Source organism: Anopheles ziemanni, chromosome 2 (assembly GCF_943734765.1).
Source record: "Anopheles ziemanni chromosome 2, idAnoZiCoDA_A2_x.2, whole genome shotgun sequence".
Lineage (NCBI taxonomy): Eukaryota > Metazoa > Arthropoda > Insecta > Diptera > Culicidae > Anopheles > Anopheles ziemanni.
This window is the reverse complement of record NC_080705.1, coordinates 79810087-79936897: the sequence shown is the minus strand read 5'-3', so window position 1 is coordinate 79936897 and position 126811 is coordinate 79810087. Positions and strand designations below refer to the sequence as shown.

The following is a 126811-nucleotide window of genomic DNA, read 5'->3' as shown; positions in this document are numbered from 1 at the left end:
CAACCAACGAAGGGTTTCGGGTTCGAGCCGTCTGACAATGGTGGCAGGCGAGCGCAAACGATATCCTTCGCTCACGGTTTCCGCCAGTGTTCATGCATGATCAAACTTTGTTTTTTTTTTCAAAATGCACTACAACAATTCCACCTCAACCGTACCGTGACGCGGCTAGTTTCGGTGTGAGACATCGCATGCCCGACCGCTTGTGCCATCTTCTGATCTTGCCGGAAGGAACCTCCGCCTTCTTGCGGGAAAAACGAAAGCAGACGGCCAGCTTAAAACTCCGGTCCGTACCGGGAAGGCGTTAAAGTACGAATTTGAAGCGAAAGGTCTTCACTCGGTTGTCCCATGTTATATGATTCGACGTGAAGGAAAACCCGTCGTCTGTTGGTGGGATGATGATACACCACGGAACTCCAGTAGGGTTGGCGAACAACAGTCTGTTTTTTATTCCTATCCTAGCACCACATTTTATAGTGAGAGAAGTTTTTCTTCCTCTTCCTTTTGCATTGTCTATTTCCGTGCTCTGTTTTGCTCTACCAAATGGTACGAGAGCGAACATTAAGAAAGGTTTATAACCACGTGGGAATTGTTGCAGCTTTTTTCCGCCCAGGGCCAGCCACAACAAACAAAGATTTGCTCCATTGGTTTTTATTCTCGGGAGGAGGTAAAAAAAGGATTTAAGAAAAAAAATGATGTGGAAATTTACTGGCAATCGTGTTTCCAATAGTTTTGAGTAGGGGATGCTGGGAAAAAAATTTCCAAAGTCCCCAGGCAACGGAATGCCGTTTGTTCTTTTGCATCTAACATGTATTATCAACTTACTCACTGTGCTACTTTTTTAAGTTTTGAGAGGTTTTTGGAATTCGGTCACATATCGGTAAAATGCGATATTAAATATTACTGCTAAAAAATTTGATGAAAGGAAAAACTTTGATTCGATTAACTTTTTCCAGAAATTTTGAGAATTTGGAAACAATCGAACCCTATTGTTTCTTTTTTTCAGTAGTGGGAATTATCGGTGACTTGTTGTACGGTTGTTTTTGGTTTTAGTTTTGCATTGCTAAAGAAAATAAGTACGTTGACTAAATTTAGAATTGAGTTAAAAAAATCAAATAGGATAAACCGAACGGAAACTTAATAAAAACATGAATACTTTATCAATACTGTTTTTCGGTCAAAATTTGGCCATTTGGTTAAAAATAAATAAAATTGGCAGTTTGTCGATTTTTTTTAACTGTGGTCGAATCACTCCTGCTATGTCAGAACACATGATTCACGCGTAAACATAATTGTTATAATTATGCATTTAAGCTATACATTCTTAGTAAAACCCTGAAATTTTAAAACCTGTTTCTTTTCATTTGTTATATTATTGAAAAAATATTTAAATACTATAAATTGATAAAACCAGTAAATTCTTTACGATCATTCCACTTCTACTCAATAGGGGAATACTTCAAATGTTTTATATTTATTATACCTAAAATTACTTTCTAAAACAGGATATGTTTAGTCAGGAACGAGTTCAAAGTGAAACACTTTTGATTTACGACCTGTTGCACAGTTTATTTTATTTACTTTTCTATTAACTTAATTAATGGGCAAAATTGTACAAAACAGACCCACCACCACCAACCGTCCAGCTTGAGATTTGTCATTTTTTACTTTCCTCGTGCTTTGATCTGTGGTTTGCTGCAGCCTTCCGGCTGAGGGAAAATCCGGCTCGTCCGGTTTCCCCAAAATAGTGCAGTTCATTTTCGCAGATGTTAATGCAAACATCAATAAATCACCGGACCAAGCTCATTGATGCGCGCATCGGACGGGAAAGATTTTTCTTCGACCTTCGAAAACAAGTGCTCAATCTACTCAGCTCGTCGCCTCCCCTGGAGGGGAGAGCAAGTGGAAGCGCGGCTAGATGAGTTAGGAAAGTTTACACTTCCCGCGCAGCGAGTTTTCGGGCATGTTTTCTAGTAAACACACTTGCCGCGCCGTGAAGTTGAACGGAAAATCCCACCCTGCTGCTGAATGTCTAAACAAACAACGGCAAGCTAAGATATGAAAATTTTCCACCCCGTCCCTGCTCTTTGGTTTAGCAGGGGTTATTTGATGCAATGAAAATGTTACCGGAAAAATCGCACCCCAAAAATTCATCCATCAGTGGCGGTGGAATTTATATAAATTTTCTCCCCTCTTCCGGCGAAGGCTACCGGCATCCTTCACGGTCTGTTTTCCACATCCCGCGGCAGTTCCATTCGCGCTCATTCATGCGCTGGTTATGCGGCTTCGTGGCACTGTTTACAAACTACCAATGAATTATAGTCGTTTTCCTCCGAAGCCACCCCTTCCCCGTTGCCGGTGCATTTTCACCCCGGACCTCGGCTTTCGTGCACTTTTACTCCGTTTCCACAGGCCAAACTTTCACGCCACGATCGTGCGCTCGATGGGGGAAAGATTGTGCGGATCTTTCATCGCAATGCCGACATCAACGCGCGGAGCGTTTTTCCGTGCCGTGGCTCTTTTCCCGCTGCTCCCCTTTCCCAAGTATTTTTCCCGACGTTGGATAGTGTTGTGAGCGGTGTTCTCTTAGTCGCATTTTCCCGCGTTCTCTATACAAAATTGAAACAGTCCTTGGAACGGTATGTTGGAAGACAAAATTTCCTGGCATTGTGTATTCGTGTGGGTGCTTAAGCATCCCACAGACACTCTTTCTTTCTTTGGTCGATTCCATCCCTCATTCCGTATCGATCGTTGATTCCTAAAATTAGCCTCAAGGTATTCAACCTGAACTCCTAAATGACATGAAAAAGTGGAAAAAACCAGATCGGCTCCATCTCGCGCGAAAGGTAGGACACTTATTTTCACCCTACTCAAGCAGGCAGTAAACACCGACCGCACGCCACTTGCCTTCGTCACGTCACGTTCGTAAACAAGAAAATGCTGAGTGGTGTGGAATTTTTATACGAATTTATAAATTATTATTCACCCTCAGGTTGCGGATACGAACGTAGGATGCAGTGCGGGTGTCGTTTGCTTTTCGGCGGACCACAACCACCTTCACATTGCCACCCTACAGCTCTGTTCGAGGTAGATCTTGGCAAGATCTTCGATTGTCTTTCCCGTGAAGGGAATTTTCACCTTCGTCACCTGGGTGATGTCGGGGAGCGCGGATCTTGATGAAGGCAAAATAGCTGGCTCACCACGAAAAATTGCATCAGGTAAAATTTAAGACACACACGAGGGAACGGTGAACGGATGGTTGGAAGGTTTTTTCCATCAACTTTCCTTCTGTGGGGGTTCGGATGATACATACCACAGGAGATGGGCCACGACAGGCGTCCAGCTCACGGTCGCATGTCAACCCAGTGGGCGACGTGGGTTATGTTTGTCTTTTGCTTTTCCCATTCAGTCCAACTTGGTTCTTGTTGTTAACATTTGGGTGGTAAAAATGATAATCAATTTTTGCATTTTAGCCATGGATAAAAGTGTGTGAGCGCTGGCTGAATGATGTAAAAATGTTTTCTATTACTTTTTTTCAGATATTTCATCAAGAAAACTTTTTGTTTTGAATTCAAAATAAATTGTAGAATTTATAAATTATAGTTAATTTCTACTTGGCTAATGGAAGATATATTTCAATATAATTTTTGGTAGAGAAAAATTAGTTTTTAAAGATTCCACTTCGATTTATGTAAAATTTCTAAAAATCATTTACCTCAAAGAACTTTACCATCAACGACTGCTTCATCCCATCAGTTAACTTTTATTTAATTTTTTATCGTGGTAGCGATTGATAGGTTCATCAGAAAGTTTTAGCTGGCTCATTACTACCTAATTGTTTTTTTCACCAGTTCGTGGAAAAAACACGGTGTTGGGTAATAGCGAAATAAAAAAAAAAAAACAATCATGGAGCAAAAAACCGTAAGAGAGAATAACGATGAGCCTTCCATTACGTTGTGTCCTTTTTTTTTGTATTGCTCATCCTGTTTTCATAGTCTCAGACACCCGTATTCGACCTCATCAGGCCGAAAAGAAATACCAAAAATTAAATCAACCATTAACCCTTTTCTGGGTGAAAATTCCCCATCGCGATCGTTTCCCTCCCTTCGGAACCTTCGTCAACCGCGGTTTGTCTTGTCTTTTTCGAATCCTTCCTTAATCTCACGAGCGCCCTCGAGGTGATGAGAAGGTCGCTGGTTTGAAACCCGCGCCCGTAATCCAATCAACGGCACCAATACACTCTAATGTGAACATCGTGCGTGCAAGAACACTCTTTCCTAGCTCTCATTCCACCCTTGATTACGTGGCGTACCGCACAAATCAAATTTAAAACCACTTGAAGATATTACGCGTGAAATTACTGAAATTAATACGCGTAGCCCTTTGCGTTGCGGCCTCCACTTGACCAAACAATTCCAAACCGCTCCTCCTACCCCCGGAGTTCAGGGAGAGGGAGTGTTTGGTTAACCGAAAACTTTTCCTTCCCCGCTCTTAACCGTCACTATTAAATCAACCCCTTTTCCTTTCACCGCTCCTTAACTTCCGAGGGTAAGTGAGATACCGTTGAGATGGAAGTGTTAATGGCGAGTTTGCCCGAGGGCATACTTTGTCCTTTCTACTTCCTTCACGGGTTTAAATGAAAAGAACCAAAACGCCTCACTGTTGAAACTCTTTTGTTTCATTCCGTAACGAGGAGAAGGGAAGATATGATGACCCGTTTTTTGTGCACGCGAGCCTACTATTCCTCCGACTATTTTTTTTTCTTTCCTCTTGTGCGAAAGTCCAAACCGAGGATAACATTCTCGGATTTCCCCTCCGACACCGTAGTTATAGTCCAACTTGCCAAATTCCTCCCGACAAACCGTCGAGATGCGCGTTTTCCGAATGGAATTTTATTAATTTCTGCAGGAAAATTCTTCACATAATTCGCCGGCTACGAAAGCGAAAACTGAGTGGGGGATGAATGTCCTTTCCGGAGGAGTGGGTACAATCGTACGTTGGCGTTTCAACCGACTTAAGGAGCTCCGTTCAAGGATTGAGGATGAGCACTTCTTCTGGCGCTCCGTATGCTGCGAAAGAGAAAAGTGAATTTCATCTGAGACTCCTGCACGACGGCACCGACGAAAACGCTGCCAGCCACGGCTCTTGAGGGAAATTTTTTGGAAGGCATCAGTTAAACCTCCAACGTTCATCCGACATTTGTCGAGGGTTTTGTCCCTCGCCGCGGCTTGTGCGACTCGCGGAGTGGAAGGATTAAATTGATTTGTTGAACGGTTTCCGCAGCAGCTGCTTCTAGCTTTTGCGTGGGGCGGAAACGATCGTATCGTTTGGGATTTGGAAATGAGTTAAAGAACAAGCTTTTCATGTTTAATTAAGTAATTCGGGCAATGTGTCTGCCGGGATCCGCGGAGCCGGTTCGGGAGTTTCTCAAGTGAGGTGTTAATCCACTCGAAGGAAGTCGGGATGTGGCGTGAAAGTTGAATGAAACGTCGGTGTTTCGGTGGTGTTGAAGTCTTTCGGGAGTGATTTGTGATTTGGGTATTTCGGCTTGTTGCCAAGTAAATTGTTAATTCCCTTCAACACTGAAGAGGGTTTTGATTGCGCAAATTCATATTAATAAGCCACTTGATTCTTGTTAGGAACCTTCAAACGGTAATAAAATGATATTGAAATGATCAATTTATATTTATTCAATTGCAAATAAATCCAATCAACTAAATCAGAACATCAACTCATTTTAAATAAACCACCACAAATAGTTATGTCAGCAATCTACAACCATGATATTTCTACTAATAAAAATCCAAACAGAGTATATCAGGGAGCAAATCAATGCAATTAGTACCGTTCGATATTTGCTACCATCGGGAAAATTGCAACCCTGCATCCAGATTGAGCCGTACGCAAAATGATATCACTTTCCGTAAACAGTGTAGCTCAAATATCGTTCCAATAGAAACGCACCCTTTTCTCCTGTTGGAAGCTATCGACTGCAAAGCTAGAGACACTCGGAGAGGTTTCATGCGTTTAGGTTTTTTTACTCTTAACCAAACATTTTCCACCCGACTGCAAAATGGCCACACAAGCTTGGGGTAGTTTTTCCCCAGCAACACACAACCGACACGTGGCGAGTGTGGTTTTGCATACACAAGCCACGCCGTACCCACGGCTCACAGACCACTCGGACATCGGACTACCGGTCGGTGTGTGTGCGTGTGTAAGTGTGGTGTGATTGTTTATTTCAATTACATTTTCCACTCGCCATTAATTGATTGGTTTGGGTGGCATCCGTCGATGCATTTTACCCCTCCGGCATGCGTTGCATTTTCCGGAAGGACCGCTCCACTGCTTGGTTTGGGTGCTGTCAGTTGGTCAGGTGGGTATTACACACACAACCGCTCCCAGTACCGGTGGGTGTCTTCATACATTCGTGGGCGTGGGTGCATGTAAGTCCGGTTTCAAGCCGATAGCAAACACGGCTGCAGCGAGTGATGATAAATTTCCATTTGTTGTACCTTTTCTTCACACTTCACCTGTTATTTTCCCCTACTCGGTAGTCAGGGTAAATTTTCTTACCCCGTTGTCGATGTTCGAAATAGTATCAACGCTTTAACCATTTGCCATTCCGGGTAATGTCAATAGAAATACAACCCATCATTTCTCATTAAAATAGGTTTGATATTAGAATGGTATTGCAGGATTGTAGCATAAAGCCTGTTGTAAACATTCTAAGGTGAACATGAAAGGACCAAATTCATTTTAAAAATAGGTAGCAGAAAAACATTTCTTATACTACTTTGTAAAATTTATCAACCTACTAAACGCTCAACCTCTGGTATGTTTTCTCGAGGAATAAATTAGTCTCTACCAACGTTGTTTGCTCGTTACCCACCAAACTGCAAACGTGCAATTTTTTAACTAAATTTAATGGAATTGATTTACGGTTGCTGAAAGTGAGATTCAATGTTACACCGGCAGGACTTTTCGTGCAACGTTGAAACCATCCGCATGGCACTCAACTTCCTCGCGTGCCATGGTTGAATCGTAATCTAATTGAAACGCATCCACTGTAGTACCATCGTTTTCATCATCTCACGTCGTCATCTCACCGGGACGGGATGCATTTTAATTTTCTGCCACTTCTGACATCAGAGGGCGCTTCGTGCGGTGCATGGAATAATTCTTCAAACCTCTAGTGACAACCGGGCACAGGCTGGAAACCTTTGAACATGGCTGCGGCCCTTCATTCCACCTCACTCTCTCGTGAATCGGTAAGACGCTCCGCCAGTCGGAATAAGTGTTCCGTGTGTTTACCATAACACGGGTGAGGTATATTTTCATTATGAATCTCAAAACATAGCCTCCACACTTGTGGTCCTAATCTTTTTACAGAATCTCCTTTATGGTGCAATTGCGTACCGTTTGCCCCGAGAAAGTACACGAATAAGCTCGCCGCTTACATTCTGAAGGGTTAACGCTGACGGTTTTTCAAATCTTCGTTGGATGGTTTACACTTGTATCTATGAACGAAAGGGTATTTTGCCCTTCAAAAGCGTATGCGTTTAAAGAGCGCTTTTACGATTCCTTAAAGTTTGTATTTTTTTAATAAGATGTCTGTTTCTACAACTAGATCCAGTGTTTTAAAGAAACACTTGATTTATAGAACTTTATTAGAACTATATGATTTATAGTCGATATTGTATTATCAATCGTATAGCAAATTAACGAGCGTTCATGAGATTCGTTCGTTTTGCATTTTTCAAGCTATTTCTTGAACGATCGTGTATTTGATAACGATCGATTAACTATGACGACTTTGATCGGAATAAAGGCTAATGTCACGTATACTGTTCAATTATATATTTGGAAGAATTAACGGATTTATGGTGTTAAGGAACAATGCTTATGTTTTCGACGAACCTATGGTAAAAGTTCTGCTTGTATTTATTTCCAGTTTCTTCTCCATTATATTTGTCATACAATTATCACCATTTAATAGGACTCCCATAAATGAAACAAGAAAGTTGATTATAATATTATAATTAATTACGTTGAAGCAATTTAAATCAACTGTATCAAATATTCCACCATTAGAGCAAAGTTTCGAATACTTCTCCACAGGGTTTTAACTTGCCAGCGCGGGTAAAGTATGGCCATTCTTTGCCAATCGGATTTGTCAATGAAAATCATACGGCTTTGTCATAAATGTTCCTTAAATGTTGCTTCTCATCAATGTCAGTGACGTCAAGATTGTAGGCTTCCTTCCGCCTGTCAATGTGGAGTGACGTTTCCGAAGGAAATGTGTCCCAGATGCGCTTACCCTGCCAGCACCTCCTCGGTATTGTGATCGTTCAAAGGGGTGGTAAAATACCGTGGATGGCACGTGACAGATCAGACTGGAGCACAAGCTTATTCATCGTTCTCGTTGTAGTCATTCGCTGAAGAAAAGAGGTTGTGCAGCATTTAATTTACAATCGAAATAAATCGTTCTGAAATTTAATAAAATACTAACACTATCTTCACCAACACCAACGAAGAGGTACGATAACTTCTCATTAACTTATCTTCGTGTCGGACTGAATTCGATAGTGGGCGGGATTGAGGGTGGTGAGGGGGGAGGGAGGGGTTCCTTGTCATGTGTCGAAAATATTGTTCTTTCCGTTAAACTTTGTGGTACTCTGCAGGAATCACTGCATTGAGAAAATGAATCGTAAGCACATCGAAGATGCAAAGCAAATGCAACGGATTGATTTTTTTTTCATGTGGGGCTGTTGAAGGCAGTTTCAAGCTGTTCCCTCGAAAAGAAATGAGGTGTATGAGGTTTGTTTGAAAATTAATTTACTTGTAAAATATTTAATCGAAGAAGTATCTCAAGCACTCTGTCCATTTTTTTATTTCTTGCATCTTGTATTTACCAAATCAAACCCGGAAGATGTAACAGATTCTTTTATTTTGCAATCGTCAGTTAAGTACAGAACGTGTTATCTCTATACTTAATGAATAGTTGTTTTTGTTTACTTAAAACGAAGGGTTTTCCATTCATTCGGTGAAGTCCCGCCTAGAGGTCTAAATCATCATGTCCTCTGTACTCATGAACTTCAAAACAACGGCAAATCGATTTTAGATTGATACATTTCTTTATAAACTGTTTGTAACATGTCAGCGTGCAGTTAATGGTGTATTTGTAAGACTTTCATCAACGGTATAAATAAGATGTTCGAATGAAAGTCTATCAGTACTTTGCGAGATTGAATAGAGGAAAGTCCATCAGTAGCGTCTCGACAAGTGAAAATGATGTCCAAAATAACCACGATCTGTGGAACGTTGTGCCTAGTTTTATTTGCTGATAGATATTTGGCGGCCGCTCAGTCGGACATTAGTGCAATAGAAAAAGTGATTAAAAATAGCATGAAAGACTTTGACCAAAACATGATGGATACCCTGAAGGCTTACCTACAACACCACAATATGGAGCAGCAATACGCGTGTGACAATGAATTTGAAATACTAAGAAACATAAGTCAAGCGCAGGAAGAAGTAGTGTCCAGAAAAATCAGATCGTTTGAAGCGACAGTTGAACTGATCATCGAATCCGGTAAACAGTTCGAGCAGCGCTACAAAGCAGATCTAGAAAAGTTACAGACGACTAACGCACAAGTTCTTGCGATCAATTCAGACCTACAAGCGCAATTGAAATCTGTGCAGAATGAATTAAAGCAAGTTTATGTTAACATAATTCCTCCCTCTTGCGCTTCAGTAAACGCGAAAGATACAGACATTTATTATATTAATCCATCTGGGTGGGAGGATAGCTCTTTCTTGGTGCTTTGCAACTTCGAAAACCACTTCAACCTCGGGGGTGGCTGGACAGTCTTTCAGCGACGGATCGATGGATCCGTTGATTTTTACCAGAATTGGGAAAGCTACAAAAACGGATTCGGTGAAGTCAATGGAGAGCACTGGCTCGGTTTGGAGAAGCTTCACTATATGACGAGACTGGGAAGATACGCGCTGTTGGTGCTGTTAGAAGATTTCAATGGAAACAAACGGTATGCGTTGTATGACGAGTTCAAGGTGGGAAGTGAGGCAGAAAAATACAAGCTGACCGTAGGAGAGTATTCGGGAACCGCTGAAGACTTATTGACACTCCACAATGGAATGAAGTTCTCTACAAAGGATCAAGATAATGATCTAAGCAATACTAAAACAAACTGCGCTGAACGCTACAAAGGAGCTTGGTGGTTTAAAAGTTGCTATTGGAGGTACATTTCTGGATGCAAAATATGTTCAAGCGTTGTTATCGCACCTCTCTAAAATGTTTCATTTAATTTCTTTTCAGTCATTTGAATGGACCATATTATCAAAAAGGAAACCACCTCGACAAAAGTGGTGTAGAATGGATAGATTTTCCACGTCCCAACTACTCACTGAAATCAACGACAATGATGTTGCGGCACCGTAGCTGAAAACAACGGATGGCAACATTAATTAATAATTTTAAGAATAATAACCAACTCAGAGGCAAGGCAGTACAAAAAACAGCAATATATCTCTATCATCAGGGTTGTCTACAAACGTATTACTTTTGGCTTCTTTTATCTCAATCTGTTTCAATGTTTTTGTACTATACTGAGGATTGATTTTTTTTTATTTTTCAATGTGTCTGTGTTTTAATGTAAAAAATTCATTCATCCCGCATGCCATCAAACCGAATCAACATATCTTTAGTTAGGAACGCTCCAATGGGATGTGGCCGTGCGGAAATAAATATCGGTTAAAAACTCACACCAATAACGCGGTTTAAATCCAAACTGAGATCAGATCGTTTCCTTTACGACATCAGGACTGCCTATCTCAAAATTCATAAAAAACATATATGCACGTATGACAGAAAACGGTCGCTACGATTAAGTGAACGCAATCTAGACACACTTTTGTTATTCAATGATTGGCAAAAAATCGAATATAGTTATGTGAAGTAAGCTTTTGTGTTCTTATTGTTAATTTAAAATTGCAAAAAATTAAGTTATGTTGTGACTCATATCATTGTCATAATTGCTACTCAGTTTGTAAAAAAATAATTGCGATATGATCAGCACGAAAGAGACAAAAAGCAAACCACAGTACAGCAATCATGAGTGGTTCTTTGAAACTTTGAAAACAACTTCCCTTTTAAAGATGTTAATGGAGATCACTGGCTGGGTTTGGAGAATCTTCACCTCATGACGAAATCAGGACGTCACAAGTTGTTGGTGCCGTTGGAAGACTTCGAAGGAAACTCAACCTCTTCGTTGATGAATTTAAAATTACCAAACTTAAACATACCAATCACTCGCTAAAATCATCCTCTTTGAGGTGTTTAGGAGTCCTGTTTCTAAGTAGCCACAAGATGGCCCAAGACATATAGGAAACAAAAAAAAGCAACGGTAAGCACTAGTTACCTTAAAACCATTATTAGAGGAAAAACCATTTCCTTACCCGTCCTTAATGTACAGTCTGGCTAGTTTCTTGAAAGTAGAATATCATTGTAATTATGTACATCCAATCGATTTGGCTCAACCCTCCCTCCGCTGGACAAATATCGCCGGATTACCGATGGCTTCCATCCGTAGCTTGATAAATTGATACGGATTACGTGCCAGTTGGTTTCAGTGTGAGTGTGTGTTGCAGTAATTAATTTACGGTGATGTTGTTTTCCACGTGCAGGAACCATCCGCCAACTAATGTTATCGAGATGGATGGAATGCTTCTGTTTTTGCTTCAGTGGAATTCCCCAAAGTCGGCCTCCGAACTTATCACTGTAAGGTGAAGAAAAAAGTTTATCGAGCAAAAAACACCCACACACACACATTAACTCCAATCAATGGGTGTGGAAGAACGGCAAAGATGATTCATTGGCCCGTCTGCGCCTTTTCGGAGCGCAAAACCAGCGAACCGGCCCATTTCGCACATTTTCGGCTTAAAATGCTATTAATAAAATCTCGCCAGCTTGCAGCGCAAACCAATGCACAGCCGAAAGACCGTAGCTATGATTTATTAATTGCAATATCACTCATTCGGCTGGTGACCGGTGGGGTAAGCGAAACGCTGCCGGGGGAATCCCCATCTCAATCATCATAACGGGCCCGTTTATTTATGTACCCACCATACACGGTGGTACATAAATATGTACATATATTTGTGTCACATCGCAATGCACCAGCCGCCCTTCCCGCACACAGTCAAACCCGCTGGTTGTGGTTAGTCGTCTTGGCGTCTTTCTTAAGTCGCCCCGAGACTCCGTGCGAAGGCTTAGCTTTGCCACCCCAAAGCCACCCTAAAGCCAGTGCACCATTGGGTCGATTTCGATCGGGACACTCAGAAACGGGTTGGAGAAAGGGGCGGAAGATCCGAGGACGAAAATAGCCACAATTATAAATTGCATCATTAAGAAGCATCTGGCGTGACGGGAGAGTGCGAAAGATTAGCGCTGCGAGCAGCTGTTTTCCGTCGGCCAGGCCGGAGGTGCATTCAATGCAGCAGTAGAGCCGATAGCCTACCCCAACATAAACACGCTCACAAACACACACTCATCCCCTTTCGCTTCGTCGCCGTTTTGCTTCGGGTTGCACAATCTGAGGTTTTGTTGCGACAAATTTGTAGCCATATTAAAGGGCGAACGGTAGTGGCAAATAAAGGTCAATTCATATATTTTCAGAAGGAAACTCACGCTGACAGCATATTGTTGGGGAGATATATGTATGTATGACGATTGGTTAAATGGAATGACGGGACAAAGCAGTGCGATGAATTATTTACCATTTACATAAGTGTTTTAGCTCAGGCTTGACGTTAAAAATGGTTGATATTTGAGAGGAATTTAAAAATAACAAACAATTAAATAGTTAAAGCTTGACTTTTTTCTTTTTATTACATTAGTACGTATTAAAATAATTTAACTTCTAATAATTTAAAGCCTCACACTGACCTAATGAATGTAATTTACAATAATTCAACTAACAAGAGACCTCATTATTTGAATTAAACTGAATCGCTTTACTATTTACTTCCCAATAACCTGATGTAGTTGAGGTAGTCGATGCGTAACATTTTATGCACTTCACACTCCGTCCTGGTCGTGGGCATATTTTTGTTTGCCACGTGCCCGGCGTTAATCAGCATGACGCACCGACGCATGCATCGGTAATCCTTGCCTTCCTGCCACCGACCAAAGCCGGGACCGGATTTATGCTTTCTCAGCGCGTTTCAACGCCTGCCATAGTGGCGCATCGAAAAAGAGGGATGCCTCAGCGCGAATTAGTGCACAAGACGTGATAATTTGACGTCAAGGTCCACTGCATGTGGGTCGTGTATCTGTTAAACCTGGTTTTTCTTCGTGACCATAACAGGAAGGACGGAAAATGGTGGACACAGGTGTGCTGAGTTTTCGATTCGGTGTTGCCCGCGAACCGGATATGGTGAAAATTAATCCTCATCACACGGTGGGGGGCAAAAACGTACCGGCACTTGTCTTATTTCCCAAGCAGCGACCGTCAATATACTCGCTGGTGGATGATTAATTTTCGCAACACACGATGCATCTGCAGCTGTTTAGCGGTAAAGCGCTCTTCCTTCCGTGCAAATAAGCCTCGTTTGCTTCCGATAAATTGCACAACTAACTTCTTCCACCAGGGGCGAAATCTTGACGGGATTTCTTCCACCCACTATGCCATTAGGCGGCCTCCAAACGGAGAAGTATTATGCATTTCCGCTCATTACAGCGACACCCCTTGAGAAGCGCTTCAGACTTCCCGGACGAAAAAGCAGTGAATGACATGATAATGGGCGTGCATAATGTGACACTGATGCAACAGCACTCGTTGTAGCACTGTTCCGGTTGCATTAATGGTTGAGGAAAAACAGGAGGGAAACATGGGAAACCGAAGATGGTAAAAAACAGCCGTCACATTCGTGTTAAACAGAATATTCATAGAAAAAGCATAATGTCTTCATAAGACCGAACGGCTCGAGACGTAAAACCATCTCCATGTCGAAGTTTTTTGTAAGTGTTTCTCACTCCAGATGCTTGCCATAATGGTTACCAGCTGTTGTTTGAAGCGCGGTTTGGGAATACAAAAAACGAAGGCAGACAATTTGTAGCATCTTTCCCATATGTAAGATATACGAGTCGCACGTCTGATCCCGTGTCAGTTTAGCAGACACATTACAATTGCATCATTCATAAGTGGAATTACATTTGCACACAGTTAGGTGATCAATTTATGGCTTTAGTATTGCACTTCATTTCGAAAACGGAAGGCTCATTTAATTGGAGTGCTTTCCAGGTGGATTTACGGATTTCCACGTACATTCCGTTCCAGCCGTTGACCTCCGTTCGGTCTGCCTCGGGACGGATTCAACCGGATTCCTCGAATCAATTTGTAGGACGATAAAATTTACACCTTTTTTAATTGAATTCCATCTCGTCCGTTGCCTTACGCCACGGTCATGGTTTAAGACCTGCGTCCGCTGCCCGAACGAACTCACTCGTTGTGGAGATCACAGAGGGAACGTGGATAAATCTCGCACCTTCACACTCTCACCTTGGGCCATAAATCTTGGTCCAGATAGTTGTGTGGTCGGAGGAAGGCGCTTGAAGGGCGCTTCCCTCTATTGTGGCGAGGGAAGATTGCACTTCGAAGGAAGAAAATAAAAAAAAGCTGATTCTTTCGCACCAACGGAAAACGTAGCTTGGGTGGGAAGTATTTTATTTACCGCAGAGCGCATTTTTATTACTTCCCTCCCCGAAAAGGTGTGAAGCACATCTTCGATAATTCCTTGTTGATCGGTGGAACATGGAAGTAAGTGTTCCGGGATGGTAAAAGTTATCTAGCGAGCGTTCATTTCATTACTTTCCTTCCTCGACGGGCAATCGCATACCGAACTGATTTTCCTCTCCTTTCCAAGGAGCATTGTTTCGATGGTACGTGCATCACCTCTCCCCCGAGTTGGTTGGTAGTTTTTTCTTCTTCCCTCAACGGATACGGCATCGATATCAGAACGGAAGGAAAGCGATCAAAGTGCAGGCGGAAAATCGAATCGGGAAAGGCGAGGGCTTTTCCCCGTGAGTGAAAATCGCAGCATTCGCCGGGGCATCTTTCGCCCGAAGCGGGACGGATGAGCCTGGATAACGATCGACAAAACGACCACCGAGGCACGTTGCCGTGGTCACGGCGTGCTGGAATCGTTGCGTCGTCGTTGGTCCATGGTGTCTACTCAGTATTCATGACACAGTGCGGTTACACAATGTTGCGTCGTTTCAATGGTGTTTGATTCTTTCCGAATTTTCTTTTTTCCGATACGTTTCTGTTTTATTCATTTTAGCTATTCCCTCTCTTCGCTCTGGTCAGTCGGTTGGGCACATTGGGTTAGTTAACAGTTTTTGTGATGATCCCTGATCACTTGTGAAGCCAAGGCAAAATAGTGTTTGCTAATGTTTCGCTAACTGTTTACTGTTAACGAAATACAAAACTATAACTAATTTAATTGGCGTAAATTTTAAAATTGTTACTATGTTATTTTTACCTACACAAATGCAACGATCAGCGAAAAACGATGCTGGTGATAAACAAGCATTTGTTGTATTTTAGCACATCAGAAAGGTTTAAAAAATAAATCAGCATAAAGAAAATGAGAAAAGACTTTTTCTTTCACTTACAGTTTTTTTCCCAGAATACTCTTTATTTTTATATATGTTTTAAAATAACTGTGTATGTCTAGTTTGAACAAAAGCATGTAATTTATTTTGAATGTGCTTAGCACAATTTAAACTATGTACAAACCGATATCGAAAATCGAAAAATCGAAAAAAATGTTAAATTTTAAACCACACTGTTAGGGAGGTCAGTGAATGTAAATTGAAGATCGAAATAAAGGGGGGAAAAATAAAAACTGGGCATGATTCCGTTGTTGCCAGGGCGAATGCAGAATCGCACTAATCCATTCCGTATCGTGAGTGGGTTTTTGCAGTGGCACGCGAACTATTGGAAGCCATTTAATAGATTGTCTTTTTAATCTTTTCCCTTTCAGAAGCTGGCCTTTTAGAGGAGCCTCACTGCAGGGCACGAATTTGGTAACGGAAAACTACGCTTCCGTTTCGTAGAGAGTCGGTAAAACAAGATTCTTCCATCAGACCGATGGTGGCATGGTTAATACTTCCATTGACCATCGATTCCTCCAATGCATCCCTAATCTAGGTGATCCTTGTGTTGTCCGTCAGCAAATGGTTTTGGCTTACATTCGAAAAGCTGCAGTCGGCTTTCCCTATCCTTTTTTTCATTGAAAATATCGATAAATTTTTCCCTCCTGCTGAGATTCCTATAAATCCACTTTTAATTTGTACGGTTTGGTTTTTACCCTCACCAACCTTGCGTTTCAAGGTCCTCGTTCAACCACGGTTAATCTTCGCAGTCCGATGTCCCTTTTCCCATGTCCCATGCGATAAGTAGAGAGTCACATTCCAGTGCTGTCCCATTATTCTCTAGCGCTCACTCTTCCAGACATTGCGAAAGACCGACAACCGGTCGAAGAACGACGTGGAATACTGGGACGCTGGACACGAGGAGACAAAAATAAAGCCGGACAAGAATGGGTCGATTTTCTACGGCCGGAAATGAACAATCCCAACGGTGTGTGAGTGTGCGAACCATCACCAAGGACGACAATCAGCCACGAGTGGCAGGAAAAATGTCCGGACAATGGTCCATCGCTGAGCATCTCCGATAGTGCTTGCATTCCGCAGCAAATCGCTTTCCTCAGAGCGAGCTGAAAAAGTGTGACGGTGTCGATGGTAATGCGCCTGCACGGGACGGGTGGTTTTATCACACCAACCCCACAATCGCAACCAATGGGGCGATGGAAGCGGCATGAGTTGTCGGAAAGAGAAAGAGCAAAAATAAAAAGGGAAATAACCACGGTGCAAATTAAAACGAGAATGCACATTGATTATTTTTCTCGGTCCGCTGACGTGTCCTGCCTGACTTGCCTATTGGATGCCAGCTGATGGTGAGTGTTGATTTTCTCACCAGATTGAACTGGTGTACGAGGGAAGGTGAGGTTTGGCTGTGATAAACGTCGTGTTGGGCTTGCATTTATTTTTCGTTTCATTTCTTTTTCATTAAACAGAAACAAACGTACCAATTTAAAGACATTTGGTTTTCTATGAGTTCAAATGTGATACAATTAAAACTGTCATATTGTTGTAGCAATATTGTAATGCATTTTATTTCAGTCAATATGAAATATTGATCAAGAGTCTTTCATTTTGATCTCTAATTGATTTAAAAATAATCGCAAAACCAAGTGAAAATCAACAAGAGTTTTACTAGTAACATTTTTCTAAACAGTTTTAAGCTTTCAAATAATAAAACAATAACCAATTTAGTCCACTGTTTGTTTTAAAATGCAGTGCCCAAATTGGAAAAGATAAACTATCACTTTGGAACACCAGGCGTCTCCATCTGAAGATCGCGGACCATGCGTCTCCATTAAAAGAGCCAGACGTCTCCATTGGTGGCAAGATAGAATAAAAAGTTTATTCCTGTAACAAACAAATTCAAATGAGACCCGCTACTCAAAATAAAGTATATTAACTCAATCATGTACGTTAAATCTTTGCCAAAAAGTAAACTAGAGGGTTTTCATAATTGACCCCTTCGGACAAGACATCTCTTTAGGGCACCAGGCGCCTCCATCAAAACTACCAGGGGTATTCACCGATGTTATCAAGATAAAAAACAGTTCTTTGACTATGCAAAACCTAAAGCCGTATGATACCCAATGTTTGCTTCTCAAAATAAAGTATGGTCACGATAAAAACATGATGTACCTTAAATCCATGCTGAACAGTAAACATACCAATCATTTTCAAATAGAACACAAAACTTACAACGAAACATTGCTGTATCTTGCTCACGGACAACTTGTGTGATCATGATGAATGTTGTCAACCACCATAACACAGGTTCCCCGTCGTTTCGATGAATATAAATTTTAAAACAGCAAATTTAAATTTATGGATCGGCATAGAAATGTTATGCTCCATCTCTCCGTTCACGAGTGCGGAAGGGAAAGAATGCTCAATACCGCATACTCAGACATACACACCACCGTACGAGGACTGTGAGGAGGATGTGGAAAATTAATTCCAACCAGGCAAAAGCGGGGGGTGTTCTGGAGGGTTTTGGGACGCGCATCATAATGTTTAGAATAATGATACCAATGATAATAACACTCGTAACGATAACAATGGGTTCACCACCCGGAGGTTTGGTGTCCGTCTGTCACAACAGTCTGCCGCCTTCGGCCTTTCGGCTTTCGGCTTATGAGGGTGAATGTATGTTACATTGTGACGCGCCATCGTAGACACTCGATGCGGTGCGAAAATATACGCCACCGCTTGGAGTGTGTGTGTTTTTTTTATTATTGTTTGCCTCCCCGCAAGCATTACAACAACATACGGTGTGATTGGTGATAGTACTGATGTATTAATCGTGGCTTCCCGCAACAACAACAACGTGCGCCCCGAGAGAGTTGACGTTGTGTCGATGGCCGACGTGGTAATCGCTTGCGGCAAGAAATATCGCCGGCCTTACGCTAACGGATGACGGGCCGATGCCTGGATGCGTCGCGAGAGAGATTAGCGGGAAATCAGTGTGCGTCAGTCGGGGTGGTCCGAGATCTGCGGGATTATCGAAACAGTCTTAATCACCGGTGACACTTAAAGCTGCACCAAACAAACATTTCGATTAGACAAAGTTCGAAGATGTCAAGCAATACGAGGCTTAAGCATATTGGTTAAATTATTTACTCTCTCAACAAGCTTACATTAATATGGTTCATGCGTTACGTGTTAAACATTAATATTTATTTAAGCAAGCTACATAAATTCATCCAAAAGTTTGATGTAAAATAAACTACAAACTTTCATTTCATGGTCAGTTGAAACATTTAACACTCAATTGCGAAGGCAACTCATGTATTATTAATCTTGTAACAGATGACGACAGTATAATCACCTATAAATTTATTTTTTGGCTGCACCATATTGCGAAAGAGGCATTTATTTTCGACAACATTCGCCTCCTACGCGCGCCCAAGCGGACGCAACACGACCAGGCGGCCTCGACCGTTTGCCTCGTGGAGCCGGGTCTTTGCCGTTGTTGGTCTCGGGCCGACATAGGGCTTTCCGGTTAGTATATCGTGCGTTCTCATTCGCTCCCGTTTGGGAAAGGTTGGCCATTTTTCACATTTCATTCCACCCTTCGAACAGTCATTTGCATGCAAAAATTTTGCTTGGAAAGGAAAGGGCATGTATGATTTCCGCATCGGAATGAAGCCGATTTTTCCTTTGGTGCAATGTTTGCCCATTTGCAGCCCCGGTGTCCTAGGCGTGCAAATGTTGTGCAGTGTTTTTGTTTTCCTCCCATTTTGTGGTCCTTTTTGTCCTGTTTCGTGTCCCATTGAGGGTATTTTATTTTACCCATACTCTTTACCGATTCGGGTTGTTTTGGGTAGTGTTTTTTCCTGTCACTTGCTTTTCAACACCCAGATCCCGACTACGAGCGATAGGAGGCAGGGGGGGCGTTTTTAATTTCCATTTTAACTGGGATTAATTCGATTCAATTAACTTGATTGATTCCCACCTCCTGCCCTCGGTTTCGGTTTTCGACAGCCGGCGCAAAACATCGACCCACTTCCGGCGCGAGTCGACAACAGCTTCGTGTACAAAATACCAACATCCCTCCGTGCAGACCAACCTTCCCCAGCCCAACTCCCCCGGGGAAACGTAGTCACTCACTCATTTTCCCCCGTCAGCTGGGGATCCGGCGAGAGGCTCATGTTTTGAGTTTTTTTATCTCTCTCTTCGAAAACGTGTGTTGTTTCGAGCACTCTACACGTTTGCGATTTTGCAGCCGATTTCATGAACCGTTTAATTCGGCTTCGGCAGCAATTAGCGGTAGTGGCGTTTATCCAACGCCGGTTTCATTCCACATAACCGTACGAACATAGGTAAGAAAAAAAGACCCAGCACCAGCTTTTTCCATTGCCAGCGTAAAAGATATGGTGGAATGAATAGAGGCGATGAAAAGAAGAGGCGCAACGATCTGGCAATCATTTCAGGGCTTCTTTAATCCAGCGAAAAATCTGCTCCATTCAGCCACGGGCTTTGGCGGAGTTAATTAGTGAAGTGTGAAAGATTGCATTGATTCGCTCGCTAAATCCCGGCTCAAGGAGGATTTCGTGAATACGGAGAAGTTATTTGTGAACTAGAGTGGAAAAAATTAACAAAGTTAACTAAAGTTATTCAAGTTTCACGTACGGTAGGTTCTCAAATTCTAACAGGGTGTTAAAAATGCTAAATTACCATACTGAACGTCCAAACAACAACGATAATAACGAATATTCGTTAAAAATTAGAATAACCCCACCACGTCAGAAAATACCATTCCTAGCTACTGAAGAAAAGCGAACGAAATGAGGCCAAAGAAGGGGAACTAGAAAACACATCAAAACATCACCGTCGTTTAGTTGGCGTGACGGTGACGGTAATGTACTGATTAATTAATTCAATTATTCACACATTTTGCATAATGAAGTACAAAACGGTGATGGTGACAAGTACCACCGACCGCACCGTCCGGAGAAAACTTAAAAAGGAAAGAAAGCGAGACGAACCAACCACGGCGGTGGTCCGTGCAATCGGGTGAAGAAATAAATGAGTAAATAAATAAAAGAAAACACGGGGCGAACCCCGGGAGGAACGGGCTATATGGTGTCACCAGCCGCCGGAAGTGAGCAATGGGACGACAATTTATGTAAATTCATTTTAGTAAGTGGAACGGATCCAACCACTTCTGCATTAGCGATAAGTGACTTAGAATCGCCACAGAAGAAATCAGCAAAGTGTTTGTTAATTAACACAACACTATGTTGGCTTTAAACGAATCTAAATATCTTGGAAATGGGGTCTCTCTTAGAAGTAAAATAAAAAATGTTTATAGCAAGTTGTTAAGATTAAACCCATTTTTAATTACTTAAATTTATTTTACCTATACTTGTTTCAAAACAATTTCTTGTCAGTTAACACCAGGCAGATTATTCATAAAAATAGACAGCATTCTCATTTGCTTGATGACTCACAGACTTTCCCGTTTCCCCCTGTTTAGTTATTCATCTTTATAGAGTCGGTCCGTTTTCGTGTCACGGCTTCTTTAGGCGTCATCTTTCAGCTCGACCCGCGTTGAAATGTATCCCAGCCATTTAGTTGCGATGGAAGATGACATTCGCTACACCGGACACCGGTTTAATGGGTGGCATCGTAAAAGAAGGAGCAAAAAAAATACCGTCCACTACTTTTCCTCAAGCCGTCGAAACGTCTTGATAGATGAGACGGTCTATACTAGCTGACGCAAAAGTTCTCTGCGTTGGTATTCCGCTTTGTTAGATTATTTAGAGAAGGTGCGATGATGAAAGATGAGCGAAAAAATTGAAGAAGATAGAGATATTGTATCCATCGGGATGAGGAACGAGTTTTGGTTTAGTTTTTTTTTCGATTCTTTGAACATTCTTTTGATGCATCGCTTTTTTCTGGTAAGAAAAACAACAGTGTTTGAATTATGAGTGTTTGTTTATTCTATTCCAGAACGCGTTTGATACTTTTTAGGTTAAGAAAAAAGGAGTAAAGACGATGTTTTCTTAAACAATCGTGAGCAAAACGATGTTTTTCATACTAGGGGAAATATGAAATTCGTTAAAAAATTTTACTTTTAGAGCATAGAAATAAAATCTAGATTGGCAAATGGAACTTAGATATTGAAAATATCATAAAGTCATTGAATAAAAATATTCGTAGAAAAAAAAACATTTCCTGAAAAAATCGTAAAAATTGAATGTCAATAATGAAAAAATTGTAAAAATTGGATATCAACCTTTGAAAATTGGAAACATAATTTTATTTTCGAAAAAACTTAAAATACGTCCAAACACCTACCCATCCAGAATGGAAGTACCGCGTGCCACTATATATGCAATTGTCCCAGTGTCAGCCCCATATCGCAACGTGCAGGTATCAAACGACAAATGACAACAAGATGGGCCGTCGTCCTACTGGAAAAACGGACGATAAAAATTTCACCAGCAGCTCCCACCAGCGAAGGACAATGTGCGAAAACAAAGAGCCACACATGATTTAAAAACTGTACCCAAGCAGTGAGAAGGGAGGGAAAAATTGAAAGTCGGCATCACAGACAACACTAGCAGTGGCAAACAATAGGGAAAACATCCGCGACGCCAAAAAACAAAAAGGCAAACAACAAACAAAGACAATACGGAGCTTAGTGAAAAGACAGTGGCAAGTTTGCCAAGGTACGATCGCGTTGCTAGGAAAAACAAATAGGAAAAGGAAACACACACAAACAGGTTATGAAAAGCAATGACTATCCTATGGGACCGAAAGGCGAATTTTGAATTCTGTGCAGTGTTTTTAAGTTGTTGATATGGTCGGGTGCTTTTGCATAAATGAACGGCTCGTGCTACCGTTCCAGCCAGCCGAAGCCACCCGCCTTCGCTGCTCCACGCAGTCAACGAGGAGGGAAAATAATAGTTCCAGTTTTTCCCCGCGGGTCTCCGTCCATGTTCCAGCTGAGCAACATCTGCCCGGCGTTGCATTTTCGTTCAACTTCATGTTTTGTGTTTGGCGGTCGCAGCAACACCGAAAAAGTGTGCCATCCGATTTTTCTCTTACTAGCTGTCTGTCGTCTTGGCGCGTCGGGAAAACGGGTTCGCCAGAATGCTCATGCGGAGGAGACGGGATTGTTACTGTTTTTTTTTTTCACCCACGGCTGAGGTTGAGCTTGGCACAGTTATTATCTCTGTGTGGTTTGCATGTTTGTCGGTAATGTGGTTATCTTGGGTTTAATTTGGTTGCTCTTTAATCGAAAAAGCAGGTTAAGACGTTGGTTTGTTAAACGCTTCTTTCTATGGACTTGATTTTAACTTCTTTATTCCCCTAGGAGCAGTTTCCATGGCCTACATCAGAAAATATGAAGTGGTATTTCCAAACTTTTCGAATGAAAATTCCACATGTTCTTATAATGGAACAAACCTTTCGAGCTACAGCCTTGATTTTTCAGAACAATAGACCAACAAGTGCTAATAAACAATAAACAAACACCGTATCAAGCGTATTTGACAACTTACCCGCCGAAAAGGTTCCGGGTAACCATACCAGAATAAATTCGTTCGACCCCAAAATTGAGATGGATTGCATTGTTCGATTTGACATTCGGCAGCGGACGAATGATCCTCACAATCAAACGCATATTTAGTTTCGTTGTCAAACACGAACGAATGTCAACTCGCTGACACCACCTAATGATTTGCTTTGTTTTCCCATTGTGGTATCTGTTCGAATGCAGCGCTCATTCATTTCGTATCGTAGAAAACACAGCCCCCGGAAGGGTGTTGTGAATAAAACCGAAATTCCCCCAAACCCACCGTGGCGGGAAAATCCAGTGGAAATCATCTGCAAGGGCATGCGGTGCTCGATATGAATACCAATATCACACGGATTTACTGCAATGTACGCCACCGAGCCGATATGGCCAGAGTCCGTAAAAGTAAGCCTTCACACCGGTTTTCCCTTTGACCAGGCTGGAAAAAACAGTGTGGTGCCGTTCGCCGGAAGGGTGTTGACAATAGTCTGGCAAGCATTTACATCCATCGATACCGGTGCGCAGGCAAAAGGACGCGCCTCTCCGAAGCCGCGGGAGAACAGTTTAAATTGAATTTACATACATCATATCGCCCTAGCGTGGAAAATCGTGGCCAGTGGACATCGTGGCGCACCACGAGACACGGATTCCGACATCCAACGCTATTCGTTCGTTCGTTCGTTCATTCGAGCGACTGACAAACGGTTGACAGTTGGTGTCTGTCAGCTCGGTGACGGGTGACAGTTTTTAAATTGGTGTGGCTTTTCCCTGCGTTCGTGTGCTAACTTCATTGAATTGTTGATGCGAGCTGCTCGAGGGCGGTGTAGTTTTGTGTTGTGTGTGTATTCTGGTACCTTTTCCGGTCGAGCACCGCTTGACACCTCTTGATAAGAACGTGTAACAAGTGATCGTCGAACAAAAAAAAAAAGACGAGAGAAAATAGTTTAAGGCGAATAATTAAATACATATTATTGAGATTACATTTTATGAAAAAATAATAAGGATGAAAATTTAAATTGTTTTCACAGTAAGTTTGATAAAATGAAACGTATGTTTTAAAGTATTTAAATGAATGTAGATTTTTTGAGGTAACAAAAACATCACTACTAATAATATTTAATGAACTAGATTTAATTTAGAGACAAACAAGAGTGAAAATTGATGCGTCCTTCAATTTAAAACTCCATTGTAGCATTAATTTAAGCTATTGAAATTATTCTGTTTTAAATTGTGTAAACTATAAAAATATTGCAAATAGTTTATTCTTGTCACAGCTTCATGGTTAATATCTTGTTGTCGTAAAAGTGCTAGTGAAAATCGTAGCTAAAGATTATCGAAATGATTACCAAGAGCATGTGGTAAGAAAAGCCCACATGTAGGAACAACTTTCGCAGCTCGAACATTAATCTTATCATTTATCAATTTCTTCAACAGACCACAGCGCTGTGTTTCACAATTGATACGTAACGACCTCCTTGTCCGGACGATGTATCGTTTTCTTGAGCTGCTTTTGATGGCCCCCCATCGTCGCCATCATCATCAACATCATCGTCCTATTCCGTTTTTCCTATTCCCTGCGATATAATTCCCTCCCTGCAAGCACATACTGCCACAGATGTAATGATGCGCTCAATTAACATAACATGCATTTGGAAAATTTTAACATTAGAAACATGCTTCGAACGGGTGGCCCCGGCTTGGGGGGCAGGGGCAATTCCAGTGGTGGAAATACGCAGTCGGGTACCGGATTTGGTGGAACTTTCCGAAACAAAAACAACACGACAACAAGCGTCACTCCGGCTTGGATGGCCGTTGCAGAGGGTTTCTGTTCTGTGTTCTGTTTTCCCGATCGGTTGCGAACGGTTTGGATGCCATGGCAGAAGAACCCGAGTCCCGATGCATGCACCCAGCAGTGAGTACGTACGGGTGGTCAACAAGCGTCGAGTGGCCTTCTGCCGAACATTTTGCAACGTCCATCCCAGGCCGTTGCCGGCTGCATGTTGCAATCGTCGACGCTGCACGCCAGGGTCGGGAAATGAGAGATGCTTCTGTCAAAAACATGCGCCACCGGTTGCCATCCACGCCGGACACGGAAGAGGACGGCTGTGCCCGAGTGCCCTCATCGGTTGACAGATTTAATTGAAAAACTAACAACCGTCGTTGGCTGGTCGAGGGGTATTTTTTTTTTTTTTTCCCCGACTGTTGTCGATTGTTGCACCGATCACCGTGTGTGCGTGTGTTTCCTCGTGCTGTTGTTTGCGAATGTCCTTTTCCCCGCGTCGAAACGCATCGAGTGTGCGGTCTGATAACCACCGGCGTCATCCATCTTCCAGCACCGCTTCCCCCCAATCGCACCATGTTTAGACAGGAGTCAAGCGGAAAACCATCAATCGACATCCTGCGCTGGTTACCAGAAGTACGGCTTGGGACGTTTTTGCTCCGTTTGTTTTTTAACTTCCAAATCACTGCATGAAGCGTTAAATATCTAGTGACCGTGGCTCGTGGCCTGTCCGATGGACTGTTGGTTAAACTAACAAGAAACAAAAGGACATACAAATTGAAATGCACCCCCCATACTGTCATTGATCCGGGAACAAACGCCGAGGGGTTGGTCTCAGTTGCACTACCCGATTTGTCAATGTTTGACCAGTCAATTTCCTGGTCCAGAGAGGCTTGCACATCGAACCAGTCCGCACCACGTGGCCACGCGCAACTGGAGGTAACTAAAACTAGCACGGATTCGCTCCGAAAACAGTTAACAGCCACTCGGTCCATTCACAAGGGTGATTGGTTTTAACCCCCTCAAAACCTTTTTTCCTTTTTTTGTTTGGATTGATTTTAAACAAAGCCCGTGATTGTCGCCGATCAACGACGCCGGTGGGACAACAAATTAGCATAATTGGTTGGAATTGAATCAACAGCGAGCATGCGAACACGGGTGCCGTTTTGTGGGAGCGCACAAACACGCCGATTTTGCGGTCGCCCTCGTAAAACCCCGAACCCCGATGGCCACTTGGGCAACCGCCACCGGATGGGCAATGAACTAAATAATCGATTTAATCAATTGGTTTCGCAGTGGTGGGGTTGTTAAATTTGGGGAGCTTGTTTTGGGGGCGGGTTTGCGTTTCGGAAATTAGGTATTTAAGCAGCTAAATTGATTTAGTACTTTGAAATCTCATCATTAGTTCGCGAGTTAAAAGTCTCTCAAACAAACGAGAATAAATTAGAGAGCTTTCGAGGGAAATCCACGTTTTTAACAACACTATGTCATATGTTCAGTGTGGTTTTCTTTTACAATTTTATTTTACAGGAAAATAATCGAGCAATCAAAGCAGCTCTCGGACGAATTTAAAATAGATTTTCATTTCAAAGGCAGCTAAACGAGGCAAACTAGAAAAATATACTTTTGAGTTCAACAGCTGTTTCACTGAAGGTAGACTTTTAGGTTGATGTAGGAAAAACATTTGTACCTATTAGTCTACAGTCGATGTATAATCTTCCACTTTAGGAATTTTTAAGGAAGCTGTTTGGAAACTTTTATAAGGAAGCTGTTTGGAAACCCCAACAAAAGAAAATGCTCACCCACAAATAGTGCATAAACACCTCTAAATGGAATGCAAACGAGCACAATAAACTGACTCGTACAATGGTCTTTAATCAACGATTTGCTTATTTAGTACGTCTATTAAGACAGTCCGATCGTTCAAGAAGGTATTTTCTAACCAATCAACTTCTCAAGACCTTCCTCATCTGCAACATTGAGCTCGCAAAGCATGAAGTGTTGCGAACGTCTTCACTTTCGAACACATCTCATTATCCACTTAACTTAAACCGACCTCCGTCTGACACATGCCGGACGGTATTCACACACACACACAGACACACACGTACCCCTGCCGAGGTGGGGGAGGAAAATTTCTTCACTGAAAATCTCGCACCGCACCGACCCGTTCTCGTTCGCACGAATTTGCATGACCGCACACTAATAGATTCATAACGACAGATGGTTGCTGGCTCTCGGTCTAATGAAACGATTCGAGTACCGTGGGAAAGGTACACTAAGAAAAGCAGTGGTACCCGGAAAAGTCCCCGGAGCATTTCGCTTGCCGGAGGGTTTCGTTCCGCAAGGCGACACGGGATTCGGATGCTTGTGCGTCGGTAAGAAACTTTTAACCGTTTTCTGCGAACATATCATTGCTGAATGCTGAATGTGCCGAGCGGGGGGTTCTGATGAGTGCAGTGGGGTATCTTAGGGGTGTGCCGTTTGTGTCAGGTTAGGTACATTTTCCCCCAACCCACAGTTCATTTTCCCAAGGGATGTTTAAGAGGTGTTCCAGTTGCATATCGTTCCCCGATTGCAGTTGGTTATTGTAACCTTCTTCGCTCGGTAAAACATTGTTCCCCACATTGAGCTCCGTTTTGTGAAAGACCATAGCACACTGATGACAGTTGATCCTCCCACACCGTTAGCTGAACTTTAAAAGAGGGACATGTAGTTGAAATTGAATTTCCTTGTAACCTAGCGCCGGCAGCACTTTGTAGAAATTCGATTCCCGAGCAGCCCAGTGGAGTGTTCCGAAGCAAAAGAGAATGTTTTCAACTCCACAGGCTCTACTACGGAGGTGGGCCGGACTGGACTTGCTTTGCGAATTTTGATGGATGCTAATATAAATATATCCTTCCGGGAAACTAATTGCTGGGAAATTGAAATTGCTGAACGTGGACGGTCACCGGCTTGCGGTGGCGTTACAATCTCTCGAAGCAGACGGAACTCGCCCGGAAGGCAGGCGAGACGGCAGCTTTCGTTTTCCGGAAGGAAGAGCCACGCTTATGCACACCGGAACACACTGTCACTGGCAGAACAACACATTTCTTCGCAACCGTGTGCCAACGATCGAACGCACAAGTCGCAGGCATGCGTACACACATTCACTGTCCGCCAGTCCGTTGTCCATAAATCTTGGTCGAATTCATAAAGGGGCCCCGAAACACATTCGTCTTGCTGGAGGTTGGTAAAACGAAACAAAAAGTTTTCCCTCCCCATGCCTTCCGACAACATCCGGTATCGGCTCGAGTGCATCCAACAAACCGATGGACATATTCCAGTCATGGAGCGCCCAGTTCGGGCGCAATTTGCAACGTCACCGTTCGGAATGAGGCGAAAAGGCAAAACTGACACTGCTGATGCATCGATTATTCAAAGCGGAATGGATTTAATGCAACACGACACTTACAAACTTCCCCCGCCCGGGGCTCACTCCGGTTTTGGCCGGGGGAGGCCGTTTCCCCGTGGTGGAAAATGTGTACACCACAAACACTCACGCACGGGCTGGTTGATGCTGGTATTATTATTTTTAACGAATGATGTTCGCCGGTCGACGGTGCTGCAACAACCTTACCCCCGGCTGCATTCCAATTATCGATTATCACATTATGGCCGGTTTTCACGACGAGTTGGGAGGTTGGCAGATAAAATCGATAAAGCAGCATGGGTTGGAAAACATAATTGTATGACCGATTGGAAAACCGGTACCATTTCGATTCGGACCAAAACGTTGAACGTTTAAAGTAGTATTTGGTTCAAGTTTGGAGCGGAAAACGAATTGAGGCAATTTTAGCACAGTTGATAAAATTTGAATACTTTAGAAGTAATTTATATGTGCTAAATAAGCATAAAAAGCATAATAAAAAATAGCATCCATTTGTTCTTAAATATCAAATAATTTAAGAAAACTTGTTTCCGAAAAACCAACATTGAATAAATTGAAAATTTTTAATATTTTAATTTCTTCTGGCAATAGAATGCAACTATCATTTGAATTAAATCAAATGCTGATTAAACAGCAAGAGATTCATTTAAAACCACTTGCCTTTCACTTAATCCCTTAAAGATACTATGTCAAGGTTAAAATTTAATTCAAAAAGCTCAAATCTAAAGAAACCAGCCGTAATAAAACATTCCCAGACGGAAGCATTTGTCCAGATGAAATATGAAATGAAGCTTCCATTCAACCGCCGGAATCGTCGGTGCATCGCGAGATTCGGATTAAACCCTGCTTTGAAGCGTGCGTCCAACAAGAGACCAGTGTGTCGGTCTTCGGGTGGGAGACAGAAGCCACCTGCTCCTCAAGAGGTCCTCGGGTCCACCTCGATCCCAAACCACGAGGTTTCGTTTAATTAATCCTCTAAGCAGACAGTGGTCGTGTCCCACGGCGTAGGACGCTTCAAAGAGCAAACCCTGCGGGACAAAACGAGGTCGACCCCCGCTTTTTCCGTACCTTTTTAAAGGAGCTGTTTATTTTCCGCCCCACTAGACCCCACTCCTCGGTTGCACAGCCGGTGACGGAGCCGGTTTGGCACGACACTTTCCCACCGAGGCGTGAAACATCCCCCCCTCCTACGCTCGGTACGATTTTTGTCGTTTGAAATAATTTACGGCTCAAGGAAGATAATCCATCCGTCAAAGGCCGTCCCCCGGGGAGGCCGTGTGTGCAAGTAGAGTCGCTGTCGCCGTCTGGAACGATGTCTTGCGAGAAGAGTTGACTTTACAAAACCCACCGACACTTCGGAAAACCCGACAATCCGCACGGGCAGATCCGTGGCATGTGCTACCAGACGGTGGGCCTTTCCCGGGCCCCTACGTAATCCCTACGGTTCTCTAAACGCTAATAAATATTAATGAAATTAAACATTAAACAGATACCTGCACGGGGAATGCCGGTTGGAACGCCACTGACGGGCTGTTGATGAGTTTTTCCACCCGGAAGGGTTTTCACGTGTTGGCCTGGTATACACGCACCGTCACACTGGTGCACCGATCGTGGGATCGTTTGGAAAATGCGGTGTGGGAGAATTTTCACACACCACAACTTCCGATTGATTTGCTTCAACCACAACACACGGGATGCATGGAAATGCACCGGGCACTTTCAATCACTCATTACACTCAACGCACACAATACAGAACAAAAAATTACAATTGGGAAAACTATCCACAAACTCACCACCAAGTGCGTGCAAGTTGGCGAGAGTGTGTGTTGTACTGGATTTTGTGCAATTAATTTTTTCACTCTCGTTTTCTTTGTTTTCTCGACGATGGTACTTTGAAGCTTTTCACATAGAATGGTTTTATGATGTTGGAAAGTTTTAACACTTCAACCAATGCATACTTGATCGATAGAATATTTGATTTGTTTCAATTCGAAACGAATACTTCTGTTTCATGGGAGGATTTTCAACCCGAGTATAAAGCAATCAAATTTGTTTTGGAGTGCGACTCCTTCGCCACGATCACCAATTTCAAGATGGCCGACGGAAGGGCCTTTCAATTTCGTCCTCGATCGGACGTCAATTCTGTTGATTTTTCTTCTCACACAATTACACCGAACTTTATTCTTTCGAGCATGGTTTTAAAAGTTAGTAGCCATCGAAAAACCCATCCGATGGGGGGAAAATTTCGCGACGATCAACCTGTCGAAGCCCGGATCGAAACCGTCCTGACTGAGCGCGGAAAACTGGTAAAAACCGTCGCCGGCGGAAAAACGCGTCCAAATCGTTCGAGCAGAAGCGACCGACTGCCGACACGGATGGGAATGCCGATACGGGCCGGTACCGTGCATGCACGCTGTTGTCCGTTTAGTTTTTCCTCCCCCCATTGCGCCTTGCCGCGGTGATGGGTATAGGTAAGGATCGGTTGGCGTTCGGATTCGGATCAGATGGGCCACCCGAAGTGCACCCGAACGGTTGTTTTTCCTTTTTGCCTGGCTGCACGTGAAACCCGACGTAGACGAAGCCAGAGCTCGTAACCGGCCGCCGGACGGCTCATGCGCCAAGCAAACAGCCGTCCGGTGGCACGTTTTCCGGCCGCCAACGGAGAAGGACGAATTTTTCCCCTATTGTTGCTAACACTCGGTGCGATGTGGTTTTGTGCGTTTTTCCGCCCGCGATGGAGGAGGGAAAACTCAACATACTTTTCTGCGCCGACCGTTCTGCGCAGCAGCCGGTGGTTTGTGTGTGCATGGGGAAGTTTTCCCTGTGCCAACGGGGGGAAATAGGAAAAAAAAGGAAATGCAAACGGAATTCGCAAAGAGCGGGTGTAAACAGAGCGAACGAAAAACGAACGCCGAGAGTGACGCCCGCCGGTGCGATGGAAAACGCAAACCCTCCAGGGGCACCGAGGGCGCCAGAGTGAAATGAAAACCGTCCGCCACGCTCTCTGGGCTGGGGGGGGGGAGAACATTTTCCTGGCAACTTACACAACACGCAATTGGTATAAGGTAGAATGAAAAAAATACAACCGTACCTGTGGCGGCACATTTTCGTCAAGAAAAAAGGCTGCTACGTGGGGGTGAGTAAAGGTAGGTCCAGTTTTTCCCACGAACCAAAAGAGGGCCCTTTCGCCGTCTCCCGAGTGTCACCAAACCTTTTCCCCACCCACCCGGCGCTCCCTCTACTGCACGGCCGAGGCGTTTTGGAGCATGATGGATGTGTTGTCGGCCGTGGAATTCGGCGTAATTTACGAAACGGTTCGCTTCGGTCGTTTCGGTGACTTGGATGATTTCACGCCGCATCCTGACGTTTATTTTTCCTACCTGTTCTTTTTGCGTCTTGTAGGTAAACGTCCTGCCGCCAATAAGGTTGTTTTAACTGCAATAAATAAATGAAATTTTCAATTCTTTTTGTTTCTGTCACATATTGCAAACGAGCTAGTCAAACATTTCTTGTCGCATTCACATGGTGTGTATCTTTATAATGTGAGTTTACTTCCTAAATTTTCATTTAATTTACTTTGAAATATCAATTGAAAATTTCGGCTAAATAGAAAAACTAACACAACACATTTTTTTAAATAATTACAAAGTTTATTTACTACTTTAAAGTAAATTTTATAAGGGCATATAAGCTTTATAAAAAATAAAATTTTTACATAATATTTAACAATAAAAATGTTTAAAGCTGTAATGAAAACAGTGATTTTCCGACATTTGTTTAAACATTTTACGCCACTAAACATTGATCCTACAGATGGCTTAAGTTTAGATTTAAAAAAAAATGGATTGGCAAGGTACATGCCTGAATCTAAAAAAATACCAAATTTAAAGGAAGATTAGGAGCAGAAAAAAATTCCAGCAAGATAATCTATAATTTTACGTAACCAAAACTAATAATAATAACAAGCCAAAATATTGAAATCTTAAAACATTAATAGCAAACTTTTAGTTAAACAACTGCTACATTGTTAAAATGTTTTTATTGAAGTTCGTGAGATGTGCCTTCCAATAAAAATGTCTTTCGGATTGCGAGTTCATTTGACAGCTGTATTGAAAACAGTATAAAATAAAACCACAACGAGCACAAACAGACCTTTCTGGGAATGGCACATCAATAGGCAAATATCCATTCCCCACCGGATGCGCTCTAATGGTACATGACTTTTAAGTCCAACTCACATTACCGGGCTCATATTGCGTGCGCTGTGCGCAATAAATAAATATCCTTCTAGTAAGAACGCACCTCGGCATTTTCCCTTTACGATCCGCCCGGCAGCGTGCATATATCACTCGAAATTACTTTTGCATACGCTCGTTTTTATTCCATTTGTTCTACCCCCTTCAGGTGTTCGGTCGGTTTTGTTTGCCCTTTCTGATACATGCTGCGGAAAGGAAAATTGCCTTTCTTTCGGGGCCTGGTCGTATGATCTTTCCTTCTGCGAGCCGGGCTCGAGCCGTCCATCACTGAAAGTATCGTCCCAATGTGCGATAAATCTGCCGATAACTGCTGCCGCCTCTCCTGAAGACCTCCTATGTGTGTACCTTTCGGTCTGGCGGAATGCCGTTTGAGATGATTATTGCAGCTGTTTTACTGCTGTCACCTGCAATGTGCGTACGGTGTCAACATGTGGTTGAATAAATCTCTCGTCTTTCTTTCCTAGAATGAGGTTGGTTTCACTTTTCACCGGGAAAAGAATAGACTACGGAAAAGCGTCCCATAGGTGGTTGTATGTATTTTTCCGATCCTCACAAACACTCTCGAGTGGTAGTGCATACCTCATCTGTCAGTTTTGTGAATCCTGAGTATCCTTACAATCTATCAACTCGGAGCAAATAATGTTTCACTGGCTCATTTTGGTCCCAAATGGTCTTATATACAATCCAGTCAAAAGCCATCGATGCTTCCGGTTGTCCGTGTCCCCCTTTCTCTACTCTTACTCTCTCTCTAACAAACACATACTCTCTCGTGAACCCCAAAAACCCCTCCAACATCAGTCGAGATCAGAGTTGATTGGATGATTGATTTACGATACAGACTGCACTTGACATTCGAAGCTTTCACGGATCAGTGGATCACCTCCGCCGAACCGCCAGACCTAGGCAATCCCGGAACACTCCTACCCCCACCCCCTCCTCTTTATCAGGCTGTTGAGGCTCGCTTAGGCGAAAGTGTTTACCCGAGTCCCAACCGGACTGCAGTATCCACCGAAAGGCCCCAGTGCGGGCCACCTTTGGAGCAAGACTGCTGGATGGATGGCGATAGTCAACTTAAACGCCGCGACAAGTGTGGGCGCGATAATTAATCAAAAACTCAACCTCAGCCACGTCACGCGGACGGATGGGTGTTCCTTTATCATCCGCGTGACAGACGGGGCGTGAAAAATCGTCCGACAGGCGACGGCCCGGGGAAGGATTAGTGGCAACGTTTTGTCAACAAGTGCAAGGAAGGTTTAAGACTGCAAGGGTGGACTTGAGTAAAGGAGGAGCGCGGGGGCGTTATCGTTATTTAAGGACAGATTTTATTTTGATGACAGTGTCAGCAAACATCACGAGAACTTGATGGACGCTCTGACAGTTAAAGCTTCGTTTGAACTTTAAATTTTTATTATTAGCATAAGTAATCTGTATCCTTTATGAAATTTTTCACAAAATCACCTTAATTGAAAACACAATCCATGTTTATATTTGATTAATTTAAGAGTTTTTACTTTCATTTGTTCCATTGATTCCGTTTCAATATGGGTATTTGAAATTCAAAGAAGAAATTCGCGTTTGAAACATCTTGTATCAAAATGTAATCAAAACATTTACTACAATTTTAATGAACTTCCGATGAATTTCTTACATTTCTTTATAGAAAAACATACGAATGCACATTAAAAATATCATGCATTAAAAGATGGGGAAGCAGAATGTACGATAAAGTAAAATTAAACGAACAAAAGATAAGCCTAAAAACATCCTGAGAGAGCTACAATTTTGTTACTGTTGGAGGCTGGAGCAGCGTACCGCCAGGTATAAATGCATGCCGATCATACGTCATCAGCGAGATGACGCGAGCTGGAGACAGCGTGGTCGTTCGGCCCTTTTGACCAGCGACACTCAAGGCGAACGCACGTACCTCTCCGCAGCCACCACTACCATAAGTATAAGCTAACGTTAATTATAATAAAGTACACCCACCTAGAAGCACAACATTTTGGCGACGAGGATGGACGAAGAGTTTAAAAAACTTTTCGCGGAATTTATGTCCAAATTCTCCACAACGGATAAAACATCGACAACGGATACGCGTATTGAAACGTTGCTAAGGTCCATGACCGACTTCAATCCTACGCAGGACAAAAGCTACACTTTCGATATGTGGTACAGTCGATACGAGGACATATTCACAGTGGACGCTGCAAATCTCGATAACGCTGCAAAAACACGGTTATTACTGCGAAAACTGGGTAATGACGCTTTTCAGCAGTATTCAAATCATATTTTGCCGCTAGCGACACGAGACGTAAACTTCGAAGACACAGTATCGAAATTGAGAAAGCTTTTCGGTTCTCAAACTTCACTGTTCTCGAAACGTTACAACTGTCTCGCAATGAGAAAACGTGCTACGCAAGATTATACTGATTACGCAGGGTTAGTTAATCGGCAATGTGAAGAATTTGGCATCGGGAGTTGTTCAGTGGACGAGTTTAAGTGCCTTATTTTTGTGTGCGGTCTACACGAAGCTCAAGACGCCGAAATAAGAAAAGCATTGCTCGCAAAGCTCGAAGCAAACAAAACAACCACTTTAGAACAACTCATAACCGAGTGCGACCGAATAACAAATCTGCGACGTGATGTGGAATTAGTGGAAAAAAAATCAAGTGATGCTGCAGTGCACGTGGTTCAGCAACCGCGCTTCACAAAGGAAAAAACCGAAGCACCAAGAGGAGCGTTCTCGCCGTCGCAAATCGAACAAAAGGGCTCTACGCATCGAAAACCTAGAACGCCGTGTTGGAAGTGTGGAAAGTTACACTTTGTTCGAGAGTGTCCCTATCTCGATCACCGATGCAAAGAGTGCGATGGCATCGGACACAAAGAAGGGTTTTGTCAATGTGTGAAATCAAACCCAGGCAAACGTAGAAAAGGGAAGGCATCGAATATCAATACGATCCGCACGGTTAATCACATCAATGCGCAAAGCAGGCGTAAATTTATCAGTGTAATGATAAATAACGTGAAAGTGAAGCTCCAGCTAGATTGTGCTTCTGACATCTCCATCATCACGGAAGACAATTGGAAACGGATTGGAAGTCCACCTACAAAACAACCGACAGTTAAAGCTCGGACCGCTTCAGGACAGCCGCTTCCACTTCACGCGCAAATTGACTGTGACGTCATCCTCAACGGAACCGAGCGTAGATGCACATTATTTATCACAAAAGTTGACAACCTCAATCTTTTTGGGTTGGATCTTTTAGAATCGTTCAACTTATGGCAAATGCCGCTAGAAACTGTGTGTAAAAGTGTGAGCGCAACCAGCGAAGCTCAGGAGCTGCAAACAAAGTATCCATCTCTCTTCGCAAACACACTCGGTTGCTGCACCAAAGCTGAAGCAAAGCTTTATTTGAAGGAAAATGTTCAGCCAATTTATCGCACTAAAAGACCAGTTCCATTTGCCGCTCTACAAGAAATTGAGGCAGAGTTAAATCGATTAGAGAATATGGGTGTCATATCTACAGTAGAATTTTCGGAATGGGCAGCACCAATATTAGCCGTTCGAAAGAAAGCAATCAACGGCCAGCCTTCGAAAATTCGTGTGTGCGCAGATTATTCCACTGGCCTGAACAATAGCATTGAGATGAATCAACATCCGCTACCATTGCCGGAAGAAATCTTCGCCAAACTCTCAGGCTGTACTATGTTCTCACACATCGATCTCTCTGATGCTTACTTGCAGGTTCCCGTAGAAGAAACATCAAAAAAACTGCTCACGGTAAACACCCATCGTGGTCTCTACGTGTTTAACCGATTACCACCGGGCATTAAATCAGCTCCCGGCACATTCCAAAAAATAGTGGATTCGATGATAGCCGGACTGGAAGGTGTGGAAACTTATCTCGATGATGTTCTGGTGCATGGCAGAACTGTCGAAGAACATCAATCCAGATTATATAAAACGCTCGACCGCATCCAAGAGTGGGGATTCACACTAAGATTCAACAAATGTTCATTTTTCGCGTCAGAAATTCGTTATCTCGGGTTCATTGTAAACCACAAAGGAATTCGCCCAGATCCAACGAAAACAGAGGCTATTTGCAACTTAACACCTCCTCAAGATCTAACAACGTTACGATCATTTCTAGGCGCTATTAATTTTTATGGAAAATTCGTTAGCAGCATGCATCAACTGAGACGTCCGCTAGATGCACTTCTGAAGAAGGATTCAAAATGGAATTGGAATAAGGATTGCCAAGAATCATTTGATCAGTTCAAAGCCTTGCTTCGCTCAGACCTGTTGTTGGCTCACTATGACCCCAGTTTGGAGACAATAGTTGCTGCCGATGCATCCAGTCATGGAATAGGAGCGTGTCTCATGCATCGTTTTCCGGATGGTTCCATAAAGGCGGTGTGCCATGCTTCTAGAACATTGACGTCTGCAGAACAACGCTATGGACAAGTAGAAAAACGTGCGAAAACAGAAGAAGACTACGTCGTAGCAGCAGTGCAATTAGAGGAAGAAATTTTTGCAAACGTGTCAGCAGTTTTCACAGCACTACCAGTGCTCAGCTTCAAAGATATTCAAGCAGCCACATCTAAGGACATGCTACTACAGGAAGTAATTCAAAATGAGAGAACTGGTTGGCCGAATAACGCAAAAAAAGTGAGTCCAGAGCTCCGTCCTTTCTACGATCGTAAGGAAGGATTTTCAATTGTGAAAGAGTGCCTCATGCTAGGTGATCGCATAGTGATTCCAAAACAATACCAAGCTGCAGTGCTCAAGGAACTACATAAAGGACATCCTGGTCAGGAACGAATGAAATCAATAATGAGGAGTTATGTTTACTGGCCTGGAATAGATCGTGACGTCGTAAATTTTGTGTCAGCGTGCAAGGAATGCGCAGCAGTAGCGAAGGCACCATCGAAATCGCTTCTATCATCGTGGCCGCTACCCAGCAACCCTTGGCAACGCATACATCTAGACTACGCGGGTCCTTTCGAAGGTTCATATTTTCTTGTAATCATTGACGCATACAGCAAATGGCCTGAAATCATCCGCACGTCATCTATCTCAACGACAACGACACTGGATTTGCTGCATGAAACATTCGCGCGATTTGGATTACCAGAAACCATTGTATCTGACAATGGTACACAATTCTCGAGTGCCGAATTCAAGGAATTTTGCGATTCTTTCGGAATAATTCACTTGAGAACCACCCCATATCATCCTCAGTCCAACGGACAAGCAGAACGCTTCGTGGACACACTCAAGAGAGGGTTAAGGAAAATTTTGCCAGAAACTAAGTCTGTATCTAGAGCACTACAAACCTTTTTGTCTGTTTACAGATCAACGCCAAACAAATCAGCTCCAAACGGACTCTCACCTGCAGAAATTTTATTGGGGAGGAGGCATAGGACAACCCTGGACTTGCTCAAACCTTCTACACAGACGACATGCGAACAAAAAAGAAACCGCCGTATGGAAGATCAATTCAATAGGCATCACGGCGCTAAAAATAGAGTTTTTGAGAAGAATCAGAAAGTCTACGCAAGTACTTTCAAGACAGGAAAACTATCGTGGTTAGCAGGTGTTGTGATTGAGCGAGTAGGAAACGTATTATATAATGTACTACTAGACGGAGGAAAACTCATTAGGGCTCACACTAACCAACTACGTACTCGCGGCGATTCAGAGGAAATTACTAACAATAGGGATTCATCAGATCAGGATCTTACATGGTATACGCTCGTAGAACAGTTTCAATCAAACGAGGATACTCCAACGAGACCTAGTCAACTAGCTTTTCCCTCTCAAAACAATGACCCAGTAGATACGCCAGTTCAAGAGTCTGATCAAGCACAACCAGCGGCTCCACGTTGTTCCAGCCGTAACCGTTCCGCTCCAAACCGATATGGACAACAGTCTTCATAGGGGGGAGATGTTGGAGGCTGGAGCAGCGTACCGCCAGGTATAAATGCATGCCGATCATACGTCATCAGCGAGATGACGCGAGCTGGAGACAGCGTGGTCGTTCGGCCCTTTTGACCAGCGACACTCAAGGCGAACGCACGTACCTCTCCGCAGCCACCACTACCATAAGTATAAGCTAACGTTAATTATAATAAAGTACACCCACCTAGAAGCACAACAGTTACATTGTTAAACTGTTACAAAATTCGGTTGATTCACAACTTTATTCTAAAACTTCAAAAACTACACCTATTTTATTCTTAAAATGTGATACAAATCTTTTGTCAATTACAGCATGTGACAACACGATTGTCGTTCGTTTATTATTTTCTTTTCAAATTGTAATTTTCCTTGAGTTAACGACAAGAAGATTGAATAAGAAAAAAACCCGTGTTTGCCCTTTGGCTGCCATTACAAATGGGCCTGCTTCCCTCTTTCCCGCCAAAGAGACCAGCCACCCTTCAGAGGGGCCACCATCTGACGCGCGTGAAATCAACACCACGCCGTTCGGAAGAGCAACATCGGTTTTTGTGGCGCTTTTCCGGCTAAATGTTACCGCATTCATCATCGCGCCCTGGCAAAGTGCCCTAAGCCGTCGAGCGTAACATTATGCGGGCAGGGCAAATATTATTATCATGGCCAAATATGTTCATCTCACCCGTCGCCAGGAAAAGGAGACGGCGGTGTGAGGGAAAAGACGTCCTTTTCGTGCTTGGCATCGCTGCGGTACGCACGCTCGTCAGCTTAAACGGCTCAGCTTCCTTCTGCGGGAAAATCAAACCAATTTCCCTGCATTCAATCTCACCACTTCACACTCGTTTGTTGTTTGTCTTTGAGCTGAAACAGCAGCCCGAAAAACGCAAATATGCGGCAAATTTCGGTGACGAGAAAACTTCACCAGCCAGCCAGCGGGAGGGATGGAAGGAAGGGGGGGGGGGGGGGGGATTCATTTAGGGCGGGGAAGCATCTTAAGCCACAAAGCCATAACACCAAGAGTCACCGCGAGACGTGAACGATTTGGGGTGTCTATAGACTTAATTAATGGAAATATGATACGGTGGAAACGGTTTTCGAAATAATCTCGGTGGGAAAATGCCACAGCCTTGGGCCACGCGCTATCGAGCGTGAACGGGAGTGTATTATTTTGCTATTTTCTTATTGATTTATCAATTAGGATAATCTTAGCAGAACGTTACAGGTTCAGTGAAGGAAAATGTTTTTTTTTGTATATTGAGTTAGGTTCTTTCAATCATAATTGATAAAAGAAAGTAGATAGAATTGAAATATTATCAAGAAAAACTATTTTAACCAATTTCTTCTCTACTATAATTTTCAAACAATTACCATTACAATATAGTTTATGATATTCAATTTAATTCAAAATTGTTTCAAAGCAACTCAAACAAACAATCCAGAAGCGTTTTTCTTCACCATTAGCAGCTAATTTAATTACGAACCCTGATTGACTGTACGGTATTGCGTTTCGATCCCTCGAGGCTGCGCTCGATCTTGTAACACTGGGAATGAAATTTCATCCCAAATCCCGAACCCCCTATCATTACTCCGAACCAAATTGAGTGTTTTCTTCTGCCACTTGGGAGCGACGAGAAAGACAGCGAAAGTTCCTCGACAATAACGGGTCCAACTAGATACGTATTTGGTCAACGAGTTGGTACAGTTTCCCGCCTTCGGGCCTCCGCGTTCCCATTCCGGATGCGGATGGCTCGTGCAGGAAGTGATGAGAAGAAAATCACTTCAACCGTCTCCGGTTGCTCGCAAACAAGCCCGGGCTAATTTCGGAAGCGGTTGTTCGATCGCAAGCGGATCCCAAATAGCATGAGATACAAGTAATAATGCAATAATAGAATAAAACCAATCAAAAATCAATTTGATAACCCTTCAACCACAGCCTTCGTTATCCTCTCGTGCGCGGTAAAGGGTATCGGTATCGGGGATTTCATCACTGGTTACAGCTTTCCGGCGGAGAAAGCTACTCCTTGCGTCTTACGGGTTCGATTTCCGTCCGAGAACTGTGGCGGCGACCGCTGGACCGTGTTCGAGGATGTATGTCGGCTCGTGTTTCCCTTTGGGAAGGGAGGAAAAATGAGATGGACTGGACAAACATCTTCACCTTCCGGAAAGTATTGGGGAAACGGGATGAAAGCAGCACAAACGCGACCGAGAAGAGAGGCAAAGCAAAATTAAATAATAAATATTAATCTCCTCGAGGAATACGGGAACTGGCACAATCTCGACACGTCTAATGCAGTTACATCGAGTCGTTCGTCTTGTTTTCTGTACTTTTGTTTCGCTTCTGCAATGCATCGATTGAAACTTCTCCGCTCGATTAAATCAATACTCGAAGGAATTAGATGAAGGAAATGTGTGTGATGGTTTACGACATGATCGATAAAATCACTGTATTTAATAAAAAATACAGTCTTGAAACTAAATTTATACTTAAACGAATTGTTTAACAATCGTCTGAACCAATTCTTTTCAAGAAGATGTTTCATTAGGTATGATTAAGCATAAAATGTAGTAGATTTCATTAGAAACGTTAAGAGATTGCATACAGAAAAATGCAGGATAGAAAAGAACTAAAGGTGCCACCATTTACAAAATAGAATTACAGTTGCTTAAAAAATTCCCGTCTTTTTACATTTCCACATCCTAAAGGACCAATTCTGTTTCCGACGAGTATGGAAATGAAGTGGGAAAATGGTGCGAAAAACATGTGCCCTTTTTCGATCGTTACGCTGCGGGGATTTTCCCTTTTTTCAGCTCCTTTCTACTCAAACCGGGCGTTTGCCTTCGAACGTGGACGAACGGATGGTGACCGGTTACAGCTGTTATCAATTTGCCGTAATAAAATGTTATGCCAACAGCAACAGCCCATAAAAATGATACGAAAAATTGATGTTTTACTTAAAGGAAGTGAAGCGCCGAAACGGAGCAACGAGGGAAATGGCGATGTGATAAGCGGGAACACAAATGCTTTCGACCCCTTGCTGAGGGCCTTACCTCGTTAGGACGATGCTACAATATACCTCAGGTCTATCGAAGGAAGGAAAAAAATAATACGGAACACTGGTTGTGCAAATGTTTTTCTTCCATCGTAACGATTTACGTACAAACAAATGTGACGTTTGATTAAAAAACGGAAACAAGTTTCATGTTGAACGATAAGCAAGACACTGTACTTCAACTCAATGATAGTTTTAATAATCTTTAAATATTGTAAAATAACCATATGTTATATAATAATATGTTTTAAACAAATCACACCAACAAATTTTATCCTGTTCACAATATTGTTAAAGCAAAATTCGTACCACTGCGTAAAACCTCCGTAAACAATCAACACATGCTTAAAAAGATCGAAACCCCCAACCGTTTGGAAAGGAAAACAAACACGAAGAACGGCAAAAAGTATGCAAAACATTATCATGCTCCATTACCCACATGGTCGTCCCACAGTTAGAAAACGATTTCCAGCGGCGGAAGCGTACGTAATCGAAGGGTTTTGTTTTGTGACGTCAATTGCGTAGGCTTTCCCAAAAGGACAACGGCATAAAAACTGTAAATTGAGTGAGAATTTAAAACTTAAACCACAACTCTTTGTCCCTTTCTTGTGGGAATTGGTTTAAGGTCTATGGAAGTATGGTAATTGAGTTTATGAGATTGGAGATGTGTGGATATTTAAACTTTTCTTTCAAATTGTGAATTCTTCACACTTATGAACTTCATTTCGGGTATTGCTTCCGGGATTCATGCTAAGTTCACTACCTAAAGATACTCTGTTTCAAATATTATTTTCGTACATTTTGCCTATATTAAAGTTCAATCGATTTTACTCACCAATCTTATCACATTTGTTCTGTATCTGATAGAGTGAAAAATCGATATCTTAAGCGTTCTGTCCATTCCAGATGACCGCATTTTCTTTAACCAGTCCATTGGAAGTAGAGTTAACCTTCGGTTCTGACCATCAGCGTTTGTTCTTTAAGAACGCACCAATTCCTCGCTAAAAAAAAACAAAGCAATACCCACTGCGTGAAAAATCACGCAAAACTAGGATAAATGTGTAAGTGTAACCACCTAACGTATCTTTTTGTTTCCTTTTTTCCACCTCTTTTTCCTCCTCCTTTACCAGGCGACCATGCTTTTCCCCTCGGTGAACGTAGGTGGGCAAAAAGAAATGATGTCACGTATTCGGAATGATTTTCGTATCATATGGAATCATAATCAGCTCCCGCCCACCCAACGCCCAAGCCCACGCGTGACCCACCACCCTAACGCTTTCGGTTCATTCACCGGTTCCGAGGTTCCAAGCCCCGGCAACTAGAATGTCTCCGCAAATGGCATGGAGGCAAAAATCGTTCCAAACCCGCACCCCTCTACGAAGAACAGAGGAATCGACATCGAAACCAACCATTCGTCGCATGGAAATTCACGCTTCCACGGCGTTATCGTACGGCCCGGACGGGCACGGAATCGCTCAAAACCGAATGGTGAAGGCGAATCAAACGTGAAGCAGCGTGTTAGGAAAATGATAGGAAACGTACGAGAAAGAACGGACGGATCGGAGGAAGAAAAGCGTAGTACAAGCTTTCCGTTTGTGATGGGTTCCAACAACCAATGGGGTGGAAAGAAGTGAAAGTTGGGGTGAAATGTGAAGAATGGAATGTTAGCACCAGGACGGACTTTCGCCAGCACCCATGCATCCGGGAAGGTGGTGTACTTTGGGGAAGGTTTCTCGAGACGGTCCCGAATGCAATTCTCGTGTAAAGTGGTTGGAATAGCTTTTTACAATCCAAGCGGCACACTATAGGTTTTAAAAGTAACTACTTAAGACATTTGGGTTATGTTAATTTACTAGATCACTCCAAATAATTCTTTTTTATTTCAAATGTTTCTAGTCATTCCTTCTATTTTTCTTACAAATTAATCTTGCAACGTTGCATTGTTTTTGTAGCTACACAAAAGATTAGTGAAAACGATATGTTTTGTCCACTTCTTATCACACCGTACGAAGTCGACATAGTCACCACGTGCGATGGAACGCGATCCAACACCCGAGAGTCCCCCGGTTCCCGAGAAAGCACCGCGGAACAAACGACTGGGCGTACGACAATCCTGACGGCAATACCCGATGGAAGATGATATTGTTCTGCTACGTGATGTTCTTATCTACCCGGTTGCATCTTCTTGGAGCGCCTCGCAGCAGATTCCAATATGGGCCAAAGTCGTTCTATTTCAATTAGTTATAATATATATTTCGCATACATTTACAGCGGAAAGGTTGGTCCCTAGGATCACCACGTACGCGGTTGAGGAGCAATGAAAGCAACGTGAAGCTATCGCGATCGAGATTTGCACAACCATACGTGATCCCCCCCCCCCCCCCCCCCCCCCCCCGCCGTGTCCCAAACATAACATAGTCGTAAGCTTATGTAAAGGGTTTTAAAATAAACCTCGAGCAGTAGATAATCATAGCAATCGGGTGCAATTGAAGATGGAGAGAATTGACGAAAGGCTTGCTTGGGAATATTTCTTTATGTTTCTGGAAAAAAATGCTAATGTTGCAAATTGATCATTACAGTTTTCACATCGCTCGTGTCAGGAAATTTGTCGATAACCTGTTGGCAACTGTTTTGATAGCGGAAAAAAGTATCATAAAACCGTTTAGGCTCGATTTAACACCAATTTATTTCCAATGGACGGCATGTGGTGGCGGTGGCTCGTTTAACGAGTAATTGAATTTGTTTTGTTCCACCTTATTGTGCCCTCCGCACTGCCGTTCATTATCTTAACCACGCCCCATCGGTACCCTAGGAACCATCGATTGTTTCCGGTCGCATCCGGTGGACATTGAAATTCGATTAAGCTCCCGCAACGTTCGACAAATGGAACGCAAGTGCGCCCACACACAAGCACACACCCATCGACCCGACGTTTACCGTCACCTAAACACCTCAATTAACCCATCCGACCCCTTGGCGGGAAACACTTTCCACTGGCTTGTTTCCACACATGTTTTCCCTGCGGGTGGGCCAAAGTGCCAAAGTTCAATAGTCCAGGAGGTGTTTTCCCCCTTTTTTTTTGCTTGCTTGGGTTCTATCTACCCCAGGGATCGGACAGGGCATAAATTATGCAACCCCATTCTCTGCAATCTGCTCGTATGGGAGGACGTTGACGGGGAAAAACGGATGGTTGCTGGCCCTTTTCCCGGAAGTGTGCGTGTGTCCTCCCTGGTATCAATTAATAATCAATCCGATGAATAATCCATTACCGTCGGGCTGAAGCTTTTCTGGTATGTTTACATGTGCAGAAATGTGACAAACTTTGCGCCTATTGAAGTGATCAATGGCAATGATTGAAATATATTTCTGTGGCCCGATTTTATTTTGGGAACATTTTTTTTTATTTCTGTAGTTCTTGTCCTGATGAACAAGTGGAAATTTCATGTTTCGAACTAAATGCACACCATGGGATTTTTGAGACCATTTTTGCTTAGAAAGTAGATCACATAAATAAAATGTCATTATGTTCATTAAAATCTTTGTGCTAGTTTTGTAAACAAGCTTAAAGCTTATAAAAAAATCAAAGAAGTTCCTTTTCAGAAAGAATTAAACAACCTTAACTACATAAAAAAAGAGAAAAAGTGATGAAAATTATATTAAAGCTCAAAATTTATGAAGACGACACTATTTTGTATTGTCAAAGCATCAACTTCGGTGCAAAACTGTCTATAATGACATTGGGTTACTTAAGCTCTTTTGAAAAAACAATAGCTCTTTTATTGGGTCATATATCTTTATTCTGCTGCTTTAGTTCGTTGTATATCGCTTACTTTACTGCTACAACATAAATAACAAAACTAATACAAAAGAACCTTACGTTGAAGTAACACAATCATTCTTTAATACAAAATACAACTTTCCTATCAAACATTTGCGTTGCTGATATAAATCGAGCCCAGCGTTTACTTTACTCCATGCCCATGATAAGCCTTGCGACATTTGACCCGTTTCTGCACCATTTCTTTCCGTTCCAGTCTACTGGAACGTGCTTCATTCGAACAATTTATCAACATCACATACACGGGCCGGCGTGACGATTTGGGTGGTTGCCTTTTTTTCTCCCTCCCCGCACTTCGATGTTTTTCATTTTTATCAGCCTCTCGAACGGCGAAAATAAACTGGACCAATCAACTCAAGAGCTATAGCTGAGGAGCGTTGCTTGAGGGGACGATAATGAGCCTTTCGTTTCGAGACTTTTTTTCCATTCTTATGTTCAATTTTATTGTTTTGCTTCCGACACAACTGCGCCGCAAGAACTATGGAAGAAGGTTAAACCTCGACCACAAATCGATCACACTTGCCGTCGGATGTAGGATCACGGACGGGTGTAGAAAAAATCCGAAACAGAATTTTCTCTCCACTCCCACAAGAAAGAAGTGGGAGGGAAAGTAATTTAAGTTTTATAAATTCCCTGTCAAGTCCGGGTCCGGTGTTCAGCATCGGTCTCCTAAACGACGCCACCCATTGTTCAGCGAGCTAATTCGCTCGCATCCTTCCCCGCGTACCGGGAAGGTGTTTAAACTCACCTGAAATAAATTACCCACGGCGTCAGTGTAAGACGCCGCAAACGGAAAACAACCCCAAGGTTTCGCGTGAAGTGTGCAGCAATGCAGCAAGTGCAGCCAACGTGAACGATAGGCACCAATAAGGGGTTGGAGGGAGATCTTGCCCAACGTACTCGAAAACTACAGCAGATGGAGGAAATTTTGCGGATGCGGTGACGATGAGAGACCTGTTTACAATTTACCTTGTCGTGGCCGGTTCTCTGCTTGCTCGAAGTTGCTCAAGTGGCTTATCCTCCCTTGGAACGATCGAAGATAATGGCACGGGGTTTGAGAAGGATTCAACCAGCTTTGCGAAGCAATCTACACTAACAAGCCAAGTTTCGCAAGAGGATATAGTTTTGTTTATAATTAAACTCCTTTTACAAAAATAAATCTTTGCTTCATATTATTTTGGCAGTGTTTCTCAAGACCAAGCTGATTTAATATAATTATTATTCTCAAAATTCATGAAATTTATTTATCATCAGTTTTCTAAAATCATGCAAAGACTAGGTTTACAAAATAATATCATTGTATTTAAATACTAAATCTTTTGTACAAACAACGATTCATTTCGAAGTAACAATATAACCTTCCTTGGTACAAACAGTGTACGCTAGAAGCTGAACGTACCTGTCCTGTTTTCTTTGCCACCGATTATCTTCCTTCGACCGAACTTCTGTGCCATGATGAAATCCAATAAAAGTTTCCTATAAATACTAATTAATTTTCTTTGTAAAAGTTTAATTTCTCAACGGGCGGTGGTGTTTCTCCCTCGCAATTGCAGTTTACGGTTCCGTCTGTAATCGTACTCATTCGTCCGTTTATACCTCCTAAACCGTTCACTTCCATTTTCGAGTGGTTGCAGTCGAGTTCTGGCGAGAGGAAAACACACCAAAACAGTGATTAGTACCGCTTGTAGCGAGATTTACGACTGTGCTTTTGATACCGTGCGACATGACTGATGATGGCGATTAAAGGTGGCCACCAGGTTTCGGATCCATTCGGTTGTGATTTTTGCAGCCAAAATTTAGGCCCTTCCTCAAGACGAGTGAACGTTCTCATCATGCAGATTCGTTCCGATTTTCCTTTAATCACATTTACGTGTTGAATGGTTGACAAACTCACGAAGGACGTTTTGCCTCGAAGCTATTCCAAACGGTATCGGTTTGCGAGCGTCCTAGAAAAACAGGATTAGATTTTCCCACCTGCCTAAAGTCTTAACAACACCCGGCACAGTAAATCCCGATACGCTGCTCAACGGAATGGTCCCGCTCCACTTCGGATGAATGGAAGGAAAAAGGGTTTTCTTCCCATCGTTGGCAACGATCACTTGGCTTCACGGTGGATGGTGTATCGTTGGACGGCTTTTCGAACTGTTTGGATTGCATTTTGGGCCTGGGCTCGGAGCCCCCGGGGGGTGTGGAGCCGATCGGAGGAGATTTGCATGTGAAATCAACACTTTCCTCCGACTGGACCGGTTGTTTGCACGATAATCTACTTATGATTACGCAAATCAGCTGATGTGAGCGTGTGTGTGTTGTGTTCGTGTTTCACTACCGATGGGATTATTTCCGTCGCCACTGGCCATACGCAGTCGGTTTGGGCAAACAAACCGCACGAACGGAGAGCCAAAGACTTTACAAGTCAAACACTCACCGATGGGGGTTGCGATGAGGATTACTTCTGCGCAGCGGAATCCAATTAACTAATTACAATTATGACAACGACCATACGCCACCGGGCGGGCTGCCAAGCTTCCTCCTCCTCGTTGTGGCCGACGCTTACGGAAAAACTTCTTCCAAATCGAGCGGCCATTAAAGTTTCCAGCCAACGGCGTCACGAGCATGTCATATGATGTGCGTCTAATTAAGTTCACGCTGTGAAACTCATTTGCCCTTCGCCATCATCGAATGAGCATTTTATGGCGCGTTGTTTCGAAGCGAAATGTAGAAGACTAAGAAAGTGAGCTGTTAACCACGCTGCGCTGATAGCTTTGGGTTATATCCCTAATCGAAGATGATTACTCTTGGTTGTAAATGAAATGATGTAAAAATATAATATAAAAAAAAGTTATACCAATTGAAAAGTACATCATGATTTTTCCAAAGCATGATATTCAAATAACAATATTCGATTTTCAGAAAGAATCGTAAAGTCCCTTCTCGTGAACATACAAGTAAGTAAGCTTTTTTTTATCCTTCATACTGATACTGATAAAAAATTTACGTTTTCACTTGCATCTTGAAAGCGAACTCGATGAAAAATGTACAATAAAACTCAAGGTAAATCAGAAGAAAAAACAACTGCTTGGATTGTTTTTTGATAAATGTGTCATTTTGTTTTCTACAACATTAATATACAAAGAAGAGAATTGACAAAAGATAAAGAAAATTAAAGAAAGGCACGGTGCGTAGAATTTTCTTAATACATCTCTTTAAACCTAAACACCACATGCTTCGTATCGGTATTGCAAAGATTAACATACACAAAGTCAACGAAGCGTGACGCTATCGTACAGTTTTCGGTAATGTTCACGCGAACTACACCATGAACCATCGCCGGTGAACCACGCGGGAATGTTTTCTCAACCCTTTCTATGTTTTCCAAAAGCAAAGAAGATCATTTTGGCTCAGATTCACCATGCAGAGAGGAAAACGACGAAGAAAGACATTAGGCGTGACGATGACACCATTCGTTCGTTCCGACTCGAAATGGAAGCTTTTCTGGAATGGTGCCGACATGGAAAAAGCATCGATTTGTTTGTGGCAAGTGGGGGGACACAATTTCATTCCTTCTTTTAACCCTCCCCTCAATCGCTGGTAGCCTCTTCAGCATCTCTTCAATCGGTGAGGAAAACACAGCGTACGAATGTTCCGCCTGAAACTCATTTGGGAAAGAATTTGGCAGAAAAAAAAACGCAAAGAACTTTATCACCCGAAAGCAAATCGGATGCACATGGGTGCGAAACTTGCTCACTTACTTGCGTTACGTACGCTGAACAGTAAAACTTTTTCCACCACAATGCCAAGGCAACCACCAAACGTGTCGCGCGTATGACCCGCACCTCGTGCGTGGAAATCCCTTTCGGAAGACATTCAGAAAAACCAAAGCAGAGCGGCGGGTGAAAAAGCGAAGGTTTGGGAATTTAATTAAAATGAAGTCATGGAATGCCGAGCGGTTCATTTTACAACCATTCTTGGGGTTGTTTTTCGTACGAGATTTTAATTGCACCCGAAAGATGAATTCAATGCATGTGGTAGCAAAGATTTAATGTAACCTTGAAACGTATTTGAAAATTGGTTAAAGAAAAATATCTTGATTTTAGACGTTTTGCTATTCTATTAAACATTTGTTCGTTTGTGTATGCCTTTTTAATAAAAGATATAAAATACAGTTGTTTCCTGCTTGCTATTTCGTATTGTCTCCCGAAAACCTGAAATTGAAAAAACATTTTTTCTTCATTTTCATTTCTATGTATTTTTAGGGATGTATCTAATTCATGTATACGAACTTTGTTAACGTTCAGCAATTGTGCATGGATGTTTGTTCTTAAGCCTCTAATAAAAAGAAAAGTACCACCACCACCAATGATTGATCATGAACAAGGGAAATAAATTGCCAGATCAATCCTAGATTTTTCCATACGTATTGGATTCATGGGATAGTGTTTGGTAATTGTTTCGATATTCATCACTATCGTTGTTTTTTGCTACAAATTAGACTTTTCTATATAGTTTTTTCGATTAAAAGTGCTAGCTTAGTTAGAAAAAAACCTTCCGTAAATGATTGTTAGAATGTTTTAACGCCGTCCAGTTACTTATTAGAAGCACGAACTCGAAGCATCATTCTCGTTGTTTTCAGCGGCACGTATTGGGCACTTGGAAAGTCAATCCAATCAATGAGTTGTTTCCTTTGAAGAGTTGCGTTATGAATATACTGCGCATTCAAATGACTGTAAGACAGAGAGAAAAAATAGACATTTGAGTGAGGTGTTAAGTAATAAGTTTGATCAATTTTTGGTGGAAAAAACGAACCTGTTATAGCATTTTTTGAACCACCATGCACCTTTGAACTCCTTTGCGCAGCTACCACCACCTAGATCATTGTCTTGATCCTTTGTAGAGAACTTCATTCCATTGTGGCCCACCAATGCGTTACTTGCGGTTCCCGAATGCTTTCCCACCTTAAGTTTGAACTTTTCCGCCTCACTTCCGACTTTGAATTCATCGTACAACGCATAGGTTGAGTTTCCTGTGAAGTCTTCCAACACCACCAACAGCTCATGCCGTCCCGATTTCGTCATATAGTGAAGCTTCTCCAAACCGAGCCAGTGCTCTCCATTGACGTCACCGAATCCGTTCTTGTAGCTTTGCCAATCCCGGTAAAAATCCACCGATCCATCGATCCGTCGTTGAAAGACAGTCCATCCACCGCCTTGATTGAAGTGGTTTTCGAAGTTGCAAAGCGCCAAGAAAGGATTGCCCTTGTATCCGAAAGGACGAAGGTAATAAGGGTTGCTTTCTTTGACGTTCACGGAAGCACAAGACGCGGGAATCACATTCAACTGCGTCTGATTCAATGCACCCTGCATGGTCCGCAATTGCTTCTGCAGATCTGATTGGCTCACTTGGAGCAACCGTTGGGCCTCCGTCAAATTCTTTGCAATCGATTCGGTGCGTTGCTCAAAGTTCTTGATAAAATCGACCATCCCTTGAACGGCACTTCCATATTTTGCCAGTTTGTCAATCACTTTCTCATGCTCACTGTTGCTAATGTTTAGCAGTTTGCGGAACTCACCGTCGCACGCGTTATGCAGCTCCTCGTGATGGAGGTGATCCTCAAGATGGTGGTGAAGCGTGTCCAACATTTCATGATTGAATTCTCTCATGGTGTTTCGGATCACGGTTTCTATTTCGGAATGGTCTCCAGCACCTGCTACCGGACGAATGGGAACCGTTAACATGGCGGACAGGATTACCATGACAAGCACACACTTAGAGCGCATTTTTAGCAGTTTTCTCCGCAATGGCGTTGTTTTGCTCCACGTAAAAGCGCAAGTAGAAATGATGAATGTCGGCTATAGGTAGCAATTTATAGCAAACTTTATGAACAGTATTCTTTGAAGCAAGCCGCTCGCCATTAACGATCGGTCGCTCGACAATGTTCCCAAATAGTACAACAATTGTAAGGAAAAAACAACAGTTGTTGCTTGTACAACAGTTATTGTAAAAAAGTGATGAAAAAATGTGTTTTCCTATTCAACCAAACTGAACCTAAACAATATTTGATCAGCCGCCTTTAAATGGCCATGTAGAAATAGATCTAATTAAAATTATTATAATATTTGTTGCTTATGTTTACGATTCAATTACGTTTTAACGAAATAGAACATTTTTCTGACTAATCTCACTTCATAACGAGCATCGTCAAACTATTTCTGAAGCAATTGAAAACGTTGAAAGGCAACTGTTGATTGCATTAGAAAGAAAGACGTAATATTTTTTAAAAAATATAAAAACACTTAACACTAGAATACATTGTTTTGGAATCTTGCCAAAATGGTTTTAAGGAGTCATTTGGACTAGCTCGGTGTAAAGCAAAAAAGATCGATGTGAATTGTAATCCTTTTCAACTTTTTTATTTTACAAAACGTATTTTGCAAAATCAGAAAAAAGTGTGCACTAGTATGCTTTTCAAAAACTAATTTCATATTCTTCATATTTTTAATTCTTTAAATCGCCGTCTAGCGTTGTCAATCGTTTGCGTCGAAATGAATGGTCGTTACTCACCCTGGCTAATTTCCAGCCCATAGAACTATGAAAAGGGGCGATCGTTTATTTTAAACCATGGTTAAAATAAAACAAAACCGTATACGATTCCACCTATTGATTCCAATAGCAGAACTCTCTTTTTGCTACTGATCCAGGCAAACGTTCAAACAAAACACTTTAACATACATTTTATTTTGTGGCAAGACACCCCAAAGGGACAAGGTCTCTCTCCGAAAAGAATGTTTGTGACCGAAAGACGGTATTGATGGTCAGCCGTTCGTAATACCGGGGGATGCAAGACTCGAGATTCGTTCCCACACCTGTGGCGTGGTGTTACCTCGCGCTACCGCTATGCCAAAGGTACCACCAATAAGATGCACATATCTTGGAATATAGTGCACGGGAATGTCATGCCGTAACAGATAAAAATAAATATACCATGTTTCATTTACAGTGTTGGACAAAACTGATTCCCAACGTACATTTTTTATTTGGGGCATATTATCGGGCTGATGGCGCTCGTCCATTTTTATAGAAGTTAATTGCAAAGGCAAAGACAAGGCTAAAATAGCTTTGAACATCCATATGGTTTATATACAAACTTTATTTTATTTTGAAAAGTAAAAGTAGTTCAAAAAATTAACAAATTCTTGGCGATCCCTGTCCTATATGAAAAAGTATTGAGCTACATAAGACACTATTTTTAACAGAACCGAAACTTATGAGGTTGTTGGTAATTCTCTTCGATATTACTCAGCCCCATTTATCAATTTCAAGAGCGGTTGCGGAACATCATTGTCGTTGATTTCAGTGAGTAGTTGGCACGAGGAACATTTTTCCAATGAACACCTTTTTTGTCAAGGTGGTTTCCTTTTTGATAATATCGTCCGTTCAAATGGCTGTAATGGAGGTAAATTGTTTTAACTTATATTACAATATTGTATGAATCTTTCACAACACTGGTATGAAGAAATGTACCTCCAATAACACCGATTGAACCACCAAGCTCCCTTTAAATTATTCGCACAGCCACGTTTACTATCAGATTGATCATTATCTTGATCCTTTGTAGAGAACTTCATTCCATTGTGCTGCGTCAATGAGTCATTAGCAGTTCCCGAATACTTTCCTATGGTCAGCTTATACTTTTCCTCCTCGCTACCAATTTTGAATTCGTCGTACAACGCGTAAGTCGAGTTTCCTTCGAAATCTTCTAACAACACCAACAGCTCGTGTCTTCCCGACTTCGTCATGACATGAAGATTCTCTAAACCAAGCCAGTGCTCTCCGTTGACGTCACCGAACCCATTTTTGTACATTGTCCAATTCTGGTAAAAGTCCACGGATCCGTCCATCCGACGCTGGAACACTGTCCAGCCTGCGCTGCGATTGAAGTTGTTTTCAAAGCTACACAAAACCAAGATAGGCTTTTCAATGTGTCCATAAGGACTGATGTAATAAGCTCCAGTGCTGTTGGATGTGACCTGACTACATGAGACAGGAGTTCGCAACTCGCCAAGTATTCTTCGACTTTCATGGTTTTCCTTTTTCATCCTGTTTTCTTGTTCTTCGATCACGTGCTCCATGTGATGCTTGATCTCTTCCAATTGCTTCCCGTGATACTCGAGAGAAAGCTTCAAATTTTCCAATATTTCCTTCCGAAAATCGATCATAGCGTGAATAACCGCTTCCATCACGGCTAGCGTGTCACAATTAGCCATCACCCTCTCGTTTAATGTCATTGATAAGCTCAACACTAGGCACAGATACACACTCGTCATCCTCATTGAAAAGTATTAAATTCTCGTAGCACAAATCACTTTCCGAAGGTCTCTGTTCGAGTACTGGTAATATACTGGCAGCACAATCGAGTTACAGGGTGCCATTTGAAAAAGAACGCTATAATCACGAACTGTTCACTCGAAGAATCTCGTTTCTATCATCGAACTAGTCATGTTAGTTTCAACGATTCATACTGTTTGTTAATGGTCGAGCATGGTTAACAATTCTTCAATCTTAAGAGTTTGACTCACAACTTCAAATTATAGTTGATAAGCAACAACTCGCTAAAAATGAACAAAACACAAACCAATTCAGAGAAAAACATCACAGAACCACCACTATGTTTCTGTCAGTTCCGCAACTCGTACTGCCGAGATCTATTGTCAGAGCATTTTTTCTGTATTATAAGCTGTAAAAAGAAGGAATATTTGATTTAGAGCCATAAAAAACGCTACAGAACACACTAAAGCACTTGTGGCCCACACAACACATATGTAAATGCATGTAAATCGAATATCAACTTGAAATCATCGTACTTCTATGCAATATGATTGAATCGTAAATGATGCAAAAATAATGCCTATACGTACAAAAGTGGAGGCGCTAACCGTTCATTGTTCAAAATGTATATGTTTAGTCGTATATTTTCTAAGCCGTACAATGCTCGTTCATCGTATACGCATAAAGAAAATCGTATTACATTCTTAATCGGCATCAACAAAGAATATACACTGCTCGTACATTGTCTATGCATAATGCGATTCCGATTCGAAATATACTAATATGAGATTCGATTTATTCAACTTAATACGACTTCGTGTTGTGTGGGGGGCTAAAGGGCTTGTGTAAACGTAAATATACTGTCGCGAATCAATTTTGTCCAACACTGTAGCTATACGATTATCTCATTTTCATTTTTTTTTTCATTTTTTAAACTTGGAAAACCAGGTAGTGGAATTTTTCAAGAATGGTTTATATTTTAATAAAATTTCATTCTCTTTTTTACCCGGATTTTTTCAAACGTCTGCTCCGATAGTGAAAACCTATTTATGCTTATGAAGTTAGCAAACATTAAAAACACAAACACATTATAATGCGTATAATTAACTAAGACTATAGTTCACAGAAAAGCGGTTTCATAACAGATTAACAAATATAGCATGTCTCTTGTACAATGTTGGACAAAAATGATTCACGACGATCATTTTCCGTTCTTGAGCATGTTATATTCCCTTTTGGTAAGACAAGTTTGGTTTGGATACTTTATTTGGTTTTGAATAATAACAGAAATACAAAACATAACCAAATTACTAAAAATCTAATCAAAGTCAAATCATATTTGTCATTCCTTATTTTTGCCGATCCCTGTTCTGTATGAAACAGTATCGAGCTACACAAGACACTTGTGAAATTGTCGATAATTACTTTAGATATTATTCAGGCTCGTAGATCACCTTCAAGTACGGCTGCGGAACATCATTGTCGTTGATTTCAGTGAGTAGTTGGCACGTGGAAAATTGTACCATTCCACACCACTTTTGTCAAGGTGGTTTCCTTTTCGATAATATGGTCCGTTCAAATGGCTGTAAGGGAGGTAAATTGGACATTTTATTAAAAAGTTATACAAAACGTTAAAGCAATTTAATATGAAGAAATATACCTGTAATAGCAACTTTTGAACCACCAAGCACCCTGGAAACTATTCGCACAGCCACTGTTACTAACGGATAAATCATTGTCTTGATCCAATGTAGAGAACTTCATTCCATTGTGGTACGTCAATGAGTCGTAAGTGTTTCCCGAGTACTTTCCAACAGTAATCATGTATTTTTCCTCCTCGCTGGCAATTTCGAATTCATCATAGAATGCATAGGATGAGTTTCCTTCGAAATCTTCCAACAACACCAGCAACTCGTGTCTTCCTGATTTCGTCATGAGGTGCAGTGTTTCCAAGCCGAGCCAGTGCTCTCCATTGACGTCACCGAATCCATGTTTGTACATTGTCCAATTCTGGTAAAAATCCATGGAGCCGTCCACCCGACGCTGGAACACAGTCCAGCCTCTGCTGAGGTTGAAGTGGTTTTCGAAGTCACAAAACACCATGAAAGGCCTTTCGGAGCCTCCATAAGGACGAATATAAAAAGAGCCGCTGGAGGAAGGTACCATTTCATCACATGATGTTGGAACCAACCGCATGTTTAGCTGATCCAACGTGTTAGCAATTTTGTTAAACTGTGTTCCAAATTCTTCCTGAACTCGATTGGTGATTCGTTTTTCTTGTTCTTCAATCACGTGTTCCAAGTGGTACTTAATCTCTTCCAACTGCTCCGTATGAAACTCGAGGGAAATTTGCAGATTGTCCAACATTTCCCTGCGAAAGTTGATCAGTGCGTTTATGATCGCTTCCATTACTGTTGGCATGTCAGCGTTTGCTACCACGCACTTCCTGTTCAGACCTACTATGAAACACACAATCAAAATCAATATTCGACACTTTAGCCACATTGTGAAAAATTTTGCTTGCAACTGTAGTGTTTGTCTTCGACGAACGTTCTACACCGACTGAAAGAAGTTGTTTTTCGAAATCACAGCACAGGGCAATAAGAGCTGAAAAAACAAAACAATATTTTAAAATGCGTAAAACACTCTCAATTCTTTGTAAAAAAAATGTTGAAAGCTAGCCACAATTTGTTTTGATTTTTTCTGGTGGAAAAACTGGCAATGTTCTGTTGTGATACTATGATTTGTTTTTAACGGGTTGTTACACAAAATTATCAGCATAATATTTGTTTGTAACTAATTTGGAAAGGCCTATGCGTCAACATGGTGTAGCTACTTTTTTACTAGTATGGTTATGATACATGCAATTGGAAAAAATATTATCACAGTAAATCGCACAAACAATAATTAAAATTGCTACTGGGGCGTTGCAGTACAATTAACCAAAGAATTTCCAAATTTTCTCACCTGCCGTTATATTCAATCTTCTTTCTTCATATGTCAAGGGAAGTCCACTTAAAATAAAAACCAGTTTATTCATAGCTTTTTTAATTGCTTATTTTAAATTTCAGTTCCTAACTATGACATGCAGTTTGGGCACTTTACATCAACAGCAGTAAAAACATAAACATAAAACAAAACACATGTTATTGTATTTAAGGAAGGTCTCGTTGCAAGAATAAAAAATCGTGAGTTGGACTCTCACATCAGGACAATAGATCATTTCTTTATCTGGAATACATTTGAATTTCGAATCGTATATTGAAAAGATTAATGTGACTGCTTTCGAGAATCTTTTGTTCCACTGGTATATGAAAAGACATAAAGAAGGATTAGGGGCAATGCACTCATTTGCAGATGTGTTTGGAAATCTTTTTCCTCTTCTATTTCCGAAGCATCGTGTAGTGTTTGAAGTTTCCGGTTTCGTTCTACACACTTTCCATCTGATAATACATCCGCGCACCGTGCTGGTAACATGTTCCTTTGGGAAATGCTCATCAACCGTAGTTTACTCTTGCATCTACTCAGCACGAGCATGGCGATGATGATGAAGATGATGTGTGAGGGTGGAAAAGTATCGCATACTAAATGTGACAGTGATGGCGCGTGTTGCCCCCACAACCTACGACAAAAGTCAACCACTTGGTACCTAGCGAGCTTGCTTCCGATTCCTACGGGACACGAGACGCCAACATTAAATATTCATGTGCACGCACCGCCCGGCCAATCGAAATGGCGAATCGAATAATTTATCGAAGGAATGTCGGCACTGAAAGCGATCGGATCGGGGCAGCCAAGGTAACGTTCGGTTCCTTTGCCTTTTCCCGGCCGATGGAAAAAGGTTTTGTTAGTTTGTCAAAGTGTTTCGTGTTTGTGTGAAGGGAAATCGTATCATCGTCACCATCATCATCAACATCATCAACGGCATCATCGTCGCCTTCACCGGCATCGGTATGCAGGATCGATTTTTATGTTTATGAAGGTAACATTACATCCTATCGAACATTAAATCCCGGTACGCTTCGTTCCCATCTTTGTCTGCTACTGCAGCAGAAATCATATGATACCAGCGATCGTGTGGGAGTGTTCAAGCTAATTTTCCCAATTGGTTTACCATGGCAGAGTGTTATGGAGGTCCAGAGCGAAAAAATCTAAGAGTAAATGCACGAAACGCAGGAACATCTCATACAAAACCGCCCTGTCGATTCTAAAGGACAGCATGTGGAGAGGAAAATTGGATAAAATGATTGTTACTATCCACACACATACACAGATGTTTGGTAGTGTTTTCTAGCCGAATGCTCTTACTTCGCAGATTGACAGTTTATACGCGGTGTTGTTATACGATCTAGCATTCATTCCTTTCAGTTTCGATGGAAACCTAATCACTTGAGCTGTCATAAAGATCGTCCATATTGGATTGTCTTTTTCTTCCATGAATCCAAGAGTGCATCTATGAACACGTTAATTGAATCTGCACACACAATTTGATTAACGAGTTTGGCGTAGTGTTACGAATTGTATTTCGGTCAATTAGATTCAAGATAGAGGTTTTGAATTGTGTTTTTTCTTAGGTTGTTAAGCATCACCAATTGAACAAAGATTTGAAACAGTAGATGTTAAACTTCACTGATCTATCAAAGAAGTTTATTATATCTTATAATGTAAACACTTTGGTTTAAATAATTCAGGAACTAGATAAATGAACTGGAATATAGATTGCGGAGAAAATAATACCCACGATAAAGTGTCGTCACCCAACGAAAGCTTGAAATCAGAAACTCTCTCAATGGGATTAGATTCGATTGCAATAATAACAGGATTACGAGAGGAATCCCCATTCGGTGAACTATTGGCGGTGTAATATAAATGCAAATTGTCCTCTTAAACCCACCCTGGCATCAGTGTCAGCACCGGTCGCTGTTGAGTGGCGTTGGAGACAATTTTCCCATTTCTTTTTTTGCTCTCGCTTGCTGCTAACGTTTGCTGGAAAGCACGACACATCGTGAGGCTCAAGCGAAGCGTCTTGGTGGACACGTAAAGCATCATTTAAGCGTAAACTCCTTCACCATCAATTCGATGCTAGCCTTTTACTTGAGCGGAGGACGTATAAGTACGTAAAAAGCGTACGAGACGAGAAAAAATTCATTCCAACCACGCCGCACAATGACGGCATTTGAAACACAAATTTCGAGCATCCCAACCACAAGCACCCGCGGGAATGTTTAGCACACCAGATCAAGACTTGCGAGGGTGAAGAAACACGCGCACACACACACAAACAGATACAAAAAACGTATTATCTAAGATAATCTTTGGCGCGCCTTACCTCCAACCGGCAAAGAAAACTCATGGCCCAAGAGTTCGTTTTATTCTCCTTTCCATGTTTTCTTGGCGTTTCTTATTTTCTCCCCATAGTTTTCTCTGTGAGCTGAACCGTGCACTGCAACCCAGCCCCAGCCCGGCTATATAACCGAATCATTTCCAACGGATTTTTCATTTTAGGAAAAGAAGATCAAGATTCCGCGTTGAACCACCACACCAAGGGCGGAATTAATCCTATCAAATAATCGTCCGGATGACAATGTCCTCGCTTTTTGTTGAGCCCGCCTTCCTTCCTTCTCTCGCCGTCTTATGCTCGTCTTAAGCCCCTAAGGAAATTGGAATTTGCATCTATTTGCCACGACTTTTTCGTGCACTGCTGGTGGCTCGGTGGAGTTTTTGTCTTATTAATAATGGAGTGTATTGTTTACCGAAGCTTCATACTTTGTATACTATTTAAGACGGCTGAACTCCAAAAGAATAACGAGGTTACGTCCAACTTAGGATGAACCAATGTTTTCTACTTGTGCCAATCAGAGCAAGGTGCGTGGGATTTTAGAAAGTCTGATAAAACAATTAGAATACGTTTATAAACATGACATGTACCTCACAAAGTGCCCCATGCTAAAAATTACTAAACAAATTAAACTCGTTTAGAAAAGTTATTCGTATTATCTCTTCTTTTTAGCAGAAATGCAGTTGTGCTTGTTGTATCCGAGCTAACCCGGGATAAGCTTACAGCTATGGTTTGGATAGGTTAGTTTACTTTCTAAGTATTAAGTTAAGGAAAATGTTTTCGTTTTTACCCGTTATGATCAATACGGCCTGGCGCTCCAAATATACATAGAAAAACATAAAATACCTTGTAGTAAATTATAAATATTGTTATTTTTACAATCGACGGTATTTTTGCCCCTTTAAATTCAAACTGTTGTTAACTCTGTTTTTTGCATTTCGAAACAGTTCAGTCCAGTAGTCAAGCTCCCAATCGCATGAGTCAATTTGTTTGCGTGGAGTTTTTTCGTCACGAAGAAGTCATACTCCATTGTGTTTTCTGATTTCGGCAAAGCAGCTGTTACAGAAGTAGTTGATTACGGTATGCTCAAACCATATTTCGGAGTTTTATTTTTAGAAATAAATTTTAAAAATCAAACAAATAAAAATGTTCAAGCCCTATGGCCACGATAATTCTAGTATTGTTCGATTAGGTATACGATTTTAAGAAGTTTTTTTTTAAATGGAATTCGTTTTACCCTAACAATTTCCTCTTGAGCCACTTAATGCTGAACATAAATATTGTTTGTTTCCTTTTCAAGGAATCTCGTATTTTTTGCGATGGCATCCTTTCCTATTGAGGCATCATTGCATTCATTAACACGGTTTTTTTCAGAAAGAAGGTCATATTGGCGTAGAAAAGCACTTCAGAACTCGATCCGTGTATTTTCATATGGCCCTTCATCTCAACGTAACACGGCTTCTAGCTCGTCGGTACGCTCTGCTACAAGCATCCAGCTTTTGGTTGTGCCTACCCTTCAAACACTCCCAACCTTCTCCCCCTTATTCCCCATTCGCCCAGGCGAGACGACGTCCCCTGCCTTGCCATGCTTCAAGCACCCGCAAAGCCCCGCAATAATTCCTTTATTTTTATTCGCTCGAACGTATTCATTGCGTTATAAATACCAATTTACGCTAGATAAATATTTCGGTTTTATTGCCACTCTTCGTTGCGAGTGCCTTCGCTCGTCCCTCACTTCACACAACCTCTCGCTGTGCCCGCTTGTCACGCGACCTTTCACGAGTGGAGGCATTTCGAACCATGCCTCCCGATTTTCCACCAAAGAAATGGCAAGACGCCACCTTTAAAGAGAAGTGTCTCGCCCGTATTCCCACGTGCCCATCGGTGTTGATGCTGCCGCCACTACATGGCCGCACGTGAACGCATGACGAGAACAGTGGGTTTTCCTCCCGTAGACACGAAAAGGGCACCCACCGTACATACCGAAGCGGTCGTTTGGTGCGAATGGCACGTGGATTAACATTTCCCGCCAGTGTTTACGAGACAGAAGGCAGATCGATCGGTGCCATTAAGTGGTTCGGTTGTTTTGCCTTTGATTTTCAGTAAGACTAATGAAACTCGTCAGTTTAGTTGCAAGTTTCCGAAGCTTTATGATAGAACCTGATCAAACTAAAAGGGAAATGAGAATGTAATAATTTATTTTTCCAACCACAACTTTTATGGTTCGAAAAGCACAAAAATAATACATTGGTTGATGTGACTACGCGAGACTGAAACAATAAACAATTCTCATTAAACAATAAATTACAGTCGATTACAGTCGAACTTATTTTTTTGCTGTTTTCAAAAAGCCTTTCCGCCAACACGATATTACACAGAAAAACATATGCACGCTGTCATGGATATCCGAGCTGCCGGCAACAAATTCATCATTCGGCGATACACGACCACGTCCAACGTGACCATCCCCGGTGCGGCCGCCCAGGTGCGAGTCAGTTAATCTGTGGACCTAAGCATAACAATTGACTTTAGCCGCCGGCCGTCCATGAGGCTGTAGCTGAAAACCACCCGGCAAGTGATTTATAGATAATTATGTGCGCTGCTTTATTTATCGTACGAATCAGCTTAAATATTGCCACCGAATGGTGAGACTTGCATAAACCGAACCATGGTGTTTTAAGAGACGTTTTTTTGTATTCTCACTCACTCTCTCTATCACTCACCTTTGGAAGAGAATTGAAATATTTTTGCAAACTGGCACCACATGCTCCCCCTGTTTTCGCTATCCACCCCACTAACACCCACCAAAGGTTGTGCAGTTCAAGCATGAAATTATTATATTCCCCTAACAAACCCTTGTATCACTTCAACCCGTCAACTTCACCTCCGGCCACCGGAAGGCCTATCGATAATTTTAATGATTTATGGATTAATTTAATTTCCACCGAGGAATCAGTCACTGCCACGCGACCAGTTCGCTGGACTCTGGGATGAAAATTGAATACCATCGCACGGGTAACAGGTCACCACCAGGGTTTTATCAGTAGAATGCGAAGAAACAGTGCACCAAATTTGGGGCGTGAAAACATCGCCTGCATTTCTATCGTTCACTGGGAACTAAATACACCGGGAATATTTTTTAACCTGTTTCGAAAAACCGAATCGTCTCATATATTTTCATACAACTACGACTGTGAGATTACATTAATTTATGCAACGATGAATAATGCATGCAGATGGGAATGGAAATCGGATCGAATGTTCCTTGCGGCAATGCGAACAAGTACATTTTTGCGCTTCATCAGGGAAAATTTGATATCAGTTAAACATGGACCTGAAATTGTAGTTATTCTAATATACCCTCGATAAAGCATCAACTTGGAGCGATTGTTTTTATTAGTTTGCTTTTTTGGGAACATTAATTTGATGGTAAGTGAATCCAGCGAAAATCATCTCCTCTACCGAGTCCAAATTTGTTGATTATAAATGGTTTTATCGTGAATTAACAATAAATGCCCTTAACCGGCTTATCAATTATCGGATTTCAACCCTCAAAATGAAAACGAATCACCCTCCATTCGAAGCTACTCGATTTCGAAAGGGTGAAAATGGTATAGCCCTTTGGCACACCATTCATCAATCATCCATTTCGCGCTCGGATACGGAACGGATCACTTGTCCACCGATTGGCCTCCATCGAGAACACGAACTCCGATGAGAAATTCCTTTAATTTCCTGCCGTTTTTATTTCGATTCCTTTTTTTTTTTTGTTTCAGCATCCACACAGTCCAGTCCAGGCTGCGGTCGCATTTTCATCGCTCGTCAGCTGACGAGTCGCTAATGAGAAAACTTTTAATGAGCTGATTAATATTTAGGGGTGGCCGGAATAGAAATTTATCGCCCGCGCTGCATCGACAGCCGTTCGCGATGCGATCTTGATTTCGCTATCCGTTTCCGAAAGTGATCGCTCGAAGTTCGATGATGGAAAGAAAATTAAATAAATTAGATTCCCTGCTGTTTCAGCTGTTTTCTGTGCCATATTATCAGACAGAATATTTAGTTTTTTCACAAAAACTTTAAAATGTGCATTAATTTGCCGTACTTTGTGCCTAGAAACGTGTCTTAAAAATACATTTTCTACAAAACATATTTTATACAACAACCTTTAAAATCAATGTTTTCTAAGGATACTGTTATTGAAACAAAAGGCTTCGAATGCTAAAGCTCTGCCGTGTAATTTAAAGTTCTTTTTTTTTCTAGAGACCTGATGAAGGGTCGTTAGTGCGATGGTTTATTTTCCTTTACTCGAAAGAGATCCCTTGAACACTAATCATCTAACAACACCCGCCAAACTATCTATGACACGATCGCTAAAGAGTCAGAAACAATAGTTGGCCCTTAAGATACGACCGGCGACACACATCCATCGGACCGGGACAAATGTTTCCTTTTGCTTTTCGTTCTAATTTTCATCTACGATTTATATATCCTAGTCTAGAGGTGATGTAAATCAACGTCCGCTAGCAATTAATCAAGGCAAGATGAAATATCTACATGTCACCGTGACAGCGTCGCCACAAGTGAGCCCCAAAGCAAACAAATTCGAATCATGAGTAAAGATGAGAAAGGGGGAAAAAAGGTTAAACATAACCTAGTCACGCTTATTCACTCAAATTGAAAGGACAACAAACATATGCTGGGGAAGAGAGAATAATCACTTTGGGTGAACTATTTTTATCGCTTTGAGGCAATTATTTTTCGATCGTTCTGTTGTCGGTTTTAATTACATTGCCGCATAAAAACCACCACCGAGAAAGAAAGCTGGTTCAAACGGTGGTCACAAACATAATCACTTGTTTCATCCACAAGGAATTAATCCGGAGCACCTAGCCCAGTCAGTAGTTTATTGCCTGCTAGTGCTCTCTATGTTTTCATCTTCAATGACTGATTTTTATGGTAACCCATTACTTCACCGCAAAATAGTGGAAAATATTGTTTCACCACCCCGGATCGGTTTAGCGATCGGTTATGTTGGTGTACTAGGGAAAGATTGCTTGCATTTCCCATCCGGACGAAGCATCGTTCGAGGAACGAATTTGTTCCATTTTTATTTCTCCATTTTACACACCTACGCCATATGTTTTGGAATGTGGAACACATGTTCACGAGCTCGTTGCACCGCTAGCGATTTATCTCAGGCACTATAAATCCGCCGATGGCCATTTTCACCCGAGAACCGTTGAAACCGTTCCCAACGAGGATGCATTTCGCGAACGACGCCGGTTGGTGTGAAAAATGTACGACATTGCAAGCGCTTCCGATAAATTCAATATGGATCGAATTTGCCTGTGACCGTTGGTCCTGCGCTACGTAAACAAGAAAAACGTTGATAATTCTCGCTTTCGTTGGGATAGGCAACCGATTTGGTTTGTTGCGTGTAGTGTAAAATGGGGTAAAATGCACTTTAAGCTAAGTTAGACCATCGAGAACTGTTGAAAAGTTGATTCTAACTACTTTGCATCGAAATTTAACAGTTAAATAAACTGAGTTTGAAATCATGCAAGACTTCCCTACCATACTTTAAGATATAATAGTCGTTTAGATGAAACCGAAAGTGATGACAGAGAATTGAACCTACTGTGAAAAAAGTATATTCCTTCGCATATAGCCTCACTTTACCTTACTTACGTGCAGGTTCTTTTGGAAGTATTGAAAGTGTCGTTTTGTTTCAAATGATTGATCAATTTAGTTATTTTTACGCCGGGGTTTGCTTTTCTTGTAGGTTTCCTTTTTAAACACTTTCAAATGAATAAATGAAAAACCACTCGATAATTATTAATCAAGCTCAAAAGCTAGAAAGAAACTTACTGTTTGTTAATTTCATTTCGACACGCCAAAACATGCTCAATCGTTGGAGATAAAATTAACTACCCATAAACTTCCGAGTAGTGCTGAAAGTCGGTAAAGTGCCCATTGCGGTTGCGAATGAAACAAATTACCGAACCGGGCATTGATTAAACAGATCAAAAGTCAGCTTTAAAAGTTTGATCGAAACGCCCCACGTATCTTGATGCCATCGTGGGACGGGAGGGGGACATTTTATTCGACAATGATTTGTCAGTTGTGATTTGCCAAAAGGTCCCACAGCGGTTGACAGAAACTGAGTATCCAATGGCTAAAACGAAACCGTTTGGCAAAAAAAAAACAAGAAAAAAAAATCAAATAAATGTTGCCTCCCAAAAGGCGTGCTTGTTTCTTTGCAAAGCATAATTTAATTACCACCAGTCATGCACTCCAAGTTTTGGACGGTCCGGAAGCGGCTCCACCAAGCAAGCACCAACATTTCCGTAATGGGTTGGTGGGGGAGGGGGGGGGGGGGGGGGGGGGGAACTATGCGACACGGTGAACATGGTAACATTTTCATTAAAACATATTTTCCGTTTTATCGCCCGCCCCGTCGGATGCAGGCGATCAACGGGAACGACGGAACATGATGTTTTACTTTTTGGTTATTTTAGTTTTTGGTTTTATTGCTTGCTTGGGAAAACTGTTCCACCAACAAACCGACCAAGGAAAGGATAAACATTTTTAGGCTTGAAACTTTATCCATCCCCACCCTCCACTACTGAGGACATCCGCTACCCTCAACGCAAACTCCACGGAATGTCAAAGGAAACGGGTTTGAACATCAAAAATAGAAATCGGATAGACGCAGCGTATCTGGCAACCCTGTTGGTTGAGAAAAGTTGTTCGTTTTATTTAATCTAGGTACTATTGATTAAAAAACAGAACTTATTTTCCATTAAACTTCCCCTTTTCCATGCCCATTTCGCTATCGCATCAATTACAGTTGTTTTATGGATGTTGTTTGCGATATTATCGTTCGCAACCAATTTTGCTCATTTGGCTGCCAGTGTTGCCAACTATTTAAATACCGCCTTCTGCCGGTGCATGTTTGGCTAACAAAGAACCTTTCCCCATTTTTTCACTATCTCTTTCTCTCTCCAACCCAATTTATTATTATCGTAATATTGGTAATCTTCACCGTGGCCAACCGAAGCCAACCCTAATTTGACGCCAGCATAACTGACTCCCGCAGCTCGAGCGGAACGGCGCTGGTGTAAAATGGTTAACGGACGTGTTTTACAAAGTTCCTCACGATGTTGATATCCCTTCCCCGGGGGTTTGGGATGGGGAGTAAGTTTACTAGAACTACACCAGCCTGTTCGTTGCTGATCCAAGCTGAAACCCGAACGAACGCCTGAAGGCAGGCGCTTGTTTCTGTAATAATGTAACGACTCCGCTTGCAGCTGGGAAGAAAGTTCCTTCCGGCAACCTTGCCAGCTGGACGTTGATCAGCAATGAATTGGTAAAGTTTTTCCACCAACAAAATCCCTTCCCTTAGTTAGTTGTACGGTTTGTGTCGTCGGCGGCATACGAGATACAGTTTCGAGACTCCTGTAAGACGGTGCAGTTTGGATTGATGGCTAGTTTCCGGTTAGCTAAGTGAAGGTGAACTTTGGCTTGATAGTCGTGGTTGCTTCCATTGCATGTTATTTATAGGATCACAAATGAATCTTTTCGCTGGAGGCCTTCTTATTAATGTTCCACCGTCACGTTTAAAATCCCCTTATGCAGCTGTCAGCTAATCGATAGTGAAACTATTTTGCCACAGTTATACACTGTATAATTTTAATTTTATGCTACAGTTCAACGATGAAGTTTGCCGTGACTACGATGGAATATGACTGTGAGAAAAAATTTACTTTCATCGTTTGGCAGAATTTCTTATATCCGTTATCTACTCACGTGGAACTAGATTTACATTTCGCAAAATTAGTTGCATTCTCTCAAATAATGGGTCAACTTTAATGCTGCTTGGGATGATCCTCGAAAGCCACCGGATAACGCCCCGGTACAGTGATAAGTCAACGGTACCGGGACGTCACCGGGCACCTCTACAGATATTCCCCATTAGACCGAGGTCCGGCGTTGATGAAGATAAATTACCCTCAAGTAGCACTTCTGGCTGGGCCTTGCCAGGCGTCGGGGCGAACTCCATCAACGCCTGGCGGGAGTCCACCCTCCTCCGAAGCGCGCCGACGTTCGGGTGCGACGTATCAGCGGGTGGCGCTTTAGTTCGTTTTTATGTTTTAAATAAAGATTAAATTTCCAGCACGCGCCGTTCTTCTCATCGTTGGATGAGGGCGCACCACGGGAGATTCCTTCGTCTTAGGGCGAAGATAGGCACAAAGATCCAAGGATAGAGATTTTCCATGCGAACTAAAAAAGCCTGAAGGTGACTGGGGTTGTCTCCAACAAAGCACTGTGGATATATTGTTGGGAAAATTAAACTAAATTGATTTATTGATAAAGTAACCCATGTTTGCTTCTTTACTTAATTTATAGATTTTTTTCTGTTTTCATTGTCATCGTTCCTTTAAAAAATAGTAGTCAACAATCATAGGATGTGTATGAAAACTGAACCAAATTTTAACCTTTCTGAATGCAACAAAAAACAAAACGATATGCAACAACCACGAAATAATTTTAATTTTTGTGTCCACCTACCAACAACTCCATAGTGAGATCGAATCACAGGACATCGCGCTCGGCCTAAGACGTACGATGCGTCACCGCGCTGCGTCTGCCAAACGAGAACCAGAAGGGATTAGACTGCTTCCGAGGCTTCTGGGTCGGAGCTTAATGTCACTGATTTACCACCGGCTATACGCACCGTACCGACGCTCGGATTGCTCCCATCGGGTGACTAATCCACTTTCAATTTGTCCGCATTTGACAGCCCGCAGGCCGCAGAAAAGTATTTTACAAGCAGCGCTCCCATTTGCCACGATGATTTGACAGTTGGCGGTTGGATTCCATCGCGGGCCGCAAATTTTGCCTTCGTCATCCGCACCATTAACGGGCGTGGACGAGAATATTCCATCAAAATGGTAATATTGTTCCCGCGGACCTGGGAGAAGCAAATTGCACCAAAATAATACACATTCACCGTCGGTAGAATGTAGATACTCTCTTTTAATTAAGTTTTATGTCAACTAATGAACTTGTTGACAATGAAAGAACATTTTAAAATATTTCTATTTTGATTACATTTTTTGCATTAGTTTCATATTTGCTTTCCATACTTCCAGAATTTTAGATAAAATAATAAATTTAGAAAAATGAATGACAGAAGAGAACCGCAATATCTCTGCATTCAACAACTTCAACCATTTTATAACAATTTTAACTATGTTTTAAACCAGCTAAACTTCGACATGAACGAATCAAAGAAAAACGAACCTAATAAAGAAGGAAATTTCCTGTGATTTGATCGCGCCTTTTCTCATGCACTATGGAATTTACTAACCAGGTTTCGTTCGAAGCAAACAACTCTCTGCTCGCAGGAAAGCAACAGCAAACAAATCACAACTCCTTACAAGGTTCGCAATATTCTCACGTAACAGGATGCCAACGCCTTCCCTGGAACCCTTCCGCGAATGGCATTCCTTCATGGACACGAGACGTGTTTCCCGGTCTGGTAGCTCGGCTTTACTAGAAGAAAAGATTTGTCGATTCACGAGCGAGTTTCCAGCGTGATTTGTAGCCGGTACCATTTCCGGGGCGCGCAACTCCTTTCTCGCTGGCCGCCGACCGGTAACTTGTGGGGATTTTCTTCGTTTCCCGTGGATTCTACATTTAGTTTGGGTTAATTTATTCTGCCGTCTTCCGTCGGGCAGCTTTCTCGACCCCGTTTGATACCGCTTCCGCTGCCGCTGTGGAGTGGCCCTAGCAGGGCCGTCCTTCCTTGATGGACACCTTCCCGTCTTTAATTATTATTCGCTACCGTACGTGGAAAAACCGCTCCTGCCCGAGGCCGAAGGATGTCCGCTGTCTCCGAGAACCTGGAGCTTGCAAGGGAGTTCCGGGAAATCAACGGATTGGTGCTGCTTTAAACCGGTGCCATTTCCGAGCCGCGTTTCCATTGGGGACGGGTGAGGAGAGGATGGGAAAAAAGGGTTCGCCGGGTCATTTCGGGAGTAAATACATCGTTCCCGCTCCGTACCGGTCGGGTGCAGTGCATCCAATTGACCGGAAAGAAAACTCTCCTTGACATGAAGCAAGAATATGTTACCACGGGGCACGCGAGGAATCGGCATAATTTAGCGTCATTTTCAAGCCAATAAATTACGCCACTCGGGCGCACTCTTGGTCCAATGGTTGGCACACTACACGAGGTGGTTCCTTCGTTTGTGTTTTTCACAAACACAAAATGCACCACAGCCTTGCAACATAAAACAATAAAACTATTCCCATACCCCAGTGGCAATAATGTTTTCCCTCTTTCCGGGGGCGAGATGGCGAAAAACATTGTGTTTGTCCGGGTGTATGTTGCCACCGGATCAGATCGAAAGGCTGCTGCCCGACTCCGCTCGGTATGCAGCTGACCACTGTCTCCACTGACTGTCCAGTTGTTCGCCCGGTTATTTACTATATTGATCGGTAAATCATGACGACATCAAAACCAGCTCCGAGGAAACAGACGAAGCACGTGCAAACCATGCACACCGCCCTTTGGTGGAAGGATGCGGAATTGACCGTAAATAAGCAAGAATGTAGCTAATTCCCACTCGATTAAGGTGGCTTAAATCGGCAACTCACAACGGATGGTAGGAAACAGTGTGTTCCCTATTTTGTGTTTGGTGTCCTTATTTTCTAAAACAGTTTCAAAATTTAAAAAATAAGACAGTTTTAGATGGAAATGAATCAAACTTAATTAATACATAGAACTGTTAGTCGACGTTTAGTGCTGAAAGATGAAGCTAGTCTTTCACCGCAATGAGATGAAATCAGACATTTCATGGTATTTCATTCATCTATATGAAATATGCAAGCAATATTTTATTCTTTAATTACTTTATTTTTACTTGAATTTCACTAATTCAACCATCATGGTTAAACATTGCGAAACATTGCGATAAAATCTTCGTGTCATTAATAAATATTTTTTGTTAAAATTAACGTTAAACTGCTTTATAAAAAATTTACTCCGTTTTTCCCAAAAACTTGTTAAAAAAGTGGTCTAGCACCCATACCAAATGGATAAACTGATATTTGTGTGTTAAGTCGAAGGACTTTCATTTTTATATTGACTATTTTACAATTTAATTAACAGCAACATTACAAAATATGTATTTTATGTAATTTGGCAAAAAAAATTTAAATGAGTCCACAGAAAGAATTCAAATCTATTGAGACGTACTGTTACCAGAACATATCTCGTATCACGTTCTCAAAGCTGCCGGCAAAGGCAATGACCATTCCAACGGGTATGATCCCTTTCGAAAACCCTTTTCGAATCGCAGATGGAACATGTTTCTCTCCCGGCATGTGTGTGTGTATTGTGATAGTCAATCTTCCACCACACCCCTTCGGAACTCTCATTCTACCGTCAACCTTCCAAACACACACAGGAGCATTAACGTCCTATACTACCGTTACCGGATCCTTCTCGCGTGACACCGTAATTGCATCTATCCTCTCTACCAACACCACATCCAGTGTGACAATTCACCAGTCCTTGAGGCTCGATGCCCATCATCCTCCTCCCCTGTAAGGCGACAGACCCACCGTATGGATTGTAGCGAGTTGTGTTGGAGGAATATCTTGCATTAGTGGTTTTTCGCCAAACCACCGGCAACGTTCGCGGTCCACCACCCGGCAGAAAACACCACCGTAATCGGTCTTTGTCCTGGCCACACAGACGCGCGCACCCTTTCGCATTCACAGAAAACACAGTCGGATGACACACTGCGGAAGATGAGAATTGATTTCTTCGCCGGTGAACCTTTCCCATCGCAAAGCGTTCCATCGTCGGATGCAATCGTCTCGCTACTCTCCGATTGTCAGTAAATATGGCGGAAAATTGCATTATAATGCCTGTCACTTTCGATAAGGTGGTGGAAGGTTAGCGCTTGTCATAAACAATTGCAATGAAAATCAATTTCATGCCCGTGGTGTGTGTGTGTTGTACGTCCCCAGGAATGGAAACACTTTGGTTGGGGAAGAGTTTGTGCATCTTGATTCATCCGTTAAAGTGTTCGCAGTGGAAACGGCATGACTTCATACTGTTATCAGTCGGTAACAAAAAAAAAAATAAAACACCAACACAGACTTATCTGTTGCGACAGTGCAGTTGTACTTTCAAGACACATTGACGCCAAGCTATGCAGAAGCAGTAATAACAGGTAGTAAGCTTTTGCGGCTCTAATGATGGTTTATTAGAACAGAAGACACAGGAAGTAATTTATGATTTTTGTTATATTAATTGCTAAACTTGCGAGTGTATCGATTGTTGGAATTGAATAACTAGTACAATGTACAGGGTTTGGTTTTTCCGGCTAGGAATCCAACCTTCCCCACAATAGGAACTCTCCATTTAACTGGGAAACAAACCCACCGACCAACATTCCAAAAAAGCCATAAATATTTCGCTTTCTGATATTCAAATTGCATCATAAATTTTCCACTGGAATGTTTTTGTTTCACAGCGACCAAAAACGAGACTTTCCTACGGTACAACGCTGGCATGCATGTCTGCGACGACGTTTCCTGGCGCCACTCTCCCGACGCGCTGCCATATCTACGGTATCTTCTTACTTTGACAAAACCTTTCCACCTTCCTAATCTTCGCCGGTGGTGTGTCTTTGAAATTGATACCGTCTTCCGGAGCTACAAGCACCTTTTCCTTTGCTGCAGTCAAGTTCCCTACGAACCGAGCCCTGAATCTCGGGCTGAACTTTCCCTATAAAGTCCCATCGTTTGGCGTTTAATGTGAGTTTTCCGCATGCCAAAACTTGTTGCTTCCCGGTGGTGCCCGGTGGATGCTGCCTAGTGCGCCAATGCACGCTCCGGAGTGCAGCGTTGTGCACATGAACTTTGGCGCTTATGGGGAAAACTTTATCCATCCACGTTACACAAAGGTCGCTTGGCACAGAAAAAACAAAAAACGAAGGTCTAGGCGAGCAACAATACTCTACTTGTTGAGATTATTACATTTTCATGAGGTGTCGAGTGCCTTGCAATGGACAATCATTTCGGTTCGGTTCATTAGGCATCTTGCAATGTTTTCCCTACGGTTTGCTCCAGCAAGAACGAACTTTACATTCTAATTTTTCATTGTGAGAATATAATTTTTATTTCCATAAAAAACAGGTAAGCTTAGTTTGATGTTCAATTATCGACTATAAGCAAAAAAGTTTTTGGTAATGTATGTACCATTTAACATGTTTAAAATGTGTAGGACTTTTGTTCGTTACTTTTATACTCAAGTGTAATTTGAGTGTAGCTATCAAAATTTAATCATTATCCAAATTGCAAAAGAAACCTTTTCCATTTGAAATTTCTAAAATTCTGAGTTAATACTGGTACAAGCGAAAAACGTAAAACCAAATAAAATGGCCGACGAGCCAGAAGTAAAACGAACTTAATGCGCCTCAAAAGAAGCCTTCATGCGCCACGGGCACTCGTTCAGTAAAACTGTTTCATCACGACCGCCGCTATAAGGGTCACCATGCTCCAGGCAGCGCCAGTCATCTTGGACGAACCCTAAAAAAGGTGACAAATGAAGACAAACAACAGCATAAAACCAGGCACACGTCGAGATGTAGGTGTTCCACATAGGGGGGACAATGTTAATTTTGTCGCAAACCATACCGAGTGACTCGTCGACACCGAGGACGCTCCCATCCCGTTCGGGAACTTGTAGATGGTTGTCTGCGTGAAGCCATTTTTATTGTTTTGCGTGTCTTGCGAGACAATTTCCGGATTGCCGAAAGGGAGCTGAGGGCTGCAATGGAAGTAGAAACAAACAACAATTATTGCCATTCTGCTCAGGTGCATTCAGTGCAACTTTCACCAAACCAAAATGTCACCACTGTTGGACACTTACAAATTCGGGAACGGCTGCTGCTGGGGATTTCTGGCCACCCGGACCAGATTTCCGCGGTTAAAATCACCCTGCTCGGAACCTGCAAAGTGGTTCGAAATGTTAATTACTTCCGCAAACAAAGGCACGGTCAAAACACATCAACCACCAACGGGGATCGTACCTGTTGCGCAGGTTGAGTCGAAGGCCATCAGCACCACGAGCAGCAACACCGAACTTTGCACCAAAAACGAAGCCATCTGAACCGGTCGAGATCGTAACGCACACTGGACAAGAAGATGCAAACGAACGCGGTGCGCGGATCAGTTCAACGAACAGAAATTCACCGAAATATAAACACCAACCAGTGTGTTAGTGTGCCATTGATTTCTTCACTGTGTGGAACCATTGTGTTTGAGCATCGCGAACCCGCGCAGATATCGACTGTGACTCATGTTACTGCGTCGTTTTCTTATGGTGTTGATGAATCACTGATTGTCTTGAGGATTCACGATTCCCCGAAACGACTATCACACCGAAAGCCGGCATCCAGGATGCGTAGGGGGAGAAGCATCATCATTGTTTTTCATTTCTTACTATAGTCAATTTGCCTATTACCAGAAGCAAAACCACTACATGCTCTTAAAATTTTAATGTTTTTGTTTTCATTGAACCATCTCTGAGCGACTCGCGCATGGAACGCTGCACGATCACCACCATACGACATAACAGAATACGATCAGGCGCGTCTAAAAACCGCGGAAGAGAAAAACCACGAGCGCGCGCGAGAGCTGGAATGAAAACAAGGGGTTCAAAAAACCGGTTTCGGTTCGATGCGTCACACTATGGTCGGATGGCGGGGGACAGGAATGGTCAAAAATATATTCACGCACCCCCGCCGTTTGCTGTTAATTCATTCGCTTGGTGCCTCATTTTGTTTTTAGCTTGTTTTATGTCTATTAGTCATTTTGGTTAATCAAACATCGGTTATCGGTCTATTAAACTGTTAACTGCAATGAGGTTCCTCAACCAAAGAATCAACTTTTGAGAAAGGCTTTTTTTAGTATTTGGTAAATTATGTCAGGCTTTTATGTAAATGCGTCTAGTTGATCAATAACAAAAATATTAAATAGTTTACAAATCATTGAAACAAACAAAAAATTTAATTCAAATGAATCATGCGTCCGATCATGGGAGAAATAAACAGTGTCTTATCGTAATAAATGTTCAAGAACTTTACAAACTACTAGCAAAAAATTGATTCATGGAATGTAGACTTTCTTTTACGGAAGAACTTTCTTTTACATATTTCATTTTTTTAACAATCCTGTATTAACATCGATTTAGTAGGTTAAGCAATAATGCATAAGGAAAGCGACATCATAAGATTAGACGTTTTCCTTTGGAAAGGATTCATAGATAAGCTGTTTATTAAATAGCGCTATGTTGTGAAAAAATCGTAATAGAATGGCCATTTTAATTGATTGCAAACATTTCACGTCGTAATGCGTTTACAGAAATGACATTAAATTGAATCTGAGGCCATATGACTAATGTGCTTTTTTGGCTTTGCTTTCCGTGTGCTTATGGTTCCCCAATAAACACACTAACACGCGCCAATGGTCTTGCGATAAGGAGGCAACCCAATTGAAACAATCAGACGTCTTAATGCGATTACGCGGCGCAAAATGGACTTTTGCCAGTGGGTGCGCGTGGAACAATTTGACTAATATCAAGCAACCAGATCCGACCGGACGAGGAAATCCATTGCCCGGTGTCTGTTATCTTGCCAGATTGTACCGGGCAAGGCCTGACATGACCTACCGCAACCCGCTCGTTTCGTATGCAAGGCCATTCGGACCGAAAATTATCAGCTTTCCCGGTTGCACGCTCTGGCCTCTTGACCTACAAAAAATCATAACCATCCCGTTTGCGTCCGTCCCGGGTACGGTAAAGAGCAATGTAATTAGAAGACGAGGACACTCTAAGGACGAAAATAAAAATTGGTCTCCCTGGCAGCCCCGGAGCGTGTCCCGGCTGCTAGAGCCTTGGACACGTGGCTCGAAGCACATAAATATAATTGTGATAATTGAGAGAGAGGAAAGTCTAAAATCTAAACCACTTAGTCGGCCATACTTGTGGCTCGGTTAGGCCGTATGTGGTGGCCATTTTCGGTTGGCATTTGTCGCATCGTTGGCGTACGGGAGTTTTAATTTCTGCCCGAATGGGGTACTAATTTAATTTCATCAAACATCGTCTGCCATCCGGGATGCTTGAGAAAATCAGAAAAGGGGAAAAATTGTGGCCATTAGGCAAACGTGTTTTATAACCTGACAGCTTAACATTCTATTTTTATTTCGCTGTCTTTTATTTCTTTTCTTTTAGTGTCTTGAAAGTAAAAGCATTTTTTAACCATTGATTTAAATAATGAAACACAATTCATCCGATGAAAGTCGACTTCTGAGATTATCATCCTGTAGTACTACCCGATTGTCTTCCGTGTTCTCACACGAGAAAGTACATGTATCTATTTCTTTGTAGGATGTCATTACAAGCACCTAATGTGTTTCTAAACCTTAGTTAAAGCCTTCTATACTCACAATCTATTCACAATGCATGTCCAGCAACGAGTCTCAACAGAGTGTTACCTTGTTGAATTTATAATCACGTTTCCTCAGGAGAAATTCTAAATCGAGCAACTGTTGTAGGGAACGGGATCGTAAGATAAACTCTACGTACCATAAGTCTCGGGTCAAACGGTTCGAATGGACAGTTTACTGGAGCTACCCTGCGGACATCGGACATCTCACACTGCAAACCGTTGACCAAATCTGCAGTGCAGTGACTTCTGAACGTCCTTCCCAACCAGACTCAGTGCGGTCATTTCGGAAAAATACTCCCGAAAGTCCCGTATTATTTGGCCCATTCGCCAAGCACCTTTTTCCACTTGAGCGCAGTGCTAGATCCGGAAACTCACTCCTTGACCGATGTCCGATGTGAAAGATGGTGTGCCGAGCAATGGATATCCCAGGGATGATAAATGTTTAATTTTAATTTAAATCTCCGTGTACCCCTGGCCGCAAAAGGGGGAAAGCTTCTAGGAAAAGCGGCCGTAAAGCTGGGCAGTTCCGGGAAGCTTACGGCTTTTAATAATTATGTCAATTGTGCTGCCCGTAAATCGAGCGATCAATTATGAACGAGTCGCGTCGTAGAACTCACGGTGACTTCGCGGATCAGCAAAGCAATTTGGGTAAAGTTATCCCGTTTTAGTACGGGGACCGACTTTATTGAACAATTGATGCCGAACTAGGCCAATGAGCGATGGAAGGTAGGGAATAACATGATGCCCGAAGAACCAGCAAGTGTGCAGAGGATAAATCTAATTTAAATGAATGCATACATGAATTATCTGGAGAGCTTCACAATAACATAATCGAAATCACAAATTTATAATGATTTCCACCGTTGCTGAGGAAAGATGTGTTGATGTATAAGTTAATTAATGTTAGAAAAATTCCATAGAAGATTGCAATAGTGCATCACGGATATTGTTAAACCTTAAATAATATAACACGCATTCAAAAAGCCATATTCTGCTTAATAACAAGATACGAACGAATGACAACGAGGCACATCGCTATATTGCCATATGTTCAAACAAATTATATTAAAAATCCAGGCATAGCCTCACATTTAACCCTTTTTATCAAACGATGATCGTAAAATTAATAATTAATTTCTTAAATTTTCTTCAAATATGTTTGTGCTTCTAAATTTTATGTATTTCCCAAGGGATATAACTCAATGCTAAACATTGCAAAGAGGTAGGTCTCAGTGTATAATTTGTAACTGGATGTCAAGTTCAATTTTAATATTGGTGTCGCACAATTTGGTTGAACAAAAGAAAATTGACTACCATAGTATGTGTTTGAGCACAAAGCAGTAACATTATATGTTTATGTTTTATAAAATGGTTTTCCTAACATTGAAAAATGTATACACTACAAATCTACACTATCAAATTTATGAGTTCTTACTTTTACTAGAAGCACATTCATTTGATTCCAATGCTGCGCACAAATTCACCAAATTTAACACCATCTTTCATTCCGAACTGCCCACAAACTGCACTTTCCTCCGATGCCTAGACTCAACGGGAATGGCCTTATTGTAAAGCTTTACGCCATCCCAATGAAAGAGCTAATGAAAATATATCCATTGGCAACGCTTCCACAGCCCGGTGAGAAGCTGTAGTAATTCCCCATCGAAAAGACGACCGTCGAAACCATACTCGGGGGAGGTAATCTCCACCACTTGTAATAAATCATGAATTATGATGATTAGGAAATATATTTCAACGCATGAAATATTGAACTTGTTTTATTACACCAAATGCACGGGGCGAAGAAACCTGGAAACCAGAGTAAATACTTCTAAAAGGAGCAGTACCAGTATTTTTTTCGGAAAAAGAGAGTGGTAAAAGATGAAGGTATAAGGTATAAGTAAAAACGTAGAACTGAGCATCGCTCGAACGAATGTTTAATGTTCGCTCAAAGCTAAGGAAAACACATCTGCATTGTTCCATATCACATGAACAATAAACCGAACAGTTTAGGAAACAAATAATTTATTGTGCAAGATAATCGAAGAATCGAATCGAACGAAGGCGAGTCGCGTGACGTTTTACATAAACACTACGCTTGACAACCACCAAAACACTCGAATGGCCAGCTTTTCCGTCACGTAATGTCACCGGCGGACGGATTTTCCCTCGCTAGTGGTGGAAAATTTTGTAACCACTCTCACCGCCCCCCGCGTGACCATGCTTCTGCTCGTAGTGCGACCCGCCCTGATGGTGCTGTTCCTTCCCGTGCCGGTGCAGATGCTGATCGTGGTGCTCGTCGTAGGCGCCCTGGTCCTTGCTGCCCTTCTTCTGGTAGCTGGCCTCCTGGTGGGCCCGGTCCTCGTGCCCACCCGCCCCATGCTTGCCCGCCTCGTTCGAGTGGTGTTCGTGCGCCGAGCCGTACTTCTTGAACTGCCCCGAATGATCGCTGGTGTCGTAGAACACGTGCTCCTTCTTGTACTCGTCCTTGTGGTACACGTTGTGGTATCCGGTCGTCTTCGAGCCCTTCTTGTGGTGCTTCTTCTCGTGATGCTTGCCGCCCTTCGTGCGCTTCGCCTCCTGATGGTGATCGTGGTAGTGCGAACCCTCGTCGTGGTGTGACTTCTTGCGCGAACCATCCTGCGCGTACCGATGCGAATGGTCCTCCTTGCCGTGACTTCCACGGTTCGCCTTCTCCAGCGTGTGCTTCTTGTCGTACCCTTGTTCACCCCGCGAGTCCTTGTGCGCGTGATGGCCCACCTCGTACGACGAGCCGCCAGCCTTCTCCTCCACCTCCTCGTCGTCCTTGTCCTCCACCACACGGTACGCGTCGTGATCGTCACTTTCGTCGCTCGAGGACAATCCCTTGCCAAACTCCTCGACCGTATCCGCACCAAACTCACTGACACTTTTCAGCACCTTCGCCGGGAAGAACGCCTTCGTCTCCGGGATCACCGCAAGACCGACCGGTGAAGCACTGAACGGACTCGCTTCGGACGGAAACACGTGGCCTGGCGTTCGGCTAAAGTAGAAGTAACTCGACGCAGCCTCACCGGCCGTCGATCTCCGTTGGCGAGGCACCCCGGCAATGCTCATCTGCCAGCAGCACATCACCACCAACACCACCGATACCAACTGCATTGTCAACTCTTTGCAATCAACACAACCCGATCAACCCAACACGATCGCCCCGAATAAACTGAACCATCGACGGTGGTTGAACACCGTTTCTTATACCTCCCACAGGGCTCACCGAACACGTGTCCCGCGGGTCGCAAACCGAACTAATTGTGTTTAGGCACTGGGTTTTCGATTCGATTTGCCTTCTTCGCGCTTCGGTGCGTGCACGCGGTACAGGAGGGAGGTTGGCGAGAAGTCGGTCGAGCGGTGGATGCAAAATTTTTGGCTCGTAGCAGGCTGAATCAATCAAGCGGAACCGATGCTTTCTTATGTTCGGTGGACATAGAAACCGCGCGAGGCCATCCAGTGAAGACACCGCCTGCTGCCGTTTCTTGTGCGTTGACTAACCTTCCTCACAAAGTTCCTCCTAGGTGGAAAATCATTATCAATGACAAATGGAAAACTACCCACCATGGAAGAATGGAATCTACATTTTTTTTTAACACTTTGAGATGCCTTGATTGAGATGTGTTTCGGGCCGGTGTCTAGGAAGCAACAAGTTGTTTTTTAAATCGCCAATTGAATGGTTGGTGTGAAATTGTTGTTCCTTGAAACTGTGTTCTTGAACAGATGCGTCACAAAACTAATGGTGGAGGTTTAGAAGTACCTATTGTTGCAAAACTGTAGACAATCTTTGGTATACCGTAAAACATTTATTTTTTTTAAATCCAACAAATATTTATTCTTCTGTGTTTTGCAGAATTTGCAAATTTGCAGGTTTTGCGTTAATTAGGAAATTAAAATCAATTGATATATTTTACTGCAAATTGTTATACGATTATGTTGTTTAACCACGAAATTTAAATTCGATGAGTTGTAACAGTATAAAAACTTACATTTCATCAAAAATGAACTTAAACATAAGACTTCACGATAAAAGAAAACGCTTACCACTTACAAATTTACGTTTAACGTAACTTCTAAAAGTTCTTCTTGCAGTTGAGTAAACATATATAATATTGTTTAAAATATGTTTATATTCAACAAGTCTGTTTTTTTTTGCAATAAGTTTAAATCTCTGTTATTTTCCTCATGCTTGACAAATGACTGCATTGCATATTTATCATTAGAGCTTTTTCTCCGAAAAAAATATCCACTGATTGTTTTATATTATAATTATTCATCCCTAAAGTCCCACGGAAAGCCTCATATGTGCTCAGTACTAAAAACCATCCCTTAATTTACTCAATCCCCTTCACGTACGTGATAATAGCCTCTCTGTAACGTTTGCCGCATGTTATGCTTCCCAAAAATAAAGCCATGAAAAAGGATTAACAACATTCCTTACCAACCCCGTCCAGAAACCGAACCCTTCCAATCCCTTTCGGGGCTGGGACTACGATCAAGGGCCTTCCTTAATATTGTTTAATGTACTACGCGACAAATTAAACTTGGTGGCGCGTTTTGGTAGTAGGGACCAGATTTTTCCTCTGAAGCTAGGAACAACCGGAGATCGGAATAGGATGGAGAAGAAGGTCGCCCAAACATGCAATCTGTACATGCTGTAACATAAACCCGTGGCGGTATGCAAGTGGTTTCTGTTCTTTTTTTTAGCTGTTTTGTATCAAGCTTACCGAAAGCTCCTCTGTAGAGGTTGGGCACATTGTACTGTTGTGTGTTTCTGCGGTTAGATCTAGCGAAATTACCACAAACATAACCTTCACCACTGCACCTTTACCTTCATTTCACGTTCTTAAGCCAACGAGCGTTTCAGCTGGGACTTTCGTAGAGATTTAAAAACTTAACTTCCCCTGCACTTTACGTGACAGTGCATTTGTGCTTTAAGAAAGTTAAATTATGCAGCAAAAGCATCCATTGGGCAAATGCACATCAGTTCCTGTTTTCGATGTTCTCGGGGTTGCACAAGGTAATGGAATTTAATTAGCCACATGGGTGACTTTTAAGTATTTTGACATTCTCGGAAAGCCGTACATTACCTTGTCGCCATGTTGAACGAGGATAAAGTTCGCCACGGAAATTCGAAACGCTTGGAGAGTGGAAGATGGGAAATGGAAAGAAAAATATGAAACCCCCTTGAGTCTAGCCGGAACGTGTGGGAGTTTTCGCTTGCCTTTTTTCCGCATGCCAACAGAAATCTTAATCAGTTCGTTTGGGGTGAAAAGCCATTTTCTTTGCGACTCACAGTCCTCAATTCCTTTGCCACCAACTACAGTGAACTCGATGAATATGGATGTCGTCTGGTGGGATATCAGTTTCGTTTCAAAGCGCTTCTCGGACCCAAAATAGCGAGCCTATATTTTAATCGGACCACATATATCTTCATCAAGCGATGGAAAATGCATTGCAAATCAATTGTGTGAAGTAAATTGAAACCAAACACGAAGGAACAGCTGAAGAGAATAATGTTAATAAAATAGAAACTTGACAAAAAATGTTTGCATAATTAATCTTTAAAGGACATTTGCTTGTTTCTTGCTTTTAATTTCCGTTCATAGAAATGGTATTTTTAAAGTAAATAAGAAATATTTTTTTTATTATTCCAATTTTCTCGAAATTTGTATCTTTGATACTCTTAAAACAAGAACAATTAAAATGTTAAATTATGAATCATCTGCCCGTTATGCTTCCCAAACAACATAAAACATCGCAAAACACCGCCTTTATGTTTCTATCATAGACTGCCATACAAGTGTTAGTTGCGTACAAGTTGTTGCTTGCAACTTTGTTTGCAGGAAACCGTTTTATTTTTAAATGAATCACCATAGCTAGTAAACGAAAGACGACGTTAAATAACCACCATTTTGATCTCCAAATAATTATTAAACCGCACGAATCATCATCCTAGTGTATGCCAACCCTTGCGTGGAATTCTTAAAACTATGCCAGATGATGGCAACCCAGTCCATTTTGTTCAAGTAGTGCCCGTTAAGGTTGGACGGATGGCACTTGTAGTACCACCAGCCTCCACCATGACGTAGGGCACAGTTTCCGTCCGCCAGATCGTTGTCCCGGTCGACCGTTGTGAACTTCATCCCTTTGTGCGTGGCGAGTGAATCTCCTGCAGTGCCCCGGTACCCGCTCAACTTCTTCAGGACATATTGATCGGTCTCGTTGCCGATGGCGAACTCCTTGTAACGTGCATATCCGTAGTTCCCGGCAAAGTCCTCCATTTCCACCAGCAACTCAACGGATCGCACCGTCGTTAACCGATGAAGCCGCTCCAGCCCAATCCAGTACTCGCCATCGGCGCTTCCGAACTCCTCGCGGTACTCCTTCCAGTGACGATTGAAGTTCAGCGTCCCATCGAACCGACGCTGCACCAGGAGCCATCCTCCACCGAAGCGGATCTGCTCGCAGAACGCCACAAATGGTTCATCTGTCTCACCCGGTTGGATGAGATACTTTCCGGGAACTTTGGACGGTACTTCCTTGCATGTTGGAAACGGTCCCTTCATGCGCGTACTGCACAGATCGTGTAGGGTCGGTGAGTTGGTGGATAGGGTTGGCTTCGGCGCAAGACGGGCAATTTCCGCACGCATCTGTTCGTGGTTAGCACATGCGATTTGTTGTGAGAGAATCTTCCGCGATTGATCCTGAATGGTCGAGAGGTTGTACGAGACTGCTTGGTCGAGCTGGCTGATGGACCATAGGAGGCTCCGGAAGACGGTCTCCAGATGGTTTTGGTTCTGCATTATCACCTCCGTGTGTTCCTTCGCTCCGAGATCTAGCTCGAGCACTTTGTACTGTAGATAATCCAGCTTGGCCAGCATGATTTCAAATCCATATCCCGCCAACGATCCCGTCGAATTTGCAACTTCACTTGTGGCATCGCCACACTGCCACAAGATCACCGTCACCGTCACCGAAAAAACACGTGAAAACATTGGAGAAAAACAGCACGTCTTTAAAGGTCTACTCTTCATCAAATTTCGTTTGAGTATGAACGTTGAGACGTATGCCACCATCGCTTTTAAACCGACGTTAGTTCAACAGTCTGTTGACAGGATAATACAAACTACAACAAACACATATGACCCATTTCAGACCGTGCTCCACACAAGTTTGCAACTCCCCCTTTTATCGTTTGCAGAAAGTAAATAACGGTGTGCTTATTGACTTCTCCAAGATTTACGAGGCTCTTTGAGGCAAATAGCATTAAGGTATTGCAACCATTGGGCTTGAATTTTGTTTGCTCTACACTACCATTCTTGATAAGACGACAAAATGTTGTGGTCGGCATTCCACGTTGAAGCTACCATTGGCCATCAAAGATATCAATTGTCCCGTCAAACAGCACGAGATGCAATATCGATTCATGAATAATAACGCTTGTTGGTCGCTAAAGCTGGCTGTAGACGTCACATATTAATCTGTGCAGATCTTTGACGTCTACAGATTTCCTTTGTTCTCTCGTACCCATCGTCTGTCAAACATCCCTCCAGATATCCCGAATATCTCGAGGGATGTTGAAAAGAGCTAAGGAAAGGCTGTAGACGTCAAACATCTGTGCAGATTAATATGTAACGTCTACAGCCAGCTTAACACGTCACTGATGAGATGTTCGAAATGAATTGTTTTTGTCCTCGGCTTATGAAAAAGAAACGCATCAGAGAAGGCTACGTTCTTTCTAAGCCGTATCCCCGTCACGGTTCCCACTTAAAAAGCATATTTAAAGGTATTGTTTATATTTTGTTAAGATGTGTTTTATTACTTTTACCCAGAAACGTAGCTTATGGCATGCAACATGAAAAAGATTCTGCGAATATTTTTTTTTCGTTGCAAACAATTAAGACTAGAAGAGCGTATTGGGCGTCACACTCGTGCAAAAGAAATATGGTACATGAACACTTTAAAATCTTCATGGTATTTTCACAACACCCAAACGATGTTTAATTCTCTAATCTAATTTATTCGATTTGGTCGATTATTGTAGTTTTGCCTACGGTAACAAATTCGTCATCCACTTGTGAGGGTGCCTTCACTTACACATGCCACCCTAAGTGACACTGGTCATCCTGGAGGGTGCACTCACCGAGAACAACGGCTGCGTTCGTTTGATCACCTCCTTTCCTCTAAGCCTGCAAAAGAAAAAAGTCCCCCCTATTAGTAATGATGGCTCTTGCCGACACATGGTTGGGTACTTAACCTCTGCTGCAGCAGTAGCCACACTTTGCGTTTCCATACGAACAGGAAAAAGATGAACACACCACTGACACAGTTGCAGATGTCCGCCATGTGCACCATCCAGTTTCGCTCGCCGATCACCCAGGTGACGAACTCGAACGTCCAGGTAATTCCCATGACCACGAAAAGCCTTACGTACAGGCCAAAGCTAGAAGCAGGAAGAAAGTTTAGGAGCTACACATAAAGAAAATAGTTTTTCGGGCTGCGTCTCACCGGTTACGTTCGTTCGCGTACGCTCCGTGGCGTCCAGATTCGCCCTGAAGGGCCGTAGCCGTCGCACGCTCGATGATGGCGATCTTAACCGCCGTACTGATGAAGAAAAACATATTGACACTGACCAGAACCACCAACGGTAGGTACAGATACACGAAGGAAATGAGCTGCTCGCCTAAAAGTAACCAAACATCAGTTCGCTTCCGCCCTCAATTTTATGCAACTTCGTACTCACTCTTGAACAAACACTGTCCATCTCCGAACCCAGGTCTAATCTTCACGTCCATTAGATCAGTATAGTCCGCCAGCAGGGCGATCAGTAGAAAGAGCACCGAAAACCCGTACGCATAGCCACAGTACAGCCGAAACAGACCAGGATCGGTCGTCCTTCGGCGATGCCCCCCAAACGTCCAGTAGATATCGAACGCCATCAGATTGAGCCAGAAGAAGCTGGACATCAGCGACAGGTAGCAAAGGTAGCCGAGCGCGCTGCACCACGCGGACGAAAGCGTCACCACGCTGCGCTTTATCAGGATCATCGTCACGTAGCTGGCAGTTAGTGAAAACACGTAGCACATCAGCGACTTCCCGGGGATGTTCCTTAGCTCCGGAATCAGTGCGTACACGATCAACGTGGCGATCAGAAATGGCAACGAAACGATCATACCTGTAGAACAACATAAAGAGAGTATTTTAAAAGATTTCTCGTTACATTATTGTGCCAGGGATAAGAGCAACTGCTAGCCCTAGAGAAACATTTATAATCACTAACCTATTTGTTCGTGAATAATATTTTCTAATGGAGCTTCATTAATTCATAAATAAGGAAAAAACAACCCAGACTGTCCATCTTATTTTCATCCTAAAATAGTGAAGTCAATGATTTAAATTTCATAATGAGGTTTCTTTAACACGTCGAGAAAAGAAACAAATATGTAGGAAAAGGATGAAAAGGTGTTTAAACACGTGTTAACTCTCTTAATTTGATCAATAACTGAAAACCATTTGACTGAATTTCTTATCCATAAAGAATGGCATCCCACTTCATCCGGATCTCAATCGAATTAATTATATTAAGTGGCCATAAATGCTGTTACATAAAAATAAGCAAAATACGTCCATGTCTAGTTGAATGCCACAATCCTTCAAATTTGAGAGAAAGTAGCACAAGTCGTGCGTGCCGCATGAAGGGGTTCTGAAAATCGTTTGAAAAGGGTAAAAAATAGGTTGCAGTATTATTCCAAACATATGCAAATAAAAATATCGCTTTCAATTAAAAAAGGGTTGTAAAAATTTGACTTGGTGTTATAAAATGATATAAAAATTTGTAAGAGAGTATATTGGACACCGTGTAGAATTACTCCACGATCCTATCCTAAGGCGTTAGATTCGATGCTTCTGCTTCATGTGAATTGATTATGTTTGCTACTCGACAAGAAAACACACCCGGAAAAATAAATCCCTCTCCCCCTGCTCGCGTAACATGCACTGAGAAGTCCTAATTTCCTTACCCAACGAGTGCCAGTGGTGCATTTCCAGATGTTCTTCCGTCTCCTTGATCCACACGTGGACCATCGAATCGTCGTCGTCGGTCGGATTGATGCAGTACGTCCTGGAGGCGTAAACCTTCTCACCGTACGCAAAACTACCGTCCTGTACCGGGCGAAAACGAAACGAAAGTGGTGAGGGGGAGGGGGGGGGGGGAGTTTATTGCACACGAAGAGCGATTGATTTGCCTCGACGTAGGCCAGAGACTCCATTACGTACCGCAATCAACTCCCCCTCATGGCCATCGATCCGGAGCACATGGCCGAGTGGGTTGGCCCAGGCAGGTGGATCGGCATAGATCAGCCAGTAGTCGGTACTGTTCCGCAGCTCGACCTCCTGCAGATTTTCCAGCGCCCAGCTCACGCGCGCGATGCCAGCAACGGTTCGATTCAGTCGGAACGGCGATGATCCCTCGCAGTTGGTGCGATTGACGAAGTAACAGCACACGTATACACACTTCCGGCGGCTGCAAACGCAGCTGTAGTACCGTCCACTGCTCCCTGCACTTGTGGGTGGCTCCATTAGGTACTCCTCCGGCGGATAGATGTTTCCCGCGTACCGAATAACACCTTTGCGATCCACAATGCCATCGGTGAGGTCGATCTGCTCGGACACGGGACACCCGGAAGATATTCCCGTAGCTGCCGGGAAGCAATGGGCTATAAACCACGCTGCCAGGTAGACTCCAAGTAAACACATCCTGTACTGGACGACCATGGACGAACCGACTACCAGCTCTCCGGAGGTCAACCACGATCGCAACACGTTCCGTTCAAGACTGGATCCGATTTCCACGAGATACCATCGAGACCCAGCAGCTTCCCCAACGCGGTGTTTGCTCTCCGGCACAATGGCTAACGAAGAAAAGCAAACACTGGACATTGGAAAACCCTTATTAGCAGATTATTGAACCGGGGAGAGAGAAAAAGAATGAAGATCACCGCATGTACATCCCACACGAAACACAGAAGAACCGAAAACAACCCGTGAATAACTCGTGATCGTGAATCGATGTTTAAAAGAGGAAGAATAAAAAAAAGGGAGTTTGTTTATACACATTCGGAAACGAGCTCTCACTTAGGCGGCTTGCTGACCATCGTCCTTCTCCTCGTGGCTGGAAAGGAAGAAGCCCGAGCGGGAATTACTTAACACTTTGGAACACTCCGGAGTTAACAGAGCAGCGCGATAGCCAAGCAGAGAACGGCTTATGCTTCCTCTTAGGAGATTGTTTCTATTTTTGCGTGCAGCACGATCCAGTCCACGGGGAACTTCTGTGTGTGTACTAACCTTTTTTTTTTATTAGATAAACATACAGCACTATTGTGCAAAGTACAGTCATCGGGTGTTCTTTTTCCCTCGATGCAGTAAAATTGAAACCAGTTTAACTGTCTTGCTCATCAACTTCTTAGTATGGAAGATAACTTTTTCTTACGAAGAAATAAGTATAGTAACGCTACGAATGTGGAATCTATTAAGAACTGTTATTTATTTATTATTATCTTTTGAGTATGATATATTGACACAGTATTTCCATTAGATGTAAATCTTATCTGAGAACACGTAAGAATGTTGCAAAACTCTCCAGAATACAGAGTAGAAATTGTTAATATCTTGTTAAAAGATTTATGCTTAAATTAACAACATCTCTTAAATAAAAATGCACTGCTGGTTCAATAAGATATACACCAAAATACTTTCTATTCCCCACATCAAGCTTCTGCTTCATGGTTTTCTATACTGACCAATACTCATTTTCTATCGGAATATTGTACAAATGCCGCTGTATGTGTTATAAGATCAACAGATGTTTGTTATCAGAGTACGGTGTTTTGAAAACATTCGAAATTGGTTGGAAGCGAAACCGCTGCCAACATTCGAGCATATGGTTATTTATGACCTACTGTGTATGTCCCTGTAGATGTGAATCATAAATTTGCATGGAAGTCAAAGATGGCTACGATTGGTAGTGGCCAACATCGAAACGAGAATCAAATATATTTAAAAAAATATAGTTCTTCTAGAAGATTTTGTTTCATTCATTTAACATCAATCTTGTTTGCTTTCATTCCAGCAAAACCCTAGTTGAGTATCAAATTTAAAAAATATTCTTCGTTTCAAATAAATTAATCGAATCGAATCAAAATTTAATTATATTCAGTTATTTGCAATCTAAACCGTAGAGTAATTTCAAACTATATAGTGAGGAATCATAATTAATACTTAATGACCAAAAAAACAGTACCACCGAGAAATACTTTAACACAATGGCCACCAAGTTGTGCTGCCCACTCCCACTGTGCAGAGTGAAATATTTCACACATTTTCAAACGTGAAACGTTTCACATACCGTTTCGTATTTAAACCACGTGTTAAATTTATGTTTAAGTAGTGACATGAATAAAAAATGCTCAATGTTTAGTGGAGGCATTAAACTGTCAACTTGTAATTTCCTCACGTACTCATCGATATTGTAACGCCGATTTTCGCTCAAACGAGTGGTTGCATTGTTCATCGATCCGCGAATAGCACCACCCTTAGAAGGAATGCGAATTCGCATTAACTGACGTCGGTACGGTAGAGACAAACGCGAAAGAGGAGGTAGTTTACACATTAAGTTCACCTGTCAAGGGTGGTCCAAAAGTTCGCGTAAAATACGTAGGAGTTCGCCACGTTCCCGCGTTTGCGGGAACCGCACCTTCTTTTCTAACCATCTTTACAGAGACAATGGCCGCCCCGGTGGGCAGTTGCACTAATGACGTGCTCCTTGCGTGGTCTACCGCAAACATTACATTACGTGTACGTGGACGCGAAGCGGCACCGATGTACGATCGTCATTAAGAGCCTACCGTCAAAACACATCAATTCATGTAAGTCCCCTTCGTTAGCGGTACGTCATGCCCTGCACTAGATTTTGTGTCCGACGTGATACTAGTGTTGTTGGTGTTATGGTCACGATGCGGGACGGGCTGTTGGCGACCGAACCTGAAACGGAAGACAACCATCCAGTAAGAGGCTGGGTTGGAAAAGCGATCGTGGCATGCACGGGAGCAGCATCTGCGGTCGGCAAAACCATCACCGGAGCGTGCAGACATACCGCTTCAACAGGAGCTCCTTCACACGCTGCTTCCAAACGAACAGAATGAATATGAAGATCCCGATCAAGCAGTTGGAGATGTCGGTCAGATAGAACATCACTCGAGCGGCGGTGGATTGGTTTTCACGGGGTTTTTCGAGTTTCCAGGTGACGAACTCCAAAGTCCAAGACACACCCATGATGACGAACAGGCGCAAATACAGGCTAAACCTGAGCCACAATGAAACAAAGAAAAGAAACACTCGCCATTAACGACGGCAAGAGCGACACTTATTATCTGCTTCCGGTCCACATCGCCACATCGGGTAATCCCGCAAGACCAACGGATGGGCGCCTCTTACCGATATCTGTCCTTCTCGTACTTTGTGTGGCGCCTAGAGTCCCCGGAGAGGGCCGTTGCCGTCGACTGCTGCATGCGGTAGATGCGAAACGCGGTCATGGCAAAGAAGAACACGTTGGCCCCGACTAGCAGCCCCATCGGAAGGTACATGTACACGAACCCGATGAGTTGGTCTTCTGCAATTGGATATTAGAACACGATAAGGATACGCTCCAGGGAATTGGTCAATTTCGTTCCCACACGCGATACCCTACCACTATAGAGGCACCGCTCTAGGCCAAACTTCGGGCGGTATTCGTGGTGTATAAAATCGGTATGATCAACTAGCAGCACGAACACCAGCAGAGCCAACGGAACGCCCCACGCGTACAGACTGTAGTACAGGAATTTCCGGCGCTCGCTCGTCCGTCCACGGCTGCCACCAAACGTCCAGAAGATGTCGAACGCCATCACATTTAGCCAGAAGAAACTAGCCAGCAGCGCGAAGTAAACGGTGTATGCGGTGCCGATGCACCACCCGGACCGGTACTCGTACAACCTGAAGCGCATCAGCGTCAGCAGCAGGTATGCGACGGTCAAGGCCCCCACGTAGCACATCAGGGACTTGCCGGGGATGTTCTGCAACTCGGGGAGCAGCGCGTACACCACGAAGGTGGCCACCATGAACGGCAACGATACGATGATGCCTGGGTGAGAAGTGAAGAGCAGACGTGAGTATCGAATTACGGGGCGGTAAACATCGTTAGGAACTCAATTCGAAACTATGATAAATTATTTTCACACACCGATTAGTGAAAATAGCACAAACCTTTCTAGGAACTAAATTGTTATATATTTTTCACGCATTTGAAAAGTAGAAATTTTCGATAAAAGCGAAATCTACATGAAAAACAAAACAATAAAAAAAAAGTAAAACCATCTAAACGAAACGAGTTTCTTTGCGCATAGTCTGGAGTATAGAGTAAAAAATGAGAAAGTCAATGATAAAAAGACAGATATGCAAAACATTCTTAACTGGAAACAACGCAAGTGGAATTTCGATAATTTTATCAAAGAACATGGTGGTGCTATGCTTAACTCGTTCGGCGTAAAATGTTGTTTATTAGGAATATATAATACGAAATGTACATCACTACTAGTGCAAACGAAGTAGACAAAAAACGCATAGGATGCTTTCGAACAAAATGACTCATGGTGTTAAAAAGTTGTAAATGTGCTTAAAAACATAAGATTTTGGCAAAGATTTTGAAAACCACATGAGATATTCGTCAAGAATATGTGATCGTTAGAATAGTGTTTCTCATTTCATATTCAATACAGTTAATTCCTCAGAAATTTGAATTGCATTGAAGGCCCAAGTGTGTACAAAAATGGCATAAATAACCTGATTTTACTAGCTATATTTTTATGTTATATACCTCTCGACAATAACGGAAGTTTCTTATATATATGAATTTAAAACTATAATCTTAAAAACTGTATAGACAGGATGTTTTGCCTTCATTTTACTAATAATACTTTCGATTTGAAGCAACTGGAAAAAAGTACCTTTCATATTCTTACATTTTGTTTGTAATGTACTTTACACATTTTAGAGAAATGAGGGTTGATCCTTCGTACACTAGAAGTTTAATTTTTAATGTTAAAATTGTTAAAGATATTTTCACTTTCTATTTATCAAATACACTACATCATAGCACAAGTTTAAATTACTTTTTCAATTTTCAAACACATTGAATACTACACTGCACTAGTATTTATCCACAATCCGGACCCCCCTTGTTGCAGCTATCAGACGTAATAAAATCAGGAAATGATAGTTCATGTTGACTCAGTCAATAAACATACGAGGAAAAATGCATTTATCTACACAACCAGCTCCATGGAACAGAACAGATGCACTAAGCACGTGGCTCAAGTGTGTAGAGAGTTTGCACATTAATGCCCCAACCGGTTGGGAGTGAGAACCGGATGGACTTTCTATAAAGGAAACCCTTCTATATACTGCTGCGAGTCGAATAGGCGTTTATTAGAAGGGAAGTTAGCATCGTACTACTCACCGATCGCGTACCACTTATGGTGGGCCAGCACATCCTCCGTTTGGCAGTTTGCTGCCCATGTATCTCCGGTTGCGTTGTCTTGCATCAGGCCGAACTGGCGATAGTTGAATATCTCCAATCCGTACGCTATGCTGCCATCCTAATGGATCAAAATAGAAACAATCAGTCGATCCCTGCCCACCGGCTACACTACGCTATGACATTATACCGATTGAAGGACGTATTCGTGCGGTGGCAATCCCAAAATCTCCGAAATATCACAATCAGGTTTCATGAAGAAAAAGTGATACTGCGGGTCATTCAATACGTCTACCATCTGGAATGACGCTCCTGTGGAAACATTCACATTGAGTTCCTCTACCGGACATTTCGTTCCGGAGGGGTACGTTTTTTGATCTTCACAAAAAATTAAAATACACTGACGAACTAGGCACACGCACCCGAATACATCACTACCGCTGTAGTATAGTTGATCTGAACCGTATCGTACTCCATCATGCACTCTGGATCCATCGTCTTGCACCGTCCCATCGGTGATGTTAACCGATTCTTCCGGTGGACATAACAAGGCTCCCCTGACGTCACTGATACCGAACGAGAGCTCACCGGTGCCGCAACACAGTGCTACCATCACGCACAGCCAAAGACGCTGCCACAAACACCAGCGCGATCCTTGTCTTATCATGACCCGTTGATAAGAAGTGACTTTCGTCATCTTCACACTTCGTCTGATAGTGTTGACACAAGTCTGATTGCTCGTGATTAATGGGGGGTTCCACAACCTTAATTCCACAGTAAACGCAACTAACTCACTCACTATACCCTGGTAAACTGTGCTAGGTAATACTCGGGATCACTGGAAGATCTCCCAGGATCATTGGTTTTCCAACCGGGTCGAATATCCTGAGTGCTCGGCTAACACTGCAATGCCACACCCAGTTGTAGCAACCGGCTACTGCGATCGTATCGTCGGCGAGAAGTATGGCCTACTACTGCTAGTATATCTGCAGACCCCCCGACAGCTAGATATCAGCTCACACGGACTCACGGAGTTGTGAGTGGCACTAAACTAAACAAGGCACTGCCTAGGCTGATGAACAGCTCGTGACCACGGTCAAGCGCATACTGCCCGCCAAGCTCGTGATGATGCTATTTTCAACTCCCCAAACGTGCCAATATCGCGTCGCACTCCTTCGGCCACTCTATCGCAACGGCTGTTACCACCAGCTCGCGCGCACGAAAGATGACGCGCCACGTTGCCACGGTTCACGCGCTTTCCCTTTGCCCTCGCGCCGGTCGGATATTTCAATTTCGTCGGAATTCTTATCGTTTTTTTCACACCCTCCCTTACTCAAATCCGCACGACCCCTCTTCTTGATGAAGGCTCATTGTTTTGTGAAAGCTTACGTATGCTTTTTTGTTTGTTTCTCTATCTTCAGTTGTATCCTTCAACCATAATCGGATGATGTCACGAAAGACTGTAGCGTTTCCGGCACAAAGGGTTTCCTGCGGGATCGGTTTGACGGGGACAAAGGGGAGAGGGGGGTTGGGAGTGCGAATGATTCATCGTTGCACGTTTTATGTGTCGTCCTCGCCCATCGGCAATCAGCAACCGGCAATTAAGGTTCGTCCCGCCAAAGGACCACCGTGCCCGGGTGGGTGGGGGATCATTAAGAGCAACAAAAGACCGATTGAAATAAATAAAAACTCCCCCGCTTTACGATCGCTCAACGAAACATTAAAAAAAAACTACCGAAATGAACTGACCAAGCACTTCGGTTGTGGTACATCTTGAAATCTAATTAAATAGCAATACTTTGAACCAAAGATCGGTGGGAGAAAACCCCAAACCCATCCCCAGTTTGCTATCTCCTTTCGGCCTGCACACTTCCGCCCGAAGCGCGTGTTGCTTCATCGATTGTTTATGTTACGGCACAAAGCGGGTAGTTGTGATGTTTTTTGTTTCTCTCTTCTTACAAATAAATAAACAACCCTTTCAACCCGGCAGTGTGGATGCTGCTCCCGCGAGCTATAAATCATCTTCCAGGGTGCTCTATGTTTCCAGTGCTTTGTTTTAGCAACAAACACCATGCAATCACCCTACGCGAAAGCCGTGACTATGTAATATGATTTAAACTACTAACTAGCATTACAAATTGCAAATTGCGAGCGTAAACTAGTAAAAAATCGATTCTTGAGAGTTTTTTTTTACTCACAGCAATAACAGTGATAATCAGTAAAAGAGGTAATAAAAAACTAGCGCCTAATAGTTAATGCACTATTAAATTAAATGCAGATTAAATATAGTAGAAAACACATTGGACCCTTGAAATGATGCGTAATATTTGTACGTGTTTTCTTAAGTAATAAATTAAATCCAACCAATCGTGTGTTTTTAATTTTAAGTTTGAAAACCTTAGACTAATCGATCCATGACACTGAATATATTTTACAATACGTCATGGTAGTAAGTAGATGCCTCGATCCACTGATTATTTCGTCTAAATTGAATAGCGTAAAACCGTGTACTGTTGTCGCAAGTTGAATCGATTGTTAAGTTGTTTAAATTCCATTAACATGGCCTGTATCATTTTCATAACAACAAGTGTATGGCTAAAGGATCAGTCTAGCTTCTATTTATCAGTCTTTGCACAAAAACTCTATTTAAAATTAAAAAAAAATGTTTCTCAATGTTGGAAGAAAATGCTTAGCTCCGTTTCACATTTGTACATTGAACGTGTTATACGAACGAAGAGTTATATATTTGTACGAGGGTTCTTTTAACACATAGGGCCTTCCTTTTACGATACACGTCACAGGACTGCAAAAGTGTAATTTTGTCAGTCCTCAAATCCATTTGAACATTTCTTGTAAGAATTTCAAACCTACAATATCAGTATGAACGCAACCATCTTCGGTCAAAAGGATACTTCGAAGCTATACTATCAATACTAAATAGATGTTTGCATTTATGCAACGGTGTCATTTATGTTTCTCATCTCATTACGTATAGTTGTTTAACTATATTTTGCTCATAAAATATTTGCATCTCACCATTACGGCGATACCGTCCGCGGTAAGCTTAGTCATAAATGTCTCAAGATGAATGTTGACGGAAGCGAGTTTACTTTAGCACACCTAGCAAAAATGCCGTGAGGTAGATTCATGATAACGTTCCACGACGACCGTCAAAAATACTGTTCTCTTCTCGTTTCCTTCCGCAACTGTACGCCACAGGCACACAACGGTCGTTTCCGATCGTCCCGTCCTAACTCCAGGTAACTTGCGGCGGATAAAAGAATCTTCTTCGGGTGCGTAGAATTAAGGTTCTTTGGTTGGCATGTTTGCATCCTCGTCATCGCTTGAATGTCTTGGCACAGTGTTGTCCGCCGTCCGTCGGCGTACGGCCAGTGGAAACGTTTGGAAGCGGTAAGGCGAGGTGAGATTTTGTTTCTCTTTCGGTTTGAGTTCGGTAGGCCTGCGCGCATCTACTTCTACACCCGTTGCGATGCGGTACAGTAGGAATCTACGGTGGACTGGGAGACCAGCGGCTTCTCCGTTCTGGAACTGTTGTACGAGGACACCATGGTGCCCGTGGTTCGAGTGCTGCACGTGGACATCGTTTGCTCCTGGCGGGTCTCGCGAATACCGAATCTAGGGAGAAGAAATACGTCGTTAAAATTCACCTGGCAAAAGTATGAAAATGAGTACGGATAGTCGATAGGGCAGACTACATCTGATCAATTTGTTAAAAGGGGGGGTTGGGGGGTAGATTACAGTTCCACCAGACACCTTTGGACATGCGCTCTTTTGTTATTCCACACCAAACGGGAGGGATTATAAGATCATTTTGTGCTCGAATTAACTTTAGATTATTTGTGATTAGATTGTGCGTCAACCGGTTAAGAACATTCCATACAACCAACCAGTAACCCAGCGTTAACCTTCAAGGCCGTCAGCCAAGCCATGTGACCACACCACATTAGGAAACCGGAACCAAATTCATACCAAACGACGCAGTTTGGTTTACCTCTCGCGCAACATCTTCACACACGTCGGGACGACATTTTGGTGCACGCAATGCGACGGAACACAATGGGACAATATCACAAGAAAGCATCAACAGCACGCACGGACAGAATAACCGCCTCACGTAGTGCTGGGATCCACTTTGCTATGGCAGTTCACGAAACATTCACAGATACATTCGAAAAGAGATAAAGAGAGAGATATATATGAACGGTTAGATGGACCGATCGAGAACAATATTGACCCACCGGGGGTAGAGTAGCAGGGACAGTTCTGGAACGTATTTATATACCGACATTCATATACTAGCCACATACAAACGACACATACTCACACACATACATACGGAAACCCACATACAAGCAACATAAAGTCAGTCCTTGCGATCACAGCTAACCCTGCGGTAGTCCTCCGTGGTCCGACACCGTGGGCGGTACTTACTTTTTGTAAATGAGCCGCTTGATTTTCTGCTTCAGCACAAACAGGGAGAATATGAGAAAACCCTGAATGCAGTTGCAGACATCCGACACGTAGAAGATCCAGGCATTGTTGTCGACGGCCCAGGATATGATTTCCAGCGACCAGGTGACCCCCATTACGATGAACAAGCGCAGGTACAGTCCGAATCTACAACGAGAGCGTCCAGTGGTGTGAGTATCTCAATAGCAAAGATTACTTAAAGCTATTCATTATGTTAATGACACGCTGATGTGTTACTAATTTAATCCCGTTTAACGTTATCGTTATTATTAACGGTTCTACTTCACAAAATGACTTAATCTGTACCAAACTACGAAGTTCATATGATTAACTGAGAATTGCAAAACAATAACCTGGTGAAATAACCATTCATTGCTCAGAGCAAGCCCTAACAGAACTAACAGAACCAACGAAAAAACTAAACGACCCTTCTCGGAAATACTTAACATCCATCCAAGACGTTTACAAACTAATCGCATGGTTTGCTTTGTGAAGCAGGCAAAACCAAAAGCAGCATAGCAGATGTAATAATTGACCACTCCGGGGTGTTTCCGGGGTGGTGAAATGGTTAAGGAAATCCATGTTGCAGTTACAAAACATTTTACGTTGCTATGGTTATAACAGTTTGCCAGTGCCAGGTCCAGATTCAAGGAAGCGTTTGTCAGCTAGCGTTAAGTAGAAGATTACTTCGCAAGCATCATCCGGTTAAGTCGATTTCTCAAAAAAAAAACCAACCTATCACGGTCATTGTCAAGCTTGGCGTGACGTTTCGAGTCCCCACGACGCACCATCGAAGTCTCGCACTGTATCTTGTAGATCCGGAGGGCAGTGACGACGAAGAACACCACGTTCATGAACACCAGAATAAGCAGCGGCAAGTACAGGTACAGGAATTCGATGAGTTTGTTTTCTGTGAAGTTGCAGAAAAAAAATCCATGTAAAACCGACACATCGTTCGATAGGCTACCCCGGTCACTTACCGATGAACAGACACCTGGTGGTACCAAACTGGGGTCGAAGGTACACGGGCAAAATGTCGGTGTTATCCGCCGTGACCACGGTTGCCGTCAGCAGGACCGGCACACCCCAGGCGTAGAGCGAGTAGAACAGAAATTTCTTCGTCTCCGTACTGCGAACCCCCTTGACGCCTCTGTGGGAGATGGATGAACACCATTAGTTTGCGATCAGCCAGATCATGGGATGCCACAGGTTCCACGGCTTACTTAAACGTCCAGTAGATATCGAAGGACATCACGTTCAACCAGAAGAAGCTAACCATGAACGAGAAGTACACGATGTAGCCCGATATCAGACAGGATGTGCTCGAGCCGGGAAACAGTCGCAGTTGTACCATCGAGAGCACGGTGTAGCCGACGCTTAGGCCCAGCACGTAGCACATCAGGGACTTGCCGTGCATGTTCCGTAGTTCCGGAATGCAGGCGTACACGAAGAACGTCATCAGCAGGAAGGGCACGGAAAGAAGCATACCTAAAACGGGCGAGAAATTTAGATCAGACGTTAATCAGGGTGCAGACATAATAAGCTGGATTGTAATTAGGATCATTCAATAACCCAAGCTTCCCGATGGAGTTCGATGTCCCATCTACACTTCAAAACATCACCTACTGAGAGATGGTTTGTTTTTTTTTCGGATGACAAGATTTCGTCACCATAAAAAATAATCGTCAGTCGGCATTACACCAGCTATCAGTAAACACATTAGCAAGATTAGCTCCAGTCGTTTCCGAAATGTCAACATTGATAAGCGACACCCGGTGCGGACGCACGCCATGGGAATCCAAACTGACATGTTCGGCACCATCTGTGATTCTGGTGTTCAACTATCAACCAGTGGTGGCCATCCTCCGGATGGAGTGGATAAAACAAATATGATGCCTTAGGTCGCCGTTGGGATGTTCGTTCTCCAAATGGGAATTCGTACTGTGGCGACTAATTAATCACTCTCAGGACTATGGACTATTTTTAGTTTAATTATTGTTTATTGCTAGCGAATAATCTAGGTGGGTCATCTGAATTCCATAGCTCCCCTCTCATTTCTGTGTCCGCTGGGGTCTCCCTTCCCTGCTGCCACAACTTGTGAAACAAGAGCTTATGTTTTAATTGCACGAAAGCTGGGGGTGCCGAATTCACCGCCAAACGAGTTCGCTGAGCAAATATAATGTAATACAATAGATTCCAACAGAAGCGACCACCAGTTGGGAGTTCATCACCCAAGCGATCCCGTATCACCGTGGCCATCCGTCCGCGCACGATGATAGCAATTACGATCCGTCCTCTTTTCTCCTCTCTCTGGGGGGGTAAGGAAGGAACGATTCGGTAGCATATGCTCCCGGCACGGCTACACTACGCTATCGGTGTTGACTGCACTAGCTCGGTATATGCTAAAACCCGGTTGCCTTCCCAACCCTTCACCAGAGGAAGAGGCGTCACCCACGGGACACAAGAAAAAGGCAGATAAACGTAAACATGTCAAGCGGCCCTTTTGCGGGACAACTCATAGCGTGAATTTTAAAGGAAAAAACACACACACACACACGCAGGGTGCAGATATGTTAGCGGCCACGTTAAGCAAATACCCCTGTTTGCCTGTTATCGACTGTGATGTGGCGCAGTTTTATTTTCACTCGTCAACCACGAGTAAACCAATCCGCACGTTCCTGGAAAGGGCTGACAGTTCCAGGAAAAGAACTTGCTATTTTTATAACCACTGCAAGCCTCGCCTTGAAAAGTTCCTATGCAACAATGTGCTTGGATGCTTTTAACAGGCAAGTATTAATTAGCTCTGTGGGCTATGCTTTTTAATCCTAATGTCTTCGGTCGAAATTAAGTTCCCACCCATGAATGGTTTCAACGACGGTCGAAAAGAAAATTGTACGAAAAGTAAAACAATGCAGTAAAAAGGTATGTAGTTTTGAAAATGTTATCAATGGTCTACGACTTACAGAACAAAAAACCTACAGAAATTATACACTAAAATTCATCAATTTCCACAAAAAATGAGTGACATACCCGGGAGCATGTTGGTTGTAAAGGTAAGGAGTAAACAATGAATGCATTAAAGAAAAAACTGAACACACAAAACAACACCAAAATTCACCACTAAGATTAGAAAAATGGATTACGCTTTATTAAACGTGACTTGGCCAATAGGTATTTTTCGTTAAATTTTGTACAATATCCTATGATACTCATTGCTTTTTTTGATTTCGTGAGAGCAAAGAGGAACCAAAAATATGAAAAAAGTTCATTAGTATCCTGTTTGGAATATACATGAACTACAAAATAAAAATATGTTATATTATGTTAATTGATCTGATTTATTTCACGTTGGTTCCCTTGAGTACGACGAGAAGTCTGTTTAATTCTACTGTCAGCATAACATTGCACAAAGCAAAACTATTTTAAAATTATTAAACTTGCTTATACTTTTTATTCATCACCCCATTTTCAAACAAGTTAAATATCTCCACATCGCCGCACCTAAACAGCAATGCACGGGCAATGGTGGCTTTCATAACGCAAAAGAATACCATCCCAAAATCCCAAAAACCGGAATGTTTGCCAACAACCGTACCGAAGCTTTTAACACGAACTACATCAAATTAGCACAACGTCACGGCGCACTCAACCGCCCTTCACGATGATCGACAATTTCGTCGGGGGAGAAACCCAATGTCAATTTCGGTAGACGACGGATCGATACGCAAGCCCAGACTAGGTATGTACACCTCCTTCCGATGGTTTAGATCTGGCTGGAACCATTGCCGAAGTCGTCTTCCAAGGTGTGGACGTTAATCGGGCCGGGAGGGAAAAAACAGACCACCTTTATTGGGCTATAAGCCAGAATTGAAGGCACGGTTACCGTCGTCGCTGATCGAGTGTGTGTGTGTGTGGGCAGGGCAAAAATTATCAGCGTCGGAAGTAATTAGACTATCGCGACAATATTGACAATAACCTAAACAGATTTGCGAAACGGCGCAAACAGTATGGACAACCGTTTGTTGTCTGTCGGGTGAGAAGCTTTAGGACAGCCCGCTTCCAGCGTCGTTATCATATAATCGGTTGCAATATAGAGTCCCGGTAATCAACGCGTGTTACGCAATTTCGTTTGCCGATTCATACCATGACTCTTGACATTAGCTTCGGGAGCCATAAAACGACTAACCCAGCATGCCAGTATTGACACACTGCTGACCTTCCCACTCCCATGGAATTGGTGGTGATTAGGCGTATTACGACGCCCCGGTACTATACTTACCGACAGGGTATAGATCGTACTTGAAGTCCTCCTGCGTGTCGAAGCAAACCATCCCGCTGACGTAGTCGGTGTTGCCCCGTTGCGCCAGGCAGTACTGGTTCCGGCTGAGAAGCATTTCCTCCGCCACAATAATGCTGCCATTCTGGAACGGAACAGAGATTCGGTTTCGGTCAGTTGGGAACGTTTTGGGAAGTGTCAATGTTTAATCAAGTGGTTGCGAACATCTGGTAGACGATGGCTTTGCCGACCACGCAATAGAACATTGCAGTTGTCACATGATGATAGACGACCGAAGACATGAACATGGGCAAATTTTTCAACACAAATTTTGCGAATAAAAAAACGGCCAATCAAACTCGCAAACGATCCCACACGCTTCGAAAGTGTTTTCTCTCTAACACATAGAGGTGTCCATGTATATCACACCGTCACTCTTTTTATTTATGCTTTTATTCTTCACATAATAACTCTACCACACTGGAACACCAAAATAGTTTTCCTTTTTTTTCTAGTCTTGTGTTAGTTATGCGAATTTACGTCACACGCCTGATTGTTCAATCGTCTTGAGAATACGCCATGTTACTCATCACATCACATGGTAAGCATCGCGAGACACGCGCGATCAAAGATCATCTTGACGAGTGTTCATACCATCTTTGTCTGTTCAAGTAGACGCTGTTTTTTATTTGTCACGTGGTCGAGAATTTGACGTGAATAGAATGTGCAAAAAAGCACCAAGCGCGTTGCTTCTTCGCGATTTATTGATCCCCTTGTGAGGTCGTTGGCAGAACAATTCGACTTCTTGAGGTTTGTATGCGAAAATCTCAAAAAAAAGGTGCTGTTCGTTTTCGTGATCATATAATTTTAACAGAAGGAACTAAACTAAACCAAAAGAAGAATGTTTCTCTTTTTTTAAGCAATACCAAGTATTGCACATCTCTGCAGACAACGTTTCTCGATTGGCCTTGCTTTGGGTGTTAATTGAAGAAGTAAATGCACTTCAACGATCGATAGGGGGGGGAAAAACTATCATAAGTGCAGCGAAGAGGCTAATCACGCCACTTGTTGCAACTCACCAATGCAAACGCACATAGCCCTTGACGCGTGCATTGCATACAGAGGGTGTTAAAAGAACTCCATTCATCCTCAGTTAACCGGGCAACCGAAGAAGAGACAAGTAACTAATGACAAACCGAGCGATAACATCAACTTTAACTGCCGATACTAGCTTAGCATGGGACGCCTCAAGGCCACCACCAGGAATCGGAAAGATATCTTCGTAATTATGATTACAACGAAATATTATGGCACTGACATGAAGCGAATAATCTCCATCCATCTGTCAAGGAAATCGTTAGGGATAATGTTTAACATGTTTTTATTTATTCATTTTCCAAATTTTATTCACCACAGTAGTGCTGATGTGCCCAAACCGCGGGGTGTGAATGTTAGCAATCAGATAAAACCTCATCAATCATGAGCTTCCTACAGCAGGAACAATAGTCGAGGGACTAGCAGATATGTGATGCTTCGGTTGTAATTATCGCCCATTAATCTATCTTCCTATCGGCTTTCAAAATCGGCAACCGTCTAACTGATGCCATGTCTGACAATCTAATCAACAATGGTGTAAAGTTCGGATATCCAGTTCCTGGTTTGAGACAAAACTTAACTAAATTTTCACTTAGTTTGTGGTTCGGTAGGTTAGTCAGGCCAAATATAACGAAGAGAATAAAATATTTGAATTTGATCAAAGTTCCTCATGACACGTTAGAAATTATGTTAAATTGCTTTACATTGCAATGATTCATTGGAAACCATATCAAAAATACCGAATCCATGAAATTCACGGCCTGCTAGCAACCAACATTAGAATGTGTGGCTGGGAATTCCAAACCCATCTCCCGTAATTTTAAGATATGACACCAATTGAGAAACGCCTCCTCAAGTGTTCGCTCGGGACAAACCGGGATTTCCACTTCGACGGGAAGACAAAATTAATTTCAATTTAAACCTTTAGAATAAAACCAGCTTCCATCGAAAGGGATGACATAGCCGTAGATTTTTGGGGCAATAATTTGGTGGAGAAGTGTTTGATAGATTATGGGGAAAACCATGTTTTCCTTCGAAATTCTCTTTTTCGACGATTCTACGATAAGATGTAAAGGGTCTGATTTAGTTCGGTTTTCATAACTTTAAGTTAGCTATTGATGACGTACAAAATGAAGAGGGTGACATAATTTAATGGACAACATTAAACGAAAAATAACGTGCCAGATTAAGTAGAGGTTTCTCTTGTTGCACATAAAATAAAACGATTAACAGGAAAGCGAATGTCTAGTTTTTAATTACACTTCCGAAGTCCACTATAACGGAGCTACTAGCAAGATCTGTTTACTCAGCTACTACTACTTACCCTTGCTACCACCCATTCGTCGGCGGGACTCTCGTTCGGCAGCAGTTCGTACACCTGCGGGCACGGCTTCCCGTACAGGAAACCGAACCGCTCGTTCTGGCGCAGGTCGATCGCCTCCGACTGGCTGAGGTTGGCCTTCACCGGCAGGTAGTCCGCCGAGGGTGTGCAGCTTCGATTCAGGAACTCGTTCTGCCGGCAGCACAGCCGCACGCAGATGCGCACGGCACACAGACACCCCCGGATGTACTCCTTGACGAACGTTTTCGTCGAAAAGTCCTCATAGTCGTAGTCGATCGTGCGATAGTAGGTGCTGTTGTACACAACCCCGCCGTGCCGGATGTCCCCGTTCGGTAGCCGCTCGCCGTCGGTAATGTTCACCGAGTCGATGAAGTCACACGGCAGACTGTTGCAGGCACTGTACCGCACCCCGAACAGCACCAACAGTGACACGAAGATGCGTGCGTACATCGTGGCGGAACCGGGCGAACTGACGCTGTAATCTATACCGGAACTCGAACCCGAACGGACCCCGCTTTGCAGACGCTTCAATGCCGCAGGAGTCTTACCTCCGGACTGACGCTGGGAGGATCATTGTATCCGACAGGCAAACCCCCGCTGGAAGGCGTGCAACGACGATCTGGTTCTGGTTCCACCTTCACACACGCTCACACAGGACACCAAGCAGGGAAAACCTGTTCCTGGGAATTTGCGGTTCGCACCCCGGTCTGGGCTGATCGGAAAATTATGGAACTGGCACTCACACCGGTGCGTTCTCGTTTATGGTCTTGCCCGGATTTTGGGGGTTCGCTGCGGTGCTATTCCGGTTACCTGCAAATAAACCAATAGAAACCGAGAAGAAAATGAGCCGACAATAAATTACACTAGGGCAGCTCCGATCGCGGACGCTTTCACAAAGTTTGCGCCCGTCCCGCCCGTAACTAATGACCCCGATTAGGAGTGTCGTCTGTAGCAGTGGAAAAGAATCCAGAAGACGTTTAGTCCTTCGTGGTTGCTAACCATCAAAACCGAATTGCTCGCCCACTGAGTACGTGTGTTTTTGTTTTCTTTTCTTGCCTGCCCAGATTCTGATTCACGGTGGAGTAAGAAATATTTCTTCCGGTGGTAGCGCACGGTGATCAAATATTTATCCACTTTGATGAATTAGTGCCATCGAAAAGTGGTGGTGGTGCGATCAAATACTAACCGGTTTGGAACTGGGAAAATCTATGGACATCTGTTGCGATGTGATCTACCCAATTTTATTTGTTTGTTTGTGTTCCAACTTTGTGCAGGCTGATCGTACACTCGTTCGAAAAACAGACAGTGTTAACTTAACTTGTAATTACAATATGTTTCAAATTAAACACCAATTTGGATGTTTAGGTTTACGTTTAAAAGGGCAAATACTTTTCAGCTAAGCATTAACCTTTTTGGAAAGATAAAAATACACTATCTTAAACGACAATTTAAACAGTGAACTCAATACATCCTTAACAAGTGGAAACACTTTTAAGCTGAATATTATCCTGTATTAAATTTAACAACAGCACAAAACCACTGTGGGAAAACAAGTGCAGAAAGAAGCGTGTAATTTGTAAATTGTATTACAAAAATTTTACATTGATCCATACTGCGATTTATTGTTTGACGCAGTCATGCAAAACGAATTGTAATGGTTACAATTATTATTAGAAAATTAATATTAGAAAAAACAAAATCGTTTGAAATGAGATAAACAAAACAAAAATCCCATTATCATCAAGCCATTTGTTCCCGAACAGCAGCTCCTATGAACAATTTAATCAAATCGTTAATTAAAACCCTGCGCACGCTGTCCGCCGCGTATTGATGCTGCCGAACCCGTGGCCAACTTCAAATTTCGTTGCATCGCCATTGACGATAATGATATTGGCGCCAGCGAGACCGTTGCCATCTGAGCAACAGATAAAACGCAATCCAACCGAAGCCCCAAAACAGTGTCCTTGGATGTGCGATCGACGTTGGCATCGATGGAAGCAAGAAGTAAACCTTCCTTCCTAGATACAACTAGGTTTCTTGTTCCTCGTTTCGTTGCCCTTTGGCAAATCGGTTGTCGGTCGTATGTTTGCGAATGCTTCCGTTTCCGTCAACAATTAGAAAGGAAGCTGGTGCGAGATCAAGCGAAGCTAAACATTTGGCAAGTGCTTTCTGACGATTTCTTGCGAAATTTGTCGCTCAGAAGTGTGAGTCGGACGGTAACGCGCAAAGTGTTCGTTGAAATACCCATTACTGCACGCATTCGCCCGGAAAATTGAACTACCCTTTTGCGCCGATTTTCACCGAAATCGTTCCAGAACGCATTCCCGGATGGAAATCGTTTTCGTAGCACGTAGCAGCGGTGAAACCTAGCCCCGGTCCGTGAGGCTGGTCGCGGTCAGTAGCAATTCTCAGCATCCGTTTTGCTCACCGGACAAGCCGGGTAGGAGGTTGACGAAAGAAAACGGAACGCATTGAAAGCAAACGCACCACGATACAGCGCGTCTTGTCATAAGCAAACAATGCGCCCGTCAGGAGATTGATCCCAGGTGGTCACGCGGTACGAGCTACTGGAATCGCGGATTTTACCGGTGTTTGTTTACGCTCTCTCCCGAACGCCTCGTCGAAGCATCGGAAAAGGTGGTGGGAAATTGGAAACAAATTGTTCATGGAAATCGGCGAGGCGTCATCAACCGGACTACGGGATAGTTCGAACGGAATGAAAGAGATGCCTCTCAGACGCCGAGCGTGCATACAAAATTAATCATCGCTTCGGATCTTGCTGTTTTGGAAATATATTTTCCAAATGGATGGGAAGATCTTATGTAGCTTCGCAATCCCTTTGAATTCAGTATGCATGGGGAATTCGAATTCATTCATTCACTTCTTTCATCCTAGGTATGATTAGCAACGACTAAATGATTCTAGTTGTAGATAAGAATCATGTTGGTTTGTTGTAGCACGGCATAGAAGTCATCATTTTGAGTCTCTCATGTGCAAATTTCTCATTGATTGGGATGTTTTATCCCTTTCCTTCTTTGTTTTGCAAATCATAATTTTGATTCAATTGTTTTACAAATTTTACAAACATACACATACTGGCATAGCGATGATCCTCATGCATACCAATCAATACACGATGTACTAGATTTAATTTTACTCCAATTCTTTTACACTTACAGAATTTTTTCCAAATTAAAAAAATTATCTCGTGCTATAAATTAATTGTCGAGGCAAAAATGTCTCTAAAGTTCTAAAAAGACCCTTTCCCTATCATGCTCCGAAAAACATTAAAAGTATAAACCAAGATAAACGTATCTTGTCCTCGGAACTTACCCGGACATTAATTCTGGTTTTGCGTTACGTGATCTTGGGAAAACATTCTGGATTATCCCTCGATCTCGATGGAGGATCACGCGCGGATTGTTAATAAGTAGATGCAAAACCGCATTACTACTAGCCACAATAGTACGTATCTATCTCTAAGCTTGGGCATACTTTAGATGATTTAATGTATCATCGTGTCTCGGAACACTTCAGATATAAATATGATTCTTTAAGAAGAGGGGAAAAAATTCCCAGTCGAAAAGGTGACTTGTTCCATTAGCAGGCTTCCCATAACACCATCCGGCCACTTGACGCAAAACTTCCAGCATACTTCGGATTGTTCATGAAGTACCCGACTTGAGCAGACCAGTCTTGCCTAGCAGGTTTATGCTACTTTTATTTGATTTTCGGCATCCCATGATAGTCAAAGCTACTCGAAATTCCGTGCTCACTTATTCAGGGTCAAAAAGGTTTCAACTTATAAAGGTCGTTTGGGTTTTTATTTGATTCGTTTCCGCGATGCAAACGCGACTTTACGATCGTTTGACCGATCGGGAGGCTGTGCAAGAATCTTGATGCGTTAGTCAAAGATGATTGTTAATCGGTGGCTAACATCATTTCATTTTAGTGAAACTTTGATGGTTTAAATTCTTTGAAATACCTAGAGTACATATAATTGGAATACTGTAGTCGAAACATCGAAGAAGACAACAAACATCAAAATATCATAACAAAAGCGCAAAACACAATCTTCCCATTAGACGCACCACAACTTTCCCAATACCGATGAACGTTTGTTTTGATTCGAGTCGTAGGAATACCGGTTCTGTCATTCGGAAGAGCGGGTTTTTGTGTCGTAAAATAATCCCCTTCACGGGGTTGCTGTAATTTCGAAAAAGAAAAACAAATTTGTATGTTACGCTCTAGCAAAGGCAGGTTGTCGTCTCGGGCTGGGATTGTTCAAAACGAACAGCGTCTTTGCGTAGGTTGGTTTACCAAAATATTTTCTCCATTCAAAAGTGAAACGATTGGGTGTGGTTTGTTATGAAAAGTCATGGTTGGAAGGGGATAAACGATCTCGGATGAAATATTGATTGATTGCTTTGGCAGATTAGCAAAATGCAGATGTTTAAAACTCAAATGTCATAAAATACTAGGAGGCCATCAACAGAAAAAGGTCAAGCAATAAATAAAATCATAAGAAAAACGTAGTAAAATTTGTTCGTTTTCGATGGCTTTCGCAGTTCAGGCTCAAAAATGCAAAAATACCCTAGTGGTATACATGTGGCTACGATCAGTGCTTCAAAACGTAGGGATTACGTGGTTAAAACATTCGCGATCGCTTACAACCATCTCGCTGTCAACAGTGTCCTTCATCAGACAATTAAAAAAATACAAGTGACACAAACTAAACGAGTTCCTTTCACATTGCGGTATTACTTTACATAACACAGCATCAACAACCGCCAAACAGAATAAACACGAAACCACGATGGAAATCTAGGCACATATTGTAGCGGTTCGTAAGAATCAAGATACCCGATGACCGCCACTTTGGTTCAACCTCCTACGTTCATTGAGCAGCCTTCGATAACGCGGCGTATCTTATCGTACAAATATGAGTCCGTTCTACTTAAGGCGTCTCGCTTGCAATCGCCTTCATCCGGTAGGAGCGGAGGAAATTGCCCTTGCTTTTTTACAGCTGCCTCCCGCTTGCGAAACATTGCCATTGCTTCATGACTGTTGCATTTTCCGTTCGCATCGAGATATTGTAGGAAACCGAACGCACCCTAGCTGGGTCGAGGACCTTTCCAGACCTTGGTGCTTTAACATGTAACTCACTATCTGTCGACAGTGCAGTGGAAACCCTTCAATAGGGACAATCAGGAATTTATCGTACACTGAACGTTGCTTGTGAACTAAGCTATTCGTTGGAGACAGTCTCGACAGCTAAGTTGGTCACACGATCCGTCGCGTTTAGAAATGTCTTCAAAAATGACCGTTCAAAACAAGAAAAAAAACACACACATCATCCTCAGATTCAGGTCACCTGTTGCATCAGCACCGACGGTTGAATAACTTACCTATGCTCCGGCTTAAACCCCGGCCAGCAGATGAGATCACGGATCTTCGCACGTGTCACGTACGCACCAGCCCTCACGAACTATCGGTGACTCGTTTGAACCCGGTAATGCACCTTTCGTCGTACGCGAAATTTTACTACCACCAAACGAACTAAATTCCTCAATATCCACACAAGACACACGGAACGAAAGCGACCTGGAAAGATCGGTGGCTATTCCCGAAAACTGGGGAGATCCCCTCAAAAACACGTTTTCTGGATCGATCGTACACACCTCCACAACTCGAGAACTTACGATCTCTCTTTTACTTTCTCTTGTTTCTTAATCTTTTCGAGCTGTTGCTTTTACATGCTTCGGAAACTCCTTATCGTGCAGTTGGTTATGTTTGTACACGGCTTGGACTTGTCTTTCCGGCGGTCAGACAACTTCCGGGTGCGGACTGGACGGTAGAGATTTATCGAAACAACCTAGTAGTTTGTCAATTGCTGCCAATTCTAAACACCCCGGAACGCGGAACACACAAACACTCCCCTATGGCACAACGAACAAACACCGGTCACCACCGCTCGATCGCTGGTAAGGTGAACAGGTTCTCGACTCGGATAATAATGAGCCACAAAACCGGAACGCCAGACTTAACACTTAAACAAAGCAGCAAATCAGATACGGTTCCGCCGTCAGCACGCTGCAACGCTCGCCTCAAGGAATTAGAAACGCGCGCGCACTCGTCTGCTTCGTTCGAGCGTCCGAAATGAACTGAGCCCAGTCGAGCCCGACGGCGCACCGATAGGCATTTCTCATTTTCGCTCGAACCGCCCGCCCGTCGATTGATTCCTCTCTAGCGCCATGTCCATGTCCCCCCACCCGAAACAGCAGCAGCTGAAGCCGGTCTCTGATGCCGCCGCGGATGCGACTGAAACCCCCGCATTGTGCCACCGCACAGCCCCAAAGGGACCCGCGCTCCGAGCGCGAGATTCCCTCGGCCGGTGTTCGATATCGCGAATAAAAAACGGCTGCGTAGTCGTGGTATGGCGATTGTTATGGTGGATGGCGTTGATCTGCTCCATCCGAGGAACGTCCATCCACTCGAGCACAGAACACCGTGATGGTGGTGGTGGTGTAAAACCGCGCGCGCGTCCGTTTGCGAGGTGTGATAAGAAAGCTCCCGCATGAAGAGCGGCGGATTCGCGAGATTCCGGGAAAAAAGTTTAGCAGTTACGTCTACTGCTCGACTGTTTGATGTTGTCTGTATTTAATTTTATTTCTGCTAAAATCCCTGTTAAATATGAGGTTAACGTTTTGGTGTATAACAAAACCTTTTTCAACCACGAAAATTTATGATTTATGATGAACTAATATTTTTTCAATCAATTTGAAACATTTCTAAAGAGGTCAGATATTACGATAAATGTTAAGACGAGGGTAACAATAGCAAAAGCATCAACTGGATAATTAACATTTTTCAATTAATGAATAAAATAAGTAAATAACGTACAAAAATCCTTAGGCAGCATAACTGTAACAGAAAACACGAATTTAACAAAAAGGAGGTAAAGTATGGTCGGTATTTTTATACAAATAATGTGTTATCACATCAGACACAAGTGCATCACATGAGAAATAATTGGAACTACAAATTTCAAATGTTTTGCAATGTTTTGTGTGGATATAAGGAAAACTGTAATTAATCACCAATGGAAAAACAGAAGAACAATCCTTCAACGAAACGTACATCATGTTTTATTTTATGCTCTTGGGGCCTCCCCTTCTTTTTGCTTCATTCATAGCATAATGAAATATAGGATGCAAGGGAATTGCGAACCCCCTGCAAAGAAATCTTCGCTCTGCTAATCAGCATTTATTTTTAGCACGTCTGTTCAAGATTGTCTGTTCAAACACACCAAAAATCGTAGCCTGCCCCAAAAAATGACTTGCAGTGATTCTTTAACTTGAAGTGGCTTTCACACAGTGTTTGGATTAAAATATAATTAATTTGATAATTTAAGAATTTCTCTGTTTTTGTATCTGTTAAAAACCGAGAACAGTTTGAATACAGCATATCCAGCACAAAAGAAAACCATTTAATCACCTCAAAACAGAAAAACAAAAACCAAAAACGATTCCCAAACATGAATCTAAAACGGTTCGATGACTAAATATTCAATTCAAACATGCACCAGCTACCACAGTTGACTATCGGGAGGGATTTTTCCACCGAACTCGTCCCGCACACTGAGTGGTTTTCCAGCGGGAAAAAGGGAAATTCCCAACACCCCCATTTCCAGCGCACGACCGGAGAAAGCGAAGGGCTTCGTCAAACGCTCTCACACAGCGCGACTGTCAGTTTCGGTTGTCGTTTTCCCTGCGGTGGGTGTGCGCTGTTTTCCCGAGCCAAACAACAGACATCCACAAAAGGTACAAGGGCAGTGGTGTAGTGAAAATTCATCGGCAATAGTAATCGCTTTGGTTTTGTGTTTTCGTTACGTAGTGTCAATATTAACCGTTCGGTAGAAATAACTGTTTCATGAAAAGTGATACGTGTTGTGGAAGGTGTAAAATTTGTGAAAAATTCTACATTTCTATTCTCACTTAAACTGTGTGCGAAGAAAAACTGCCTCCGCCTTGTGCTGTTGTTGATTAGTGTTGGTGCCGAACTCTTGTAACTACATCTGTGTATGCGTGTATTTATGTGTATGTACAGGAGCTTGCGCTCCTTGTTTGTCAACTACCGACGAAGAAAATATCCTGACGCCGTTCTATCTACCCCCCGCCTCGCATTGCACTGCACCTTTCCGGATCTACCACCAGCAAATTGTTTCTTTTGTTGACTTCGTGGCTGGATAAAGATGTGAAATCATCCTTATTTAAATTAACTTCTTTACGAAATGTTATTATAGCGAAAAATACACAATGTAGCCATTCTTAAATGGTGAAATCGTTTCGGCTTCCGATGGTTTGTGCTTCCTCCGGAGTGAAGAAGCCATAACCATTATGAGCCAGAAAGAAAAACTTGTTCTAAACGCATGCATCTTGCGCAACGCGCCCCCATGTGTTGACGCGAAGACAGGCAAGAAAAAAGATACTTTCGTCGTGTGTGAGCGCGGGGAATAGCCAACAGAATACGCTATTAATCGCGTTCCACCCAACGATATTTAGAAGCTGTCAGAAATGCGGGTCACCGGAGACCATTAAAAACAGGAAAATTGCTGTTTTGACACTCGCGCTTTCTTTTCGCGGCTTTAAAATGTTCTGCGTGTAAACTGCCGGTTGATATTTCACCACTTGAGGAGCTGAGCGGTGGTATGATTTTTCTCCATAAACACCATTCATTTTCGAATTAAGTGAAAGACATGTTGGAGACGACAGTTCAGATACACCGAAAAACAAAAATAAACTATCTATTCTTTTCTGCTTTTATCACAAAATAGAGATTGGACAGAGTGGACATGTTTTTTAAAGATATACGATTTTGAAGAGAATTTTATAATTTATAAAAAAATGGTATCCAATCCAAAATGGTTAGTCAAAGGCATAGCATACGCGCAGTTCCCTTACTATCAAAGCATATGAATAGTAAATGGAAATTTAAGCCTAAAGAAACATGTATAAATCTTTTTTTTCGCTTTTCTATCAGCGATAGATAATTCTAATGCCATTCAATGTCACGTCATGTTTGATTAAGATGGCAAACATTTCAATGTCATATCTTTTCACGAACAGGATTCGATTCCTTATCAATCTCGCCGCTCCTGTACGCTGTCACCGTTTGTACGATTATAAACGTCAACATTTCAACAACTTTTCGATAGTTTCTTTGATAACCGCCGGTCAATCAAAATTGTATGTTCACAAGAAAGGGTGATGTTCATATATTAACACAAATGCTGGTAATGATCGCACAGCTGAAACTTTTGTCAATGTTTCCGGTAAACCACAGGTAAAAAACTGAACACAGTTTTCGATCATTTTTTTTTTTGTGATTATTTATTACAATCAGCCGTTTGTTTCCTTCAATCACGTGCAAATTCATCAAATATAAATTCGGTCGACCACGTTCGTTTGGCAGTTTCGCTTTGTTTCTGCGCTCGAATTTCCGTTACCACAGTTGATCTGCTCTGAATCTATGCGCGTTGAATGACAGCCAACATTGCACAGTGGGTTATACGCATACAAAAAAGTAACAATTCGGTTTTTAATATTGGTTGTGCTATCGAAGATGGCATGAGAGAATAATCAGAAAAATTTTACGTAAATTAACGACGTACTTAGAAATATTAGGTAAAAACATTCCGAAACCTTTATGTTATTTGTGACTTATTTAAACAGAAGACAGAAATAAACTAGGTTTGAACTTCAATTGAAAGGAAACGAGGAGATGGGACGAATCATAAATTGTAATTTTGTCTTGAACGTATTTTTATTTATACTGTTTGTACTGTTTTTTCTAGTTCTAAAGGCTTCCTTTAAAAATATGTGTTTTAAACATTTCCTTATATATCTTTTCTTATTTTTAATAGAATTGAAATGTGTGTCGAACAATCATTTCTGCTTTGATATTGAAAAAAGTTTTTCCCTTTTGCTCCACTCCCCTAAAGTGCACCATTTTTTCTAATATGGTTAGAAACAAATATAGTAAAGAAAATGGTTCAAAAACATCCTTTTTGTCAATGGTTGGCAATTGCAGAAAGTCGTTCATTTTGGGCTGGGCACTCAGCATTCACCATGACCGAAATCGGAGACTGCCCAGCACTCGCGGAGAGCAATCTTCTGCCGTAGATGTCAGTGTTGAAAGGTCTTTCGCGTCGGATGCTTGTGTCGGTCCTCGGTCCAGTATAATGCGTTCGGCAGCGAAGTAATTTCTACTTTTCGGTGCTGTTCTGATACCATAAAGCGAAAAACATTGCAAAACAAAAGAAAGAAAGTGTTAAGAACACATTACCTTTAAACCAAGAGATACGAATCGCGGGTGAAATGCTGTTAAATGCACTTACAATAAACAAAGCCTTTCATTCATTCCCTGCGTCCAGCATCTATTGGTGGTTTAATCAAGTGTGTGTGGTGTTTTTATTGCGCTAATAGTGGTAAGTGCGAGTCATGACGGTACGGAAAGTTTAACGCAGAATGTTGAGAAAGCATAAATCGTCGTAAGCAACATAAGGCACTTTAAAGCGAGGGTGTTTCCTGTCTCAGCTGCCACAAACGGTGACATTTGTATGCACTCTTCGCTCACAGGCAGACAGGCACACATACACACACACATACACACATTAAAGAGCTCAATGACATTACACCGCTACATGCGTTCTCCTATGCTCGGTACGAGTTATGCTACGCGTGACTTATGCTTCCCTCCCTGCAGTCCTGTAAACGGACACAAACAAACAAACCCCGAATCGTTGCACTCGCCCCATCGAGCATCGAGAGCATCTGCTTCTCTTATGTTCTGTCTACGAGTGAATTCAACAAAATTATACTTTCTTAAGTAGTACGGCCCACACAGCGTGGATTGGATAAGGGGAAACTAAATTGAAGGGAGTTGAAAATCGCCCATTCCTACTACCAGTTCAATAAACACAGGCACGATTCGATCCGTCAAAGCCAGAACACGCAACATAGAATCGTAGCAATTGACCAGCCTTCCATTCGGTATACACCTTCTAACAGCGGCCACCGGCGCCATCGTGACCCGCTTGGGGTTATGCTGTAGTCATAAAACTTGAAAACCAACATAAAAGTCAACATTTCTCTTTCCATCCTGCTCCTTTCCATTTCACCAGACACACACTCACGCACGACTGTTCGCTTTAAGTAAGTGATTCACCAAATAAAATGCGTTAAAAGCGACCGGTGGGTAGGAGTGAAAAATAATATGAGGTAGTTCGCGTTACGTGTTTTAATGGAGTGCAGTTGCGTGCGAAGTGTACGGGCGGTGTTTTTAATGCAGTGAAAGCAAATTAAAACAGGTGAATAAAATAAGAAAACCAAAAGCCCACTGACGAGCAGTGAAACGAAAAAGTCAATCGCACAAAAGGAAACCGAAACAACCATCTCGGAGGTCGCTGGTCCTCGGAGGTGAGTTGCAGTGAGATCATGAGAAGAGCTTGACGGTGTGTGAGCCAACGCCATCTCATCAACGCTAGTCACTTTCCGGACCGTTCTCGGATGGTGTTTTTATCGTCGGCAACAGCTACAAATAGTGCAACACCCGGCTCGAGCGGGAAAGCGGAAAACTCCGTCCGTCCACCAATGCGTTCCCAACCTTCTGGCCGAGCGTGGCAGTAAACATAAATTCTAATTCTGCCTCCCCACCAAAACCCAAAAAAAAGGAAAAGGAAAAACCCCCCTGAATCGTCAATCGTTGAACGGAAAGTGCGTCGCGGGAAAAAGGTTGTGTGTTTCGAATTGCGATAAATTTCGACACGCCAACACGCGGCACCGAAGCAGATCGCACATCTCGGTGGCGCTCGAGGTGGTTTTCCCCCCAGCGACCATTTCCCCGCCCCTCCAAAAGCCAACGAACCGTGCGGTCCATTAGTAAGCCCGTTGGAATCGTCGTCCCCGGCAGTAGAAACAGCATTCCCATCGGGAGCGCTGGTGGTTAAAGTATGTTAAAAGTGATTTACATCCTCACGATCGTCGGTTGTTTACACACACCATTGACTTTTGGGCGCGAGCAGCCACGGCAGGACCACGCGGACCAGCAGGACATTTCCAATGGGTAAGTGGCAATCGCAACCGTCCGCTGTTTGGTGTGCGGTGTGATTTTAAACACAAAATTAAACGACTTCCGGACTGCCCCCGGAAGGAAATTTGTCGCGACCACAGGACGCCCGCTCTCCTCTCCTATCACCCACAATGGGAGGGAGGGCGTTAGGAGGGAGGATTTTATTCGTGAACGGAAAAGCCCAGTACAACACTCACACACTTCCCGATAAAATATGTATCCCTTTCGAGGATAAATCGCTGCGGAATAAAACGGTGTCGAATGGTTTTTCGTCGAGCCTAGATTAGTTTTATGGCTTTCAGTTCCCTGGGATGGAGGGAAAATGGGGTTTCTAATTCTTTTTCACTTTCTTCACATACCAATTTTTATATATTATTCCACTCACGAGCCGTTGTTCCCGATTATTAACCGCCCCCCGCTCACCCCACCCGCTATTGGTCGCCAAGGTGAGCTGCTGGGTTTCAATGGTTTTTACGGTGGTCCTTAAAACCATCCACGGGAAGAAAAGAAGGGAAAACCCAGGATTGGACCTGGGCACAATCAAACGCCATGTTTTCGTTCGGAAAAAGTCAAGTCAGTGACCTAAAACCGTCCGACATTCCGCACTAACCCAATGACCCGGCTGGGCGTCCGGAAGATGGAAGAGTGGAAAATCCCCCCCCCCCATTCCAGCGGCTCCGGGCCGCTCCGAAGCTCCATCTGGTCCTGCCGATGCTGGCCTCTGGAATTCGATTTCGAATGCGAAGTTCCGGGCGGTGTCGAGAACGGAAACGCCAGGCCAACGCCAACGATTTGTTGTGGCACGCCAAATTGTTGGCCCTAATCCAATCCCACCGCACCGTGACGTACAAACCTCATCCCATCCAGAAAGGACATTAAACTTTACCCATCTAAAATTCCCTCACACACACACACACATATACATATACACATCCACAATGAACTAGGACACCGAGATGGTTGGATGGGCCAGTCAAGAATGTGCAGATGATTCCTGTTTTCGATTCCTGCTCGCTGGCAGACATTAGGACGCTAGAGCTTCCCTTCTGTGCCCTCTCTTTCTTTCTCTCTCCCTCTTTCCATCCAACCGCATCCGCAATTATCGAGATGTGGCATTCGGCACAGCAACAAAAAAAAATCATTTAGTCCATTCCCGGCTCTCACACAACTACTGACCCAAAACGACTGTTTCCATCGGCACGGTATTGGATAATTTATGTCAAACGATTTAATATGCAGATGAGTATCTTCGGGTATGCGAAAGCTTGTCCTGGAGTTGGGCATATTATGAAGGAAAGGAGAAGAAGAAAAAAAATAAACAAACAGAAACCCTTCCTTATCCTTATCGGTGCCCCGGTGGTCCTTGAACACCATAAGCTTTTCCCGGTGTGGAATTGAAAATTAACCTCCCGGAACATTCTCCCCACCCCTTTTGGAAGCTGGAGCCTTATCGAAGTGAATGGAGCAGCCGGTCTTTTTTCCACCGGTTAATATTATTCTTTAATATATTCAAATATTTGTCTCACAAACATCCTTCTGGGCAACCCTTTTCCACACGGATTAGATGCAAGGTTGGGGATATCCCGGAACGGTGTGTTTCGGAGGGACGCACCTAATCTCGGCCGGAGTTGAGAGTCTAAAGTTTCTCCCTCTCGCCCAAACCCACTGACCCCGTTCGATGCCATCCCGGTACTCGGGATATGCTCGACATGGACAGGGGCGTAATCCTTGTTTATGTTTTGGACACGCACGCAAACAACAGAAATTTTTGGGGGCAGGAGTGGTTCCTCCCCTTTCGCACCGGATGTACAAGATTAAGCCATTAGAATAACTAACCAGGGCGACGGGATGTTGTTCGGAAGCACGAGGAAAGGGCTAGAGTGAGCTTTATCCCAAGTTTTGGCATCGGCGATACGAATGATGATAGTTTGCTGACGATGAAAATGGATTTATGTTTATCAGCAAGCTTTCGTGCTGGCTTCCGCCAGCTACTCCCGTACCACGGAAGAAATAAAACACACGTACACACGCGTGCGGTCAGGGCGGAATGAACTTTAAAGCACACAATCACCAGGGTATTGTTTTTAATTGGAGCTATACGATGAATCAGAATGTCAAAAAAATTATCAATTACATAACTAAGCAAAAATTACGCAAAATCTTATGTTAAAAAAATACTTGGAAGGATTGAAATTACATTTCGACGTCAAACAATTTTAGTAGAGAAAGGAATATTCAAATTAAAAAAGAACTTACGACAATTGCCGTGAATAATTATTTTACCAAACAACTTTTCGTTGTACAGTTCTTCAATTTGATGAACAAGCTAATTTTTTTATAGAAAAACTTCTCTGTTAACTTTTGAATTAAAAACGAGTGAAGGAACGATATGAACATACTTTTCTTCCATGAAATAAAACCTTGAGACAGTAAAAGATGATTTGCTTTTAAATAACATGATCATATAAAATGAATCGACGGAAACTAACTCACTCCAGAAAAGTCCATAGTGTTAGGAAAAAATTTAAAAAGTAACGATAATTTCCTTCAGAAATGAAACGAAACTCTAGTTTTCTTCTACGAGTAAGAATGCTGAAGTGAGGATAAAAGCATTTGTTTAAAATTTCATTTACTTTATCCTCGAATCTCCTACTCTCCCACCCCTACACCTACTCTATCTATAAGTTTATAATTTTAACAAACTTACCCCTTTCTAATCTTCGTCAATCAACCGCGCGCTCCGTGTTATCTTTTATCTGGTGTTTTTCCCACCCAGCGCCTCAAATTTACGACATTTCCACAAGACCGACAGTCCAGTCCGACGTGAATTTGTCATTTTATTTTTAATGAGCAACCGCAAAGGCGAACCACATTGCACTTGGGCCAGCCGAGGTGGTTAGAAGAAGTGCCGCCGCTAGGACGAAAAAATTTACGACATCCCTGATCTAGATTTCCATTTCGAGGGCTCATGGCCGAATCCTGGCCCAAAAGGGAGCCATGTCCGCTTTCCTTCTCCTCTCCGACGCGAGGGGAGCGAAGGTGCAGCTATGCGACGCGAAACGGAAGTGGTGTGAACTGAACGAGAATGGCGAGATCGAGAGACACTGGATAATTAATGTGATGAAAACGGATGGACGACGAACGGAATGAGCTTCCGGGCCGGGTTCTATCCCCCGAGCGAGCCCCCCGCTAGTGTGTCAGCCTACACGGTGTTCTCAATCATTCAAAACCTCCCGCTTTGACGGTAGCATATGCACGCCCGGCCCTCCATCGTCGTGTTCCACATTTCCACTTCGGTGCCATTCCGTTTTACGACTGCAGCAGCAGAACCATCCCCCTCCAAAACGACTTCCACTACGAAGCCCGTGGTGTGCTCAGATCTGTCCGGGGGATCTGCATTTACAACGGTCTCGACACGGTTCTGATGGTCCCGCGTGAAGATGGAATTGAAATGGATCCGTCATCCTGCAGTCCATCCGCGAGGCTGATTGTTCATAAAAGCTTCTGCCCGGCTGGAGTATGCAAACAGCAGCTTCATCCCGATGGCGCCCGAGCGTCATGATGATGTTCACGGCATATGAGTGATGGCTCGAGAGAGCTTACATTGAATGGAAAAATAAAACTAAATGTCATATTAATGCAGCCATTTTTTTTATCCATCCCATAGATTATTGTATGCATTATGAAATACAATACTTTATTTAAAGAGAGTAAGGGCACATCAGAAAATGTTCATGACACTAGTGTATTTCTTTAAAATATTTTCATTCATATTTGGACATACAAATTTGAGTTTTTTTATTTCTTCAATTCAATAACACATTCTCATTCTTTTACTAATAGCAATAACACTACCGCATTCCATTAAGTATGTGTCATAAAGTCGTTAAATTTCTTCAACATGAACTACACACATTTCTTTTAATTATCTTCCGCTTTGTTTGGTAATATGACACGTTAATGAAAATTACAAGTAGTTCCTGGGAGCGACCTACACATCCCACACTATCCCATAAGACACAAATCCCCCATTTTTCCCTGCCATTCAGTACCTCGTCTCCTGTTGGGGCGAGGACGAAAAGTGCGTGCACGCGTTTTGTTTGAGTTTTGTCCAAGTTGTTTCGCCCTCTTTACTTTTCCACTTCACCAATGTTTGCCACGGTCAAACATTAAACATGCCGTCCTCATCGTGGCGCACAGAGAAGCGACATTGAAAAGTGGAAAAAGCGGCGACGGGTAAAGAGGCAAAGCAAAAAGGGCCGACGAGCGCGCCGCAACGATTTTCTGTTCGACAACTAAATAAAAGCCAGATGGTGTGGTACTAGAGTTTTTAATAACACAATTCCGGTCGCTCGTCCTCTCCGGGAATTCCCTCTACCTCGAACCGAAGAGAAGTCTTTGCATTTTTATAACTTGTTTTTTTTTCGTGCCCTTCCGTTGGCCACTTCTTTTTCGCGGGATGTCCCCAAAGAAAATGATGTTATAAGCCTCGCTGTTGTCGATCTCGATCCGGCAGCTGTCTGCGGCTCAGCTTCGTAACGGCTACGAACGAATGGTGAAGAGCAGATTTGCTTACAAGTACTATTTTTTATACCCTCTTTTTGCCGCCACCCACCCAAGCCTTGCGAAACGATTTTCACGTTTCCACGAATTAATTCCTTTACAAAATGTGCACCACTTGCCGGGTGTGTAAAAGTTTCCCCGGCCGGAGATGGAAAGTGAGCGACCAGTTTTACACTTTGTTGGTGTTTTTCTTTTTTCGCTCTGTGGACTCTGGGCAGACTTTGTCTTGTTTGCACAAAACAAACTGCTTGCTGGGGTGACTTTTAATCGATCGTATGCCCGGTCTTGCTTGCGTCAAACTTTTCTGCACAACAACACGACGGAGTCCTTTGACGATTTGGCCATTTTCTTCGCCACAGGCACGAGTTACGTATTCAGAGGCATTTTTGTGACGTTGCGAGATTTATTAATTTGTATTTTTGCGTCCTAGAATACGATGGGTTTGATAACAGTAGGTTTTTTTTAATTTCTGATGTGAACTCATATTAATTTTTTTGTCCTGTCTTTATTCGGTTTGAAAACCAGTTTGACCAAACTAAACATTTAAGGCTCAAGGCTATTACACTGAACATCGGTGATACTTCTACATAAAACATAGAAGTAGTTCTAAAGCTTCTAATCTGCCACGTAATTTCGCGTGCCACAATGTGCTTCTGGTGAGATATCTTTATTGCCATAAGGCGATTTCAGCAAACCATCGTTCCTCTTCGACCCCCACAGTACTGTAACGCCATCAAAACTTATTGAAGGAAACCCTTTTAGCTGGCGGGGCATATCTTAACGTGCCTCCAATAATAGCAATGGCTTTACTCGATAAAGCTTTTACCCTAAAAGCCTTTCACTTTGCAACCTTGGAAGGACATTTATTAATTTTTACCGTTCAACTTGTTGATTTACTGAAGTAATCAAGAGAATAAAGTATGGTGGTGAAAGAGGCTGAATTATGTTTATTTTAAACAACGATGGGCGTGTTTTCTGATCCTAAATTTAATCCTTATTTATAAGTGACCTTTAATTCATTGTATTTAATTCTTCTTGTTCAATACACAAAAAACTATTCGACTGTATATATACCTTTTTTAACTTTGTAAAATATCAAATCCATTCGGAAGCTATTTGCATAAAACACTGACCTGCACCTTTCACGTAGCCCAAGTAATGTAATTTATTTCCATCCATTTCCTTCCAGACTGACATTTACACCAACCGGTGCGTCCGGTTCGGTGCGCACGTCGGGCGGCAAATCAAATATGCGATTCAACCGACGGAAGAAAACGGAAAAACTGCACGACAGCGCCCTGCTCTACCGCGACGAGGAGGAAACGATCGAGGCGGGCGTGTGTCAGGTGTACACGGGGGCGACATGCGAGCACTACCTCCGCAATCAGACCGTCTTCGTGACGCCGGACATCACGATCGAGATACTGGAGGAACGGCTAAAGGCCGCGTACGGTGTGATCCGCGAGTCGAAGGACATGAACGCCAACTGCCGAGTGTACGCGCTGCCGAGTCTGTGCTACAGCATACTGCCATTGTGCCGTACGCCCGAGCTCACCAACCACCAGTACTTCGCTAACAAGGCGGCGGCCGAAGCGGCTCGCCGGGCTGCCCTGAGCAACGGTGGCGACAGTGGAGGAAGCGGTGGCCGAGGTGGTGGAAAGCTCAAATCGCACGAGAAAAAGAACAAACGCAAGCAGATGGCTGGACTGGAAGCGTCTATGGGTACCTTTCCGGCAACGATCCCGGCTCCTCTGGTTCCGGAATATGGACCATTTAGAACCTCGACCAGTGTCCCAATCATGACCACTACCGACCGGCTGCGGGTGTACTTCAGTGGAGGCGTCACGCCCGACCTCGGTGGTCGGTTCTTCGATGGAGAAATGGTGACGGAACACTCGCCGCCTCGCTACGGTAGCGACCATCGTCGAGGGCGACGTGGGGCACCGGACACGAACATGGCAAGCTACCACCGCTACATTCAACAGCCGGACGACATTTCGGTGCTTTCGTACACTTCGTCGGCCGGACCGAAGAAGGCTTATCCGCCGACACGGAACACCGAGAACTTGCGGCGCATCTGTCGGAACGACTGCGAACTGCTGGAGAACGAACTCTGCCAGAAGGAGTACGCGATCGCAAAGCGTCACCCGACCATCGGCCAGAAGCTGCCGCTGGAGGAGTGCGACGATCTGCCACTGCAGAAGAGCGTCGATGGGACGATCCTGAACGGGATTGGAGGCCTTGGTAGCTCCGGGGATCAGGAGTGTATGCGATTGGGTATCGATCTCGATATCAAACCGGATGATGATTGCTACTGGGAGAATGGGGCCAGCTACCGGGGCATCATGGACCGGACAGCGTCGTCGAAGATCTGCATGCGTTGGTCGAAGCTGATGCACACGATGTCCGAGTTTCCACATCTCGCCGGTCACAACTACTGTCGGTTAGTATCTCCATCTTGGAACAGCGAGTTTCCGGTTCTAACATACTCCTTGATCCAACAGAAACCCACCAAATGCTGGCCCAATGGACGCCCCCTGGTGCTACGTCGACATGCAGAAGACCATCGAGTACTGTGACATCCCGAAGTGTTCCGAGCGGATGTGGATGTACATCATAATCGGTTTCATTGCGGTCATTTCGCCACTGTTCATTGGTATTGCCGTGTTTTGCTGCCGAAAGTATCGCAAGCATGGAGTGTCCAATATCCAGAATGTAAGTTGACCGAAGTGACCCATTTTCTAGGCCTCTAACACTGGTTCCATTTTGCAGATAAACCTACCAAACGCGGATAAGAACATCTACGGGAATTCACGGCTCAACTCACCCATCGAAATGACCTCCCTGATAGCGAACCAATCGTCTACCGGTGCGGCCAGTCGGAACGCGGAAAACGGTGGCATTCAGGGGTTGATCACCGGCCAGCAGGGTGGCAACCAGGGCCAGTCGTCGCAGTCGCGCAACAATGGCATCGCACGCGTCCCTCAGTACACCCTGCAGGACGTGCGGTTCGTCGAGGAGCTGGGCGAAGGAGCGTTCGGGAAGGTGTACAAGGGTGAGCTGACGCAGAAGAGCGGTGAGAAGATTTTCGTCGCCGTGAAGGCACTGAAGGAGAATGCCAGCGCGAAAACGCAGGCCGATTTCAAGCGTGAAATCGAACTGATCTCCGATCTGAAGCATGACAACATCGTGTGCATTCTGGGAGTCGTGCTGAAGGAGGAACCACTGTGCATGCTGTTTGAGTATATGGCGCAGGGTGACCTGCACGAGTTCCTGATAGCCAACTCGCCGAACGAGGGCAAATCGCTCAGTCAGCTGCAGTTCCTGCTGATCGCGCAGCAGATATGCGACGGAATGGAATACTTAGCCAGCCACCACTACGTCCACCGAGATTTGGCCGCCCGAAACTGCCTGGTGGGCGAAAATCTGACGGTGAAAATCTCCGACTTTGGTCTATCGCGGGATATCTACAGCTCGGACTACTATCGGTAATATCCCGGAGGGTTCCCCCTACCGATGTGGATCAATCCTTTCATCGCTTTCTTTTGTTTTGTTTTTCAGTGTCCAATCGAAGTCGCTTCTACCCGTTCGCTGGATGCCATCGGAGTCGATACTGTACGGGAAGTTTACGACCGAAAGCGACGTTTGGTCGTTCGGAGTGGTTCTTTGGGAGATCTATAGCTATGGACTGCAGCCGTACTACGGATACAGCAACCAGGAGGTGATCAACATGGTCCGTGCCCGACAGTTGCTACCCTGCCCAGAGTCCTGTCCGAGTGCAGTCTACTCGCTGATGGTGGAGTGCTGGCACGAGCAGGCGGTACGGCGGCCCACTTTCCCGGAGATCGGACACCGGTTAAAGATATGGTATCAAGCGCAGAAGAGAAGTAGGTACCCTGCGGAAGAGAGATTCCGAACCGAGGATGATGATAGCCTACTGTGTTTCATTTTAGGCGAACAAAACGAACAAGCTGGTTTCAATCGTAAAGGCTCGATGTTGAGCGTAAACACGCAGAGGATGTCATCGCAGGGAAATCTCAACATGGCCACACCGTCGTCCTCCTCAAGCCACCATTCGCTCAGCCGGGAACGAAACGGGGAACCATCATCCCAGCACCAACAGCAGCAACAACAACCGTTGCTACAGTCAACATCATCGCAGCCGCGAAAGCATCACCATCATCATTCGCTGGAGCGTGAAAAAATCCTCCGAACCAACCAGTTGCAGCAACAGCAGCAACATATGCAACAGACGTCCCAGGTGCCGCACCATCCGGCTGCGGCAAGGCAACATCACCAGCACCATCAGCATCACCATTCGCTGGATCGGAGCAACAGTGGGGGCACTGGAGGGGCCGGCCATCGGCTCGATGACCCCAACGCACCGGGAATGTCCAGCGATCAGTTCGAGACGCAGAGCAATCGCAGCTTCTACCATAACGCTAGCGCAAGCCGAAGCAACAAGAGCATACACTCCATGCAGGAGCAGCAACAACAGCATCAGCAGCAGCTCCACCACTCGCACCACCACCCACAGCAACCCCCGCCACAGCAAATGATGGGTGGTGGGCACCCTCAGGGATACAAAAACTTTAGCCTGCCACGCAAAAGCATCGACAGTGGACTCGAGTACGGGATGGATGGGATGGGAACGATGGACCTGCCGGGAGGACTAGCCACAAGCAGTCCCGGTTATCCTGCTGGTGCTGGTGGTGGTGGTGGTGGTCGAGAACTGAAAGCCGCCCATCGACCGCCGAAAGATCCCCATCGGCATCATCACCATCATCACCATCACGGTTCCGGACGGAGCAGAACCCGAATCGATGCGGCGATCGGTGGTGTCGGAAGTTCCATCTCGTCGCTCCCCGGCAGCGATTCACCGATCGGCCTCGGACCAACGGATGGGATCGATCGGCAAACGCAACTGATACCAAAGAACAGCACCCAGTCGCTGGCGGCCGGCGGAAATCCGGCCCCTATCGGACGCAAGCAGAGCCACAGCGGTAGCATCCTCAGCGTGGCCAGCAATGCCAGCGAGCAGTGTGGCGTGAACGGTAGTTCCTCCTTTCAGCCCGGTTTCAGCTCACCGTCGCCGACGGTGCAGTCGGTTGGCAACGGGATAACAGGGACCGGCGGCCGGGATCCGGCATCGCCTGCCCTCATGCAGACGTCCTACCACGAAGGATAGAGCGCACCCAGTGGTGGCACCGCGTGTTTCCCTTATGCAGACACACATTTCTTTCATCATCAACTAGCGTAGTTAAGATTTTAAGACGGTTCCCTCCCCCCATTCCTTCGTTCCTCTTTTTGTGGGAATACTTGGGAGATGGAAGGTGGAAAAAGCTGGCGTTACATTCATATTTATTTATCTTTTGTTTTGACTCCCTCCAATCAACAATATGGACGCACTGAATTCAGCCATAGTATGATCTCATTTTGGGACTGGACTAGATTATAGAACATACACAATAACAGCAGGGTTGTTATTTTCTTCTCGGCCATCTTTTACACGTTTTTTTTTCTTTCGATTTGTTCCATCCATGTTCCATTTACCATCTCGCACACATCTTCCGGGAGGTCCATGCGAGGGTCCTCGTGCTCAACCACTTTTCTACATTATTTATTACATATACTTTCTGTACTGAAACTTTTAAGTATTAAGTAGCTTTTGCTACAACCAAATAACAGTTTAGTGTCTCACCTTTAGAACTGATTATAGATAAATTAATTCGTCGTTTTAGGGGAAAGAATGGGCACACCATTAGGGACCCACGGGAAGAAGAAGAAGGTTCTTAGATGAAGTGAAGGAAAAGTAGTGGAAGTTATTTAGAGGAAGATTAAAAAAGGCCATTCGATTCCAAAGCGTCGATCTTGATTGATTTCTCCACTAATTTACGAATACATTTTGATTGGTTTGTAATGCAATGTATGTTTTTGCCTTCCAGACATGAAGAAAAACCAATGCGGCAGCTGCGAGAGTTTCGTGGTAGTATGGCATTTTTTAACGTATACACTTTATCCGAGAATTTTACAAGTGACTCCTACGTTTGAAATGGCGGTTCGGGAAATCGTTCAAAAATCAGGCCAAACACGACGGTCATCGAGAATTCCGTGCCACTGCTGTCCCTTTCGAGGGAAGGCAGCAAAATTGGTTTATGTAAAGTACCCTCGAAAGACGATGCGAATGTATGAAAATATCGACCGAGGTTTTAGAGGTAGCAAACGGAGATTGGGAGGTGGCAGAAAACCGATTCAGATATCAAGATATGTTTAATGTTTAAGACAGCCGCAAAGTGCGCAACTTTAGCAACCGAGAAACGATTGGCGGACCGGTAACACGAACCGACTAGCTTCGCTGGTTTTTCTTTTCATTAAGTTCCTGTTTACTTTGGTGGGGAAAAAGGTTGAAATATCGACTGCAGTTTGTGCGATTTTTATGAAATAAACAAAACGGTGTAATATTAGTAAGAAAGAATGTATGACAACTTTTTGCATGTGAAAAATAAACTCAACGGCAACAAACCAAAAAAGGGAGAATGTGCGGATGGAATTGTCGGTAAAAATTAAAGATTCACATTGTTTAAAATTCCTTTACTTACGGTGAAAGAAAAGCAAATACGTTGTTTGTATCAGCTGTGTCATGTAAGTACAGTGAGCCTCTTGAAACTGAGTCGGAAGGGGGCAAAAATAGTCAAACGCTATAATCAAACACTAGAATTGATAACGACTTACGAAACTCATTACTTGATTGGTTGATCCAGTCTTTCATGTGAAATGACTTGTTTCCGATGCTAACTGGTTGATCAAACAACATAATTTATGAGCAGTTTCACGCTACAGATTGCGTGATTACATGAATCATGACAAAGCTGCACATCATGGCATCGCACAAAGCAAAATCAAACAAAATTTGTGACTACAATGGAGGTGTGCTTTGTGTACTTTATTTCATTTGTTGCAACAATGTTGTGGTGATGCAAAATTACGGAATTTAAATAGAGTAAGATGAGGCAATACGTACTCTTTAGGCAAACACAGAAACTGCTTAAGTTCTCACAATTTCAGTCTCTAAAATCGTTTCTATTATGAAACAATATTATAACAATATTTTTCACACATTTATAACAGTGCGTAGTATCCCCAGATAAGGACGTTTTATACTTCGGTAAAGGAATTAAAATGAAACCATTTTAGTTTAATCTTTTTCCGAAATCGCTAAATAACCTTTTTTTAAACATGAACCTCATTTAAAATATGTTATACTCAACACTGTAAACTCTTCCAACATATTTTCCCTTCAAAATTGTAATAAAGAGATATGAAAATAACATTAAAATTCTATTCTACCATATAATATACACACATTGTAAGTTAACATATTTTCTAAATGCACATACTAGTGCATATTCACCCACGAAAGCATATTGTCCCCCTTTCTCCTTCTTTCCCCGCCTAATTTGTAGCTTAATTTGAAAAGCAGCGGATGAAATTAAGGACAATTATCGATCAGTCAATCGCAGACGATAATGGTGTTACGCATGGAAAAATACTAGATAGAAAAC

At 43.0% G+C, this 126811-nt stretch overlaps 6 protein-coding genes and 1 pseudogene across 6 annotated transcripts; 1 reads left to right on the top strand and 6 right to left on the bottom strand.

The window, feature by feature from the left end:
- Positions 1-55338: 55338 nt before the first annotated feature.
- LOC131294475 (ficolin-2-like) lies at positions 55339-56303 on the bottom strand. Its single transcript, XM_058322522.1, has 2 exons — positions 55543-56303; positions 55339-55465 (listed from the first exon to the last, which is right to left on the bottom strand). Exons 1-2 carry the CDS (start codon positions 56301-56303, stop codon positions 55339-55341), a joined length of 888 nt encoding a protein of 295 aa, XP_058178505.1.
- Positions 56304-72753: 16450 nt separating this feature from the next.
- On the bottom strand, positions 72754-73410 carry LOC131294474 (uncharacterized; annotated as a pseudogene).
- Positions 73411-77924: 4514 nt separating this feature from the next.
- Positions 77925-78893, bottom strand: LOC131294473 (sarcoplasmic reticulum histidine-rich calcium-binding protein-like). Its single transcript, XM_058322521.1, has one exon. It carries the CDS (start codon positions 78891-78893, stop codon positions 77925-77927), a length of 969 nt encoding a protein of 322 aa, XP_058178504.1.
- Positions 78894-81712: 2819 nt separating this feature from the next.
- On the bottom strand, positions 81713-82858 carry LOC131294472 (microfibril-associated glycoprotein 4-like). The gene has a single exon (XM_058322520.1). It carries the CDS (start codon positions 82856-82858, stop codon positions 81713-81715), a length of 1146 nt encoding a protein of 381 aa, XP_058178503.1.
- A 1138-nt stretch (positions 82859-83996) lies between these two features.
- Positions 83997-86537, bottom strand: LOC131294471 (G-protein coupled receptor Mth2-like). The gene is given in 4 exon segments (XM_058322517.1): positions 83997-84225; positions 84291-84957; positions 85802-85943; positions 86058-86537. Coding segments are annotated over 4 exon segments (1518 nt in total).
- Positions 86538-88696: 2159 nt separating this feature from the next.
- Positions 88697-103004, bottom strand: LOC131294470 (G-protein coupled receptor Mth2-like). Its single transcript, XM_058322516.1, has 14 exons — positions 102537-103004; positions 100121-100262; positions 97065-97329; positions 96822-96991; positions 96577-96751; positions 95803-95988; positions 94863-94986; positions 91773-91881; positions 91541-91662; positions 91333-91471; positions 89527-89958; positions 89274-89448; positions 88933-89142; positions 88697-88820 (listed from the first exon to the last, which is right to left on the bottom strand). The coding sequence occupies exons 1-14, from the start codon at positions 103002-103004 to the stop codon at positions 88697-88699; spliced, it is 2841 nt and encodes a 946-aa protein (XP_058178499.1).
- Positions 103005-114551: 11547 nt separating this feature from the next.
- LOC131287668 (uncharacterized) lies at positions 114552-124698 on the top strand. The gene is made up of 6 exons (XM_058316744.1): positions 114552-114680; positions 120439-121692; positions 121754-121964; positions 122022-122737; positions 122811-123136; positions 123203-124698. Exons 1-6 carry the CDS (start codon positions 114568-114570, stop codon positions 124435-124437), a joined length of 3855 nt encoding a protein of 1284 aa, XP_058172727.1. The 5' UTR covers positions 114552-114567; the 3' UTR covers positions 124438-124698.
- Positions 124699-126811: the final 2113 nt, after the last annotated feature.

Coding starts and splice junctions, on each gene's coding strand:
- LOC131294475 (XM_058322522.1), bottom strand. CDS start 56,303: ATGCCAACAGTAATGGAAGCGATCATAAACGCACTGATCAACTTTCGC. Junction 55,466..55,542: donor TTCAAAAGTTGCTATTACAG/GTATATTTCTTC, acceptor CCTCCCTTACAG/CCATTTGAACGGACCATATT.
- LOC131294472 (XM_058322520.1), bottom strand. CDS start 82,858: ATGGTGGCATACGTCTCAACGTTCATACTCAAACGAAATTTGATGAAG.
- LOC131294470 (XM_058322516.1), bottom strand. CDS start 103,004: ATGTACGCACGCATCTTCGTGTCACTGTTGGTGCTGTTCGGGGTGCGG. Junction 95,989..96,576: donor CTTGACAATGACCGTGATAG/GTTGGTTTTTTT, acceptor CTCTCGTTGTAG/ATTCGGACTGTACCTGCGCT. Junction 91,663..91,772: donor AGCGGTAGTGATGTATTCGG/GTGCGTGTGCCT, acceptor ATGTTTCCACAG/GAGCGTCATTCCAGATGGTA.
- LOC131287668 (XM_058316744.1), top strand. CDS start 114,568: ATGTTAAAAGTGATTTACATCCTCACGATCGTCGGTTGTTTACACACA. Junction 121,693..121,753: donor GCCGGTCACAACTACTGTCG/GTTAGTATCTCC, acceptor TTGATCCAACAG/AAACCCACCAAATGCTGGCC. Junction 121,965..122,021: donor GAGTGTCCAATATCCAGAAT/GTAAGTTGACCG, acceptor TCCATTTTGCAG/ATAAACCTACCAAACGCGGA.
- LOC131294473 (XM_058322521.1), bottom strand. CDS start 78,893: ATGCAGTTGGTATCGGTGGTGTTGGTGGTGATGTGCTGCTGGCAGATG.